The 121,157-nt window shown below is 42.7% G+C and overlaps 5 protein-coding genes across 10 annotated transcripts in view; 4 read left to right on the forward strand and 1 right to left on the reverse strand.

Annotated features, from left to right (window-relative positions):
* Window positions 1–3,633, reverse strand: part of grhl3 (grainyhead-like transcription factor 3) — a 14,990-nt gene extending 11,357 nt beyond the window's left edge. Inside the window, exons 1-3 of the mRNA XM_036543052.1 lie at window positions 3,525–3,633; window positions 962–1,136; window positions 673–737 (exon numbers count right to left, since the gene is read on the reverse strand). Of these exons, the coding sequence (XP_036398945.1) occupies window positions 673–737; window positions 962–1,136; window positions 3,525–3,541 (257 nt within the window). The 5' untranslated portion in view covers window positions 3,542–3,633. The remainder of the gene's footprint in view (window positions 1–672; window positions 738–961; window positions 1,137–3,524) is intronic.
* A 22,804-nt stretch (window positions 3,634–26,437) lies between these two features.
* On the forward strand, window positions 26,438–33,926 carry nipal3 (NIPA like domain containing 3). The gene is made up of 11 exons (XM_036543060.1): window positions 26,438–26,704; window positions 28,544–28,612; window positions 28,744–28,915; window positions 29,881–29,940; window positions 30,566–30,711; window positions 30,868–30,964; window positions 31,166–31,301; window positions 31,649–31,737; window positions 31,829–31,892; window positions 32,275–32,369; window positions 32,558–33,926. The coding sequence occupies exons 1-11, from the start codon at window positions 26,633–26,635 to the stop codon at window positions 32,743–32,745; spliced, it is 1,188 nt and encodes a 395-aa protein (XP_036398953.1). The 5' UTR covers window positions 26,438–26,632; the 3' UTR covers window positions 32,746–33,926.
* Window positions 33,927–40,284: 6,358 nt separating this feature from the next.
* Window positions 40,285–76,611, forward strand: rcan3 (regulator of calcineurin 3). Of its 2 annotated transcripts, XM_036542994.1 has the most exons (5): window positions 40,285–40,474; window positions 41,423–41,713; window positions 72,911–73,084; window positions 73,810–73,981; window positions 76,149–76,611. In XM_036542994.1, exons 2-5 carry the CDS (start codon window positions 41,516–41,518, stop codon window positions 76,304–76,306), a joined length of 702 nt encoding a protein of 233 aa, XP_036398887.1. In that variant the 5' UTR covers window positions 40,285–40,474; window positions 41,423–41,515; the 3' UTR covers window positions 76,307–76,611. The 2 variants fall into 2 exon arrangements, with proteins under 2 accessions (XP_036398887.1, XP_036398888.1); XM_036542995.1 differs by lacking the exons at window positions 40,285–40,474; window positions 41,423–41,713 and adding an exon at window positions 55,935–56,277.
* Window positions 76,612–86,387: 9,776 nt separating this feature from the next.
* On the forward strand, window positions 86,388–100,808 carry LOC118786422 (non-compact myelin associated protein). Its single transcript, XM_036541479.1, has 4 exons — window positions 86,388–86,486; window positions 98,675–98,774; window positions 99,608–99,692; window positions 100,082–100,808. The coding sequence occupies exons 2-4, from the start codon at window positions 98,687–98,689 to the stop codon at window positions 100,350–100,352; spliced, it is 444 nt and encodes a 147-aa protein (XP_036397372.1). The 5' UTR covers window positions 86,388–86,486; window positions 98,675–98,686; the 3' UTR covers window positions 100,353–100,808.
* A 2,382-nt stretch (window positions 100,809–103,190) lies between these two features.
* Window positions 103,191–118,097, forward strand: srrm1 (serine/arginine repetitive matrix 1). Of its 5 annotated transcripts, none has more exons than XM_036541624.1 (18): window positions 103,191–103,402; window positions 104,605–104,694; window positions 104,832–104,954; window positions 108,612–108,782; window positions 109,789–109,892; window positions 110,079–110,291; window positions 110,755–110,970; window positions 111,229–111,348; window positions 111,682–111,941; window positions 112,767–112,847; window positions 113,167–113,253; window positions 113,485–113,635; window positions 114,785–114,826; window positions 115,220–115,312; window positions 115,835–116,332; window positions 116,601–116,790; window positions 117,105–117,290; window positions 117,591–117,679. In XM_036541624.1, the coding sequence occupies exons 1-18, from the start codon at window positions 103,382–103,384 to the stop codon at window positions 117,600–117,602; spliced, it is 2,658 nt and encodes an 885-aa protein (XP_036397517.1). In that variant the 5' UTR covers window positions 103,191–103,381; the 3' UTR covers window positions 117,603–117,679. The 5 variants fall into 5 exon arrangements, with proteins under 5 accessions (XP_036397517.1, XP_036397516.1, XP_036397515.1 ...); XM_036541622.1 differs by having other exon boundaries at window positions 103,192–103,402; window positions 117,584–118,097; XM_036541623.1 differs by lacking the exon at window positions 114,785–114,826 and having other exon boundaries at window positions 117,584–118,097.
* Window positions 118,098–121,157: the final 3,060 nt, after the last annotated feature.

Here is a 121,157-nt window from a genome sequence, read left to right on the forward strand (position 1 = left end):
CTAATGCTAAATACTACCTGTGTCACCGTGAAAATCACGGGGCTCATCATTACAAAAACCTCTGCACAATCACTTCTGCTTGGTGACAAGCATTTGAACAAATGTTTGCTTTAAGAAGCTAAGCATGTGTGCACTGTGAAAGCAGTTGTGGATTTTGCTGGCTGCTACTGAACCTTCGAGAACCTGTGAGGGTAGGTTTTATGGTCTAATCCCATCTGCTCTATTTCCGTCTCTTTGTGGGTTGTATTTAAGCAAAAGTGGCGTGCCCAACGAAGGGCCATTCTTCACAGAACAAAGGTCCCTCACTCAGAACTGGGTGATTTCTTTAGTGAGTCACAGTATTAGCTGTGAGACGAGGTGTACCAGTATCTAATCCCTCTGCTCTGGTTTAAGGTTTGGATTGTTCCTATCACCTGGCTGTGACCTCTGTAAAACCCTTCCTTTCTACAGCTCAATTCAAAAACAGAAGAGGGAGTCTGTCACGTCTAGGCCACTAATTCATGCACACGTAGGCGCACACACACACACCTTTCCTGTGTTGCAAGGCCTGACAATTGTCTCTTGAGAAGTATCTCCCACCCCACATTTCAACACATGCAACTCATCTCATGAGTCTTTTCAGAGAGAAGCTCATCTGACCCTAGTGTCTGAAACAAATAGGGTAACTCTTACCTCTCCAAAGGCTTGTATATACTGTTGCTACGGCTGCAGGGCAGCATCTTCTGCTCTTTTGGGGTCTGAAATAAAAACAAAACAATGTCATTATATATTTTTATCTTGTTCATCACTAAGGTGCAGCATTTAAAAGCATTACGGGTTTTCTGATTTTTGATTCCCTCCGGAAAATGTACTACTGTATGCTCCATGTTCAGTGCTTTATGACAATTCTGTATGTAAAAATGCATTATTATCAAAACAGTCTGATTGACTTATTGATTGGTGTCATAGGGCACATTATTACCTTGAAGGGGTCACAGAGGAAAGCGAATGCTGTGTCATCGTCACTGTTCAGCCTGGTTCTGGTCCGGTCGGGTTCTGGCAGAGGCGTGTCTGTGTATGGCTTCCAGGAATCCATGATATAATTATCGTAGTATCGCTGGCAGTTAAAGCTCTCGTTCTGCAGAACCATCAGAGACCTGTCGGGGTGGGAGAGGCCAGTCATAGGAAAATCAATGCAGATGTGCATACCTCTAACACAAGTCTAAAATTCATAGGTTAGATTTTTCTATGCAATTCAAATATTTAGATTGGAGGACAGCAAAGATATTGCAACTTGATAAAGGAACCAAAAAGGTATAGCTACTGCTTGGATAAGGACATTTAAAAATATTTTGTTTTCTCTCTGTGACAGACATCACTGTTTTACAAGAGCTGTATATCTTTCAGAGCTGTAGATTACTGTTACAGTTCAGCCAAGCGTGGTGTCAAAAAAAACTACTGTAAATCCTCTGCTCTACTGTGGTGTATTATTCTAACCTGACTCAACTGAGCATTACAATAGTGCAGCCACCTTCAGAAAATTAAAAAAAAGGACCTTGTATGATATGTGGAGTTTCATTTTAATAACATACTTTCTGCACTGTAGATATTTGCCTGAGGCTATGATGGTTTCGATTGCAAAACCACAACTTAATAAGGCAGAAGTCATTCTACATTGGAGCTGGGGCAGTTTAATGGCTGCGCAAGCGACACGCCACACACCCACACACTGCCACACTTGCACACGTACACACACGCAAGCACACGCCTAACAGTGATTTAATCACTTTTTCTGTCAGTGTCCTGTGGTTGTCCCACCTCAGGACGTTAGCAAAGATTTAATAAGGAAGAATTCTGGAAAGTTTTGGAATCTACTATATGGCCATCATTTTCAAGGATTTGCAGAAGGCTCTGCTTATTATTGATTGGGGCTTTCACACAAAAGTTTAAACTCTCAGCACAGTCTACCTCTCCTTAAATTCAACAACAGCAATGAAATGCTTATTGAAATTATATAATTTAAAAGCTGTCAGCTAATAAAATATGGACCAAAACCTCCCTCTTTGTCTCGGATTCATTTTGGTGTGAAAGACCTGAAGAACCATCTTTAAACTACAAGAGCCTGGGGTTTCATTATTGTCAAAAGAGTGCAAACCAAACAGGATCTGGCATCAGTTTCCTCTAGGCTGGGGCACAAAGCACCAGAGTGGGATTTGTTTAGGCATTTCTGAGCTACTGAGGGAAGACCCCCGCTTTTCCCAGGTGAGTTTGCCCAGTAAAGACAAAGAGCAAATAAACCAGGTTTACCCACCACTACTACATAATCAAATGTGCTGACATCGGAAGGAGACGCACTGACACAATAAGGACCTGGAGGAAAAGTGGTGCCAGGTTTTCCCAGCATATCCTTGCTATTCTCCCCTGCAGTTTCCCACGTCTGGAAGCACACAGAGCCATGCTGAATCTCAGCTCCCCTAACACTCACACATGCTCTCCCTCCATCAGGCACAGACAGCACACCTGTTAGGATGCACCTGTAACACCTGCTGGAGTGTGAGCGGCATTCCAGCACAGGTGCCTTCAACAGTCTGCACTACAGGATATACCATCAACAAAACACCACAATGGGTGTTTTAGCTTTCAAACAGGGTGCTTTAACAACAATTTGTAGTATCTCCGCTTATATCAACAATTTATTGATAACTCTGTATCATTGCGTGCAAAGCCAACATTTGTAATGAGTGTCTGACTGTATACTATGCATTATGTGTAGTCATTTTTTAAGATAACCCCACTGCCATGGGAGACAGCAACATGAGTAAGAGTGGAGTTGAATGAATAGGTGCTTCCCAACATAGTGGGATTCTCATTTCCTGTTCCTCATTGTACAGAGATCCCCCCAAGGACAACATCAACACGACCCTCATCGCAAACACTGAAACCCGGGCTGCCTTCCCACCTCCTTGCTGCCCTCTCACTCTCACTGCATTTGAGGATCACCTTTCTCTATGAAAGAGCATCCTACTTTATTTTCCCATAACAAAAAAGGGAATGTTTCTAAGGAGGGGGGGGGGGTCTCTGAGTTCAGTACAGCAGTGGAACAGAGAAGACCCACGTCTCTCATGTTCCATAGACAGACCAAGACACACCTTGCTCATCTCTCTTAACCGCTGCGCTAATGTACTGCTCTAGAAGGATACTCCACCAGCAAGACATTTTGAACAAAATGACCCAGTTTCATCTTTCACCATAACCCAGAGGCTGACTGAAAAATGTTTTCCTTACCCTTAGTTGAGTATTTCTCACTGACACGCTTCACAGAAACACAGCGGGAAGATAGATGAGGTGTACATACAGTTTACATTATAAACTGTACCCACACGACACTGACAAATGACTGACTTAGCTTCAATATACCAAAGAAAGTGCAGGAATGAAAAAATACTATTTTAACAGCTCAATCCTCCAACCAACCGACTGGCCCTAGTTAATAAAAACACAAAATACAGAATCATTGTAGAAAAAAAAATAACATTGTTACTTACTCAAACTCTTTGGTCATGACTCCTTGAGCAAACAGCAGGGATAAACTCCTTTAGACAGTGTTTGTGTGTGTTGAGCTGTCTGTCTAGCAGAGAGAAACAGTCATGTCTTGGGGAGAGGAAAAGTTTGATTTCTGCCAGCTGAGGTGTCTCACCTTTATTTTGCTCTGACAGGTAGTTTCCCTCACTAGCTCCTGATTGGCTAAGAGCCTAGAGACAGGTGTTTGATAGGACAGGTGTAACACCCTTAACTCTTTCAGGAGTTTCAAGGATGGGGGCCAATCCCAGGGAAACTACTGGATCAGGGTGGGGTGTAGGAGGGGGCAGGGGGGGTTCACTTTGCAAGATAATCCAGGGTAGTGTTTTCTGCATCTCATTATCAGTTGAATAAGGAGGTGAGATTCGTTTCCCCCAATGTGTGAAGTGCTACTTTAAGATGAGAAACCAAGGATCTCATTTTAAAAAGATGATCCATTAAGATGTTAATGAAATCCAGTATCATTTTTCCCTCTCTCCCAAGATTGAAATCTGAGTGGTTTTGGTTAGTTTATTTACACCATTCATCTCTGTGGACCCAGCACAGGCAACTCATGACACTGCTGGCTCTTATAGTTGTGAGTGTTATTCTTCAGCCTGTGCATATAAAGTTTATAAGACTTTATGTTGTATTTTATTCATTGTATTAATACTTAGCAGTGTTTAATTTGTTCATCTTAATAATACTGCATCTAATATTTGATTTCTCTTAGTATGTGAGTGTATATGGCGGAAGCAAAGCTATAGTACTGCTGTAGTACTATATGTACTACAAATACTACATATCTTTTCTTTTTGCATACACTTTTTGGTAAGGAGAGATCTTGTGTCATAGAACACTATGTCTCTTAAAATAAAAACACATCTAAAATCAGTTTCATGCAATCATTTTTGAGATTATTGTAATGAAAATGCATTGCTTCTTAGAAAATGTTTTTGATTGTTCCTATGTTAAAGCTGTTGATCAAAATAATTGTGATCACGTTACAAATAACGGACTTGTAAATTATTTTGGCAAAACTGAGATTAATTCACAAAATGCAAACAATAAAACATATGGATTGGTCTAACTTGTGGGGAGCATCTGTAATCCTGGTTTATTTGTTAATGAAGAGAAAATATTTTAGTGAGTCATCTAGTGAGAGTTCCTCTCTTACATGTCATCAGTACCTGTCTGTGACTAAAAAACAGCTGTCCTATAGTTTCCACAGTAAGTTGTGTCTGTTGCTGAATGGATATATTTTCACACATCTGTTGGCATATACTGCATTAATTTATAAAATAAATTTTGATATGCCATTATTAACATTCACCACACTCTTTCACAACACGCAACTCTGTTCAAGCTCCAAAAAGCTTGCAATAAAGCAAATAGTCCCAGCAGTGATAAAGAAAGAAGGAAATTGAATTGAATGCACACAGACCCTCCACACTCACACGCACACACACGCGCGCGCGCACACACACACACACTCACACACACACTTTTGCTCTTTGTCATTTTGTGCGTTGCATTGCATGTGCTTTTTTTTGTTGCTCCCTTGCTCTTTGCCTGTATGAGTGTGTAATGTGTGCTCTGAGAAGTCGCGCTCTTAGATTTGTCTGAATGATAAAACTCTTTCAGGTAGTGCCTCCAGGTCAGAACTACCTCCACAACAGGCTGCCTCACTGCATGTACACGGTGCTCCTGCTCTCCCTAACCGACACTCACACGCACACGCACACCTAAGATCTATCCTCAGTTCTGCAGTTTGTAAAACTCAACATACAGTGAATTACACCGCTGGCTAGCTGAGGGACACTGACTATGCATGCTTGTGTCCACATGTGTGTGTATATGTGTGCTTGTGTTCATGTGTATGCATGTTTGTGAGTATAAGCAAAGGGTATATACATGTAAGTACCTATATGTGTGTCTCTGTATGTGTGTGTTGTGTGTGTATGCATGTTTGTGTAAGTGTGTGTGTGTATGTGTGTGCGTGTGTTTGTTCTTGCGTGTATGTGTGCGCCCAGTGTGTCCAAGTGACCCGGTGTAAGCGTGAATCTCGTGTGCCGACAGGGTTGGCTGGTGTCACCCGAGACCAGTCTCTGGCACTGGCGGTTATGCTTCCTCTCTGGAAACAGAGGGTGTTGGTGTGGCTGACACTGAGAGCTGCGTGTCGCGCAGGCCGCCCACATACCCCCAGACGTGCTGGGCCCAGGAGGCAAGCTGGCAGGGGACCAGAGAGCAATGATGAAAAGGAGAGAAACAGAAAAGAAAAGAAGATCAGTGGCACTTTGCCACGTAACCCTTTCTGTGCCAAAACCTAGTCATCTCAGGTTCCCGTGCCGTGAGGTGACCTTACAGGTGTTGGTAAACGTGACCCTTGTGTATTCTGGTATAAAATTCATTATTTGAGAATGATATGATTTGTGCTCTGAGCAGTGTTAGTTAAATAAATGTACTAACATTTTTAAAATGTGTTTTTTCATGTTTTTTACTACGGAATCAGTGGCTTGAATAAATAAATGTACGGTGCTGTATTCTGTTTCCAAGTCCCTCCATCCAGTTCTTGACTTTGTTAAATTTGTCAGGACCATGATTTTAGCTCTAGCTTTACCTAGCTCTTCTTAGATGAGATTTACCTCACTGCTTATGGAGCAACACTTCTGGCACTGACTGATGTGGTGGACAAAGTTTTCAGGGAAAGGTGAACTTGGTTAATTATCCTTACATAAGAGATCAGCTTTCTGTTTAATCTTAACAGTTCAGATATGTTCCTGCCCCCTCCCAATGATGTTTAAAGGATGCTGAATAGTCCTGTGAATGACGGAGCAATATTCTGGCCAGTTTATTGAAGGTTTCATCACTGTCAGTTCTCTGAATGACATTGGTGAAACGTTGCAAACTGGGAGTCCATTACACAATGATCTGACATTTCATATACCCGGTGAATGGCCTTATAAACAGCAATGATCGTATGCTACGGCTTTACATTAGACGTGGAACTGTGGAGGCCTGATGAAAGATTTAATGTGCGAAGGTCATCTTCATCCTGCACATTCTTGAAAACAATGCAATGTGATTAATGTGACATGTGAATGCTATTGCACCATGCGCTGAGTCATTTGAGTGGTAATAAACATGTGGTCGGCATATTCCTGAGTTCTGTGTAATAAACATGTAGGTGTTAAATAAACTGTGCCACATGAGGGGATTCTCTGCCCTCTGCTTATAAAACATTGCTGATGTGGAGACTGGCTGATGCATTTTGCGTAAAAAATGTCACAAGGTGTCAGTGATATAATTTCTATGTTTTTCTTTGCAGAGCTAAATCAAAGGTATTAATTTCAGCTACAGAACAGCACACTGGAGCAAATTTGTCCTACTGTAGAGGGTCTTTTATGCTGTGTGGAATTGGACAGCTTTCTGCAATTCTCACTCTCTCTATCCCTTTTTATTGGCATGCCCTTGTGTTTCATTTGTTGATACAGAGCTTGGCTGAAAGAAAACTCTGTATCAAGTGACAGCAAATATGTGACACAATGTGTCGATTTAATCACAGAATAACAACAGCCCTTCAGTTTTCTGTCCTAAGGTCTGTTAAACTTGGAGCTGATTCCACACACTCACGCACACACAGGCACTCACATAAACAGGGACATTTCAGAAAAGCTCTCTGTCAAAATAGCCCTGTTGATTTTCCAGATTTCGCCCTGAGTCCAGGGCTCTGAGAAAGTCTCTCCCACCATTGTCCTACATGTCTAGCTGTCATCTTCTTTCAAGCTGGGCGTTTTCGACCACAAATGAGAGCAGTTGTTTTCTTTCTGCTGTTTGTTTACCCATTTTGCTTTTCCGGGGGGATTGGTGATTGCTGTGGCCAGCTTTTGTGGCAGTGGGGTCAGGTGAATTGCCAGTGAAACTCTGTCAGAAGTTGTGCTAGATTGGCCCCCATCCTGAGCACAAGACCCAAGCTGTGACCCATAGAGGGGCTGCTCTTTCTCCAGGACAGTCCCAAGAAGGGGCACGGTGGGACAATACCACTCCTGATGGATATTTGTGCTTCTGTCATCACCGTATCTGAGGCGTGAACGGCCTTCCCTGTGGGGACTGCTGCCTGACTCTCGCTGGACCCCCAGCCTCAGTTTATTAGAACTGGGAGCTATGTTAATCCTTTTCAAAACACCTCCTGCACTCTTGCTCCCCCCAACGCATCAGTATCAACACCACAGGTGAAGAACAGAACCAATCATCATGCTAATTTACCCCCATCCCTGGTCTTCCTCAGAAACTAATGACTCCGCTCTCTGTCTCGGGTCGTCAGCAGGTGTGAACGGGCGAGTGCTGGGAAAGGATATGGCCGCTAATGCAAAGCAGAAGGCTTTGACAGGTCAGGGTGGGTGCAACAGGGCCTTCTAGCCTTGAAATTTGTGTTTGGATGGCAGAAACCAATGCTGGTTTCTCGAGGCCATCGCGTTTCGGCAGAAAGCAGCCATCAGGGAGGTCTCCAGGGGTCACCAGCCCTGTGAGCTTTCTGTCTCTTCACCTTTCTTCACCTCATTCTCTCCCTCTCACCTGCTTTCTCTTCTCCTTTCTTCTCCTGCACTGAGTGATATAAGCTAAGCAAACATGATATAAACAAAAAACCCACAGACCCACTCATACAAAGAACCATAATATCAGGGTTACGGTGATAAACTATGAACTGTCTGTTGAACAGAAAGCATTCCATCTGTTCTGTCCACTTCATTAAATGCAGAATTCTTAAAAGAAGAAAAGTTCCTGAAACCAAGCCATTCAAAATATGATTTTTATTATTTTATTTATGTACATAATTTGTTTCAGTAACATCTATCCTTTACAGTCCAATTGCTTTCACAGTATATTTTTATAGTACCTTCAAGGACAACGGGACAACCAGTAGCTAACATACAATGTATTTGTCAGTTAAGTGTATGCATCATCTCTATATCACTAAATGGTTGCTATGGCCATCATGGCATTTGGAAATCTTGAGTTCAAGTCAAGTAGTTCAAAGTTTCAACAATATAGTATTAGATTGAATTATATTGAAATGTTATTATATATAATATATATTATATTGAAAAGTCCACAGCACAAGATGATATTTTTTTCTCTGTTAAGTGTGCATTCTAATGAGAAAAATGATGAATGACCTTTCATACAGAAGTATCGTGGGCAATAATTACCCCTGAAGAACAGGGGGGTTCCAACTGAAATCAAGGGTCTCTATAACTTGACTTTGTTGGTAGTGTAAATAAATCTATCACCGTACCTGAAAGTGGCTTGAACCAGTGCACCTGTTACCTAGAGCTGAGAGGATTCAACCCCGTACCTGCGGAACACCTGAAGCAGACACAGTGAACGTGCGTGTTTGGCCCCAGGGTCCCAGGGGTTGGCTGAATTGACCCCTGACAGGTGCTCTCAGCTCTGCGGTTCTGGGAGAGTCGTGCTGTCCGTTTGTTTAGTGGGGCGTTGGTGCCTGGGAGAAGACACAGACCTCCCCCCCGCACCCTGCTCCCCCCCCCCGAGGGGGCGTCAGGTACGCTAGGGAGGAATGCTCACAATGGCACCAGCACTTCAAACGCCTCCATTGCGACACAGGCGCACAAAGACAGCCTGTTGCCTCATACAGAATGGGCATTTTTATATCCATTAATGACGCCCCTCCACCTCCTGACCCATCCTCTCTCTCTCTCAGTAAAGGCCTGGAGTGCCACATCCTGCTGGTCCTGAAAATTAAAAGTTTGCTTACAAGCAAGAAGTGTAGTTAGTAAAGGAGGAGGTGGATGTGAAGCGGGGCCAAAGGGACAAGTGGACAGCTCTCTGAATCACCCTAAATAGCTCAGAATGGGTAAATGACAGTTTGGAATGACAGTCTGTGCTCTCAAACCCTGGGGACAGCTGCTATTTGCATGTGTTTAATCAACAGCATTTTTAAATGTCTTCCAAGCATCCTCTGCCAGTTTTGGCAAAATACATGTATGAATTAAACAAAAGCCAGGAATGAACTCCACGCTCCACATGAGAAATGGACATGCTTGTGTGTGATGTCGGAGCGCTATGGCTGATAAAGGAGGAAGTGCTGTCTCATGTTGTTGTTATTATTCCTGGTGTTTAGTCATGTAGGAAAGGGTGCCACTATCTGTGTCAGTTAGCTGCCATGGCAGAACTATAGGTGTGTGACACAGGTGAGAGATGGTGACAGGCGATAAGCTGCACTGTCATGCCTGTGTCCAAGTTTCTGCTCTGCGTTGCATCCTGGTGTCACACATGGGATCGCCAGGAAGTGACAATTAAGAATGAAATGCCACCTACGTTACTCAACAAGCCTGAGCGTGCACACGCACGCACACACAAACAAACACAATTATGATTTTAATAAATTAACTGCTCTATATTTTTTAAATCAGTTCAATGCGGGCATAAAAAAACAGCTGGCACTAAAGGTAGTGAAACAAGAGGCTCTTGTATGTGTAGCACATCCTATCAAAATGATTCAATTGATTTTGAAAATGAGTATCATAACAACAGCATTTTTGTTGGTTTATAAAGATGTAAATATGTATTTGGTAACTTATCCTTTCTTTATGTTAGTAGATCAGCCGAGAACTGTTCAGAATTCACAGTGGTGGGACAGGGCAACTGAGGAAGCCTGTCTGAAGGGTGCACCAAGAAATATGTTGCGGTAAAAATCAATGATGTACGTCGTATGCAGCAGGTCACTCAACAATGACATATCCTGCAGCGGTCTCATGAAGTCATATGTTTAATAGAAATGGGTTCTGTTGTATCTTTAGCTGCACTTATCTCTGTGTCTGGGCCTCTGAGGGCTGGATGGGTAGGGCTGAAGTTTGGCTTTGGGTGCATTTGCATTCCCAGTTTCAGCATGGGAGAACAGCCTTTCCCCTAGGCCAGATTATAAAACCAGGGTGGAGTGTGGGGGGATTGACCCTGTTATGGAGGATTCGGCCCCTGCCTACTGAGGGAGATGGCCATGCTTACCCTGGGGGCAGATGCTGCTGCCGGAATCTCCCAAGAATGACACTTCCAGCCCCCCTCAGGGCTTTGAAAGATATATCTTTCTGGCTTATTAAAGGAGACAGCCACTGGGGACAGATGACAGGGCTTGCCATGTCACTGTGCATAGCAATCATTACAAAACTAATGAGGGAATAAGCAAAAGGCTTGAACTCAATTTACATCTCAGCATTCGGGACATTTTGTTGTGTTGTCTGAGAGCCAAACTAGGACTGCTCCCTCAACACATACACACACTGCTTCCTTCTCTTTCTGTTCTTCTTTCGCCTTACCACCTGATATCTTTTTTTAAAAAATCTATATATCGCTCTCTTTCATCTTCTCAATCACTGTCTTTCTCTCTCCCTCTGTCTCTCTCTCGCACTCTGGATTGCCAGCTATTTCGTGCAGAGAAAGTTAACCTGTTAGGCTACACTGCCCTACTTTTTGTGCTTTGGTACTGTGTGGAGATTGCTCCAGTGCAAAGGGTTGTGGGAAGAGGTGCAGCACGGTGCACACTGCTGAATTTCAGTTTTGGCCTAACGAAGCTGGCCATCCTGAAAACCTTTGAGGCTTGGCCAAAGGGGCAAGGACCTGATTGTACCATTTTCATTCAATGGATGCTGACTGCCCCTGCTCTAGACATAGACTTTGCTTTACCCATGTCAATGCAGGGCTTGTGTGTGTGTCTGTACGCAGTGTGTGTATGTGTATGTGTATTTTGTCTGTGTCTACTTTTGCGTATGTGTGTGTGAGTGTTTGTGTAAGTAACTTTGTGTGTGTGTTTACGTGTTTGTGTGGTGTGCTTTATCTTGTGTGTACATATGTCTGCATGTATGTGTGTGTGAATAGGTGTATGTGGTATGTGTGTGGATATGTACTTGTGTATGTATGTGTGGGTGTGAGTGTGTACTTGTATGTGAGTGTGTGTATATATTTATATGTATGTGCCTGTGTGTGTGTGTGTGTGTGTGTGTGTGTGTGTATATGTGTGTGCGTGTGTGTGTGAAAGCTGATATCATTTCCCTGCCTGACAAAGTTGTCCAGGTGTAGGGATGGCTGCAGTTGAGTTTCTTTCTCTGATGAGTATCTCTCCCTTGTTGAACATCCAGCTGTCACTTTTTCTATGGATGAGTTGTGATATTCCCGTGGGATAGTGGAGCTGGAGAGCTTTCCAGGACCGATTGCTTCATCAGAAAAACCCAGGCAACGTGTTCATACCATCACCCCTTCCAAATCAAGCCCGCTCTGGCCGGGGGGGCGGGGGTGTTCCCTGTCAGGCAGAGTTCACCCTCTCCTGCGTCTCGTTCAAACTCTCGCCCCGACTCTCAGTCAGGTGCCTGCCACAAGTCCCGTCTTGCTGGGGAAACAAAACTCTCCTCTACTCCCAAATCCCAATTCATAGAAAGCTGACAGGGCGAAACTGGGCCCCTGCAGGGGAGACCATGTGCATGTGCTTCACCAGAAGGTTGCTTTCTGCAATTGCCATGGTTACTCATGCAACCTTCCCTTAGTGTTCATATTGATGGTGTAGCACTCAAACCACCCCTCTGTCACCCTCACAACTTTACCCCCCCCAGCTTCCAACCAGAAGAGACTTTGAGGCCCAAGGACTGGATCATGCCCGTCAGCCATTACATTGCAGCTAGGCAACAGACAAATAGACTGCCACTGATGCAAAAAGCACAAGAGACAAAGGACAGCCTTATCAAAGGCTCCAGAAGGTGACATCACTCTCTGTAACGCACCAAACTACCCACAGCCTCCTCACTGATAGGCATCATGTTTATTTGAGTTCATCTGAGTCACAGCACCACCACTTCTGAGAGCTGCACTGGTGCAAAGTACAGCCAGTGGTCACAATCAGTTATAGAGTTATAGATCACAGGTCAACTGTAACTGTGACATGGCACTGTCCGTACTGGGCTGTTAAGACTTGCTGCCACTGAGAAATGCTACTGATCTGTTTGTCACTTTCTGGGATTCCTACTCAAATCAATTATGTATTGAATCATATATTTTTGAGTTCTTTTTGCCTCAGTCAACATGTTTTAAATAAAATGAAAATAAATTATTGCTGTTTTTGTACGTCGCAATTTAGTTTTGACTTACTGATGCTACGGTGCAATGCAATCGTTTTTATGTGGCTAATCTAACTGCTACCATCACTGCTAACCTGACCACTAGTCGGACCGTTCACACGACCACTAGTCTGACCGCTAGCCTGACAGCAGAACATGATGCAGGACAAGACTGACATGTACCTACATTTATTTGTCAAGTGCCTGCTGAATGAGTCCACCTGTTCGAGAGAAAGAGACAGAGACAGAGATTGCCTGAAGACAAATGCGGCTTGTCATTATGTCTTTAGCACACTGTAAAAGACCACCAATCAAGATTTTGGTAAGATGAAGGAGATGAGGGGTGTGGAAGGAGGGGCTATGTACTGCAACAAGTTTAACCTGAATCCAAGAGCTAACAAAGAGCAGTGATTACGGGCTGCTGAAAATATGAAGGAACAACCAAACACAACCAAAAAAAAAAATTTAACAGTGCCCTTTGTTCATTCTCTTCTCCTCTTTCTTCTCCTGTTTCACAGTGACAGCGTGTCTGCTGCAATGGCAGCCAAGCATGCACCTGCCTTTATCCAGGGAGGAAAACTGTCGCCTGCCATGGGACACGCACACACATCCTGCCCACACACACACACACACACACACACACACACACACACGCATGCACTCACACACACACATACACATACACGCTCTCATGCACTCACACACACACACACGCACACTCTCATGCACTCACTGAATGGGTTTTCTTTATTCTGCTTTCATTTTCCCTTCTTTTTATATGTGGAACTCCACTGTTTCTCACAGTATTTCTCAGTGGAGTTATTCTTGGTTTTGCTTGTTATATTTTTTAAAAGTGATTGCTGCCATAAATTGCCTATAGTTTTCAGCTGGATTGGGCAATTAAACATAAGATTCCACAGTGAATTAGCTTTTTCCATTGTTTTTTGGCATCGCCCCCATGAATAATTATTGAGGTTCAAAAGGTTAAGACTAGCCTAAATCATACACTTAGACCCTGTGCTGACCTCAGTGCACCTTGAGTGAAAGCACTAATGTCTAAAGTGGAGTCAGTTTGCATGGAGTGTTTCAGAGTCACATGATACCATGTGCATCATTGGTCTGTACAGAACACATAACTTTTTTATAATCTGGCCACTATTGTGCTCATGCTACTGTGTTAGAGCAGAATTGTACAAATGTTACGAGATTGCTGGGGGTGATAGCAGAGTTGAACATTGTTTCTAAACACCCACAAGCTTCCGAACATCCTCTGTTCGCCAAACAACGGCCTAATCACTATGATTTTCAGGTTTGTTTCCGCCGTCAGAGACTTTCCAATGCTAATTAGCAGGTACAGAGACATTAGCTCAGCGGCCTCTCAGCAGAGTAATGCATTATGGGGGATTAAGAGTTTTGTAGGATCACAGGGTGCAAAGATGAAGATTGTTACAGGATTGTCTGGCAGTTAGGATTACGTTTTCGTCACAAATGATGTGCTTTGTGTTTCGCGTGGCTGGATGGTGAGATCATGTGTCCTTTGACACAGGTGTTTGTGCTTTTTATTCTTTTTGGTATTTTTAGCACATTGAAGAGATTGCAAATGGTTTAAGTCACTGGATCAGTAATGGTAAGTATCTGGGATAACATGATGGAAATGTCTCAGAAAAACTAAATAACCTTCAGAGCAAATGTGACGATATTTACCTTTAATGATACCACTAAATATAAATTCAGTGCAGGTGATTTTAGTTCCTAGAAAAAGTTGTGATGTTATATAAAAATTAAAACACATGCATATAGGGTTAAGTCTGAAATCCAAAATGACAGACATTTTCATAGGTGAATACATCTAATAAATAAACAAGAAATACATACACACACATAGAGATGTAAGATGAGCAAATAATAATAGTAAAAAGATACAATTAACAACCATTCCTTTCAATCATTTCAATCTTCCAACTCGCCCACCCCCATACCTGAAGGAACACTATTTACATATGTGGCAGAAACTATATTGTGCAGATAACATTGTCAAGCCATTCCAAACCTCCCCACCACATGTGAAACCTCCAATGACATGTGCCAAAACACATTTTTAATAATTGGCATGTTAATTTTTTTTTGAAAACCCTTCAACTCAAAGTGTTGTTTTAAGATTTAGTAACACATTTTGCAAAGCTACATAGGGTGAAGGTGAAGAAGCACAACATTTGTGAAATGAAATGATTTCTCTCCATATGAAGCTAAAGAAACACTTATTCATAGGAATTCAGTTATACCTGAAATGGAAATAAGTTGAGTACTTACATGTAATTTTGAAAGAATTCTCATTTTGTATAGTATGTGCAAGTATGTGCATCTGAATTTTAAAATTTCTTGGTTTTGAAACAAGCTGTTAAATTGTTTATTTGACTGCTTTGAATGCAACGTCAAAGCAATCAGGTCTCGCTTGGTATATGTGCTTTAAAACAGTGAGATAGGCATTTTCAGTCATGTGTTACTGTTCAGCTGCATAATTTAATTTCAGGAGCAACCAAATATCTGAGTAATGGAGGAGATTAGGGCAAATGGGATAAAGAACTGATATAAAGCAATTGCCTAGTGTTACTATAAGGGCTTTTGCAATGGTGTAACCCATGGTACACATTTAACATTGCTCTAAAATGTGCCAATCACACCCAATGCCCCCAGTGAGTTACAAAACTAATGTGCGTTACAAAATTAATGTTCTATTGTCCATCAGACAGGAGGACGTGTGAGTCATTTTGTTGAGCATTTGGGTGGATCCTTTTGGATAATGGAACCTTCACTGCCATCAAATCTGTGCTTTCTGCGAAGAAATCTTAACCTTCTGCCAGGTTTTTTTCTTTTTGATGTAGAGACATAAAGAAACCAACATACTTGTGGTTGCATTGGTGATACTTGGTGTATCCTAAAAAAACTCTGCCAATGTATTTGCAATACAGGTTTGATTCTGGCTCAGGTGAAAGGTATGCATAATTACACACAAGTATTTGTTTTATTTATTTAAATGTCTGTCCCTGTCACTGTTGAATCAAGTCTGAATATTCCAAAGCATGCAGAAGCAAGTCAGAACAGGCCAAGGATTTGGGAGAAGCCAGTTTCTAACGTATGCACTCCTCTTAAAAAAAAGTTTCGCCTCATTGGTTTAAAAAGCAAAACCTGCCCACGTGAAGAAAGAGATTACTAATACATTTCTCTGCTTTCATCCTGCCTTTTCAAGTAAATGCATTCCTGATGTAAATATGCACAGACCATGTTTGGATTTTTAAACCTGTTTTTCAGATATAAATATTTCTGCTATACTTTGCCAGTCTTGCTTATTGTGACCTTGCATTCCATGGGGAAGAAAAAAAGTATCACCCACAAGACTAAAAAAACCATCTATTTTAAAGGGGAAAACCAAAGCGAAAAAGAGAAAAATCCAAACTGATCCAAGTACATCCTGCATCAGCTATAATGCTGAGGTCACAAAACCTTGTAGACAGGGATTGGACCTGGTGTTTTAGGCAGGACCGTGATACGTGAACATCACCTTCAGAAGACGCCAACAGAGGAGGAGGGAAGTCAGAAGCAGGTGCGATGGTCCAGCTGGCTCATGTTCAGCTGAACAGAACCAGGAATGGGATAACCAGAACCAAGCACAATACTACACCTGGTTTCTTCCATCCTTTGTCATACGCAACAACTGTACCTGGTCCCCATACAAGCACAATGACAGCCCCCCACCACCACATTAATTCATAAGAAACAGCATGAAAAGCAAAAATGCCTCAGGATTCTCAAAAGACCTTTTTTGACAAAGGAGCAAAAGCCTATTTCCACAGACTTCCACAGACAATCCAATAGTCTGTTAGGCCAGGCAGGCAGTTACATATAGCCCCCTGGGATGACAATACTCCTCACGCTTTATTCTCCCAGCCTCGTCCACAAAAATCCATCCAATCTAGAAAACACCAATGTTGCAACAGGAGGGGGGGGGGGGGGGGGGGGGATCTGATGCCTCAATAAAAGAAGGAAGTTGCTCAGATTTGAAGGCTTTACTGGATCTAGGGAGTTTGTTCCAGCACTATGTCCCTCCCGCGACTGTCCTAAAGGCACCTGTAAAGACAGCAGAATCTCAGTAATTCCACTTCCAAGACAGGTGGATGTTTGGGGGAAAACAGGTTGGTCCACTAACCCTAACCCACGGGGGCCCCGAGCGAGTGCTCAACCACACCTTCACTCCACGCATAGCCCCGGGACTCCACCTTGGGTTTAAGCCAAAAGAAAGCATATCTACGCTGAGCTTACAAGAAAACCTCTTGCATCTGCTTCCTGGTGCTGGGAAAATACACTATGGTATCTGTAAATCCACAATGGGGGAGGACACATATGTACTTAACACCACGTTCTGTGTGAACGCAATCATCACAACTTGCATCATGGGACTTGTTTTAAAAAAAAAACTGAAAAAACTGTCCACAGAACTGTCCTTTCTTGATTTGTGTATTTTCATTTTGTGTCATATGCAAAGGTAATCAGCTGAAGGTGTAACGAAACCTGTCAATGAAATGAGAGACATTAGCGCCAATGCAAATCAAAGCCCTGGTGTCAATGTGTTGTAATGTGCAATGCCCTTTCACTCCATTCATTCACACCTGTGGCAGAAAGATCCAGGAAGGCCCAATATATCTTTCTACAGCAATATATCTTTCACAGCCACAGTTTTCCCAATGCTGCGGCTTTGACATACTGTGGGTGTTCAGGTGTCACGCCTGCACACCTGGAATGAGCTGGACTGCTCAACATGCAGAGCTGAGTCACAGTGAAACCAGGAGTTTGTAACGTGAAAATACCGAAATGTCCCTGTATCCCTGGGAGGGATCTGCAATGCATGCTTCCATAGGTGTTCCAGTGAAAATCACATACGATATACACACACACAACACACATACACACAAAACACACACATGTTTACATATACATACACACAAAACACCCACATACATAGACATAAAACACAGACACAAATACACACATGTATATACACACACTCACGTAAAACACACATACACACATGCATACAAAACGCACACATACATGCATGTGCACACACAAGTACTTACACATACACACAGTAGGCTACTTGTAATTTACAGCTGAAATTTAAAGTATGAGAGGAAAGCATCAGAACTGTACAGGATATTCACAGCCCCAGAAACAGCTCGACAGGGATAGGCTTTCTTAAATGCTTCAAGCTGTGTACAAATGTTGGGATTCAGGAGCTGGCCATAACTAATGCTATTGCTAATTCATGCTGATGTTTTCAAAATTTCAGCAGGTAAAATGATTTGTTGGACAAGGTGCCCATACTATGTTCATTCAGTTATGCATGGGGCATGTTGAATGACTTCTTAAGAATAGGTCAGGGCGCTTGCTACTGCTTATACTGTTACAGTAGCATAATTCAGATAAATATAGGTAAAATAACACAATGAAATATAAAAGAGAAACAGTCAGGCCACAAGAAAGAAAAAGCAATATCTGTTGCAACCTTGTGACGCCTGGCCCGCATAGTCTGTGTGTCATCATGTTTCATCCTTTTCTGGAGGGTCAGAATGCAATGCTTGTTTTTATCTAGTCATCTCTTTCATGATCAAGCGACAAAAATACCTTTGCAGCCCAACAGATATGGGCATCTACTCCACAGTCTGCGGAATCACTATGTGTTTTTCCATGACCTATCTCTTATTAACCTGTGCCCTACACTTTAAAATGCATAAATACCTGGTTGCCGTGCAGCAAAATTTTGTTTCAATTTTGTGTCAGGAACTGCACAATTCAATGCAGGCAATTCTGTGGCCTCTGGCTTATATATTCAGACTAAGACCCATAAATGGTCTCTGTTCTGGGTTGACGCTTACTACTGACTTAGTGGAGGTTAGGGGTCAAACTGATCCAACATCAGAGCATAGCTGTGAGCGTCTTGGCAGTAAACCAGGAGCGGGGGCTTCAGGGTTGTCTTTGAAGCTGTGAGGAACATACAGGTGGAGGCTGCCATTTACCTGTCTTCAAAATATATTGAAGTGGGAGTTTCACAATTTATGAAGTTTCTGTAAGTGTAAAAAAATGAGTTAGGCCACCAAGTGTCAGTGCTTGGAAGAAAGAGTGTACCACCTCCTCTAAAACAGGGCCACACAAACAGTGGCCACTGAGGACTCCAGTGATTGTATCCATGCTCTATGTACAAGCCCTGCTCCTTACCAGTACGCCACTCTACTGCCTCTGTGTTCTGCTTCACCCTCATCTCTCCGAGCCCCAGAATTTCTGTGCATTTTTAAATGAGCTGAGAAATCTGCTGGATTAAGTCTCCCACAGCACCAGGGTTAAGAAGCCGTGCACTCGCTGTGCATCTGTTATGTCTGGATTTCACTCTGCATGGATGGTAGTCAGATTGCCCCAGCTCTTCTCTCTCACTTAACTGATGTCTGTGTGACAGCAGGCAGTGGGCAGTAGTGTGGAGTAGTGGTAGAGACCCGGATTCACAATGCAAAAGCTGCTGGATCAAATGCCAGGTTGTGAGCTGCTGCTGCAACCTTGAGCAAAGTGCTCTCCCAATATTTCTTTAGTGAATATCCAGCTGTGTAACTTAATGATGACGATAAGGGCGTCTAAGAGTGTCAGATGTGATAGAATAACTTTTTTCTGTGAGTGTTCTGCAGCTGAACGCAAAAACTGGCTGGAAGCTTGCAGTCTTTACAGGAGGTGAGAGACAGCATGGAAAATTTCCACTGAAAACATCACTTCCTGCACCCTAAGGAAAGGAATGTTCCCTCCCTGTGTTTGAGGGTGTGAGTGTTGCTTCTTGGGGAATGTTTATGGTGGTTTCTGGAATGTGCATGATCTTGGGGCTCATTAAGCATTGCTGTTCTATTATTCATGGCCAAAGCTACCTGTCAAGCCGCAGGGATGAGGCTTCTGTATCATTTCCCAGTGTTTCCAGGGAATTTGCAGGGCAATAATGAAGTAGAACGGATGTCAAAAAAGGATAGTCCTTTGCAACTGTTATTTTGCGGGACATTACTGTCCTGAGTATTGATGCAATAGATTCTGGCTTTGCAAAATTCATGGACCACACTTTGTTTCAGATAGTCAGATTTTGGCAACTGAAGAAGATGTTGAACATGTAGTCCTGAGTAAAAAGTAACCAGCTCTGCTTTTTGAATCTTCTAAACTTGACATACATGCTACCAAAATCTGCTGTCATTTATGCTGTCATTTTCAGGTGTAGTCTGTGAAGCAAAGTCTAAAGAAAACACAAAGACACAGGCCTATCGGAGAATCATTTAAAAAATGAAATGATCAGCTTACTTGAACATTGTGGGTAGGGAGTGTATTGCACTCAATACGTTTTGCAGGAAAAACTTTGATGTTTGGAGGAAATGGCAAGTAGAATTATCTATCATTACAAAAAGTTCATAATACCTAACACAATTCATTTATACTGTAAATGTATGCTATATATGTATGTATTTTTAAAGTCTAAGTAATAGTTAAATTGAGGACAACTCAGTATAAATGACAAGAGAAGACAGTACATCACTTTTGACATGATTGCTGTTTTTGAGAACTTTGAAACCGAAAGCACTTCTGTATAGGTATGCATTGTAACAAGCAAGTAAACAAGGTGTTCCCACCTTTTTGTGAACAAAGATAAGTAGTTTCTCTCACGTTAAATGAGGTGGGTAACTACAGTAAATTTTAAATGTACATTTTTACATCAGTATCATCAATGGCACTACACCAGTAACATGCAAGGTTAATTTATTTCAAAACACCACATTTAATTTGCACTAAACAGATTTCAGCCAATAGGCTGCTCTAGCCAAGAGCATAGCATAGTGATTCATGCATATTTCACCGTGGCTCGAGATGAGTTGCTGTGTAAAAGCATCCCTACTACAGAGGAAAAATATTGAATTCTCAATGAGTTTGTGATTAATTTATTTGAAAACAATCTCAGAATTATGTTGCAGGAGTGAATATATACAATATGTACATCTTTATTGACCACATTAACACTATATTCTTCTGGTCAAATATTGTTAGGACACCCAACAGTTAGGACACGCAACAAACAATTCAGTTTCTTTATCAGACAATGTCAGATTTCCAAAGGTACAAAACAATTTTTTCCGTAATCTGTTGAGTATTTATGTGCATCCCCTTTCCTAAAGGACTGGGCCTTCTTGCAGTTCAAAAATAAATCAACATAAGTGCCTGTGCTGACATTACATTTATAGCACTTTTGAGATGCTGGAAATATCTTCTGAAGTCAAGCAGGGGTATGAGATAAATTCTATGAAAAAACTTAAAATTTTGCTTATGTACATTAATGATAAGAAGCAAGCTATCCTCACTTAAAATGTTTTAATACACTGTTATATAGAGAAGAGGCAATATAGAGAAATCCAGAAGATGCAAAGATTATTTATTTATGTATTTATTCACACCTTGAAGGGATATGATTTTGTAGATTTGAAGCCTAAACAAGTGAAACTTTTCATTGTTTTACCATGATGTGGATTATATTTTGCATTGTGATATGGGTTGTATTGTGAGAGAAGTCCATTGTCTCATCCCTACATACATCTGTGCCCTCTGTGCATCTGTGCATACTAAGTAAGACAAAGACATTTGTCCCCCATCTTCTGTTCTGTTCGTGTGCCACGCTTCTTCATTGCAAAAAGATTTGGATGCACTCCATTGCAATGAATCATTAAGTCTACTTGACAGCTGATTAACTCGGTTAAGAAATCGGTGAAAGCTGAGCCACAATGACTACTGGAACAGACGCAGTCAGGTCCCGGCTGCTTTAAGACCAGTTACCACAGACCCATTTCAGCTGTACACCTGCTGTTTGTATGCCAAAATGGCAGTTTTCATCACAGCACAAAAGCCCCTGGACCCTGAAACAGTTTTAGAATTGGACTTGTATGGTATTGTTCACACCTGCCTATGATGCATTCATATTGTAGTGCATTGTAAGTACATTTGCATTTAATTGCTTAGCAGATGATATCCAGGGTGACTTAAATGGGTTACAATTATTACATTTTATCCACTTATACAGCTGGGTGCTTAGTGGGGCAATTAAGTGGGGGGGTTAAGTACCCTGTCTTGTACAACAACAGTGCCCCAGCAGAGATAAAGATAGAAGTGATAAAAGATAAACTGGCAACCTTTGGCTTACATGTCTGGCTCCTGACCACTACAAAACACTGCTGCCAAGTAAATAAAGCCTGCTTGCCAATGTGTGCATTTGCTCATTAATTTGTGTGACATGTTTGTAGTGTTTATGTGTTTTGGAGAGAAAAAACAAAAAGAGATGGTGGAGGTTATATCCAAATCCTGATGCCACCTACTGAGGAGAAAGCGGTGAAAAGAACCACCTTGGCAGTGGTGCTGCCAAATATTAATGAAGAACTCTGTCAACAGGATAAAGAGGGCTGCTTCCAAATTACTCACCTGGACTCAAAGTGAACCTCCTACCTTACCCGGGAATAGCCACCATGCAATCTGCTTGAGCTGTTTCCACAGTTGTTTACTGTAGAAACAATTTAATTTCAAGTATAGCTGACCCACAGATAAGGTAGGTCAGTCCCAACATCCACCCTTCTTGTCAGGGTTCCATTAATTACAGTTTAGCCTCTCACGCTTTGCAGCTCCCTCTAGTGGATTCGGATGGAACTGAATTCCCATGTAGGGCAACAGGTGCATGTGGAATTTGATTTGGTGGATTAAATGACAAGTAAACATTACTGTAGTGACAAGGAAATCTCCCTTCCTTTTAAACAAGTAAATGTACAACAGTAATTTCTCTGAAGCAACAGAGAGGGACAAACACTAAGGTCAGAAGGTGATTACGAGTAGGTCTGTGACACGTGCAGCAGTGGATTAAGACTTGGTATCTGGGTTTACTATCACGGTACAGTGGCTGTCTGCTGTGTTTGCAGAGCATTCCAACATCTTTCCCCTGGCATGGATTGGCTAAATATCAGACAGAGATAGCTGTGATAAGTCTATCGCATTTGACCCAGGATTTGCGGTGCAGGAAGAAGTAATACACTGCATATTTTTTCCAATATCGAGAAAATCTGTTTTAAAAATATGAACTCATAGTGTGTCAATAATATCAGACCTACTCACATGAAGTTTTTCTTCAAAATACACTAATAGTTTTTCTAATGACAATTAGTGACAATTCCCTTTTAACACACAAAGTAACACACTCATAATATTAGATGCTACCAATACCAGTTAACAGTCATTTTAATCATATATACTTTTTCAACAAATAGCCTTAAAATGAGCAGTTCCCTCCATGGAAAATGTTTTGCTGGGTACCATGTTTTGCTGGGTACATTTCCTGTTGGAATACTTGCCCTCTGTGACAGTGACATACAGGCTGGGTTTGGCTCAGCTCTAAAAAATCACCTGAAACATGTGACAATGACATCACCTATTCTCTTCTGGGGTATTCCTATTTGACTCTTCTGAGTGTCTGCATGGACTACAGCTGTCTATATGGTGCTCTTCAGCTCTTACAGTTAGCAATCCACACTTTATCCCTTTAGACCTGTAGCTCAGGCATTCACCAAACTTTCCCAAAAACTGTCAGCACATAACACCACCTTTCTATCACTGTGACCTTGAATGAAATGAATGTAGCTGAGGTCTGAAAAAAAGGTTTGCAAAAAAAAAAAATTGCATGTTCAGAAAAAGTATGTACATTTTGATTGCTGATAAAGCTTCTTCTAATTGTTTCTTGGGCGTTTTCTACAGGGGTGGATATGCTTGTCATTATGACTCATGCCACAATATAGGCGGGCTCCTTTTGCGCAGTGTCCCCATTATAGAAGGGTAAAGCATTGTTGATTGGCCCTGCGTAGCTGCCTTTTGTTTGGTTGTTGTGATGCCCTTTCAGTCGACACCCTCCTTGAAGGTAGGTAATGACAGGTGATGCATGTGGAGCAGCAGCTTTGACGCATAGGAACTGGATCTATGACACAGTAGGGAAGCATGCATTCCATTTGTTCATGTCAAACCATAATTAATGTCAGACTGATTTTTTTCCTCATTATCAATCTCTGTTTGGATAGAGATGACAAGGTGATCGCCGAGTTTAATTATAGCTGTGGAAACTTACCAAAACAAAACATTCCACCCCTCGTAAGATGGAAGATATATTGACTAATTTGATATTTTATGCATAAGCACACAAGGGAAGGAAATAAGCAGTTTTTTTCTTTACAGCGTTACTTAGCTGAGGGTACAGGGGAAACAGCTTTGCTGACAGTCATGTTCTACACAACCTTCGTTACAGAGGATTTCATAATGATGAAGAGATTATGGCACAATTTACAAGACCACACTAACTTGGTGTGTGATCAGCTGACTTTGCAAAAGATCTGCACTGCCACCCACTGATACGTCATAGAACTACAAACCAGTTATAAACAACACTCAATGGAACCCCTTACAGCACTCTGGCTCATGAGTGTGGGCCCCCTAGCGTGTCGGCGCAGAGCTGTTCAAATTACATATTTGTTACATTTCTGCAGGTGTATGTTGGCCACGGATTGCGTTCCAGGAGGGCTAGAGGCTGCCTGTTCCTCACTCCACCGCTTCTTGCCACCTGCCAATACAGCAGTTCAAGTTCGCTTTTTATATGTGCTTATCTTTTGCGGTTTCCCATGTGGACGCTAGCTGGTAGACTAGCAAAAAACGAAAAACAGTGGAGACAGAAATGATGATGCTAGCTGCTGCTGTTTTTTTTTTTTTTTTATTATACCTGTTATGCTCAAATAGTTGTTCATTGCAGTTATCTTGTTGTCAATGTCAAGGGCACTTAGCCAAAAATAAATTCACATGAAATTAAGTAGTGCCTATTCAAGGAATCTTAGGTCATTGGCATCTAGCTACAAAAACCTTTAGTGAGTGTTCCCTGACAGCGTGTGAATACACACCCTAGTGCTATTTTAGACAAGTACATGGAAACTAAAAGCATATGCTTTCCTAAAAGGACAGGGCAACAGAAGCAGAAATAGAACCAAGAATAGCTAGTCACAAAAAACATTACCAGATATCACTGGTTAAAAGATGGTAAATGCTATGTTATAAAAGCACAAACACACACACACACATATATATATATATATAAAATAGCCTGTAAAACATTTGAAGAGATAAGACTTTCAAAGAGATAAATAATATTTTTTAAAGGGAATTAAAATGTGACTTTGTAGGCAACCCTGTTGCAAGCAAGTAGCAAATCATTTCTCATTGCTTACACAAAAAATGTTAAAGTTAAACATATTTTGCAAAACAGTAAACAGAATTCTATACAAATGACACAAAAATCATTCAGGTAAATCATGTCAAACAAAACTGAAACATTTGGTCTAGACATTGCTGCCATAATTGTAAATCTTTTCTGCATATATGCAAAACCTCTTTGCACATTTATTCAATCAATAATCAGTCCTTGTACATGCATGAAATAGGTCACTTCTGAATTGGTGTTTGCAAGAATGGAGCAAGAAAGAGGTCAAGGACGTCAGTGCATAATGGACCTTGAACTCAATGCAACACCAAGTATGTTCATATATGTGGAAGAAGCAGGCTTCAATCAAAAGTAAGCAGAAGTGGAAGGAACATCATTGGTCACTGAATGTTCCTTGCCAAAGGGGGGGACCAACCATGTGTACTGCAATCTCCAGTGAGGGTGTTCTCTTACCTACATTGCCACAATTGGGCCATACCACACAGAGTGTCTAATTACATTCTTCTATGTGTTGTACAAGAACATTGGGCTGAGAAAGGACAGGTGAGGCCTGATATAACACACTTTATATTCACATGGGACAGTGTTGTTTTCCATCGTTTCCGTCAGGTCACTGAACGGTTAACAATTCATCCTTGTGTGAACATGCAATTCCTTGTATGCAGTAATTTATTTGTTTTGCCTGTATGTGTTTGCTACTTTTTACAGAAATACAGATTTTTTTTTTATTATTTTTGTCACCAGCTTCATATATTTTAGTTATATTATTATTTGAAGGTGTCTTGGTGGTAGTATACTGTGGGCCATTGTCTAATGATTGATAGAAAGAACTTTGAGAGTTGATAAATTATGTTGTTTAGGTAAATTTGTCTGATTTTTGTAGTATGTATTTTTGAGTATCTTAGTGCATTTTGCATATGAAATATACCATTTTGGCAAACGCGGTCCAGCTTTGTGGGCTGAGTTTACTGTTTTGCTAAGGCGACGTCTGTTTAGAGAAATGTGTGTTAGCAAGTGAGTCACATATTCTTATTTTGATCCTGTAGGGCTTAATTTACGGAACCTGTCACACAATAGACACGCGTTTACACATACATACGCAGACAAGTACACGTACATATGAGGCTACACATAATTTGAAGTTAAGATACATACTTACAATACTGTCCACACTAGGAGATTTAACGTTAGCATGTTTTACGGGAATAACCAAAAGTCTCAGGCAAAAATCAAACGTTTGACATCTAGAGACATTGGGGCAAGATGTTTTGACGTTCTTACCGCGGGTTGGTTTAAAATATTAACGTCAGTGACAACGTTGCTGAGCCTACAGACTGACAGCCGGGTTAGCCTCGGCGCCTTTGAATCATTGTACTCGGTCATCATGCGTAGCCCATAAGCTACGTCGTGCGTAACCGGTGCGACCAGGTAGAAACTGGAGACCTTTTATTGTTCTTCAAACATGGCGGTGGATCTATGGCACCATCAGTCGTAGACACAACAGCTTGTCGCGTTACTATTTTGATGCTGAAAGAGGAAGATTGATGCACCTGTGTTTGGTTTCGTCAACTAACGTCAGCCGTTTTATTATCGATAACTAAGTAGCTGTGGCTAGGCGAAAATGGTTGGCGTAGAGGTCTCCAAAGTTGACAGCAGTTTTCAGGTTTCTGCCTACGAGTCGTCCTCATACACGGTAAGTTTGTGTTGTGGTTTGCGCAGAGGAGCTAGGGGTAGCGTTAGTTTGCGAGGTAGCAAAGTAGCTAGCAGTCGAAATGAGGAGAACATACTGAGTGCTTGTCGGTAGCTGGTTAGCTTGCAATGTTGAGGCGGTTATTATGGGAAAGTTTGCATCATCAGTATGGCTGCCTCACGTTACATATCACGCTATATAGCCGGCAATCTAGCTAACTTTCAACCATAACAAATCATTAACTTATTGCAGGGAATTACCACTTTGGTCTGTATTAGCTAGCTAACGTTAGTTAAGTAACTTTATATGTTAACGTGTTTGTCGTCTGTTATTCAGATGACATAAAATCACCACTCGTTAACTTTAGCTGTCATTACCTATAGCTACGTCATTCTGGCTACTGCAGCCTAAATTTCAGTGATTAATGTGGATATCCATTCACAGCTAGGTTATGGGCTAACTAGCTACATTAAGTTATCAACTGACAAGTCGCACTTTATCGTTTTGATCAGCTATTCTGAGGTGTGCGGTGTCTAGCCAGCTGATGATTCACCCATGGATCCTTCACCGTATTTATTTGCCTAGACAGGCATGCATCTTGATGAATACGGGTAACATTGTTGCTCTGATTTAACGATAAAGATAGCAAATCATATGGTCCTATATACAGTAGCTGTATAGTTAGCCAGACAGCTACCTTTGTATTTTGACAAGAACTGAATAGTTAACCAATGAAATCTAATTCACATATAAACTCTTTTTTTCCGCGTCTGCTAAGCTATTCTAGCTAACCTTATTTGGTAAGCGACACTCCAATAGGACGTCACACAGTGACTATGGTGGCTGTTTTTGGTTGAAATAGTGAGAAGCTCAAAATAAGGGCCTTCATAAAGGTCACAGATTATAAGGTAGTTGCGAACGTCTTGGTTAGCAGGTGTACTAGATACCGGACATTCCCGCATTCGTTCTGAATGTCCAATGCATGAGGCCCTAACTAGTCAGAAAGGATTGTTGCATCCAGTAATCAGTTGTGGAGTTACTGTTTATTGCCACTGAAGCACTGATGGTAGTTGGCACTGTTCTGTTTTAAACACATTTTCAAGCGTAGTGAGTGACAAAAGGCCTTGATATTGCTTGCTTGGTAACTTGGTTCAACAGGCCACTGGAAGTTTGCATGTATTGCAAGAAAAAAATTTACATTTATCGAAATGATGTCTGGTGGTACACTACCCCTGATTCATTCTGCGTGCATGCATGGCAGGATTGAAGATTAATGCATGAAAAATAAGCCGACCTTTCATGGCATGCTTAAACTGTATGTGTACGCATTTATTTGGTTTCCTTGGAAACATTCACACAGTGTTGTGGTAACATTAAAAGTGGCAGCACCTGGTCATGGCAGTTTTTTAAGCATATTGCATATCTGCTATTGTATGAGTGTGCAGACTGTGCAAGGCGTTTTTCTTTTTCTTCTTCAGAAAGTGTTAACAGTTAGCTCACACAGGAAATGCTGCTGCAACAAGCAGCTCATCCTATGACCTTTAATGCATGTTTTGCTGCTCTGTAACTTCCTCCTGCCACAGGACAGTTCCACTGCAACTGCAGCGTTTAGCATTTTAGGCTGATGGGCTTAATCGTGACTCACTAAAGCTTTGTTTGTGTGTGTGTGTGTGTCTGTGTGTGTATGTGTATGCCATATGTATGCATTTATGCATTTGTGTGTTTGTGTCTGTCTGTCTGTGTGCATGCATGCATTTGTGTGTGTGTATACATGTGTGTGTGTTTGTATGCATGTATGCATTTGCGTGTGTGTGTGTGTGTGTTATTGTGTATGAATGACAGGAAAACCTCATTGGGACCCTGCTGGCTATATTTGGAAACCTCATAGTCAGCATCTCCCTTAGTATTCAGGTGAGTACAGTGCGTCCTCCAACATTCATGATCACCTTAGCTCTCACTTGTGTCATTAAATTGCTAACAAGTTCCTTGGAAACATTAAAGACTTAAAACCTAACCGTGTGTATTTCACTTTGCTGGTACAGAAATATAGCCATGTGAATCTAGCTGGAACCAAAGATCCACGGGCTTACTACAGGACCAAGACCTGGTGGCTTGGACTGGTCCTGGCAGTTCTGGGTGAAGTGGGAACCTTTGTGTCCTACGCCTTCGCCCCCCTCTCTCTCATTGCACCCCTCAATGCTGTGTCTGTCATAGGTATGCACCCTAACCCTATGGCACTGGAGCTTGGCTTTTAATGCTGTTTTTGTATTACTGCTATAAGGGGTCCATAACACTTTTATTACATTAGATTTCAATTACAAATATTGTGTCTGGTTTATTAAACATGACCAGATTTCTGCAGCTATGCCTCTTTTTTCCCTCATGAATATAAAAGGATAATTTAAATGAAAGTAAAAGTAAAAGAAACCAAAAGTATTTCAAAGGAAAAGGATAGGACCTTTATACAGATTTATGGATTTAAAAAGAAGATATAATTGGGAAGAAGTCACAGGGCTAATTATTTGTAATGGGTGAGATTTTGACTCATACAGTCAGTTAAATGTGTGCACATCTGGTTATGTGGGACTTGACCACGCGTCAGTCAGCCACCCACGGTTTCATCTAAAACCGTCACTTGTGCACAGTGTTTGGTCATTGTCCGGAAATGTGTGCAGAATGCACAGTGTAGTATTGTGGATTGATATGTTTCTCTTTGACACATGAAATGATACTGTGTGCATATAACAAAATATAAATTGATGCTGCGGTGCATTTATGTTTAAGAATAACCTGTATAAAGCAGTCCAAGTTTCCTGTTATATTCAAGAGTACATGGTCATTATTGGCTGTCTGGCAATTGAATTGTTTTTATTTGGGGGTTACCTGTGTCTTTTAGATATGCTTGCTATGTGTAGTAGTTCTGGGCTTTTACCCATATTTAGAGCGTGGCCTATATAGTGAAAGGGAACAGTAGTGAAGTGGAAAGGGCTGTATTTTAAGCAAAATCCTGCTGATCTCAGACCCCTCGCTCCACTGCACCTAGGAGGAGCTGATGGAATGCTGCTGATTTCAAAGGTGTCCCTGTGCATTCTGTATAGATCTCAAGTCAGAATGTGGCTGTAATGACATGGATGAGACCGGTTCTAAACTGCTTGGTCTGTTTTTTTCCCTCCTCACAGCAAGTTCAATTTTAGGCTTCATTTTCCTGCGAGAGAAATGGAAACCTAAGGAGTTTTTGAGTAAGTCCAGCAGAAGCCCAGCGGTAGGCCTTTCCTGCGGTGTTGCTGACATTCGGCCCAGTCAAATTGCATGGAAATAATGCTGTCACAATGCAAATGCACATCACACTGCCTCCCATAGCAACAGCTCCAGAAAAGAATGAATCAGGAGGTGTGCGCTGCACCTGTGTTCCGTAAGGCGTGCTTGTACTGTTAGGCCTTGGAACATTCGTAATCCATGTTCTGCAACGAGTAGTAGTCAAGTGTTCTGCAAGTGTACCTATCGCACTATGGGAATTTTGCTGCTGCCCAATCGTTTGAGAGCAAGTACAGTTATTTCAGCTCGTAAGCACCTGACAAAGTACAAGATGCCCTTCAATTCACAATTTCAATACACATGATGTTGAAACATGAGGGCAATTATCAGGGCTAACTGAACAACAAAATTGTACTGTTTTTATGAGCTGTCAAAGTGTTCATTTAGTTGATATTTTAAAACATAAAACTGTTAAGCAAAGATACTTGGTTAGAGCCAGCAATGGTCATGTCAGCCTTATCAGTTCATGGATATCTACTTCTACATGCATTGCATACATATTATGGCTGTTATTGTCTCTCATTGAAAGTATTTCTGCTTGGAATACAGGACGCTATATCCTGTCCTTCATTGGATGTGCCTTGACCATTGCTGGGACCTACTTGTTTGTCACATTTGGGCCCAATTCTCATGAGAAGCTGAATGCGGAGAACATAGTCAAGCATGTCATAGGGTGGCCAGTCCTGTTGTATTTGGTAAGTGTTTGGTTTTTTCAGATACAATTACAAGTTAAGTCATTTTCATAAACGGAGAGAAGGCATTTATGTGCAGTAGATGAGAGTATTTATGGATGTACACAATTGCATTAGAATCCACCACAGATGAAATTAATTTTTTTTTTCTTATTTTAGGTCCTGGAAATTATTGCTTTCTGCTTGCTGTTGTACTTTTATAAGCAACGAAATGCAAACTACCTAGTTGTTGTTCTTCTTTTAGTGGCACTGCTTGGTAAGTTTTAATTGATATTTTTTTTAAAAATATTTCAAATATTTAAATATTTGAACCCCTTCCAGTACTGTGGACAGACCAGACAAGTTAAGTCGGGAAAAAAAGAAAAATTCGAAGAGGAAAAATAATTTGTTTGTTAGGGAGATTTAGTGTTACTCGATGGGCGTTCATGGGTCACTGATACCTCTCCCCCCCACCCAGGCTCTGTGACAGTCATCACTGTGAAGGCCGTGTCTGGAATGGTCATCCTCAGTGTCCAGGGAAACATGCAGCTCAGCTACCCTATCTTTTACGTCATGTTCGTGTGCATGGTGGCCACTGTGGTGTTCCAGGCAACGTGAGTGCCGCTAGGGGATTTGTAGAGCGTGGGCCAGATTAATGGTTCCCTTTAAAGTTGCAGTTTCTGTTTTGGGTGAAAGCCACTGATTTAGCACAGCTACCATTGCGCTTACCTCCACCAGTAAAATTAGTTTTACATTTACATTTACATTTTTACATTTTTTTACATTTACAGTTTTAATTATTGAAGTCATTGTGAAATGGTACACTTATCAAGGGAAACGGTGTCAAAGAAAAACTATTGAGTGATGCTTTGTGTTTATTTATGGGCATGGTCCTGGCAAACTGGAATTCTTTTGTATTTCCAGCTCTGATGTGTTGTGTAATTCTCTTGTGATGTCACAGGTTTTTATCCCAAGCTTCGCATTTGTATGACTCCTCCCTGATCGCCAGCTTGAATTACATCTTATCCACAACCTTTGCTATTGTTGCAGGTGAGAGTTGTAACCTTTTCAATGAATAGCTACACAGTTCCTGCCTTTGCAAGCTTAAAATATAAATACATGTTGTGTCTGTTTGCATCAGGAGCTGTGTTCTACCTGGAGTTTAACCATGAAGATGTGCTCCACATTTGCATGTTTCTTTTGGGGTGAGAACGCTGGATTTGTATCTTCATATTCTAGGAATTTTTCGTGCCATCAGGTTGATGTTTTTTAAACAGTACAAATTATAAAACCTAGAAACAGGAAAGAGAGATTGCAACAAATTTATTTATATGTGCTTTCACATATTTGGAAGGTTAGAAACTATTACAATTTATTTATATTTTGCCAGGTATTACTTCTGAGACAATTTGTTTCTCATTGCCAGGATACTATTTTGTAAACTTTAGTTTCAAGAATGATAGACCGAAATAATAGATCCAGGTCCTGTGGGAAGTGTAGAGATTTACATCAGGCATTTTGATCATGAAAGGTATCATGCATTTACCTATACCAGGTCTGAAACTTCTGCATTTCCTTTTTGTCTAGATGTGTAGTTTGCTTCTTAGGAGTCTTCATGATCACTAAGAACAGGAAGAAGGCCAAGGCATTTGAGCCCTACGTGACTATGGACATGATGCAAGGTTGGCACATTCCTTTACATATGACCTTTGATCTACTCTTAACTGTCCACTATACTTCGCTCAGCACGCAGTTAAAGCGTAACGGCTATTTATAATTTCAGTCACTATTGAAAACTCATAATCATCCTTTGTTCTCTGCTTGCTTATTTTAATTGTACTCATTTTTAATTAAATTTTCTTTGATCAAGGCATTCCAACAATCCATGACAAAGGCCGGGTGGTCCAGCCAGACTACAATGGCTCGTTTTCCTACGGCGCCTTGGTGAACAATGACAGCGTGACCCCTGCCACCCTGCCGGTGGCCCAGGAGCAGATGGCCGTCAGCCCCAGCCCCAGCAACGCTCCCTATATGACGTCTGACCTCAAAAGAGACTGAAAGGGCCCTTGCAAACCCCACAACCCTGGCTCCTTTGATCTGAAATTCAAAGTTTAAACACAGCGCCCCCTTTAGGGTGGCTGACCATGAGAGTAGCCGATGGCTGCTGGGTTTGGTAGTACAGGACTGAGCTGCTCTTCGTGGGATCATCTCCATTTTTCTTCCCTCACATTAATCTCTTAACCCGCAGGACACCTGGACTCAAGGCTGGCCCTGTTAAAGGAATCCTGTAAATAATTAACAAGAATGAGTAGCGTTCAAGAAGCACACTTAGCGTGTCTACGGACGTTGTCTTTATTTCAAACAGAACTCTGGGAACAGAGGGAGCTCGCTGGGAGGAAAGGAAAGTCTGTTGCCTGAAGCAAGCTGTTCATGACTTAATTTCATGTCTTAGAATTTTGTACTTTGTGATGTCACTATCACATCTCATGTTTATGATGTATTTAGATGGGTTACGATGATATGTGTTGAAATGGCTCAATGTTAAAGACTCCTTACCTCTTCATCATTCCTGGAGCTGCACCACTTGAATGGAAAGTATCCCATCCCTTATGAAAGGGACTGCTTTTTCTGGGGGTAGGGGCAGGGGCTGTCACGTCAACGAAACCTGTGATGTAGCCCCAATTTTCTCCTCTGTTTTTTTAGAATGGGTATGTGTTAAGGAGTTTCGCATCTCCCTGTGAGGCTGTTGTTGTTTGACAGAAAGAAACTAGTGGCTCATATGACCATTGCTAACAGGTGGATACTACCCTTTAATTCCAACCATTATTATCTAGCATATATAGGAAATTAATATTAATTGAAAATTAATTACTTGAATTTGCCCTTTGAAAATAAAACCACAAGGAAAGGTTTTATTTTAAGGTCCAAAGTAAACACCAAGAAAATTCTCTTTAAAGGGATGTTTTTAAATGCTTGGGATGTCTGCCTTTCTTTGGATTTGTGTATTTGCAGTGAATCATTGTAGGTGGCATTTTTAAAGTCAGCTGAGTTTGTGTCTCCCTGTCTAGCCTCTTGTGGATTTGATGTGTCTCCATGGTGACGCAGCCATCCATTTGGACACACGCTGTGCTGTCTTACGCTGTGAAGCCCTTAAAGTTGGGGACCTTTACTGTGTGTGTGCTTAAACTACTGTGTAACCTCATTCTCAACATGCTGCTGTGCCTGCTGCCGGGCTCACATACAGGAAATGCAAAAAATAATAATAAAAAAATATATATATATATCATTGACCATTGCAGTGATTTATAGCAGATGTGGAGTGGAATTTATGAATGGCTTCATTTCATATACTGAGCTCTAGAAGACAGGTTGGAAAGTATAGTACTAGGAGGAGCTTCTTTAGCTCTTTAGCAAAAGTATAGTACTAACATTCTCTTTAGCAGTCAATAACTGTAGTACAGCCTTTATTTTCCAAAGACAGACTCTGTTGGTCCCCCAAAACAAAAACACTGTTGCATCTGTTTCAATCCTTGCATTGCACATTGCAGTGCCATCTATTTGAAGTGTCTCCTCCTTGCATTGCTTAATACTTGACCTTTTTCCTAAGGTACATTTGATCACCTAAAAATTATACCAGATATAAAAGAACAGGAAATGATGACAGTCCAGCAAGATCCAAAGTTCACTGCCTGTGCTCTTCGGGGGTGTGCCGTGTCATGACATCAGGTGCTCTGCTGTTGTGATTGGGTCTCATGGTGGAGGAGGAGGATGTGGATTATGTAGAAGTACATGGAACTAGGATCCTTCCTGTTTGTGGTCAGTGTCTGAAACAGGGGAGAGAGGCTTTTCAGAGACAGTGCTGGGCCATTGTTGTTGCCATTATTTCATATCCCTTTTTGAAAACGATCCCTTGCCCAGTCACACACATTGCCATCTGCATTGCCATAATTATGTTGGCTCCATGGAGAAACATGCCAAATGTGAGCCATGCCCAAACTGTCACTGCTACCATTACCCAATGAGAACTCCCCCTTGTGTGGCAGGGGAGGGCCCTCTAGTGCATTTCACACTGTGGCATAATGAGAAAAGATTAGCTTGCTCAGCTAAACCCTATGGTCCCTTGCCAAGGGAACTTTCCGTCTGCTTGCTGTGTGTCTAGGGAGCCGTCCTCTGTAGTGAAGATTGCTAAACTTGTGGTTCAGAACCTGGGCTGCCAGGTTTGGCGCTTTCATCCAAATAGTCTTAACTGTCACAGAGTTCGTGCCAATTGCTTCATCTTTTTTCTTCTTCAAAGCAAGCATTTCTGAAAGCTTTTATTCTGGAGGAGGAACATCATTGTTTAGTTTTTTTTTCCCACCTGATGAATGACATTGGAATCTCAGCCTGGCACCCTGGTTTTGAGCTTTCCTACTCTCACTCACCTGTGGAGGCAGGTACGCCAGGCAGGTCGTCCATCTCCTCCTGGGAGCCAGCTTTGCTCTCTGTAAAGTGATAGACACACTGCAGTGGTAGTATGTAGCTTTGCTGTATGGTGGCCAGAGAACTTTCACCCGGGATCAGAGAAGTGTGGGTTTGCAAGCCAGTAAGGACACTGAGCTTGTGCGGTTACTACTAATAAAGAACTAAATCTGGTCAAAATGAAGCAGTGGAAAGTGGTTAGAGGACATATACAGGAAGTGTCCTGCATTATACAGAAAAAGACATGTGCCAGGAAGTTAGGCCATTGTACATATATAGCCATGAAGAATTAAAAAAGAGGAAATGTCTTTTTTTGCACCAGTTATGGGAGTTGCAGTGTGGTTTGGAGATCTGTTTTTTTTATATTGATACTTTATTTGACAAGATGGCAGAAAAACACCCTTTTCATGTCCCCGTTTAAGAAAATTCAGCTTGGCTTTGAACTCACCCTGTATTCTCTCTACTTCCAGTAGAGTTTGGGCATCAGGTTCAACTTTTTCTTTCTGCTCTACTGTTAAGAGAAGAGTTTTTTAGACCCATTGAATTGAATTTATACATTGACATTTTTACATTTATAGTTTAAATGACTCACTGTTAGTCTTTTGATCATCATCCTCACATAAGTAACAAAATAGAGTGGGACTTAAATAGTGATAATAATAAACTGAACAAAAAGATGCACAGCAAAACAAACCATGTTATAAGGGTTCATAGAAATAGTAAAAATCAATAAAAAAAATCAATAATTTACAGGAACCTTTTAGCTGGATAAACCATGAACACGCCAATCTTTGATGTGACATTTTTTTTCTTACTTTTTCAATACAAGCCTTATTTTTAAATCCATCTCCAACTAAATGATGGGTTTAAATGGTCATAGAACTAGCCTAGGTGTGTTGCAAGTTTTGCCTGGAGGTTGAGGAAGAAGGAAGCTTCTCACACAGAGGGACACTGCTGTAGGGAAAGAGAATGTACTGCAATGCACCTGGAATGTTTTTCTACCTGCCACTTTACATTGCCTATCCCTATAAATCTTTTGGTGTGGGAGTGAAACTCAACAGAGGGCAGGGGGAGGGTAAAGACGAACCATTAATGCTTGTGAGATCGTGAACTACTTCAGTGGAAAATGGGGTTTTGCTTCTTCCTGCAATGAAAATAATATAACAGTCACAAAGATGTCTTTGTGTAAAAAGACCATGAACAAAAATTCATCCTGTGTCTAGTACCCAGTGTTTCCTTAAGAAATATGAGAAGACTTGCAAACCTTCCCTTCTTCTGCACAAAGGGAAATGGAAAAACTCCTCCTTGCCATTACAAAATGAGTGACAAACAGTTAATTTCAGTTATTTTTCAGGATTATTTTGAAGCCTTCCTATTTAGTATGACAGTATGGATGCTAGGTCTTTTTCTGTCCAAATTGATCTCTTAGTAGCAGCTGACTGGCTTACTGCTTATATGAAATGGGTGGGAAGTGGTGTTGGAAGGCCAGTAGGGGACAGGTGAGATACTACCCCATTGCTACCATTTATATATTGGAGTTGCACAATTGTACATTCCTGCATCAAATGCATATCTATAAATTCATCTTTCAGCTATTAGAAAGGGTCCATAACCTAAAAGGTACTTTAGGACATTGATGTTTTTAACATCATAAGAGTTTCTGTGGCGTCAAATTACATATTCAAGACACTCTTTATGTGGAGTTGTAGAATCTGGTAGATGAAATGTGACATTTAGAGCCCCTGTGATTTGGGCTGTTCGATAACTGATTTATGAAGAGGCAAAATTCCCAGCTTCAACATTGTGAGTGAAATCATCCACCTGGTTAGATTAAGAAATGCCAAGCAAAGGGGAAGGGGGGATTTTGCATTTTCAACCTTCAGGCAAGGCAATAAAAGACTGACAGACTGTCCAGAAATCATGTGATGAAAAATATCCTTAAAGTGAGCTGGGCATGGTATGGAGTGGTTGAGCAGAGAAGGGCTTCGGTACAATGACCTAGGTTGCTTTCCCTATAGAGTTGTGGGAGGTTGACACATAGCGGCACTGGAATGCAAATTTGTCAAACACAGCCAAGGCAACGGCAGGTTATTCATTACCTGTGATTCCAGTCCTAGGCAACAATAGCCATCATTGTTTCCTTTTAATGAATGCAGGCAGTTTTAAGGCAGGGGTGGAGAGTGGAGGTAGATGAAATTGAACCCCAAACTTATTTATATAATATAATTAAGCCAATGTAAAAAGTAGGATAACACAGGATGAAAATATAACAGCTTGATACAAATCACTCCTCCAATCACTTCTCTGTTCTATATTTGTGAACAGGATACCTGCAGACTCATGAGGCATTGCCCATTTATGGATGTGTGTGTGCTGTGCAGTATATTGTAACATCTGTACAATGGAAAACAAAATCTAACCATTCAGTAGTAATCAACTGTGTTTGCCCACCATTGCAAACTACAACATCATACAACCCTTTCCTCAGACAAGTACAACATTTTCCAAAGACAAAAAATAGCATGAACTTATATTTGCGGATTGGCTATGCATATACTACACTATCATCTGCTAAAAATCTTTTGAACTCATAAACAAAAGACAGCAGAAAGGTCCCCTACCTGTATCATCCTTGGGAGGTTCCGTTGGGACATTCTTTGATTTGATCTTAATGCTGGAAGTGCATCCCATGATGAAAACGTCTTAAATATTCTGGAATCTGATTTTAGCGGTCTAGTTTTCTGCTGCTGTGTGACCTAACCCCTTAACGTGAGTCTTGGGCTATGATAATGTATTGTGTTTGAGCAGTGTTTTCATCTTGGCTTCCTATCAACAAACTCCGAATCCCAGTCACAAATGTGCAGGCTGTAATGTTTCCTGCCCCCTGCCAAGATTTTGCAACCCGGTCAAATGAAATCCAGTGAATACAACTTCATCTTTTAATTATTCACTAAGTTAATGGTAAAACTGTGCAATAGAATTACAGCAAGACTAATAGTCATGTAACCCAGCCCTGGGGGGTCTTGAGCTGTGTTGGCAGTAGGCCACCGTATCCCTCTGCTTCCCTCTCCCAGAGGTCTGTAGTGTGTGTGTGTGTGTGTGGCTTTTACTGGCTCTCCTTATTTCTTTTTTTTCTTCTTTTTGTTAATTTTTCCATTGCAATATAGATATAATTTTCCAAACAATCCATGTGTGTGTGTGTGTGTGTGTGTGTGTGTTTTTCTGGGGGGGGGGGGGGGGCACTTGGGGAGGCTAAATCTTTTCATTTAAAGTGTCTTTAACCTGTTTTTGACTGTTTTTCATGATGAACAAGTGTGCTACTCTCAAGACTGATAAACCATCTGCAGCTCATTCCCTGCATTCATTCACCTGACTGTGACGGTGACTGAAAAGAGTTCAGTTACAGCAAATAGATTGTATCACAATAAATCATTTTGACTGCCAATGAGAGATTGCAGACTGGTATTGACTTCATACCTGTTTCCTTGTTAGCATTCCCTTTATGTGAAGTCCAGGAACATTTCAAAGATAATGTCACCAACCTGAATACAATTAAGTGAAAGAAATCCGCTGCTGATGGGAGATCCTGCATTTAGCTGTGAATTGGGAAGTTAATCACATGTTAATTAATCACACAAAACAACCAACTTCTGGACTTTCTCAGGACACTTAACTGTTTAAAGGAGAGGTTGTAGGCACTCACCATGTCAAGGTCATGGGCCTGCATGGCTTGCCTCCACCAGTCAGACCATGGGTATGGCTATGCCTATAACAGAGTAAACCTACCATGGGGCCCACCAAAAGCTGGGGGTATTTCCCCTTTCAAATCCATACAAACCCACTCACCAATACTCCATACAGCTGGTCACAAGGAAATCTCAATGTCTGTAAAGCCTGGGGAGAGAGAGAGAGAGCTTGGCTTGCTGCAGTCTTGGATATACACATTTATTTTAAATCCATTATTTGAATTGATAAAACCACATTTTGAGCATTTTAAAAGTCAGTAATGGCCCAGGAACAATTGAAAAGGGGATATCTTCAGCATTATTTCTAGTTATTGTCCTATTGTTCTCCATTGAAATTAACATTGTGTCTGTCAGGGGGAATTCATCATATATCATATTCAGCTCTTGCACTTCCATTTTCTTTTGCGGCCATATGGAATCATAATGTAATTTGATACCATGGTTTTACCCTAATCACCCCTCTGTTCATTATCCAAAGGGATGACACCACCAGGCTTACTAAAACATACACGGATGTAAAGTTCATGGATTTGTGCGCGGGCGTGTGTGTGTGTGTGTGTGTGTGTGTGTGTGTGTGCGCGGGCGCGTGCTGTGTACTACTTTGTAATTGACGTAGAGTACAAACGGGAAAAAGTAAAAAAAAAAAAAAAAATTCTCCGACATTTGACGTCAGGACTCAGAGGGCAGCCTACGCATGCACACCGTTAAAGGTTCTGCTGCTGCCTTTGCTCTCGCTGCGCACAGTAGGCTATATGTGACGCTGCTCGACTGCGCAGATGCTCTTTCGTGTGTGTTTCCTCCGACTGTGCGTTATGTCAGAGGCACTGTAACAAGTATGAGTAAATGCTCAAAAAATGGCACACCTTGCTCATTTCGCATGGCGTTACATTAATAAAAGAAAACCGGGATTTTATGAATGGTCAAGTGTAAAATATACATATCAGTATGTTTATCACTTCAACTGCAAATTCCTGCATAGAACTAAAACTGTAACATTGTAAGTGGGTACGTGACCTGCCATCCATTTTTCTTTATTCTTTTCTTTTCTTGCATGATTAAGGCGGTCACAAAGTTAAACATATGGGACGACTGCCGGCGCAACAGGTCAGGGTAGTGTCACCGCTGCATGAAGCGTGAAACGAACGATGTGTACCCACATCTGTCTTACGTGTCATTTTGTTTAACGGGCACCAGGTGGCAGCGAATGTATTACCATGTCAATCATTGTTTTCAGGGGAGTATAGAAAACATTTTCAGGTGAAATGTTTACCAAGCGTTCGCCACCAATCTTGAACTTCAGCATCCGCCCCCTAGCTCTTTCCTCATTGGTGGCGGTGAAGATAAGCTGCCATATCATTGGACCGAAAATGATGTATGTCCCGGTGATGTAGGCTGCACCTGCGAATCGAGCCATAATAGAAACAAATGTGTCAAAGGGAAAGGGAATTAAGTTAATCTTCGTAGAACAGATTGTCATAAATGTAGGGAGACGACACGAAGTGCTGTACGCCATCGAGTGCATTACGTTTACACTCAAAAGTCACAAGGATATCCGGGAATTATCGGTTGGATCAGCGATAGCGGTAAGTGATTCAGCAAGCTAGCTACAGGATTGTTGTTGTTGTCCGTCAGCTCCTGTAAATTTGACATTAAACATCGGGATGCATCTATTTTAATTTCCATGGAGGCAGGACACATACATCAGTTTCTGATGCATTGACATTTCGTTGTCATTTTGACATTGAGTTGAGTGCTGCGTGACAGAACAGTGAGCACAGCTAAGCTCGTTTTATCTCACCACTCTGATGTAAGAAGTTTATTGTGCGTGTTTATTTTCGGAGTCTGCGGTGAGCCTACAATACTCTCGTCTTGCTGCAGATTTTGGGTACCTAGAACTTCTGGGAGAAAGAAATTCATCCACACAACGGCAAAGCAACAGTTGAATCGGGAGTATCTACCGCATTGTTTCAATTGTCCTAACAGGCGTTCTTCATTGAAATTAATATTGTACCCTGTGGAAGAAATTTATTGTGCAGCATATTTAAATTATTTACTTTCCATCTTTAATGATTTCATTGCCTCACTAAGTACTTACATCTTGAACAAGTTAAATTTAAAGCCTACCTAATGTCAAACAAAACTACAATTCTGTGTCCGACATTAAGTTGAATCCATGTTGAGAGGCAGCTAGCCGTTTGTAAAATACAAGTCCTATCTGTCTTTCTATAGTCAATCCACCAGGTGTCACTGTAAATTAACAAAAGCTTCTGCGTTCCTCATCGTCAATTGCTTGCTATAGCAGCAATTTAGATGTGTGGGTATACAGTGTGTCCACAAAGAAGGCCTACATGTTGTAGACTGAAGTGGATGATAGTTTAATTCTTTTATTTGCAGTTGTTACCCTTGTTGTGTTTTTGGTTTTCGTCTTTTCCTGTCTTATTGTATGTGTGCTCTTTCTGACAACTGTTAAAGATCTTTTAAGAGTAAAAGGCCTCTCTCTCTCTCTGCTCTCCATGTGTGTGTCTGGCCAGACCTTTGGGGAAGATATTGGGTCCCCCTTTCCCTTGTGCCACCCTACCCCTCCCGCCCCTCCTGATCCTCTCTGACCTGTGCCTTGCACCGTCATGATGCGTGAGGGAGGGAAGTCATGGAGCAATGGCTCAGAAGCCTACAGCAGTGACCCAGAGGAGGAAGAGGAGGAGGAGATGGTGTTTGGAGAGAACGATGAGGAGATGGAGGAGATGATGGACCTCAGTGACCTTCCGACTGCTCTGTTTGCCTGCAGTGTCCATGAGGCTGTGTTTGAAGAGGACCTCCACCGGGTGAGGCCCACCTCCTGTCCTAATGCGTTGCCTGCACAGATATTCTATATTATGACCAGATATATGGCTCCAGCCTACCATCCGTACTCTGTATTTCGTTGTCTAAGAGGTTCTGGTTGGTGATTGCAGGTCCTGATGTTGTCTGCCTTGCTACAGTATGCTAGCCAAGGATGTTCTATTTTAGCGCACATCCCTTGATAAAGAGTGCTCATAAATAGCCAACAAATCAGAACTGTAATAGCTTCAACAACAGAACTGACAGTGTTGTGAAGCAAGCAGAGCTGGCTATCTGGTCAATATACAGAATATCTTTGTTTTCTGTTCCAGCTCATTTCCTGTCCAGCCGCTGGACAGAGTAATTACTGGAATGCTAGGAACTGCTCTTTCTCTCTGTCATGAGTTCAGACTTAGTCTCTGCCATGACAGTATTCCTGGAAGTATTGTGATCTCATTGAATGTCAGGCTGCGGAGTGACTCTTATATGATTGAACCTTGTTCTCCATTATTTTTTGGGCATAATTACATTTGCATTAATGGCTGTGCTCCGGCGCATTCTGTGTAGATGTTGTTGAGATGTCATAGCAGTTTTTGTGTTGACTGCGAGTATGTTGTGCAGGCTCTGTGCAATGTTGTGGATGCTGCAGAAATGCTGTGCAGATTCTCTGTTTACAATCCCAGAGTCTGTACAGAAGGTGTTGCACTGCACAGCAAGAAATGTCACTGCATCAACTTAGAATTGACCGCTTATGTTACACAGAATACCGTGCATTGCTGTGGTACCATCTGAGATTCCATGCCATACAACAAGAGAGGTAACAGATTGAGGACTTTTCTTGAAATGGTCATAGGCAGGCACATGAGCCTCTTGGAAAATTACAAGTACTGCTGATGTGCGTATTTTCAAAGAGACATAACCGATTGGTGAAAGAAGATGCATAATATCAGCACGTGGTTTTGTTGTGAAGTGGTAAAAGTAAATTGGTAGTGATGAAAAACACCCAAAATACGTATTGTTGAAATCGTCTTGTTCCTTTGATGGTGACGTTTTGCACTTGCATTTGTGATGCCCCCCCCCGGGTATTTGCGTAAAGAAGGTTTACAGTAGCACAACACCTGCTGTGATGTAAGTGACTTTGTGAAGCTGTTATAGGATTAGAATAGCTCCTGTCTTTTTTCATGATGTGCTTGCGTGCGGAGCATTCGGAGGTCACCGCCTTCTCTGGAGTCATTGCTTCAAATTGTGTCAGGCCTGCACAACCGGGGCTGTGATACTGTGCCAGGCTCATGCTAGAAGCCTGTTGCCGTGTTGATTTCTGAGAAGAGCACCCAACAGCAATATGTTCAGTGTTTGATTTTGAAATCTCGTTGTGTGATGTGCTTCCTTCAGGATGACTTCCATTTACGTAGCACCTATTCACCTTTTGGTAAGGATCTCAAAGCACTTTGCAATGGAGTCATCTCAACCACCACTAATGTGTAATGTGCATGGCAGCCATTTTACAGCAGTATTCCCATTTCACAAAAGCAGAGTTTGAGGTGTGAGAGATTTATTAAGCCAGTTGAATTTTGGGTATTTGTTTTTTTTTTTCTCCTTTTTGCATCACACTGATGACAGGGCACAGTGAGCCTCGGATAGTGTATTAATAATTTATATTTAAGCTTTAGCGAAGTAAATAAGGTGTTGTGTGTCATATTTGTGACTCTAATCTGCTTGATCTCTGAACTTTATTCAAACTTTATCAGAGAGCTCATAGGTTAAAATGTGGACCACAGGAATATTTGGCCACAGGGGCACAGCTAAGGTTCTTTGATACAAACACTAAGCTATTGTTTTGCAAGTGAGTGGAAACTCCACTGGACTGGAATATCGGCGTACATTGAGACCTGGCGGGGATGGTTCAGTTTCACTTAATCCCACCGTGAACGGCATGTAGCCTAGTGAGAGTGTGTGCATTCATGTGCAGGTCGGGGGTCAGTGTATCAGAAGATCAGCTGATTCACATCTACACTGGGGGTATTGCACATCCAACTAACAATGTGGCCTGATGATCCTGCTGCCACTGCCCCCAAATCCAGGCACACATAGACACACATATAACCACATATACAAGACCAGCACACACACAATCTGTCCTGCCAATATCCTATCCCAGGACCCCAGAGCTGTCCGCATGATGCTGTCCCATCCCGGGCACAGACATGCCATCACGCCATTGCTGGCAGAAGAATCCCACCCGCACCAGGCTCTGATGTGACTCACTCCATGGCCAAGTGTGTTCAAGCCTGCCCAGTCCCCGCCCCACCCCCACCTCAGCTCGACCTCTCTAGGACCGTGACCGTGGCAGGGTTCAGAGGATCAACACTGTGGGCAGAGATGTGTTTGTGCCACACTGCTACATCTTTCTGTCCTTCCTCAATGGAAACACTTGACCCTCGTTTACCAAGGGGGGAGGGGGGTAAATTCAAAGAAAATACTTTTAATTTTCTGCCCTCTAATCCAATTACTCCCTCCCTGCATCCTGAGATCCAGCTGGCTCACAGTGCGGCCTGCTCTTCTCTGAAGACAAACAGCGAGTGGCACACCAGCGGCCTAAAATTAGCTCCTGCAAATCTCCCTCAAATTATTCTCTTGTGCTTTTTGAATTTGGCTGTCTTACACCCCTGTGCCCTCCCTCCCCCCTCCTCAGTAATATACCCCCACCTCCTGCATTTGCTTCCAAAAAAAAAAACAAAAAACAAAAATGCACATTTCCAACATTTCTTTTGTCATTTTAGCAGACCCCCCACACCAAGCCTAAGCAGACAAGACTACTCAGCATGAATTTCAATCAAACAAGCACGACTAAAAATAACCTTGTGAATATTTATTTAAAGGATTAAAACCTGGGAAGAGAGATGGATTATGCAGGTTCAAAAAAAAAAAAAAACCTCAGACTTTTGACAAATCCTTTATAATTTTTCAAAGTGCCCTCTTGCTGTGTGTTTGGAGACGGTTCAGAAGAATGATGAGACCGTGCAGTAGAGACGGTTGTAAAGCGTATGAGTGAGTGCAGCTTTAGCTTTGCCTCTGCCTGTTGTTCTAAAAGAAGAAGCAGCCCTCTGTGTAGATAGGGAAGTGTGTGAACAGGCTGGCCTGTATTTTGTGTCTGGCAGGCAGCATGTCCCTGCCCAGCTAACCTGGAACCTTATCACAGCTATATGAAACAGTGCTGAAAGGTTCTTAAAAAGGTCGGGCTGTGTTTTTAGATGCATGAGTACAGCTGTAATGGATTTCTGTCTGTGAAGCAGGTGTGCTGATTTTAAGAAAAAAAAAGCTGTTAAGATATGGAGCGCATGCAAAGAGCTTTTTTTGGCAGCATTAGATGAGGGGTGGAAAGGGTTTAGAGACATGCTTTCATTTACTTGCTCCCGTCCAGCGTTTAGCATAAATAGAATAGTCTTGAAAATTTCATAATGCACACTGAAATTAGACACCCCCCCCCCCCCCCAGTCCATTTAAAATAATGGCATCCTCTGTGTTTCTCTCTTATTGACCCTCCTAATGCTGGAGATGTCATTACTACTATTTGCCAACGAGTAGCTCTATTTTAAACGGCAGAGCACTCAATGAGGAAACGTGTAATTGTTGTTTGTGGCCCGACTGCTTGTCCTGTGTCTGTCTGCCAGACTGCAGTTCCCAAGAGCGAAACGCAGGTAAGAATGTACTTTGATGCTCTTTGTGTTTTGAACAGTAAAATTGGAAATGGAGGAAAAAAAAAAAAACAGCTGTGTTGTTGTGCTTCTATTTTTGTATGTAGTGGCTCTGGTCCCGAGGGTAAATGGTGATGCAGGGCAGGCTGAAGGTCACCCATAATGCTTTGCACACTTCTCCTGTCTGCCCTGCTTTGATAATCACCTGTTCCCCATGAAGGAGCTCTCTTAGGCACTGAGGAGTCCAGTTTTTGTGATATTGAAAAGTCCTCAGTGTTATTGGTGATCTTTGCTCATCCTCTGCAGAGTATTTTATTTTCATTATCATCAGTGATTTTTACTCAGACACAAATTATTATCAACACAATCTCTTATATATTAGGAGCCTATTACCACAATTTGTTATTCCGGAATTTTTGAGCATACCTGAAGAAATTCTACGAAAGAAAGGCACGACAAAGCGGCGTGCATGGGCAAGACACGGTGGTTCTCTTTCGCGGCTTCACAGACGCGGCTTTTGACCGGCACTTCCTGGGATGTTTCTTTCAAATGTTTGCTCTCTACACAACAAATCTGAGGAACTGTGAATGCTGGTAAGCACAATAAAGGACTTTTCTACTAAATCTGCACTCTGCTTCACTGAAATGTGGTTACATGAAAACATTCCCGATGCTGCGGTAGATCTGCCTGGTTTTTCACTGTTTAGAGCAGATTACGATCCCGCACTTTGCCAGAAATCCAATGGCGGAGGAATATGTTTTTATTTTAACCAACGCTGGTGCAGCGATGTGTCTATTTTGGGCAAAACATCCTCTCCTGAGCTAGAAAATTTTTAACCTGAAGCTGAACAGACAAAAAACCGTGGAGATGATCATTGACTTCAGGAAGAAGCCCACCCCACACCCGTGTTTGGCAATACATGGCACCATGGTCACCAGAGTGAAGTCCTATAAATTCCATGGCTCCATCATTCAACAGGATCTCAGGTGGGAAGAGAACATGATCACAATAATCAAGAAAGCACAACAGCGTATGTACTTCCTGTGACAGCTCAAAAAATACACACTGTCACAAGAGCTATTGGTCAAGTTCTATACAGCCATTATTGAATCAGTGATGACATCCTTCATTTCCGGCTGGTTCAGATCTGCATCTTTGCACTCTGAGCAGAAACTACAGCGCATTGTGCGATGTGCACAGAAGATTATTGGCCGTCAGCTCACCCCCCTCACAGACCTGTACTTGTCTGATGCCTCACATCCTGGCCACTCTCTCTTCCAGCGGCCACCCTTGCAGAGTAATTGTGAGATCCATAAAGACTAGGACTACACGTCACCTGAACAGCTTCTTTCCCCAGGCTGTAATCCTGGAAGGACCCTTCCCTTATCCGCCCCCTGTCCAGTTGCACACTTGCACTTTAATTGTCCATCCCACAGATACTTAACCAAAGGCATTGCACAGTTTCTTTAATTCTATTGTATTCTATTGTATTTTTTGTATTGTTTTGTATTGTATAATTCTGTCTGCATTTGTGTTTTCAATGTCGACACCTGCACAAAGAGAAATTCCTTGTACATCTGTACTTGGCGAATAAAAATTCAGATTCTGACCAATATGGCAGTATTTAATCAGAATATAATCACCACATTGACCCATATCACAATATTTTATTTGTGGATAACCAATGCAGGTAACATCAGCAGGAAAATGTTTAGAAGCCATACGTGTCAAGTGTTAACAGATAATGCAGCAATATGTCAGAAAAACCAAAGCACTATTGTGTCTAAACGAGCCATCATTGTACACTGTTTTAAACCAGCTCTTTCATTCTTGATCACAGGAGCAAAATTTGATTTGTAATACGCAACTATAAGAGTTGTAGTCATTTACATCAATAAAGACCATTAGTTTCTATAAGCAATTTTACTGAGGAGCATTTGAAACGATAAAAAGGAATATTTGGTGGATTTCATAATATAAGGTCCTAATACTTTATTTTCAACTGATGTTATGCCAGTGCGATCTTAATTACTTCAGCAATGTCCAATCTGGGCTTGAGGGGTTAGATGTAGGGCTGTGCTTGCATCTTGCCTGGACAGAGAGCTTGTGAACTGCAGTGATATTAAGCGTTTCTGCTTTCTCCAACCAGTGGGCAAGTCAGAGAACCAGAATGTATCAGCCAACATGACCAACATGCTGGCTGGCTATTCATCTTTTGAACTTCAGAACATCAGTACATAGTGGAACTGTTGCTAGTGTAACCAGCCATGTGAAATTGTCATTAATTACTGTTTTCTAAATTCATGCTTGTAAGATGCTGTAATTAATCATCCCTCTAACCACTAATTACAATGCTAGTTAGCTACAGTATCATACCAGCCAGGGTAAGGTCTATGGGCCTAATGTTGGTACAGTCAGTGCCAGCTCCAGTGTCTAATTTTTTCTCTAACATTTATTTGGCAGACGCTCTTACCCAGAGTGACTTAAAAGATGGGCATTCACTGCTTTCAGGGATGCAGCCGTGTAAGTACTGAATCTTTGGTGCCACATTTGTAATATAGTGTGGTTGTGGGAGTCATTGCTACAGTAAGGGCTGTCAGCACACAACCATATATATGCCTTAAGAATTTTCAACCACTAAGCTTGCACTGCCAAACCTTCTGTGGCAAAAAAAAAAAAAAAAAAAAAGTTTTGATCACCAAGCTTTTTCCCCAGCAAAGGCTTCAACTACCAGCAGGAGTTTGCCTCTAAGGCTTATACCTTGCACACAAGCTTTTACAACAGTGTCAGCAGGGGGACAGGTCAGAGTTTGGAGAACCAAGACATGGCCTGAATAGGTGGGGTTTCAGTATGTGGCTGGAGTATGGCCTCAGTGTCCTCGCTGTTGTGGGGAGCTCATTCCACTGCTCTGATGCCAGGGTAGAGAAGGGACATGATGGAGATGAGCGAGGGGATAAGAAGGGGATGACGAGGTGACCAGAAGTAGAGGAGTGCTGTAGTCTGGCAGAAGTGTTTGAAGAGTTTGGTGGCAGATTATATGTGTGAGGGTGCTGTTCATGTGTCTGTACCATAGGTTAAAACCAGAGTTTTGAACTTTATAGAAGGCCTGGCATTTGCAGGGAGGCCAGAGAGAAGAAAACTGTGGTAGTCTGATGTTGAGTGCACAAGGGCCTGGACGAGTTATACTGGTAGTAAGAGTTGGCAGTGAGAAATGGTTGGATTGGATGGATAGATTCTGTGGATGCTATATGGCAGGAATCCGTGATGCTGAAATTGTTGACAAATCTTTGAAGATAAGGCTATTTTCCTTTTACTTCTGATTAGATGTTGCTGTCTGTCTCTTTCTCCTCAACCACCTTCCAAAAAACCCAGATCCATGAAAGGGACTTGCATCAGCCATTTTTCTCACGGTTGTGTTTAGTTTGTCTGCACAAATCTTTGTTGTTCCTTCTCCTTGAGCACACTTGAGAATGTAGCCTGCCATATATGATTTGGTTGTCTAGAGAGGTATTAAAACACTTTTGATGTTCTGCCAACTTGCCACAGCTGTGAACTGTTGGCAGTCAGGTCACTGTCAGCATTGTATTATCTACATTTAGTACGACTTAGTACAACTGAAAGATGTGAACGTTAAGTTACGTATCTCAATTTCTAATAATGCAGGGGGCAGCTATTTTCCAGTGATTACTCTGAATGGCTTTATGAACGTATCACAAACAGTGAGTGTGGAAAAGTTCTCATCTTCCTCTCCTTTCTGCTGTGGCCAGACATTGTTTGGCTTGCAAGTGGTACGTTCCAAACTTCTGAAGATTTCTGCTGTATAATGTATTTATGAAAAAGCATGGGGACATGAAAAATAACTACTCTCTCTATCCTTAAGAGAGAGTTTTCCTTTTTCTTTTAGACTTTTTTTAAACAGTTGCTGCTGTAGTTTGTGTGTTGATATTTTTGTTGCGCTGCTCATAGTTAATTTGGCAAGAACTCCTCAGAGAAAAACATCAATATATATTTTTTTTCCTCCTTATACAAAAGATACCAGCTATTTTTATGTCCCTGGCTTGTTAGCTGTTTCTTAATGGCTTCTTTAAAGATGAAATGAGAATGCTTTCTATCCTTAAGCAACATGCTTTACCCACATGCAGGCTCTGATTCGAAAAACGAGATTCTTTTCTCTTTGTCCGTTTGCCTCAGAAAATGGCACACTTAGTCCCAGAACACTGCACTCCTCCCAGGAAAATGTTTTTTTTTTTCCCCCTATCCTTTTCTATTTCATTATTGTTATTTGTTAGGTATGAACATGTGTGCACATTATATGTTTTTTTTTTTTTTTTCTTTCTCATTTAGATTGTCTTACTGCCAGTGGCGTTTCCATGGGGATGTGGCATCCCATCAGATGGTGACCTGGTTTGACAAACTAAGACAAAGCATGGGCACAAGTCCAGGATTCCCTGGGCCCCTCTGAGGAAGTGGGGCAGATCCTTTAGCTGTGTCCCCTTGGCGTTAAGCCTTCGGACTGCATTAGAACATTAAAGTGCTGTAAGTTAGGAAGAGTTGCATTAAAGAGAGAGACTGCTGAACCAGCCCAGAATTGTAGTGTTACTCAGGCTGGCTTTGCAGTATGTTTGTTGTTTGTTAGGGGGTGGGGTATTGTAGTATATATTGTTATGGCAGGGCAGCTCAAATTGCCATATGAAAAGCTCAAGTGGTCACAGCTCCAAAATTAACCATTGCTTCACATCATCTATTTGCTGTTTGTTCACACTCAGCTTGTTTCCTCTTAATCATAGTAGAACATGTTGATCTGACACAATAAGTGCTTGGACTGAATTAGTCTAGTGAACAGCAGAGAATTATAGAAGGTTTGCACTCAAGCAGAAGACTAAGCTGGTATAGTAGTTTAGTTTTAGGTGCAGTGATGTAGAAGGGGCTGGCACTGTGGTGTGGCAAAGGCTGATATTCTGGTTGTAGAAGCATGTGATACTCTGGTGTAGACAGGCCTCACTACTATGGTGAGCATACCACTGGTACTGTAGTGTGGATGGAGCTGGCATCTGGTATACTTCCCTACCTCCCTTTATTTCTCTCTCTCTCTCTCTCTCTCTCTCTCTCACTGCTTGACTTTGCCTGCACGCCTGGCTGCTTGCTTTTATAAATAGCTTGGCCTAGATTAGCACAGCTGCAGTGGCGACAGGAGGTGGCAGGGCCGAATGAGGTAGTGCGCAGCGGCTTCCAGCTCCGCGAGGGCAGTGGGCACGGCGAATCTCGCCACATGCCCCGAGCCACGCCCAGCGGACTGCTCTCCCGGCGTGGAGGACCAAACGCACTGTAAACACGATTATAGCGTCTGGCTCCAAGTTTGCGGGGGGATTTAGCAGGACTGTATGCGCCACAGTATGCGTGTGCAGAAGATCAGAAGGCTGATCTACTGACCTGCTTAGCGCCTGCAAACCCCGTACTGAATAAACAGTTTAGAAAGTGAGTCATACATGGTAGAGCACACTCCCACGCTAACCTTAGTAGTTGCCCTGAAATCATGCCACCTTTTCCTTCTCCCACTTATCCATATTTGATCAAAGTCTTTTCATAACTTTGGTCATCCCGCTCATGAACAGGTGGACACAGACAGACATACAGACAGGAAAGCACAAGAAGGTGATCATATAACCTCTGCTCCACCTACTGGTGGTGACGGTAATGACAACAATGACTTTTTTTGAACAATTACCATGTCACAGTTCATATAACATTGTGGCTGATTGGCTCTGTCTCTGTCAGAACAACCCCATTACCGGCTTGGTTTGTGCAGAACAATTAGTGATAATCTAACAGTGTGGCTTCATGGTAATTAACATTAATGTCATGATGAAGTCGCTCCACCCAGATTTGCAAATAGCAGCTGGCCTAGGGGCCCATCCTTGCCTACAATGTCACATAATCCTGAGAGGGGACACAGGTGTAGTGTTACCAGACAGGTGTGATTCCCACCTGCAGGACAAATCAGAGGGCTGGGGTATCAGCACATCTGGGCAGTGCACGTCAGCTGGAATCAGTGGGGCTCTGAACATCTAGTACTCATATTGCAAAGTTTCCGAAACTGACAGGCTGTGGCTATGCTATGCAGATCAGCTCCTTCCAGTTTCATACCATGGGGTCTATAGCATAGATAAATGTTGAGATAACTGCAGAATTCTACAAATATATTGCCTCGTTTCATTCTGTTAAAAATGGGGGTAAAACGGTGTTGCAGTGCTGGTTAGGTCATATTAGAAAGGGTTCATTTAAAGCCTGAGAAGGTTGTTATTATTATTAGAACTACTGTGATATATTATGCATTCTGTGCCATTGAAATGCTTACTCAGCACATGGCCTCTTTTGCATGTGATTGCTATTGACTGGAATCCTTTTAAATGGAAATTAATTGTGCTCTTATTTAAGATGCATAATCAAAGTAATTTCAGAACCTGCATTGGTAAAAGATGTGAACTCAACTTGTTTCTTTAAGATGAGACTAAAAGATTCAAGCAGTTTGGCATGCTGCCTTCAGCAGTGAAATGATCAGTGTTACTATATTGGCAACATCTATATGCCTAACTCTGAAACATTGCCATAGATGTACAAGTTAATTAGAGAGGAACTGTCAAATAGAGCATCTATTTTCAACAAGGTCGCTTATCAGTTCCTCACTATGGCAGTAAATTGGAAAATAACTGTATAATTTCAACATTAATATATTAATGTTACTGCGTGCAATGTGCAGTTTCTGATATTCTTTTGATCCGTACGTCATTTAATGATTTGTTTGCTGTTTTATAATTTATGGTTGCTGGTATTTCATGAAGTCGATCTTAATGACAGGTGAATATGGAAGCAGGTGGTATTTGATCTGGCCATATGCTACTCCGTTGGGCAATTTCAGGTCAAACATTTGGACAGAATTTTTATTTATTTTATTTATTTACTGTCAGTTAGGTATTGTTCATGTTGTACACAACAATGTCTTTTTTTCACATGTAAAAATGAATATATATATATATATATATATATATATATATATGCGCCCATTGGAATTGCCCAGTAATTACGTTCTGCAGGAAGGATCCCTAATGCATTGTCATAATTCAGGTGGGTTTCTCTTTCATAACTAACTTTGATTCTATTATGTTAAGTAGCCCACAGTCTAGATCAGTTTAATTACCCTTGTGAATATGGGTGTGAATGTGCTGATTGTTTGACTTGTCTTTAAACACTCAGTGTTAATAGAGGCAGAAATGGGGAGGGAGAAAACTTGCACTGCTGACCTCTCTCTGCGAGCTTTATACTTTATATATTAAAAGGACCTTATGTCAGTGTAATAATATTGTAATTACAATATGAATTACATAACACTGTGTCATTACACACTAGAATCTACATTGTAACATATGTGAAATGTATAGTTTGTGTTCTGTGTTTCACATATGCATCTAACTCTATGTCAGGCTGCAAGTCCAAATCTGTAAGCCAACCCTTTATGCTGTCAGGTACATAACATGTTTACAACATCAAGTACATATCAGAATAATTATTATGTTTCAGCTGTGGAAATTTTCTGTGCCCTTGCAGATTTGTGCCACATTTACACATTTACACTTAAAAAGAAAAAACTTTTATATTTTTTTCATATGACTGGAGAAATTCAAGTAAAATACTATGCACAAGGGTTTGGTACATCAGTAGTTTGCAACAAGGGATTAAAACCCATGACCTGTATGACATCACTGGTGAACAGTCATTCTTAATGGGTTGTCATGACCAAGTCGTTTCTTTGACGCCTGCGGTATTGATCCGCATGCAGGGCAAGCAACATGACCGACTGGCTTCGATCGTCTGGCCGGCCCAGCCACCGAGCCCTGATCGGACCCTGACGGATCGCTATGGAGAAGGTGGTCAGCGTTTGCGCTGTGTTCATTGACATCTCTGTTACTCTGGCCCCTCGGGGCCCAGTACATCCCTCCCAAGACCTGTTCACCAATGTGACCTGATTCCTACCAGTGATGTCATGTGGCCTTTGACCTTTGCACAAGACCCAGTGGGTCTTTCTGGGTTTTAATCTAAGAAGCATGGGTCTGGGACCTCGGACCAAGGTAATGGCTAAAGGTCGTGACATGGGAAAAGCTGGACTTTGGGAATTTTCTTGGCAGCGTAAGACATCCTTGGTGATGATATGACACTAGGTTTGTATATAAAAAAAAAACAAGAGACTTTAACAATTCATTGTGTGATATGTCTTGGGGTCAGTGGGGCCAACATTGTCATCTTCTGTACTGCAGCAGAGGAAATGCTATTGCAGCTGGGCTGACAGTGCTACGTCACAGAAGTTCTGTAAGTGTTCTTACCATTGTGATTCTGAATGTCCCGTCAAGTTGCAATTATTGCAGAGTAGCTGCGCAGTGTTACATCAAATGAATACAAAATTCATCAAAAGGTTGTCTTGTGATAGCAGACTCACTAGTCTTCCTTTGGGGGCAGTCCGCACAAAATGGTTGTTGTCAGTTTTCTTTAAAGAAATATTTGCAGCAGCATTAAAATGCATAAGAATTTTAGTCGCAAATGAAAATGGTTGTTGAGTATGTTGTTCTGCGAATAGGCCCTTAAGAGGTGCATTTCTTCTTGTAGTGCTATATTACTAAGCTTTCAAATTACAGGCCGGAATGGCTGGGAGCCTTTTTATTGGGTCATTTTTCTTCTTCTCTGTTTTTCCATCCTCCTGTTTTTCTTCCACCAAGAACCCTTGACAGCAATGGCCATATTTTGTTCAGATTTGACAGTATGGTTACCAAAGACATTTTCCATACATCAGAACCTTTTTCAGAATGACTCAACCATGGCTGGTGTGGAAAGCCATGCTGTTTCTTGTACGTGTGCATTGTTATTTTCTGCTCAAGATTCCCACATAAATTTGATCACTCATTCAAAGTAATATTACATTTAATTTATAACCTATTTTTGCAAGTCAGCATCATGTTTCCTGTAAAAGCACTACACCTATGGCATGTTCTTAAATTGTGTATTGGACATGAACACTACTGCCTTTAAAAAGCAACAGCTAACAACAGCTAGAAGAGCAGTTACTGTGATCGTATTTACAAGAGGCCTCTTCTGTTTCATGGCTGTCACCAAGGTAGTGCTCTGATCTTGACTAAACATCTTATTAGTTTCGTTAAGGGAGCTGCAGCCCACAGCAAATTCAGCTCTTCGATCGTAGTAATGCTTTAAAAATGAGTCAGTTCTAGTTGAGACCATGTCTTCTCATAGGCAGATTGTCACGTGGGTTAATTACTAAAGTATGCTGTAAATGCATGTGCTTTATAGAAACGTACAATATAATGAAGCGAACTGTGCAAACTATATTTTATATTAATTGACACAATTGGAAAATTAAACACGTATTTTTCAGTTATGGTGTTTGACTTACCTTTTTTTGGACAAGATAAATGCAGGACTTCCTGCTTTTGTGCTGTGTTGTAATTACTTGTTTGTGCCTGCAGGCCTCCTCTTGGCTTTCAGTGAGATGGAATAACATCCTTTTGTTTACGTTCATTGGTGAGACCAGGCAGCGGTGTGTGTTATTTTGTATTAATTTATTCATTTAATCTAAACTGCTGTATTAATGAAGTTTAGTCAGATGGATTCCTGCACCAACCAGGGTGGCAGATGTGGCCCTCTTCACAGTGGAAAGTGGGCACTAAGGTCACTAAGAAGTTAAAACTTCTCTGAATGCTGTTGTTTCTGTCATGAATTATTATATGTAGGCATAAGGAACAAAACGGCACTTGGAGTGCCTAAATCCAGTCAGAACTAGCCACAAAAACAGAATTGGATGGCAGGATGGTAAAAGTTTGTAGGAAAAAGTTAGTTCATGCTTGGAAGGGAAAAAGGATACAGCTGCCATTTACACAACTGTACAGAAGCAGTAAGGGCATTTTTTGAGTATATTCATTTCACATTTGTATTATGATTACATATTTAATACACACTGAATATGATGCCAAATGTTAAAGGATTTGCTCTTTTTTCAATAAAAAGTGTTTTCTCATTATATAGAGCAGATGCATATCAGGGGGAGTTTGCTCAAAGTAAGCAGCTTGAACGCCTTACGGTTTGCTGCAGCCTCTAGTTGTTTAAAATTGTGCTATGGAAGGAAGCGCCGTATCATTTCAATTATTCAGAGTTGCAGTGAGCAACTGTCGCAGTTCGTTATTGACAAGAAAAGGACGGGACAGTGCTACTGCTGCGGCCCTTGATCTATGCGTTGGGGTGTGGGACAGGAGACGGGGGGCAACTGGTGGGGTGGGGGGACGATGGAAGAGGTTTGGAGAGGGCGAGGGGGAAACGAGATGGAAACGGTCCGCAGTGCTCTGTGCTCCGATCCGCAGCTCAAGCAGGACCAGGAGACCAGCAGCATCGCAAATGAGCAAGCAGGGCTGTGATGACGTCAACGCTGTGCCTCAGCGCGCTGTGGTTGGTGCGTCTGTGCGACTGTCAGCCAGTCTGCGTGAGCGGTGCGGAGTGAGAGAGACGAGCGAGCCAGCAGCAGCGCTTGAAAGCGCATTTCTGTTAGCGCGCATACACATACAACACGCTACCGACGCTTTCCGACCAGGCGAACCTACCGGAGTTACAGGCACCCGGGACTGCGCCGCTGCTGAAGTCAACGAGATCAAACAAAAAAAAAATCTATATATATATATATACACACACATTTTGTACAGATTTCTTATTTATTTTATCTCCTGCTTCGGAAGGGTATGCCATCGATAAACATGAAACTGGAGATGTTGACGCTCATCGCCTGCGAGGTTGACACCGAGGTGTTTACGTCTGACAAAATGCAGGTATGGTTCTGTAACGTCGCATGTTTAGTATTTTGCATTTTGTTGGTTTTGCACAGATTGCATGAAGTCCGTCTGAACAGCCTTTGCATATTTTAACTGCAGCCTGCTGGTGACGTTTCCAATGCAGTTCGTCCATGCTTTCCCTCGGACTTTTCTCAATGAAACTGCAAAATATCAGCACGTTTAGAATGCACATGTGGATGTCGATATTGAGATTAACGCTATTAAGAATAATAAAAACAAAAATGAACCAAAAAACCACTGAGGGTGAAAAACGCTGCATGCATTGTTAATAAAGCAAACAACGCAATGGCATGCGATATCTGGCTCGGATGTACCCCATTCAGTTTAAAGACGTAGGCTGCATGCGTAAATGAGGAGGAGAGAAGGGGGGCTGTTGAATTGTCAATGAGACGAAGCGGAAAAGTGGGGGGCTGTTTAGACGCAGTGGCGGTCCACCCCTCAGCATTGCAGGTGCGCGAGACGGTAGTGCACGTTACCAAATGGTCACGGGGCCGGCTTTCGCCGTTACTTAAACCCCCCCAAGGAGTGAGCTTTGGCGTTGAAAAGTGTCAGTAGTTATTGTGAATGCCCCACAGATGGTTTCGACAGGGATTATGGACTGAATCTCTTTAAGAATTCCACTGCAAATTTCCCTATTCCACACTTGTCTCTAGCAGTGCAGTGACTGTGTGGTATATTAAAAAGATATGGGGAGGATGGGAACAATGGTGAACGTTCTCCAAAATTAGGACACTGCTCATGTCATTCAGCAGTGTAGAAATTGCTGCAGTAGTGTGTCTCAAAGGACAAGGTACACACAAATACACATACGCATATATGCATGCATATTTTAAAATGTATTTTACCAGCTAGGTCAACATTAGAGACGAGGTGGAAGAATTAAGCAGTGATTCTGTAGCCCTACATCATGCTCCAGTTCAGTCATGCATGACTGAGTGGAGGTGCTGTAAATTGCTGCAGTCTCTCAATCGGTAAGTGAGGAATTGCGCCTACCCTCAAATGCACACCTGCTCAAATGCTTTCCCAGTGATTGCTGCCTTAGGTTCTGAGGTATGAGTCTGACCTTTGGGCTGGGAACCCCTTCCCTGACCACACTGTTGGGGAGCTCTGGAGCACTGGTGTGCTTTTGACTGTACCCCCAGCTTTTCAGTTGCGTTGGCTCGTTTCACTTGCGCCTGGTTGGTTTGCAGCAGTGTGGCAGAGCTTGCCCCAATAATATCGAGTGTCGCACAGTAGTGAACAGTAGTGAACAGTTAAATCACTATCACTATTCTCACCTTTCACCACACAGACGTCATAGCCGATTTATGAATTTATTTTGAGGGGGTTGGTTTCTTGGACAGAAGTGCTCTCTCTAAACCATTTGGAAAGGGGGATGTATTTGACCCACAAGCTGTTTTGAGTGTTGGCCCTATTCATTATTTTGTGCAGTAAGGAGAGGGTAGAGGGAGCTGGGTTTGGGTGGCACAGAACGCAAATATAATCCTCTTTTTTGGCAGCGTCAGGGAACAAGGAGATTATTGACCTGCACGTGGGTGCTCTTCTGCTTCGTCATTATATTCAAGGGTGCTTCATTTGATCTGCTCTGTGTTTTCATACGTTGGTGGACAAATATATTTAATCTCCCATCCTGCTCTGGCGGTGCAGATTGTAGACCCTGAGCACTGAACCACTGTAGATTTACAGGCTCTTCAAAAGCCAGCCAGACACCACTGTCATTAGTGGATTTACATCATGGCTAATGGGCATGTTGATGGTGACTACGATGATGAAGATGATTGCAGTGTGTGGTTGCTCGTGGTGGTTCTGTCCCAACAGGATAATTCATGACCCCACCCCACCCCCTGGCTTTATTTTATCTTTTCTCTCTCATTATGAATCTTAAAACCTGACCCCGCCACTGGAGCCTGATTGGACCATTAACAAACTGAAGCAAGGTCCAGGTTCTCCCCTCTGAATGAATTTTCCTTCACCATCAGCATAGTCATAATTATCATCATCATCATCCTCAGTAGCATCATGATCACTACACAGGCTTTCCCCAGATCCTCAGGTAGACAACAGTGGCTCTGCATTGCAATGTGGGGCTAATTGAGATAATTTCATGCCTTCAGCCCTCATTGGCCCTGAATCTGTGGTCAGAGGTCATTCAGTATCATGGAGCTGTCTGCAGTCAGGTCTGGGAGGCTTAGGATAAGACCCCATGGTGGCGCTGCTCTTTGGATGATTCCTCCGCCTGCTTGGTGGCTGACGCTGCTGAACACTGGGAAGGACGGAAAAACAGTCCCTGCTCTTTGCATGGTGTAGACCAGGTGACTGAGGTCATGTCTTGCACTGTAGGGTGACAGTTAAGGTCACAGAAGTTTCGATGATTATACACACACACACACAGATTCACATACATACACACATATACATTATAGACATTCATGTATAAACTGTAAGACTTTAAGTGCCCCTTTCCTGTCCACTTCGTGGGCTTGCTTGGGGCATGCTGATAAGCACAGGCATCCATCATTTCTAAATGACAGGGATTGAATTTTTCCATCACGCAGTCTGCTCTCTGCTCTTATGTAAGCCCATCATAATGATGGTGCAAGCTTCGCCTGTTCTCACCACACCCTGGAAAATTTGTGGGAAGGTGACACCGGTTGTTAAGGAACACACCTGTTTTGATTGCTGGCCAGTTTAACCACCGGCCTATCTGGTGTTGCAGGTAAACATTTTCAAATGGTAGACAGACGTGAGGCACACTTTTGCAACACTTTTCTTATTTTAATGTCTTAGAAGTCCACTCTAGCCCATGGGTACCCTTTAACGAGAAGCATGTGGTCTTTGAGCCAGTTAAAAACAAAGGGGATACATTTATTCGCTCAGAAAGAATTAAACCAAGGAGATAAGAGTTCCATTCAGACCATAACATGACCCTGCATTGTGAGGCAGCGGTACCTACAGTTCTGTAACTTTGTAGCGATTCCAGCCCCTGTGTTTTATTCAGAGAGTATTACATGGCTTGTAGAAGGCAGGCACGTTACATCTATCATGCAGGTCTCTCTTGTGATCGACAGACAGGAGAAAAATATGCATGAAAAGCTGAATATCATATCAGGCACCAGGGCATGGGATCACACATGTGATCGGGGCAGTGTTACCTTCTGTCCGGAGGAAAGCGGATAGCCCCTGGCACACAGGCGCACACTTGCTGTGGTACCCGATACGCAGAGAGCTCAGGTCTGCATGCTTACTCCTGCGCTAGCCTGGGGCCGGAGCCACCCGAACGGTCAGGTAAAAGCTGAAACACGAGGAGAGGCTTTCGTCCTGCGTGTCAGTTACCAGGTGAATGCTGTGTGCAGAGGTGACATAAAGCATATCCGGGCTACCTCACTTGCCATTATATTAAGTTACTGCCATACACCCCTCCCCCCATCCACCATGCATAGACACACACACACACACACACACACAAGCACCAAACCCTGACCACATTCTGAGTTGCCAAAGGTGGAAGCTTTGCAGTGCCCGGGCAAAAGAAATTCAAGTGTTTGTCCACTCTTTAATGTCTTTTGGATGGGACACTGGATGACACTGTGAGTCATTATATGCTCCTCGGTGGAAAGTCCGGCCATGGCATTAATTGCCTTGCTGCGTTCTTCCCAGTCACATTTAAACAGATTCAAGAGGCTATCACTCTACATATCAGTATAATGTCAAATGTGCTTCAGTATTCAGCCACCTTGTGAGAGGCTAGCGAGACAGCGGCTCACCAGTATCAAGTGTTGCCTTGATAACCGGTGACACAGGAGACCCGGCCAGACCCTTTTGCAAGGGAGGCATTGGGTGACAATGGCAACGCCCTCCTAGGGTTTGTTGCATAACGTTGTGTATCCATCAGGATTACGTGATGGTGCTGCAAGGTGGAAAAGTGTAAAAAAGGAAAACCACCTGCCTTCATACACACACTGGTGACAGATTGGAGTAATAGGATTAATATCCCCCATGCTGTAAACGGATAATACGCTGCAAGGAGTGGGGCGGCCCGTGGCATTTGACCTGCCAGTACGATCCCCATGCTCGCCCATTGAACACGATGGCTGTTTTACGCACAGAGGTGAACTACGGCATTGTTGTTTTTTTTTTTTCCCCCCTCTCGATTTTCGGCTCTGCCTGCTGTTTGCACCGTGCTGTTTGTCCCAGCTCAGTTATAATGCCATGTCTCGCAAGCCCACATGCATTAGGAGAGTCGCAGAGAGGTAAGTCATAATTTGAACGTCTGATGGAAAATTACTGGCTCCTTGGTGGTCAGCTCACCTCCAGCGCAAACACGAGGCCAGCAACCCACACTCAAACGGAGTCTGCGAAACGGCAACTAATCTCGTGTCCCTCCAGTGATGGTGATATCATTGTGCCAACTGTTTGTTCTTCTCTCCCTCCATCAGGACACAATGTTTCATAAACCATCAACATGCAAACCCAGCAGTTCATTTTGAGCTGTGTGGGTTTGGTGTATTATCCTGGTGCATCTCTTAGCTGCCATTCAGGGCTATTTATACTAGGTGATTGTAGACCTGCCTCCTGCTTACGTCCCACAAGCTGAAGGTCAGTCTCGGGTGTGTCAGCCCAGTTGAAATGGAAGCAGAAGCACAAATGGGCGCCATTGTTGGTGAAGAGATCGGGAAAGGTTGCTGTTTGTTCAGTTTTGTTTAACGGGTGTGATCGGAAACTTGAAAATAGCCTGCGTTACCTCTGATTGTTTTTTAAAATGGCAGAGTTTGGAACCTTTTGAGCACCACTGTGCCAGTGTAGCAGGGTGTGGAGAATTTGCAGGGGACAGGGGTGAGGAGGTCAGGACATCTGAGACCATGGCCACACAACAGCCCGGTCGACAAAGTCTTATGTTCCTTCCCATGTGACTGGCTGCAGCTTAAAGCAGGCATGGAAATGGTAATTAAAATGATCTTCCACACACTTACGGGATTAATTTTCTTAATTATTTTGACAAGCTCTATTTTTGACTTTGAGTTGTTACAGAATCCCTTTGACAGAACAGCCTAGATTGCGTTTTTTTTCTCTCTCTCTGTGGAGAACCGTTCTGGTTTATCCTTAACTAAAGCCGCATGTCAGGAGGCAGGGGGAAGGCTTTGATTCTGCACTGGCTGTTCCTCTCTGTCATTCAGCGGGACCATCAAGCATGTCAATTCATAGGACCGCAGACAACGACTGTCTTTACTTTTATAGATAAAAAAGCCGAGGACTGTGTGCTTTTCTTGAGCTGTCACCAAACTTTTTTTTCACATGAACTCTTGGTTGCTGGTGCTGGCTCATCTTTCCTGTGTCACGGGTGAAATGCACTCCCAGCAAAGGCATGTGGGCATGGCTCCCATCGGCTTAATTGTGTGAACAGTTTAACCCTGTAGATGAGGTTACGAAAGCATGGAAATGTACAGTTTTGGTAACAAAGGTATGCGGAAATGGCTGTGTTCTTGTAGCAGGAAAGGATTCTGTTCTGAGGCTCAACGATGTTGTCCACAGGCAAAAATGTTGTCCAGTGGTAGTGTTTAGTGACATTGTTTATGCATATTTTGTCTGCCCAAGCAGTGACATGTGGAGCTGATGTGGGCTGAGGTGTTTAAGCTTTGAAAATAAAACATCATGGGAGGAGAAGAACAAAAAAAAATTGTGATGATTTGAAGCATTGAATTAGTGGTGGTACACAGGACTGATATGCTGACAGTTGCTATTAAAATTAATAATGTTATAAAATGTCAGCATTCCTCAACATCTGGATAATTATGCAGCCAACTTTGCACACCTGATGCAACTTTGCATGCCTGATGCATAGAATATACATAGGGTGAAGAAATTCTCAGTGATACTGTTGTTGGCACAAATTAAGTATGACAAATGTTTACATTTTAATTAGATGAGGTGGTGAAAATATTACATTGACCTGAATATTTTTAGGCTTTCTGTTTTTTTTTTTTTTTTTTTTTTTGTCTGACATAGCTACCCACTGTAGCAAACTAGCTAGCTAACTGAACACAGTGTAGATGAGTAGCTACAGCTGTTTGTAGACAAGTTGCTTGATTGTGCCAAGAATCTCTTGATTGTTTTATTAATGACCACCATCAATAGATGCCCACACAAGTTTAATATTTTCTAAACATTCATATTAAATGGCAAAGGAAATATTTTTAAATTTTTGGGTGGTTGACATACCTTCTCCTTACATCAATTTACAGAGCTCTGACTAGGCAATGCTCTGTGGTTACATGATGAGTCATCTCACGTAGAGGAAAAAAATGCAAATATCCGCCCGATAGATCAGCACACCCGATCCATCAGTCGACCTCTACTAGGTAACAACAGTAGTCTACTTTTCTTAAGCATAGTTCAATTTATTTCAAATTTTTGAATAATATTTTAACCAACATGACATTTCTTAAGCATTTTTAGTTTCATATGAAGCAGTTTTATTACCCTGGTTCTTCTGGGATCAAAAGGAAAGAAAATGACAACTTTTGCCAGAGGTGGCAAAAAATGTCCATTGTTCTCAGAATTTCCAGTGCCTATTTGAAAATTGACTGTAATTCTACAAGAAAAACAACATTTATTTGATATAGCGCATTTACAGCGTATGTCACAAAGCACTTTACAGAAAAAAACCAAGTCTAGTCAGGGAAAAACTGAAAATTATTCCCTGTCTCCTAACAAAGACATGACTCAGTAAAACCCCTGGAAAATATTTTATTACAAAGATTAATACTGCTAGGGGTGTGTAAGTCATCAGAATTAAATTAGCAGTTTGTTAGGCATCAGTCTACAGGAGAATCACTTGTTCATTGGTGGGATGATCATGTTCATTGGGTTTCCAGGGCAGCTCCATGGCTTGTGGATGCTGAACATCTTAGTTCTCTTGTGGTCATCATGGTTGCGGGTAACTTTTCATCTCAGCACTGTGGTGAGCTAATGTCATGCCGGCAGCTGGGTGTCTTGGCAGTATAGCGGGTTCGGGCCTCAGGTCTCAGGGCAGGTGGACATCTCAGAACAGAAGGGAGTAGACAGAATGCGTACATGTGGTTAGAGCGTACCCACCACCGTTTGTAAGAGCGATGAAAGACAAGAAAGCTCAGAGACTGCAACGCAGGCAAGAATCTCCGCTAGTTATAGGCTATAGCAGCATAACTGCTAGGGCAGAAGCAGAGAGTGCGCGCAGTTATGAGTGGGAGTATGCCTTCTCCATACATACATAATTCTACAGCCCTACCTGGAGATGTGAACTGAGGACAGCATACATAGTTTTTCACAAAAAAAGATGAATGAAAATGGGGAGTGGAGTGTCTGAAATAAAAGCTTAAAGCACTCTTTCTCACCTAAAAGTTACAATACAGACAAAAGTGACAATACAGACATTATGCAGTTCTCCATTCTGAGTGGCAACCATAATATTGTACAGTTCTGTCATTGCGGGCATTTTCCGTTTAGTCTTGCAAAAACAGAAATGGAGGTGTTTGCTTCACAGATATATTGTCCATAACATTCCCTAATGTTTTTTTCCACTTGTATCAGATGTCAGATGTGACTCCTGTGCTGAAAATACACTCATCAGCAAATTTCTGTGTGTTGTCCCCGGGTAGGGGTGAGAACAGGGCCGGGGTTGAAGGGGAGCTAATCAGTGCTGAACTCCACACTAGGCTAAACGAATTTAATCTTCCTTTTACATAATGAGCAGGCAGCCACAGCAAGCTAGCTCTGAGATTTTTTTTTCTCTAATCCATTAGAAAGTAATAGCATTAAGGGGGCACTGCTCAATTGTGAGAACTGTGTGAGTGGTCACAGACTTCTGTACACAGTACCACAATATACATTATTATTTAAACACATGGGTATGACATTATGCTTGTGTAGCAGCACAATGTGCAACAGAAAAATTGCTATAATTCCAAAGACTTTTCATATTCTCAGGATACATACATTCTTAGAAAAGCAGTAAAACCATGGGAAATGGTTACTGGAATCCTGTGATTTTATGCTCTCTCACCTCTATTAAGTGAGGTGAGTTCAATTCTCTGATACACTCACATACAGTCAGTGTTTTTTTATGCTGCAAGTCACTCAGCACACAATGCACCACAGTGGAGTGGGTACTCGTTGGAGGATAGATGCTCTACCGCTGACATAATCTGAGAAACTCATAGGTCCTGATATATCACAGGGCGCCTGAGAGTGGTGAGATGAGAAAACCTTGGCCGACATACCTACCTGCATCCTCAACAGAATAAAGACGTTTTGTTTTTCCACCACTGTGTTTTCCTGATCATTGTTGGCAGATGACACGGCTGCTTTCAAACCGGGCCACAGGGGTGAGGCTACACACAAGGTGAGTCTCTTACCGACTGAGCCTGGGACCCTAGATTCCAGTGATGCTGAATAAAGGCCTGTGCACCTCCACCCTACTGCTACCAATGAACCAGGAACGGCAATTCTCCTGGACTCAAATTTAGATAGATTTTTCCAATAGGTCGTGGTTTCTTCTCCTCCTTTTCTTGATGTGTGGTGAGCATTCTAGTGCAAAATGGCTCCCAGGAATCACCCAGGTGGGTGCTATACATTAGTGGTGATTTGAGGTGAGCTCCACCCCTTTGCTATAAAGCACTTTGAGAACCTTGAAAGGTGCTAAATTAATGTCATTCGTTATTGTTACACTATCATTTATGGGTAGTGAAAGCTAGTGCCTGTGTTTTTGATACAACATGTACTCCGCACAGAGGCTCAGGTGGTCGTCATCCTGCTCTCTGATTGGTTGAGCAGGTAATGTGTTTGCCAGTGTCCGACTATGATTCCAAGCGTATAATCTGAGAGACAGCTCTGGACTTTGTCCTCTCACTGCTCGCATGGTAGATTTTCTTTGCCCCCTGTTGTCAGACTGTCTGCACTGGCTCTAAGGCTGACATAACGAGATCCTGTCTCTGCTAATGAATTAGACCGGGAGGCTCTTAATGAGGGGACTCAGGCAGAGCTATATAGTGATATTTATATCAGTGAGGTATTTTCTTATGTGGGGTGGACATTGATGACCTCTGACCCCTGAGCCTAGACTCAAAAGGGCAGACTCCACCTGCGTTCATCATGGAAGGACTGAATAATCTGAGCGTCCTCGCCAGTGCATCATAGTATTATATGGCAGCCTGGCAACGAGTGGTGCAAATTTCCCCCGTGGCAGTCCTCTCTCTTACCTTTTCCTTTTCACTCTAATGACTGAATGTTAATTAGTGTTTGCACATTTCAAAAAAGCATGTTTGTGATTCCAAAGAGGTCTGCTAACCAGATTTAAAGGAAGCACCTCTCGTAAATGAAAAGCTGTTCGACTTTAATATGATGAACAGCTGAATACCAGCCAAGATTCCCCGTTTTCTGGAGAGGCTTCAAACACGTTGACGTTGAATAGCTGTCATTACGAAGACTGGATCGGCAAGTGGCATAACCACTACCCATCATCCATTTACCATCCAGCCTTTCCTCACCCAAACCAGTATGGGCATTCCTAAATGAATCAGTTCATGCATAATGAAGAGAATGAGCAAAAAGGCTTACATGACCCCAGAAACCATATAATGAAGGAACCAGAAGATTGCACTCTCTCTGCAAATGGCCTTTTCTGTCAAATAAGGAAGGGTGAGTTGTTTTTTCTTCCATAAGTCTGAAAGTGAAATCAAACTATCTGGAAAGAGAGGTAAAGTCTTTGTTTGTTGATCGTGGCTGTAAGTGTAGTAGTCTGATGCAGACCCTGTGCTCAGTAGGGATGTGATAGGTGATCTGACGTCACATGAAAGCGGGGAAAAAAACTCGTCTGTGACCTCACTGCAGTGGGATGATGCAGAGAAACCCAGTTACTTATCTGTTGTCATTTTTGAACATGTTGATTTTTTTTTTAGATTCAGCTTTAGTTCTGACATTTAGATCACAAAACCTGCCAGTCATGGTCTTCAACTCAGTAGCTTAATATCGTTATGTAAATGAAGACCAAACTTTGTCATTTGCAGATTGCACACTACAAATTCACAGCCAGCTACCAAGAATGACAGCAGGTCTGTTCTAACTACCCGACTAACACATCAAAAACAGTCAGATAGCTCAGTGTGGCTGGCTAACTACAGCTCTACTTGGATGTCATGAAGTTCTGAGTCCAGTCGTCTTGCAAAACAACAATCCTGTCTCACCAATCTTTCCTTCAGAAAGTTCAGTCTGTGTGTAAACTTATCAGAGATGAGTATCAGCATATGAGTCAAAAATGAGTCTCCATTTTTTGTGCTGTCCTATAAGATGCCACCTGTCATACCACTCTCTTTTCTGTCTTTGTTGATTTTACGTCGTAGGTTGCCAAGACTGCAACTTTTTTACTCTGGGCTATTAGTGGTCTTGCACACAGGTGCACAAACCCCGTAATGTACCCCAGTCAGCCGCCTGTGCTGTAGAGAGGCCTTAACCAGGTGTGAAAGCTCTGTGGAAAAAGCACCTGCAGTCACCTGACCCCAGTAACTCAAAAAGCATTCGTGTCGCCCACAAGCTCAGAAGGATGGAAAATTCCGCTCAGTGACCGTTGGTAGGCAGCTCTGTGTGCTGTCAGTGTTATGATTGTGTCATTGTGGATAGGTGTCACCGTGCTGTCCCCTGCTGCTGCCGTCTGCTCCGTGATCCATCGCCTCTCAGTGTTACACCGTCTGCGACGCGGTCGCTCTCGCGCTCGTGGCGGCTTGGGGGATGCCGTCTGTCTGTCCCGATGGCTTTTTAAACACGTTAACTGTCACATTACCGAGGTCGCGAGCGATCGCTGGTCACCCCCGCTGAGTCACGGCGCTGCCACATGGCTCGTCTCACGTGCTGTGACATTAGGACTGTACTCTGCTGCCTTTAGCTTTTAGGCTTCATAGAAGCGCTGCATGCTCAAAGGCTCCACACAGGCCGTGGATGCCCAAAGCTATAGATAGAGGTTCCATAGAGGGCCTGTATATCTGCAGAGCTTCAAACCAGTCTGAAAACACTAAATTTATCATCATGTCACCTGCCCTTATGCAGATGAGTTGGTGTACTTAGCAGTTATATCCTTACCTTAGCAGTTTTACCCTTTTTTTTTTTCCTTAGACTGAGGGCTGGGGGGGTGGCAAAATCAGAAAAAGGCTGTTTAACACTCCCATTTCTTTTCTGTTAAGAATTTGGTCGGACGGGCTGATTCTGAGCTTGTGTTTCTTGTAATCAGTAAGGCACGCCGTGGGCTCCACAGAGAACCCGCACCAGGGGCCTCAGCAGTGCATGCCACACAGCGTGTTTTGCATCCTGCCGCTGCGCGTAACCCTACACCCTGCTCAGGAAGTCCGCTTACGGAACAGCCCATGAATAAGTGAACGCACCCACTTGTGTTACGCATTATGTGAGGAAATAAATATACGGCTCAATTCATTAAAGAGGGGTCCCTTCTGAGGGACACATCTGCTCCACCAGTGCCAAAAAATCTATTACCATAAATTGAACGTTAATTCAAGTTTTCCTTGTGCCGCTGGGGAGCTTGATAACATTCAAAGAATGGCCGGTGTGTGATGGCAGGGGTGCATCTTTCAGAATATGAGAGGTGCATGGGAGGTTTCAGAGTTTGGGGACGGCTGGCGGGGGTGTGGTGGAGATGGGTCGCAGCCACGCTGGGGACTTAAACCATGAGTCATTTTGGTTTTGAGCATAAGCCAAAAAACTTGAGGGAGCGATAATGCTCTTTTGAGCATGCATCCTGATTCCACACGCAACTGTTGCGCAAGAGAGCAGGGTGGCTGCTGGTGTAATTAGCAATCACACAAAACCTTGTGTGGTGATACACTCAGAGCTGAGCCCATCGTGATTATTCAACTTAGTGTCAATTGCGTGCTAGCTGTAATGCTAGGCCCCTCCAGGGCTTTGCGTAACAACGCATCCCGAAACTACGCCTACACCTCAAGTTGCCTTCTCGTCATCTACAACCGGAAGTTATACAACAGTCTGATGGCTCTTGGCTCACATATGGTAATGCACAAGATGTAGCCAATGAAGCGGAAGAGTTTAACTAGTAATGCAATGGTGGCACTGCTACCCACTCGTTTATCATATATGGTTTTATTAGCCGTAATGTAGAATCGTCTACTCATCCTGGGCTGGAATAACCTATTCAGAGCATTTGGCAGACCGTTCAGAAATCAGCCGAGCATCACAAAGGTGACGTTACAAATGAATTGTTTTTGTTGTTTTCTCTCGAAGTTTTTTTTTTTTTTTTGTTCTGCCCTCAAGCAATCAGGCACACAAGTGTACCTCTTGTCCCCTTTTTCCTGATGAGGAATTATATATATATATATATTTCTTTGTTCATTCATTCATCGATTTTGCTTGGGGAGGGCTGCAGCAGCCGGTGAATGGCAGCGGGAGAGAAGGGGAGGTGCTGTGGAAGTGGGGTGTCGGTTGGCTCTGGGGCTCGTTCTTCACGTGCTGACGCAGATGCAGCTTCCCCAGTCTGCTGCATTGCTGGATATTTTCTGCCACTGCATCGCGCTCCCTTTGTGTTGACTTTGGGAAGTAAGCTGATGACCCATAAAACAGCTGAAACAATCGCTAGTCATTGCTCGTGTCCGTGAGTGCGTGTGCGCACGCGTCCAGGTGTGCACACACGCGTGTGCATGTGTGTGCGCTTATGTGTCTGCTTGTGGGTGTGTGTCATTGACCGATGCAGTTGTGGGTAACAGACTGTGTCGATGTGTCGGCTGTACACTTCTGGTCGGCAGTGACTCTCTGTCATTGAAGGAACACGGGACCCAAAATTACAGGTGGCTTTTTTTAAATCGTACCATTTTTACAGAGTCCTTGACCTTCCACTGTGAGGTTGGCATGGTTACTGGTGTGAATCATGCCCGACATTTTGTACTTTAGGTTATTATGTTGACAGAAGAATTTTAATGAATTCCAATCCTCTGACCATGGATGGAAATGACTGCTGATTTATTTGTGGCTCTTTTTGTTTCTCTCTTTCTTTCTTGCAAAAGTAGCCAAATATAATTACAGATCTAAAGAGAAATGGGCAGGGTTGAATGTTGGAGGAAAGGTAGCTCTTGGTATGGGACTGAATGCTCATACATGTTAGATGGTATGCAACATGATACTCGACAGTTACAAATTTCCTACAAGACAGCAGAAACAACATACAATAAACATTTTATATGAACATCATATAAATAAAATAATCACTATAAACTTTTTATAATCAGATATTATAATGCCATTATAACTCCCCTTTTTACAATAGTAGAAGGAGGTTGTGCTGTACCAAGGTTATAACATCAAGTTATTGTGTATTTAAGAACTGAACAGTGAACAGCTGCTGTTAGTTCCTATAAATCTCCCCTGACACTGCCTGATTTGTTCATATGAATATGAATAGATTAAAGCACAGAGACTAAAGTCTGTTTAGCTCATGAGACTAGGTCTGTTTTTATATCCAGAGCCTTTGTAAACAAAAGGAGGAAAGGGGTTGGAGCTGGGCTTGTGTTTCTTGATTTGCAGAGCAGTGGGGGGCCACATGGCTACTTAGCCCTGGTTCTTGAGGGCCGTGACCACAGGCCTGGTCCTTGAACCAACAGTCATTCACTTTGAATCCAGCTATATGATTCACATGTTCGTCCTCAAGGAGACATTTCCTGAGCTGTCCCAGTTCAAGAAGCAGAATTCACTGGACAGCCCAACCCTTCCTGGGCTAATTGCTCCTGTCCCATTCTCCTGAAATCCTTTGGAAAGATGATATGATGCTGTTGAATTATTCACCTTTCTTGTTTGTAGTTTCCTTTTTTTCCTTCCTCTGGCACCAAGGAAATGTTTTGTTTCTGATGTGTGGCGCTTAATCTGAGTAACTGAAAGCTCTCTGTAATGAATAGTGAATAGTGGTGAAGGGCTTTGTGTTATAATCAGATCTACCTGAGCCCCTCCACATGCACCCTCTACATCCTGTGTCTTTGTTCCCTCAGAGGCATCCATTAATATCACTTCCCCTGAGGTGCTCAGCAAACAACAGGCTGCCCTGACCTGAGATGTCAGAAGCTCAACTTTTATCATATCCTGCTGTGCAGTTAATTTGGACTAAACCTTAACACAGGAGCAGGGATTTGATGCAATGCAATAGCAGAAATAAGTGCCCTCGTTTTCTTCTTTTTAAAATATGGAGTGTATAGGCCTTGGAACTTTATAAAATGTTTGATAGGCCATGCTGGAAAAAGTAAGCATTTTTCCGGGGATACTTCCTAGACATGACTGTCCATCTGCTAAGAGTGGTAGGGTCTGAAAATGATGTCTGCTTAATTGCTGTAAATGTCCCATTTTCAGAAGTGGGAAACGGAGGATGAGAAGGCATTTCCTCAATCCCTTTGAGGGTCTTGTATGTTCTTCAGCGCCCAGCAGAATGGCTTGATTGGATTCTCCATTGAAATGTCACCATGTCCCGTTTGACACCCCGGGGCAGCTGATGTAACAGAGGAATCTCATTTCTTCTCCAAACTGAGTAATCAATGTCCCAGGACAGTCGGTATCCCTGAGGTTGATTCAGCACTCGTTCAGGGTCGCAATGAATGACCGTCAGTGTGGAAGTAGCTTCACCTCTGACTGCAGGGGAGGCTCTCTTCCCTCCGCCCTGCTTTTAAGATCAGTAGAAGATCAGGAATCACAACCAGATCACCAACATCTGACCCTCATCGTCAGCTAAATGCAATCCAAGAGTGAGCAAACTGGCTAAAATACGCTGGCTTGGTTTAACGTGATACTGGGTAAAAGGTACTCTCATGAGTTTATTGGTGGATCCATCACATTCCCCAACCATGTGATTTTATGTAGGAAGAAGAGTCATTTATTTGTTAAAAAAAAAAAGAGGCGGCAAAGATTGGTAAAACCACAGCAATGGAGTGACATAGAGTCAAATAGAAACAGAGGGTGGTTTAGATAATTGGGGAGGTAGAAGTGCAGAAGGGTGCTGACATCTGTTCACATAAATGCAGAAATTGTTTGGAAAGACCAGTGAAGATGAAGTTATGCTGGCGCCAAAGCAATTAATGTTACATTTCACAAGGCCTGCACCGAAATTCTGGCATGGTTCTGAAAGCAAGCTGTGCCAGTTTGTCACCCCAGAATCGATCAGGGGCACTGTACCAGAAAAGGGTCTGGAAGTGTGCATTTATTTTCCCTTCAAAAGCCTGCCAGACCACAAATCCTGTTACATCTACAGATTTCTGGCCATTGGAGGCAACCAACACACCAAAAAAAACATATCCAGTACATTCCCACATCCCCCCCAAGAAACAAACATCATAGAGCCCACTGAAACAAGTTTAAAAACTCAAGTAGTCAGGTGTGGTCTGCCCTCTGTTCAATTCAATTAAATGGACTGCATTTATATAGCGCTTTTCTACTCATTTGAGTACTCAAAGCACTTTACAGTTATATGCCTCACATCTACCTACCAGTGGCAGAGGCTGCTATACAGGCTTACCAACTGGCCACTGGGAGCTGTTGGGGGTTCAGTGTCTTGCTCAAGGACACTTCGACACTCTGCCAGGATGAGCCAGATTCGAACCAGGGACCTTCCAATCCCCAGTCGACTGCTCTACCTCCTGAGCCACTGTCGCCCCAATTATAGTATACATACATTTATTGATATATTTTGTTTTTACATATCTTTATCTTTTTGTATTGGCTAGACTATAATCATTGGCTCTGTATTTTGCTTGAATTTGACTTTCTTTTTGAGTTTTTTTTTGAGCCATAAGATCTTCTGCCAAAGTAATATCTCTGTTCAGGGCCTGATAGCAGAAGAGTTTGTCTTTCAATTTTAGCTCTGTTTAGGGCCAGATGGCACATACGTTTATTTTGTGCTGTGTTTGTTTACCAATAGGAATCTTGTTCTCACATCCCTGTCTCCTTTCTTTCTCTAAATCATATTTAATCTGTTCTCCCTGCTATCCCTTCTTCCCTTCTCCATCACTCCCTCCCTGTCTCTTGCACGCTCTCTCCCTCTTTCTGTCTCTCTCTCGCGCTTCCCCTCTGTCGATGACCTTGCTCACTGGCCCATTGAGTGTAACAGTGTGTCCTTTCATAGGAACCCAATACACACTGTGCAGAAGTTATTGTAATGGTGAAAACAGGGGGCGATGGGGCCCATGCACAGACAATGAAGACAAGGACAATAGTTTGCCACGTGCTTGTAAAAGGAGGACACACAGCACCCCAATGGCCAGCATTACATACAGCCTTCTGCCCCCCACCACCCTATCAACACACGCACACACACGCACACACACGCACACATACGCACACACACGCACACACGCGCGCACGCACATACAAACATACACACAGGCTGACAATGGCTCAAGCATGTGCCGGAGCACATTTATGGGATTTGGGACCGTTACATATTTCAGGAGTTCTTTGAGCATAAATTATGTCACACTGACCACTGAAAACATGGTTGTGGCCGTGGTGGTGGTTATTCTGCTTATCCCAGAAGCAAAGGCACAAAACTAATGGTTGTGTTGTGCTGTGGTTTCTGGTTTTGTTCCAGGAGCGATTCGAAGCCCTGTTCAGGATCTACGACGAGCAGACGTCCTTCCAGATGTTCAAGAGCTTCCGTCGGGTTCGGATCAGCTTCAGCACCCCAGAAGCAGCGGCCCGAGCACGCATCGAGCTTCACGAGTCCGACTTCAACGGCAAGAAGCTGAAGTTGTACTTTGCCCAGGTGAATATTCATACTCCCTGAGTGAGGAAGTTAAGTCCCTCTCAAAAATAACTCAAATGGCTTTAGACAGAACAGTATCAGATAATGCCCACTGCATATAGGTCAAGTACAGCATGCTAGTGGAACGTCTTGCCCTCTGGTCCTCCTCAGGCAGCACTGAAAAATATAGGTGATGTCATGCTTGAACATTAGCACAGAGTGGCAAACCTCATAAACGCAGTCAACAACAAATGGATACACTGACAGCATGTGCCGACCTCAGTGTATGCTGATTAGAAGCCCTCCTCAAACCTATTTGTGGCCATTTATAGCTGCACGCTTTTGTAGTTTGGGTGTTGAATGCTGACAGTCCTGATGCAGTCTGTAATTGGAAAGATAGCCTTGCATTGTAGTGAAGAGGAAGCAGAGGGTATAGTCTAGGGTACCGACAGTTAGTGACGGTGTGAGGAGCTATCTGTGTTAATTGGCTAGCTATGTTCAGATATGGTTAACCCAAATGTGGCTCTGGCTCCGGCTCCATTTTAAGCTTTTTTTGCACAAAACTATGAAAGTCAGGGCTGGGGTTGAGCTAGCTAATCCTGGATCAGTGCCTGCTGGGAACTATCTACCTGTACAGAACCCCAACAGGAAATGACATGGGCAGGTCACTGTCTGTGTCTGTGTGTGTGTGACCTTGCTGGAGGTGACAGAGACCTGAAAAGTCACCTCGCTTGCTTCCACTCCAGGTGCAGAACTCTGGCGAGGACATCGACAAATCCTACCTGGCACCCCCGCAGCCCGTCAAGCAGTTCCTCATCTCGCCCCCGGCGTCTCCGCCCGTGGGGTGGAGCCAGAGCGAAGATGCCACGCCCGTCATCAACTACGACCTGCTGTGCGCTGTTGCCAAGCTGGGCCCAGGTTAGAGTTCAGCGCTGACGCTGGATCCATTTTAAGCTTTTTCGCATGAAACAGCTAAAGTTAGGATTAGAGTTGAGCAAGCTGATCCTGGATAAGTGCCTGGGTGTGCCTCCCACTCTCTCACAGATATCCCAGAATTCTGCTGCACGCCCCCTCTCTCTCACGGCGCTCAGTCAGCTCTCCCCCTCTCTTGGGGGTTCACCGAGAGTGTTTGACGTGGCTTGGCCCAGGCTGGCGCCTGAACGTTGCAGTAACCTTTCAGAAATGTCACAGATCAAAAGCAGGGGAATGAGAGACTGTGTGTTTGTGCTTCGGAAGGTCCTGCTATTTGTGCCTGCCTCTCCCTTCCTTAGCATTAGCGTTGCTGACCAGTCTGCAGTGCATGTCAGATGCACAGAGTACCTAAGAGGGCTTGTTGTTAGAGAGGGCTTGTAAGTCACAGAAGGCTTTATTGTGTTTCTGTTTTGTTTGTTTGTGTGTGTGTGTGTGTGTGTTTCTTTTTTTGAGAAAACCTTTATTTTAATAATCCATCCAACCATGTACGTGTGAACTCCATTTCGGCTGTCAGTCTTTCTAGCAGATCAATAAACTGCAGGCTGTAGAGCCAGCTCTCTATATTTCAGGGTGAACAGAGAGGAAGTGACAGGGCACTTCCCTCTCTCCCACTTCCTGTTTGATCTCAAAATGACACACATCATTCGGTCGTGATGCTGGATGTGACTGAACTCCCACCATGCCATTGTAGTGCGATTATGTCAAAATACCTCATAAGCAGGACGTTATTTAAGCAGACTACCAAGTCAGGGGAGAAATAATTTGTACTTTAAAAAAAGATTGTTGTGTGCCTTTACTTGCTTAGTACACTCACAGTGTTCATTAATCATTAGACTGATCATGTTTGTTAGGGTATTACCGTGCATGTACGTACCCCTTTCCATATTCAGAGCATTAAAGAGGGCATCTGGAAAGTATTCCTTTTGGTTTAGCTCTGCACCAGATCAGAGTTGGCATAGCTCCATCCTGCCCTCTTCTGGGCCATTGCGGAAAGACAGCTTTTCCAACGACAAAGGCCTTTTTTTTTCAGCCATCCAGACAGCTATGTGGGAAACCTCTTATCACATTTCCTTGGCCTGTCTCGTCTCCTTGGCAACCCTGATACAATCTCTGTGTGTGTATGTGTATGTGTGTGTCTGTTGTTACCAATTTGGAGGAAAAAAGGCCAAAGGACTTTTAATTTCAGTCTCCCGGAAAAGGTTGACGTAGAATGTGGCAAAAGTAAATGTTTCACAGTAAAATAACAAAATCGGTCTTTGAAGCCAGGACTTGTTTTTTGTATATATACAGCCATTAGGTCTGATTAGTGAGCACTTTCTTAAATGTCAAGATCCCCCTAAAGCACAGTTTTGTCTGTGTAAAATCATGTTATCCAGCAGTGTGGTAGACTTGCAGGCTCCAGATTGTGGAAGGACTGTAGCAATAGTAGGAACTGGGATGGTTGAGCTGCAGAGTTAGTGTAGACAACATCAGTGCAGGATCAGACACTGAGAAACATGGGACAGTTCTCCTCTGTGAGAACAGGGGCTGTTAACTTAGTCCATTCTGTTCCCACAGTCAGATTCTCACTCTCCTTACAACTGGGCTATGGGTCAATTGCACTATTGCTTATTGCTTTTAATAAAACCTGGAATGGCTCAGTCTGTTGCATGACTAGAGCTATTCCTTACAAACATAAAATCCACAAAGTTGCTCATCTCCCTATTATGAAATGCCGTAGTATGAAAAGCATGGAAAAATACAAAAGTATGAGATGTTATTAAAGATAATTAATACAAGATATTCCCAGGGTAGTGTTAGTAGTGTTACTCAGAAGTATTCAAATGGTTGGCTTACAGCGAGCATATTCAAATAGATCTTAATTATTCTTTCTGATTGCAACAGCTGCATTCTGCTTGTGGCCAGCAGTGGGTAGCAGAGATTATGGCACTGGAGTATTGTGAGTGTTTCCAACCCTGGCTTTGTGTGACTGAAATAGCAGCAGCTGTGTGAACTCCATGATACATTTACATACTGAACTCTTTCCCTCTCTTTTCTTCCTCTCCTTCCCTCTCACACTTCCCCTCTCTATCTCTCTCTCTCTCTGCCCACCCTCTCCCCTACCTGTCTGCAGGTGAGAAGTACGAACTGCATGCTGGGACGGAGTCGACACCCAGCGTGGTGGTGCACGTGTGCGAGAGCGAGACGGAGGACGACGAGACGGAGGCGCGGCCCAAGCAGAAAATCGTGCAGACAAGACGCCCAGACGGGCCGCCCAAGGTGTTCAACTAAACCCGGCCGGCGCACCTTCTTCTTTCGGCCTGAGAAAGACACCCTTCATTTCAGTTTCCAACAGAGAGAAAGAGAGAGAGAGAGAGGAGCTTTAGTGGTGGCGTTGGGCAAGCACAGGGGGCAGGCTGATGCGGTCTGAAGGGGTGGGACCACACACGCACACACATTGCACTGAGAGCAGGAGTCCGCCCCTGTCCTGTTAGGGGGTGCGACCCCACGGAGAATGCAACACCAGTCTCATTTCAAGCACTGTGGTTTCTCGTTTGCTTTGTATTTTCATACCCTCATTGTTTTTATATTATAACTACCACTATTATTATTATTATTATTATTATTATTATTACTAGGACTACCACTATTGTTAGCATTGTTGGTCATGTGCAAATATCATTTATTGAATACACAGTTACTCAAAGGCAATCTAGGAGGATTTTTCTTTATTATTATTATTATCTACATTTCAGTTGGTCTGTTTCACTCTCATTTCCATATCTGCTGACCTGTTGACACTGAGTCAAGAGTGGATGTGATTGACTTTAATTTTCTGCATGTGTGTATTCATGTTTGTATTTGTAACAAAGTACCAAACGCAAAGATACACACTACACACACGCGTGTACACACACACACACACATACACACACAGAAAGAAACTCAATAGGATGAGTACATAGAAACAGGCCACCTGATGTGGAGCCTATGTTTGGGATTTTTTTTTTCTTTGGAAGGAGCTGTTTGTTTACTGAACTAAATGTATATTCTCTACGTGTATTTGATACCACAAAACATATGCATGCGTTACTAACATAGTCAGGAACTGATGTGTTTCCTGCCGGTTGCAATGATAGAGAAATGGATTGTAGCTTTTGACAGCCATATCTGTCAGCTGGGGTGTGCTTTCTGCAGAGGCAAAAGCAAAAAAAAGTATGTTTCACGCATGGTCAGAGAGAAACTGTGACCACAGTGTTTCTGTAGCTCTAAGAACAATCTTTGAACTGCATTCAGCTTTTGTCAGACCCCAAGAAGCAAGGCTGTTTAACTGATGGACAGGCAGAAATCTCTTGAGTTCAAACGTGAAATGCTGAGCAGGACAAATCTCTTTGCTGCGCTCCAGAAAGGCCAGGGTCTGTAGTCATTGAAGCAGAGGCTACCTTTCTCCATCCTTCATAAGCAACTAAAACATATTTAATGCTTGTAAATATGAATAAGATTACAATTATTGTGATCAAAATATTGCCAAAAACAAAACAAAGAAATCTGAAGGCAGTAATTTGATTAACCAAATATATATAAAAAAATATTTTGAATGGTATTTTTGTCTGAAATGGCTTTTGAAAGCGCTTATAATAACTGTAAAAATGTTTTTGGAATGATATGACTTTTGAACAGTGTTTGTCTTCATTTAGCCAGTTAGACCCCAGATTACATGCTTGATGAGACATCCATCATTTTACTCCATTACTCTTTTCTTATGTACTCCCAGGAGTATGTCTACATCAGTAGGCAAATCCAAAACGTTTGCTGCTTAACAGTGGCGTTGTAGCGATGTCCATGTATGTAGCATTCCTGTTCATTTTTGTTGCTAGCAGGAGATGGTATGTCATTGGTGCACAGGTGAGGATAAGGTAGCACCAGGGTTCCATCAGCCTTGCTGTTGCCGTGGAAACCGTGATAGGTGTGGTTGGGTGGTTGTGGGTCCAATGTCATCAGTAGCAAAACTAAAACTTATGTGGGCGGAGCCCCTTGACTCACCTGGCAGGTGAGAGTTGTGAAATATGACTTGATGTGCAACGTTGATGGCAAATGGGGGCGGTGCTTACGTTGACAAGGCCACACTTCTGAATTGGATTTTGTTATTTCTGGTAGTAACAGAAATCTGCATGGTTGCACTTTATTACTGTCCTTTTATTTATTTTTTTCTGGTCTCACAAAAAGCATCAGAACATATTTCTACTACTTTTTTTTTTTTTCAAAACAAACACCTTTGTAGCCTTTATTCTCACCAGCCTAGCAGCGTGAGTATAAAAACTGTTTCCATCGCCATTCAGATGTGTCGCCCGGGGAATCGCCGTTTGGTTTGCCGAGGGGAGACCAAGGCGTGGGTGGATTTCACTGACCTCGCGGCCAGCGCGTGGCTGTTCGAGTTGCATTTCGCATGGAGTGAGCTGTCTTGTGTGAGCTTGACTTTTCCAATCTGTGCGGTTTTACTAATTCAGTGTACCTTTGTTGAAAATGTACCAATGTTACAGGGAATGTGTTCAGACGTAAAGGTTTTATGATGATGATGATGAGGATTGATTATTAATATTATTGTCTGGTATGTTTTACTGTCTGCTGTTGGGGGGTCTTTGAAACTGGGTGCATTTTCTGTCACGGAACAACAACAAAAAAGTATATTAATGTATATATGTTAAGCATTATGTTATGGAGGCAACTTTCAATATGCTGTTTATTTTTTGCTTCTTTCAGATTATGTTATTAGTTGAGGGGTTTACATTGTTTAAAAAAAAAGACCAGAAAATGCTTGTTTGACTCAAAACTTTTGTGGTGTCGTGTTGAAAATGGACTCAGTTTTAATGTTCTTGGAAGTCTAAAAAAAAAAAACATCAATACTGTCGCTGTTGTCCTGCTTTGTTGAAATATTAATATTGTGTCTCGTACTGTAGTTGTTAAGAGGAAAAAAAAGTAGCAATCAAGCAATAATTTATGGTTGTATCTGTATTTCCTGTATCGTATGTACTTATTTCCAGAATTGTTTTCTCTGACCGTTAGTTGCATATATTTGTGTAGAAGTATGAATGTTGTTTGTTTCAAATAGAAATATATAAAGAGTTATTCTTAAAAAATGTTTTGGGATCCATTTATTCTGCTCTGTCTTATTTTAGGTAATTTTTTTGTTTTGTCTGTTCATTTTTTTTGCATTTTTTTAAATTGCTCTGTGTCCTTTGTGTTTAAAACCAAAATCAGGATGTATCCTTAGAGACACAGTCAGTAAGTATTCACAATCGTGGTTCAGTAAATGGGTGAATTGGGTCAAAAGTTGTTGGTATTCAGCAGTTCTATGCAAACGCAGTTTAGCGGTTGTAAGACGGACCTCCCACAAATATCCCCAAAGCCCTGAAAGCTGTGACTAGGCACTATTGGACAATGGAGATCTGTTCATAAAGTTACCTGAAAGACACCTTGGGGAAGTTAACTCCTTCACTGGGATCTGCATGGTTCGAGTTTCGTTTATTTGGGGATAAACCATGCGTGGAAGTTTATCTGCCTGTTCTCCAGGAAATATTTTTTTTTTCTGACTGGGGGTTCCTGTTTTGTCTCTGTGGCCAGGCATTTACCCGTTTGTGTAATCCCTTTCCCCTTTGGCTCTTCAGTGGGAGGCTGGAGAGTAGTGTCCTTTATACTCTTACAGAACCAAAACAGCGGATGTGACCTGACATAAAAGCTTTTTTTTTTCTCTCTTGTTTCCTTTCAGAAAAATCATAGCTTTACAGAATGTTAATTTGCAAGTGCCTTGTCAACAAATGATGAGTGAAACATTTCCTCACCTGTACCATATTTTTTTTTCTGTGAATGAACCTGCCTTCAGAACATGACAAATACAGATTTACTATTATAATAATATAATAGTAGCCTATCTGGGCTCATCTATTTACCTGTGTCAAGTCTTGTCTTAGCTGTTCTATACATTAACCGTATGTGAAAAAAATACTCAATCGTCAGTGTGACGTTTACCTGCAGTTACCACCTATTCCCTCTTTTCTGCTGACAGAACTCAACTAGGCATAACTTCTGTAATCCACTTAATTAAATCCTTTAAAACATTTTTATAACGGCTATGCACAAGATTGTTAAGATGGAAACTAACGAGGGGAAAAACAAACTGTTTACACTCATATCCAGAGGCAGCTGGCCATTGATCTGCCTTTCCCTCTGCTGCATCCGAGCGGACATTGCACCTGTGTCTCTGGACTGCAGTACGAATCCAGCCAGCAACCCCAGTCCATCAGAGCAGCAGTGTACCACAGAGCAATAAATCTAACCTCCTGACAAAACAGGAACTTGTGCTGTTCCCCACTTTGTGACAAGTCATTAGGATTAGCGGGTTATATGACATTGTGATGTCATCAGTTGAGACTATAGTTTGCCTTCTTTGTAATGTATCCCTATCATTTGATATATAGAAAAGTGACATCTGTGCAGTTCCAAAAGAATGTGCAACATTAGGCCAATCCTGATTTTGCTTGCCACTGTGTTATCTCCAGATGACAGCCCAACATGTATCCAGAGGAGAGAGGCCGGATCCATTTTGGTTCCATTGGTCTGAATGGACCAGGTGTGTCTCAGGTTAAGAGGGTAGACAGATGTTTAAATGAGGTGGGGCAGGTGTGAGGAACAGAGGGAGGTTTTGTTTGAATGAAGACAGACATATGTCAGAGATTTTTTTCTTTTGGGGGGTGGGGAGTGATTGGTGAAACATTTTGTAAGGGATAAGATCACTGCCAATGGCTTAGGGGTGTGTAGCTGAATGTTTCATAGGGTGGTGCAGCTATGAGGAAGGCAGAGAGATTTTGCTTTGTTTAAGATAGGTGTATCAGTGGGTTTTTTTTTTTTGGGGGGGGGGGTGAATAGTGTAGTAGTTTGTCAGGATCAGGATCACTGTGTCAGTGTTACAGGGGCATAGCTGTATGCCTTATACACAGTAGCTTGGGTGTGAGGAAATGAAGATTTGTTGAGGTCAGCTATGTAAGGCTACTGTGGTATGAAGAACAGACATACTGTGTTTGAAACTGTAAAAGTGAAGAATGTGTTAGATGGGCTGCAGACAGTAGCATTTGGCATACACCGCTGGGAAAAGGTTGGATTGGATGAGATTGGGTCAGGTGAGAGGGGACAGTTGCATTTGATGACTCCTTATGTTTTTTTGCTTGTGTAAGCAACTTGTAAGTTGCTTTGGATGAAAGTCTCTGCCAGATGAATAAGTGTAAATGTAGTGTACATTTGGAATGGATAGCTAAGGAACTGGGACAGAAGGTATTTATGATGAGACAGGTTGAGTGGGAGATTTTGTTTTGGGAGAGACGGTGGAATCCCACACACTCTCTGTTCTGGGCTGCAGCAGTGGAGATCTCACACTGCCTCAGCACAGCTCTCCAATGAATCCAGCTTCTTCTCCATGCCAGCACAGTCACCATGGTCCTCTCATGAAGCGCTCTTTGTCTCAATGCAAGAATGGTCACATTTCCTGACTGCCGTTCTGCTTTCAGCCACCTCCTTTTGTGTGATTGTGTGTTACGTTTCACATTGTTTCAGGATCATTTCTCATCCCGTATCTGTGATGTTTCGGTGGTTAGCATGTCATGTCAAGGTCACGCCTTTCAAAGGAGTAGCTTAAAGGATTACGGTATCTCTTTAGTAGGTTGAAGAATGTTTTTCATGATTAACACAACTGTAAGGGTACCACACCCTAAGTTTGTCATCTTTCTCTAGACATAGGCCAATCTGAGATTGTGTCAGAACAGATCTCTCTAGAATGTCCTTTGGTTACGTTTTTTTAGGTGAATATGTTAACTATGACGCACTCATGCTGCATATGTTTTTCAGTCATTTTAGTAGCTACAGGGAATTTTTGAATCCTTTAAAGCCATTCTGTATTCAAAACAAATGTATTCTAGTATTCTGAAGTGATTAATACGTATTTAACTAAACATAGTTTGTAAATGGAAAAAGAAAAGGCGAATATTATACCGATCACCTCTAAGCAAAATAGCTTTTTTAAGCTATTGTTTTTTTTTTTTCTTTAATAAATTAAGGGGGCATGTGACAATATGGCAATACGCAATTACCTTTCCCATACACACACATAAGTACTCATATACAAACACAGACATAATGATGTGAGAGAGCAGTGTGTTTCAGCCTCAGATGTTCCCCATGCGAAGCACATCTCGCTGCTGTAAACGCTCATGTGACGCCAGCTCACGTCAGCAGGAGGGGGCTTGGGAAGTCAATCATTCACCTGGCCGCCGTTCTGCTGTGACTCACCCCTTCCTCTCCTGTCCTTCATAAACCGTGGGCAGGAGGAAGGGAAATATGCTAATGTGGACATGCGATGCCTGCAGACCCCAGGCGCACACGCTCATGTGCATACACACAGTCTCTCTTTTATATAAAGACAAACATGCTCACATGCACTCACACAGTCACTCATCCTCACACAAACAGTCACTCACTCACACACACACACACACACACACACACACGCTCTCATATACATTGTCTTTGTTTTTTTTTTTTAACACAGGCACACACACTCACAATATTTCTCACAAATATTACACTACCCCACCAAGGTCCCATTACACTGCCACCATGTCTGTTAGTGATTCCCAGCGTACAGACAGAAGAGGCACGTTTCCTTGAGGTGTGAGGTGCGTTGTTAGCTGTCGTTCCTCTTGGTGCTTTCGGATATGACAGGCGTAAACAGACGCAAAGGGGAAAAAAAGACAAAACTCCTGAGGGGCAGTGAGGAAATGGAGAGAGACTAAAGGGGATGTGTCTACAGGTAAACCCTGTCTCGGGCTCAGGTTTGTGCAATGGCCGTTTATGGCACGGCCTCTGAGCTTAGGTAAAGGGCGTCTCTGTTTAACATTGCAGGTAGCACGCCAGGCATGAGACATTCACGGGAAGCGCTTAATATGCTGAATGTTTCACACAGGAGCCGGTGCTCTTTTACTGTGGAGGGTGTATCTGCTGAAAGACAGGAAACAGTAATCACTGGTGCAGTAAATCATATGCAGAGGTCATTATTCTCATTACGCAAAAGAAAGACCAAAAGCTAAAAAAGGTGAATGGAAAACTTTAACTGAATCTGTAATTGCAAAAAAGCGGCACCCTGCAATCCGCCCCCTGTAAGACAACTTCTCATTAGGAGGATTATGTGTCTGGGCTATTTCATAGCAGTTAGTCTAACATATACTCCAGGAGCATCTCTTTCATGTTGAATTACAATATTCACAGGACTGTTCAGGAAGTCACTACAACAAAAAATTTCATCTGCTTTAGATCTATAATACACAGAATTTTGACCACACTTATAGCTACATCAAAACACCCTCTAAATAGCCTGTAAAATATATTTCAAAACCACTGTCTGAACTCCACAAAAGCCAAGGTCATTTTATTTGGTAGAAGTCAACACTGCCCCAGTAGGATCACTACAAAGATGGCACAGAGCTTGAGATGACTACTTCACACAAATACTTTGGTATCCAACCAGATTCTGTTCCATCCGTCTCTCTTTACATTAAAAATCCAGGCGAAATGAAATCTATTCTGAGATTTTTTTGTACGAGCCCTCTTCCATCCCTTCAGCCAAATTAACCCTGGCATAGATCACCATTTTCCTCATATTAGACCATGAAAATGTCATCTACAGGGCTGCATGTAAGGGAGCCCCAGATAGGCTAGATGTCTTTTATCTCTAAGCAATCAGATTTGCCACCAATGCCCCTTAAAAGACATACCATGTCAGTTGATACCAGTTAATGAACCCTGGACTCCTCCATCAACTGGTTGTCAGTACAGACAAGACGTAAAATCCACTGAACTATTTTCATCTATAAATCCATATTTGGTCTGGCTCCCAACCTGACAAATCCACTGCAAACATTCACCCCAGCTTACAATACCAGATCTGCCAGTTACATTCAGTTAAAAATCCCCAAAATAAACTTATCACTTGACTGCTCCACATGTCAGCGTGCTACAACCATAGACTGGAATGAGCTGCGGAAGTCACTGACGATCAAAATGAAAATTTATCACTGTTTTAAAAAAACAAAATCATGGCCTTATTCACAGACTCATGTATCTGTTATTCCTAATTGCACTGATGCTTGATGTGTCTCCTGATTGCCTATTGTAGTCCTGTGCTGTAATCTCTTGTTTTTTTTTGTGTTTTTTTTTTAATCTGACTTTGTTGTGTTGGGCCTGTGTGGGCCCCTTCTCTCTTCTTTACTCCTTCTGAGACCCAAAGGTTTGAGGCTACAGGAGACCAGCAGACTGTAGACAGCAAAGGATTCCAAAGGTATGTTTAATCACCATGGAGACTCAGTGCCAACATCTATGACAGCACCTGTAGTAGACTGCCCCTGATGTTTATTTTATTTTTTTTTTTTTGATGGTCCAATCCCTGGAGGGTGAATGTGTCGTCAGTCTGTGAGGGCCTTTAGGGACAAGCGGAGCGTCATTCTTGCCTCGCATGGCCAGGAGGCCAGTGACACATTCCATGCAAGTGTGTTTCAGAGGTTCAGCTGGGCGGGGTTTCAGAGACAGCGTGCATGCATGCACACGTCACTCTCTGCGTGTGTTCAGGCTGGAGTATGCAAGTGTGTATGTGTGGCAACTTTCGGAGTATGCTGACACTGAGGTGGGGCATCTGTAAGCATTTATTAACCCTCTGAACCATTTTTTATGGCCATTAGATTCACCATGTCAGATTTCAACCAACCCGCCTGTATTTGTTACAGAATGGCTACCTTTTTCCTCTCATGTTGAAAAGTAATGGCCATGTGGAATGGGCCTGGTTTACATCCGTCAGTGCTAAGTATGCGCTCTGCAGTGACTCTGGCCTGTTGCATGCGAATCCTGTGAGAGCAGACAGACATTAGCACAGTGTACATAGGCCTTAATGAAGAGGAGGCAGACTTTCTCACAGCCTGGGAGAAAGGGAACGCCTCCCTGGGGGTAACCCAAGCAGCAAATTAACTGACCGTAATGATAACAAAGTCGCTTACAAAAGCACTGCCATGGGATCTTGTGAGACAGTAAAGACAGAATTCCTCCCAGAAAAGCATGGCTCCCGTGGTATAAAACACATCACCAAAGATCCTTTTCACAGATGTGTGTATCCCGAGAACAGAATAGACTGGATCCCTTCGGGAAAAGGAAGTGTCTTTTTGTTGTTGTTGTTGCTGCTGCGATTTTTCAGGGTATCTTTTGTCATTGTTTGTGAAATCAAAGCAGCCACTACTGCGCTCATGCTGTAATGGGATCTCTCTGGCAACAAGAATTACATATATGTTGCAGACAGAATAAACAAGGTGTGACTGCCCCTCTGGCAGAGAGCTTCCTACCCACTGGGGTAAGAATGGTTTATTCAGGAGCTGTATCACCATCACCAGCCACAATGTGTATGATTCACCCGCAGGTCTAAGATTTATAAATTAAAGGACACAGTGAAACTCAGTTAAAACACTTACAATGATGGTGAGGTGACTCTAAGAAAATGAGAGGACACAAACTCTTTATGGAATATAGTCTATATGGAGTATTATGATTATTACTACTGCTATATTACTACTTCCAGTGGTAAGTGATTTTATGATGAATATGCGTGTATGTCAAATGTAATCTGTGTATAGTACAATTAATGTCATTGTGTGAATAACAAAACAACGATTATTTTAAAAACAACAGTCAAGAATCACTAGGAGATGCTGGATTCCAGCTCAGATTGTTGAAGTGAGTCCTGGCTCAAAAGCAAACATACTGTTCCTGCACAGCCTCATCTGCCCAGAACTGTGGGAGGCTTGCTGCTGAATTTTTCAATTTAAATGATGGTGATAAGATTCCATCTCTGCATCATGCGCGCACACACACTCGCACGCACACACACACACACACACACACACAGAGCTGAGACCTACAGTGTTGTTGAGAAATTGTGGGGATAACAGCAGCAGCTCTGTCAAAGGCTCCACTCCCACTGGGGGAGATAAACCCAATAGCTGCAGCTTCTGCTCACCTACACCAGCTCACCTGGGGCTGGACAGACCTGAAAAACCAGCTGCCGCTGGAATCAGAGCAGAGCAGGCATGGCAGACCTGAGCAGCTCTGGGCTTGCGCCGCTCTCTCGGGAATAGAGCCGTCCATATTTTTCAGCTTTTGTTTCCTGCATCGACTTCGTTTTTTTTGTCTGTATTATCATCTTACGGAAGATTTTTTTCCTTATCTCCTCAACCACCTCCCGCCCCCCCCCCCCCCCCCCCTCCTCCTCCTCCTCCCCCTGCTCGCTGGACTATGTCTCTGTGTGTGGCGGAGGTGGGGGCACGGGCACGGAGCTGAAACTCACCTGGAGAAGCTGTACGAGACAGGCGGGCAGGTGGCAGGCGCACAGGTGAGCAGCCAGCACGAGAAAAAGTGACTGAGGGCCATTTCTCTCACTCTCTCCCTTTCCTCCCTCCGTCCTCCCTCTCTTTTCTTTATTTGTCGTGTTTAATCTCACAGCCCTCTGTGTCGAACGGCATATTTGCTCAGGGGTCCAGGCAGACAGGTGAGTCTTGGGCAGGACTGAATAGCTGGCATTCCACAGTACTGCACGCTCTTTAGTTTTGTATTGTAAAGCTGTTGTTGACATGGGGATTCGGCTGAAACTGAGAGTGAGGGCATTATTCTGCTCACCCTTCCAATGGATTTGTTTGCTGTGGCACAGGTGTGCTTTCTGTGCCAAAGAACATCACTTCATCATGAAGGAGTGATGACATTTATATTAGTGATAACCACAGTTTAGTCATTTACAGCTCATATAGTTAGCAATATTTTGTATTATAAAAAAGGTTAACAGGCAATATAAATACCAAATAAATCCTTTAAAGAGTTTGTTCACATGGAAGAAATGTATATTCAGCTTAATTTGTTATGCTGAATTTGCTATGTATTTAAAACATAGTTTACACTTATTGAAACATTACATTTTATCATTCCAGATTAATACAGACGTATATAAAATCTTAATAAGGTAATACCAGCAGAGTATGTATGCTTGTGTCTTTTTTCTTCTTTGCACTCATGAGATGTATCGTTAACATCTAACTACCCCGCACACGTATACAGGGCCCAAGGTGGAGTGGTGTGTTGTTTAAGCTGTGTGTTAGAAACAAAAGTCCTAATGTTTTCAAGCTATTTTTGCATTGTTCGGTATGGCGCAGTGAATGAAAACAGTAACCGAATGTTAGTTTTTATTGTTGCCTGTAGAACGTATAAAAGGAATGTGACCTTGATATCAATTGAACATCTTCTACTTTTGAATATATCGCCAGTATGAGACTTAAAGGTGTCGTAACCAGCAAAATAGCTTTCGTGTTTGTGCGCAATGTGGAATTTCGTAATATAATACGACTTTTAAACACGAAAAAAAGCACACAATGTACTCATACATACTCATACAAGTTGGAAATTGATATTTACTTAGCCTCAGTATTTACTTAGTATTACTTATTTTATAGGGATGATGGTAGATTTAATTTGTTAAACTGAGAACAGTACACAAACTGGAGATTTTAACATTGTTACTCTCTTTGACACAACGAGTCACATGTTTCAGCATTTACTCACTGTTAAATCTGGGGCGTCTAAAAATATCTCTTGGTTGGCTTTACTAAAGCGTTGTCAACAGCTAAGCATTGTGTTAGCGACGCGTTGGCGTGGTCGGATTTAATCTGAAAATGTCTCGAATGACGAGTCCTCTCGTTTGGATCTCCACTTGCCGACTCCGTCAGACCTAACAGCAGTCATAGCTGTGATGATTCTCTGAGTACGCACAGATGAACAGCCGTAGCTAACAGCAACGTCTGTGGCGTAGTAGAACTTTCCGCTGGCCTTGATCATTTGTTCAAATATTTACTGGGATTCTCGGCCTCATTAACATTTCTTGTGTACTGTATGGCTGTCGTCTGAACCGTTATCAGCACGGACTCTTGTAATAATTCATCTGAGGCTTGGCTATTACATGGTTGCTTTTGAAGCCGACGTCACTCCTTACAGAGAACAAGATGTATAGAGAGGTATAGTCTACACGCCGTGGGATTGTTTTCTTATGACCTCCAATACCAAAATCACGGTTTTGGCCATTTCTGACAGAATCGACCTAACAGCTGGGTCCGGTGTTGTTTTATTGGAAATCATTAAAAAAGCCTGGTTCTCATCTTGTTCCTGTGTCATATATTGTGTGGAAAAACATACGTGCTGATCTCTTTATAGTAGGGTAATAAAATCACAGGTATGGAGCAGTATTGACCAGTAGCAGGCAACAGGTTGGCAACCAGTCACTGGCCAGTTGAAGTATGGGCAACTCAATACCCTTCAAATATACGATGCATTATCATACTTTTTTCCAAACAACACCACAAGCAATCCATTAAACCAGACTCAAGGTGCATGTTAAAGTTGTTGATCTGACCTGATCTTTACTGATGCAGAAAGGATTCTATTCACCCATGCACTGATGAATACAGGAATTTTACATATTCACAGGTCTCACGTGGCCCATGTTGGCTATGACTAGTAACTGATATGTTAGTATACTTGGCTTCCTTTGTGTAGTCAGGTCGCACAAGTTAACTTAGCGTAGGGTTTGAACAGTGTTATGCTAACACTCACTGGTTTGGGAGTATCGTTAGCCTGGTCCAACACTGTTGCTCATTCAGCTTCAATGGATGCACTTCTGTTCTTTTGTGCTAGAAGTCACTTTTGATAAGAGCATCTGCTAAATTAATTTAATGTAATGCAATGACTAGTCACCCCTTCACCCCTTTGAAAAATTTCTCCTGTTCCTCTGGTGGGAGCCACTCCATTACTCAGTGAGCAAGTAAGGCAGGGGCTTAACTGTTTGTTTGGCTAGTTCCTTAAATGTGAGCCAAAAAGAGAACTTTAGGAGGGAGCAAATATGAGGAGACACTGTGTTCATTTCTTCTCTTGAGAATTAGAGATAAAACGTGTCAAATTAGAAGTATTTCCTTCCAGATATGTTATATGATTACTATTCTGATATATTACTGGGATTATTTACATGGGATACAGAATGTGTAATAAAGAAATTGAGTTATATTTCTTTTTAAGCTTTGTAACTTTAGAAAAGGTCCTTTAGAACCTAAAGGTAACTTCCGAAAAGATGTTGTGCAAATCAGTGTCGGACTGAAATAAGAAATTGAATAGCTCTGATCACGGGGTAAGTCAGTTAAAAAAAAAAAAACTTGCACCCTGATATTGACACATACCCTCTCTGTTAAAATATTAATAGAAAAAAACTCAAAGAATTAAAGGGTCCGTTGGAATATTCTTACTACGCGGTTACATCTTCTACAAAGTCATACATCTGCATTTGAAGATGTCAGATGTGCTTGTTCCTTTGCCAGTCATAAATAGTATAAATCAACTCATGTCCCCTTGATTAGAGTAACTCACTGTGTTATTAAATAAGCATTCCTCGAGAGCTTTTATAACCGTATAAAATGTTAACCTCATGTTAAACCAGGTTGTGTGAGTAATCAATATTCAGTTGCTAGAAGGCACACTACCTACGTAAGGCTCATTACCCCCAATGCCAGTGAGTCACAACCTAACGTTCTTCAACTGCGATTCACTGAAGTGAGTAGGAAAACCCAACTTGCCTTGAGTAAGTGGCTGATGTGACTAATTGCACCAAAATGGATCCAATTAACCAATTCAGGCTTTGTTTTAAATCTGAACCTGAGGACAAACAACAGAATCTCACTCTGTCCAAACTGCAAAATACAACAACAGGTAATGGCAAGAATTTGTCAAAAACAATGGGTACCCTTTGGAGATTTCCTCAGAAAAGGCAGAATGAGATGGTTCACATCCTCCTCTGTCTGCTTTTCATGGAGAGAGGGCACAGGTTTCTGCTCTTTACCAAAGGACAAGATACATGAACCCTCAAGACCCGACACTCAGCACTTTCCAAGAAATATCAAATCTTTTGGCTGATCTGTCTATATCTGGCACACTTCACCGTGGTGACTCTGTTTCCTGGGAAACACCTGGCTCAAGTCATAAATCACAGTCTGCAACTCTGATAGCCTGGCCCAGATGGACTGAATCCAGGAGTGGCGTCACCAAAGTGAAATCCAGGCTTAATCTGAGCTCTGTGTGACCTCCCTGCCCACTGAGGACAAATGCCGTTACAGCTACACCATGGGATCCTGCTCTGGGCAATAGAGAAGATGCCTCCTGACCAGAAGGTTGTGGGGTTGATTCCCAGGTAGAAGTTGTCATCTCAAGTGAGCAGCTTCTCCCAAACACCTGAGCAACGTTGAGCTTTGCTGGCTGGGCTGTAAAGTCACCCTGGAATTACAATGTTAAACTGCTTGAAAGAGGGAGAAGAATGAGAGATTTTCCTACTGTCACAAGATTTCCAGGGAGGACTTCATTTAGCTATCAAAAGCTCTGACACCTTGACACAGTCACCAGTACATGAAATTGTTCAGACGGTTTGTTTGCGCATGTGTTGTAATGATCTGGAGCTGTGCATGGCTGCCCTTTCAAACATCCTGTCAGTGAGGGCAGAGGGAGGAGATGGAGCCTTTGTGAGGAGATGTGATTTAATCCAGTGATTCCTAGCCCTGGCGCCATGGTCTAACTGTGGCTACTGCCTTTTGTTTCTGCTGAATTTAATCAAACACATTTCATGGAGCTGTTAACTGAACACTGACAGATATTTAATATCTCTTGACAGTTAATCTGCTGTATAACCTTGAACCTTGAAAGATATGTTCTTAGAGGTGTGTTGGTGTTTGTAGTTCTAAAAAAAGTGAAGGTGTTTCTTTCTTAATAATATATTAATTAATCATATTTTCACTAATAGTTTTTGATTATATCTACCCAAGATATAAGCTGATATAACCAAGATATGATCAAAATAAAATTTGATTGGTTCATAAGTTCGGAATGTGTCCCAATGAAAAAAAATTATTGATTCAGTTAATAGTTCTAAGATAAGAATTTGGAATAATGGAAAAATGTTAATAAATGAAATTGAATGCTGTACTAATTTCTATTATTGATTTTATGAAAAGGATATAAATGAACATAAAAATTGAAGAAATATGTTCAAATATGTACAAACACTGCTCTCCACTGACCCATTTCCTTCGCAAAACGCAGTCAATACCTGCCCAGTTACGTCCAACCCAGGATCTGGTTAATCTCGTTTAATAACACCATCAAACCTCAAATATTAAAGGACTCAGCTGGAATGAAAGCCAACATGTACACCTGTGAACAGGCAAAGTGATAGGGCTGCAGGCCCATTGATCCAAAAAGTGTAATTAATACACTGTGAATTGTGAGATCTACAACTTTTCAATCTGAAACTTCATTACTGTAGTGTGTTGTGAGACTCATAGAAACTGGAATGTAAACTATTTTAATTTTTCCGACATTAGGGTGACTCGTGTGCTTTCTTCTTGCACACCTGAATAGCTGGCAACATTGTAGCAGGCTCTGGTGTCTGCAGATTTGTGCCTCTGTCAGCGCATGTAGGGAGAGATGAATCCTTACATAATCCTTTCTAGATCCTTTCTGGCACCAAGAATGTGATGGTAGACTTTTGAAGAACCAACTGGGATTGTACACACACGCACACACTCTCTCTCTCCCTCTCTCTCTCTCTCTCTCTCTCTCTCTCTCACACACACACACACACACACGCACACACACACACACACACACAGAAAGGAAACCAAATGCACTGTTAGTGAGTACCTGCCCTTTTAGTCCCTCCATTGCTGTGGTTTGTCTGCACGTATTTAATAAATGAACATTTTTATCCGGGTATCTTTTTGGGCTTTACTCATTCTGCCTGTGCGTGTGTTAGCATGCTCCCTGCTCATCACTCGGGACAGGAGTTTTGATTTATGGAAAACAGCAGCGAACCCTCCTCACTGTTGCCTGGCAGATTACTGATGGATTTTGCATGCCAAGCAGGGCCTGCTATCTCCCGCTCTCAGCGTGGAAAATCTAATTGCTGTTATGTTGCGGTTTTGCATGTTTTCTGGTTGTAAAGGCATTTGAATATAATCAGCCTGTTAATAATAGTTCTCACTTTCTTTCTTTCTTTTTTTTTTTTATTTTGCACTCACTGGCTATGGGGAAGAGGCAGAGCTTCTGTTCCGTGTTCCAAGGTTTTGCTGCTTTTTATAGCCGATGCAAATTTTGTTCTCTTTTGAAGCACCTGTCCTGGCTGTATTGCGATGCGAACCAGCACTCCCGGGAGCTCGTTATCCATTGTTTTTTTTCTGCAGGAAGCTTTAGGGTGGCATCCTTTTAAACGTGTATCAGCTCGAGCACTGACACTGGATCAGTTTCATCTCGTTGAACAAAGCAGCAGAGGTCAGGGTTATGGTTGGCGGTGCTTATCGTGGATCGCTTTTTGGGAGCGTTATCATATCTAGCTGGAGAGGAGATCAAATGATGGGTGAGCCGGGTGACAGTGCACAGCCAGGGGCGAGAGTGTCAGGTCCAGCCGGTGCTACATTGTCTGCCCAACTGTCTCGGTCTCTTGAGGGATTCCACTCTGAGCAAATATGCAACACAGTGACACATTCAAATAAGTGTCACTGACCGTGCAGGAAGGCGTGATAGAGAACAGTCTTGGAGCTGGAGTGTGACAGGGACTGTTCACCTGAATGCACTCTGAATTCCACTGTGGTCAGGTGTAGCTGCTTAGAACAAAGTGCGGCTGAATTCTGAATTCCACTGTGGTCAAGTATAGTTGTTAGAACAATGTGTGGCTTGTAAATATCTATTCCCAGAGGAAACACTATGATCTTTTCAAAACTGTAACTGGGGATACAGCTGCTGTACCTGCTACTATGTATGAGCTGGATTTTGCTGAATCATTCAAGTTGGGGCTGACATGCCAAAAGAGTTTTGATATTTGGAGGATAGTATGCGTATTACATGACAGGGTGTGGCTACAGTTGTTTCTATGAGCATTATATAACTTACTTTTCTAAATGTTTTCTTGGTCAGAATGCTTTTAAGTACTAAACATTACTCTAGGTTGTAAAAGATTACTGTTAATGCTTGTTTGCTTTATTTGTCATGGTAGCCAGATATCAGTGGATAGATCAAATGCACACTTGTTCTCGCCAAAGCTAAATAAGCTGGTCACTCTCGCCAACAAATGTTTCTGTTGCAGTGCCCTGTCATACCGCTGTTGTTGTTCTCTTCTTCCCCTGCTGTCATGCTAATTTTTGATAAACAGCCACTGGGACATTGTTGTTGAATGGTGATTTTTCGTTGGTTGTTGGCAGTCCGTGTTGTCACATGTGCTTCTGAAACCCAACACAGCACACAATTCCAATATACTGCAAACAGGCTCACAGTGCATAGGAGCTTGAAGGAGCAATCACTGCCCCTCCAACTCAATAAAGGGGTTAAACTGTTAATCTGATGGCAGATGTCAACTTGTGTGTGCCAAATTTCAACAAAAGTCACAGAAATCTTGTACCAGCCATTATAAGGGCAAAATGGAGTCTAAAATTGTACAACATGGACAATTTCTGTAAATGTAGGTGAACTTATAAACATTTTGAACTGGATGCAAGATGCAACTGGAAGCCAGCGAGGTGAGATGTAGGCACATTTTGGGAGGTTGTAGACCAGTCCTACAGCAGCACTCTGTGTGAGCTGAAGAGGTCAGAGGAACAGCTGAAGGAGAGTGGCAGTCATCCAATGGGAGAGCGCTAGAGCCTGAGCGAGCAGCTGGGATTGGTGATGAGAAGTGGACAGACTGTTTTTGACATTTTGGAGTAAGAACCCACAGGAGGAAGTCACATAGATTTAGTCATAGAGCTGGGGGGTCATTTTTCAATCTTGATACACTTGCATGTGAGTGTATCATATTTTATTATTATTATTATTATTATTACTTCACATTTATTGCCCTAACGTTGATCTAGCATGCGAGTGCATGAGTTAGGTATGCACAGTGGACGATCTGTACACTATGTGAGGTGAAGCATGAAAAATATTGCAGCATACTCACATGGAAAGCTCTGCTAGTTTATATTACAACATAACTTCTTAATTAATATGGTGATCTCTCAGGAATCTAATTTTTAAAGTCTTGGTACAGATACTGTCCTCCTTATAACAACTGGGCATGTACATCCACATTTAAATCTGGATGCTTCACTGTGAGCTAGTCCACTCTCAGAACTAAGGATCAGTCATAATTATTTTACAGAAGACATTCATCTACATAAAATAATGCAATTTTAGAAAGAAACATAACATTAGGCCTATGTGTTGTAGCAATCACTCTTACTAGGCAGGGTGAGGTGGCTAAAAAGCGCTTCAAAAGTCAAAGTTTTTTATTTGGCACATGTCCAGTCGGACCGGAGCTGCCGAGCTGGCGACCGAACACGGCAGCGCTATCTTGTCCTTTTTTTGTTGCTGTGCTGTGGAGTGACAGATACTAGGGTTTGAATCCCAACCCTGGTGACTAAGCTCACTGTAACACACCTCTTTATTTTTTTTGGTGATATTTGCCTGAGGCTTTTTTTGTTGTACAAACAGCAATGCCTGTTCATTGGAACAGACAACTTTTTTGCTATGCCTTACAAACAATAATAACAATGAGCAGTAATAATTGTAAAATCAAATCCGGCAAAAGCTACATAGCAAATCTCAATTAGGAAATAATGCATCATATAAATTCCAATGAAACAGACACATGTGGATTCAGGAGTATTTCTATCATGGCTGTTTCAACAGCTTAATGGAGACACAATGCAGATGATTGCAATAAACAGATTTAGAGAGAGGATATTCCTTTAAGATATTCACATGTTTGTAAGTTATAAAGGAGAATGTGTCCACATTCACAGCCAGAAGCACCGTTATACAGCTATACCCTGGTGACCTTATGACGTTTAGATTTCACAGTGGGTGCTTTCCTGCTGAATCATGTCTGCTTTCTGTAGATGAATAGACCTGTCAGAGTGATGACTATTCTGCTAAAGCTATAGATAAAGTTCCCTCCATATTCATTCATACTTCTGACAAAATACCTCTGCACAATAATTTCTTCTGCTCAAAAAAAAAAAACTTTACAAATGTTTAATCCTAACAGCATTGCACAGAGCAGCTTCAGATTAATTTAAATGATGAAAATATGAGGGTCACATTTATTCACATTGTTAAATAATCTTCATAAAAATCAAATCGACACCCAGATTCTGCTTATTTGAAGTTCATTGGAAGCTTCTGGAACTGAGGCATCCAAAGGCTTCCTGTTTCCTTGTGGTATGAAAGAAGTTAACACACAGAAGAGATTCACCAGTATTGTGCATTACCATGGTCAGAGAGCTCTCTGGGGACTGCAGATAAATGGTAACGGAACCTCCACAAGGTGGAAGTTGGCTATAAGGAAATCCACAAAAAGCTGAATCGGCTACTTTCTCCATTATCAAGAAAATAAAGCACAGTGGTTACCCTGCCAGGAAGAGGTTACATGTCTGTCCTGTCATGCTTGCTTATGTTGAGACAGAGCCCATGCCCATTGTGTGTTAACACAGAATGAGTCATGAACTCCAACACATAGCAGGATGTTTTTTTAAAAAAAAAAAAAAAAACTTGTTCCCTCTGCCAAGGAACTCAAACTTGGCTGAAAAAAAGAACACTGCAGCATGACAATTACCCGAAGTAATCATCTAAATCTACAAAGAAATGCGGAACTGGGCACAAACTAAATGCTCCCAACTGATCATTCCAATTCCAGACTTCAATACAGTTGAAAATTTGTGGTTCAAACTCAAAGCAGTTCACAATGGAAACCCAGAGGACCTAGACCATATCTTCTGGACAGAATGGTGAAAAATCCCACTTAGAAGTGCCAAACATGAAATAATACAATAAGCATCTTGTAAGAATAATCCATGCCAAACAAAGTTTTACAAAATATTAATTATGGAGATGTGATTAATGTGACCCTTCTGTTTTCTGGAATAAAATCCATTTTTTTGTGAATGATATGTCGTTGTGCAATGCTGTAAAGTGTACATTAATTTAAAGCAGGAAAAATGATCCAATATGTACATTGTTCCTTGCATAGCATATTTTTATTATTAATTATATTGTTTATTATATTTTATCATTATTGTTCCTCTTTAGTCTGGGGTATGAATAAATATGGAAGGCATTGTATATTCTTCAAATGATTATTCACATAACTACCAAAGATTCACTTTATTCCATATGCTTTTTGAGCAGTAGAACAACATCATCTCTAATATAATCTGTTAATAAAAACTCATGAAGCTAGATTGGCCAAAAGCAGTACATGCTGCCCATTGTGGAAAGCACTTGGTGCTGTGGTGGGGCTCTCAGGCAGGTGTGTGTTATCCAGCACTTGACAATAGCCAGTTCTTCATCCAAAAGGTCACGATACAAAATAGTAATAAGTATCCTATAACCCTTTGTAGATGCTCAGTCCCACGCACCTGCTTGTTATCTTGTGTTTGGAATCTGAACATGGCGCGACAGAATTGAATAACCATAGAAACCATTTATGTCAATTCTCCCAGCAAACCTTTGGCAGCAGATTAGCAGCATGCATTATTCTTTATTTGTGAGCAGTGTTAATCTTATATTCCTTTTTACAAGGCAAGGAGATTCCTAAAAGGATAGCCTAAATGATAAAAAGGAAAAAAAAATAGTTGGCCCTTGATTGTAGAGGAATGCCACTGTGGTATTATGAAAATGCCATCAGATCACAGATGCTTCAGATTTTGGAACAGATTATCACTATTTGACATTTCCATCTCTAAATGAGCCAAAGGATGCTACAGCTAAAGGGTGAATGCGCGAAACACGCTGGAGTTCTCAGGAAACCTTGATAGTTTGACTGGCCAATAGCTGCAGGTGGGTGTGTGCAATTATCTTACAGAATGAGCTGGCAGGAGATGATAGGGGCAGGTATCAGCTTATCAATGTATCGATGAACTGACTGTCTTACAACATAGATGGAAAAACGGGAGCGGAAGGGAAAAAGGCACCAGGCGGTGATGCAAACTTTCAGTCCAAGAATGGAGAGCATCAGCAATCAAACACTGTAGTTAGAGAGCCTGGGTGCACAGAATGAAGGTAAATGACATGATGCTTCTGAAAAAAAATGCAACATGGAAAAAAAACAACTGGCAGTAGCTCTGTCTGCACAGATAAGCACACAATGCATTCTGATGTGCATCTTCCTCAGACACTGATTTTGATTGCTTACTCACGGCTGCTCTCTGCTCTTGGAGTGCAGCGTGTGAACCGTGTCGCTTTGGGGAAAAAAGCTTCAGCTTGTGCTTGTCTCTCCTAAGTTTTTTTTTGTTTGTTTGTTTTCCAGTTATCTGATTTCCTAGCTTCAAATGAAGTTTAGCTGGATATCTGTTGGCTGGGGGTGTGGAATGGTGGCTGGTCTGACAATTACAGCTAGTGGGATTTTATCAGGGAGATGTCATTTTCTCTGGGTGTGAAATAACTTTGTGTGCAAACTGTACACAGAGTATATGTAAACTGTGGCCTCCTGAGTCAGGCTCTGTCATATGCTCCTATTTCAGCTGGGATTGGCGATCATTACAAGGGCAGTTAAACCTCTTGTGCAAACATGTTCCCCTGAGCAGTCAGGTTGAAAACCTCACTGCCATTTCCAAACACAATGCTCTCAGATACCTGCTGTGAACCACAAAGTGCTAACTGGCATACGGGACGCAGACAATGAAGAACTGTTTAATCTGCATCACAGAAGAATGAGGAGTAACACTCTCTCAGCTGCAGTGAATGAGATGTGAATAGTTCCCTGTGTAGGGCTACTTCATTCCTGTGGCTTTTAATAACTGTTTTTCTTTCTGCTTGGTGTCACACCCCCCCCCCTTTCAATTTTATTTTCATAATATCCAGGCACTATGCATGCTATTAATGTTTAACAATTAAGAAAACAAGCAATAATTGCTGTGTACGCGAATGTAGTGCATTCCCAGTGCAGAGACTCTCTCTCTCTGAGGATGAGCCTATGCTCAGTTCTCCCTTTCCCACTCGGTCACGCATTCCTTCACAGGAAGCACAAGGATGCAATCCGAAGTACAAAAACATGCTGCCACTCACGCTTTCGTTCTGGCCTGGTCTGCCTCTCTAAAATTCCACCTTTGAGATACCCCTAGGCACATCTCTTCATTTCTCTTTCTCTGTGTGCTTTTTCAGTCGGTGCAAGTCATTTTGTCCACAGGACAGGTATTGTACAGATATAGGTATTGGTATTAAGGGTACCTCTACAGTATTCATTCCTTAACTTTGGCATTCCAAAAGCAATGCACATAAAATGAGTTGTATTATTTACAACCAAGTTACATTATCCTGAAAAATATTTCAATGAATACATTATATTCCTCAGCCCTACATTGTAGCATCTTTGGTACATAAACTGCACAGCTGTTGAGGATGTAGCTCACTGTTCTCTGATCAGTTGGGATCTAATAACCATATTCTAATAAACTCCATTTTTTTTCCCTTCCCAAGACATTCCTAAAGATGCAAACTACAGTTGGGCCGACTGTGACAAACTTCACAACATCCCTGAACACCACCACCAAGTCCAAAGAGCAAGTTCTCATACAGAGTATGTAACTGTTTGTGTGTGTTTGTGTGTACAGTATGTGTAGGTGTTTTTCATGTGCTCCCTCATTGGGGAAAGGTTGCATGCATTTTCCATTACCAGCTGGATTATTACTGGGGTGACTTGGCACATTCAGCGCCACCCCGTGTCTCTAACAGTATTCAAACCCACTGATGTGAATACAATCAATGAGAGTAACCTCAGTATTTCGGGGAGATTTATAGAGTAGAGTATGGTGTCAGGCTAAAGCAACTTATAATGCACTCTAACTGGGAGATCACAGGAAACACACTCATCAAAGGGCACTGTAATACATATCAACATGGCCTTCCTCAGGCAGATCTTCACCTTAGAATGACTGCAGCCTGGTGCCACAGTTTACTAATTAAAATCTCACGATCTCACTATGGTATCAAAGTTGCACTCTTTGAGATTGTTGTGCTCTTTTGTCACTTTTTGGGCTCCACATTACTCCCCAGTCTTGTCCAAACTGATCATATTCAGTACAGAGTGATAACTTGGACCATGACTCAGCTAGTAATCACTATGTGAGCTGATCACTATGGATGTGATGCCAGCATGATATTAGACTTTGCAAAAATGTAAAATGTAAAAACTGTAAAATATAAAAAATGAAGTAGCCAGTTTTAAAAACAAGGTCCTGAGCTCCCTTAATGAACACATTTCCTGAATCCATGGACATGACACAGAGCACTGATCTGCCACAGGGCTGGAATAAAGCCCTATCATCATTTGTGTGTTGTGACAACACCGTAACAATGTCTTAGCAACCCACCTGAGATGCCGTCCTCACCATGATTTCCTGTCTTTTTCAGGTTCAGGAGCCATGATTGCTGTCATAGTTATCGGGATCATCATTATTCTCGCTATACTGCTGATAATCCTGAAGACATACAACAGGTCAGGAAACACTGACACACGTCTAAGAGGTCATAATGACCACTAGCATTGTACTGTGTTGTGCAATATCATATCTGTCAGTTTCTAAGTTCTGCATACTACAAAATAGTTTTTTCAATTTAATTTACATTCAACAGACAGTTTTATCCAGAATGACGTTCACATTTGAATGACACTCTGTTGCCCTAGATGAAAATGTGGCAATTCTCTACCTCAAAATGTTACATTCAATCACAAAACACAGCTGACTGCTACTGCCTCTTTGGCTGTCAGAATGAATTTCACATTTGAATGTATTCCATCTGCTTTCTCGATTAGTTTTCTTTTCTTGAGAATATTTCCATTTTTCTTAAATGTGATTTCTTTTCCTTATTTTTGCTCTGCAACAGGAGGACCCACATGTCCCGTGTGCTGGGAGGGGGGTCCAAGCCTCGGAAGAAGTCCTCCTCCACGGTGCAGACCAACACGGCCATGGGGAACGTGGGTGCCAGCTCCGTCTCTGGTAGCTTCGCATACTCACGCGGTGGAGCAGAAAACGGCTTCCAGCTGCCCCGGGTTGAAATGAGCAGCCTGGAGCAGAACAACCTGGAGCAGTACAGCACGACCAGCGGCTCAACCGTGGTCACTATACACGGAGCCCCGTCTCTGGAGAACACATAGCAAGTCTCCCAGCGCCGAGATGCCGCTTAGTAGAGACTTCAAAAGTAGCCAGTGCACGCCTGAACAATCGCCGAAGGATGCTCAATGCCAAATCGGGCATGGCTTGCATGTGGAGCGCATTTCTGTGAATTATCTGTGCAAACGGATGTGTGCTACTACACAGGAAAATTAACGTTCTCCATTTGATGAAGGACATGTTGCCGGTTGGGAGATATGCTCCCGCTGTCAATATCCCTGCCATGGTACTGATGCCAACAGTTAGCGTGGCGCCAAGCACCCCATGGCACGTGTGACTGAAGGGAGGGTATAAGTGAATCTTAGACTGAAGGACTGAGAGGAGATTTTTTTCCCCTCTTTCTGTTTAGTGTGTGAATCCATTTGTGAATAGGAATTGTTGAAGGCAACACAGCATGTTGGCTCAGATTCAGAGGTGGACTATTCTGAAATGAAAGGGAAATAAACCATCAGCAACAGGTTGGACCTGTTCATTGAACACACAGAATTTTGCATGAATTCATATGCCTGTTGTTTTTTTGTAGTTTTTGTCTGAAACAGACAACTGGGTTAAAAATAACACAAAGAAATATCTTAAAATGTTGGTCATGACAAGATTCATAAAACCTTAAAATACACTTTATTTGGCATGCAAATTAAGTACACTGGTTGCCCCAGCAACAACAAACCCACTGGTTTCTCAATTTCTGTTCACAAACTTAAGCATTTCCCCACCCTAGAAGGTGTGAGGTGATTGAATTCCTGATTTCAAACTTTCCTGCAGCAAATCAGTGTTTTGTAAGATCTTGACAATAATGACCACTCCAGGCATATTTAGGTGGCTGTCTTGGACAAATTAATCTGAACGTGTCTATGGGAATGCAATTTTAGAAGATTTAACTGGAAACAGACAGTGATCCCTTCAACATCACTGCCGCTCTGCCTACAGTTCACAGCAGACATAACACGATAGCCTGGGCCTCTTCTCTGTCTTTGAATGCAAAATGCATGCTGGTATGAGTCATTGCAATAGATCTGGTTGCAGAACTCACAAAAGAATTTCAATTTGGCTCATTTTATGGTTTAATAAAATGCGGATTCCTACCATAGCAATAGTCAAGAACGGTGTATACAAGAGGTGAATTTATATGCTAATTGTCACAAAGTAGAAGAAGGAATGCATTCATGCAGACAAGAGGAACATGAAGATTAAGTTACCATTTCTGTTCTCACAAGAGAGTTAGGAAGATGCATTCCAGTAATACTCCACATTCTGCATAAGGAATTTTTATGTTGCTTCCTGCTCTCTGAGATTCATTTTGCCTAATGTCTTTAGATCATGTTGATATATTGGGTAACATTAAAAAATGCCCTTTCACTACTGTGACAATGTTGTAATTATTTTATCAAAACATTGGTACATAGAAATCACATACTTGCAAAGGTAGAAAAGTTATGTGGTTTGTATACTGTAATTACACAGGTTATCAGAATAACCTTTGCTCTCCGACTCATCCTGCCCCTTAACTCCACATTCAGCTCTACTCAGTTTGAAACCCTTAAGCTTGCCCCATCTTTAAATATTTACCATAAATCAACCTTAATCCCAATACACAAATCAACATTAATCCTTTATTGCACAACTTTTTTTTATCAAAGAGAAATTACAGTGTAATTATTTAACTACAGTGTAATGACACAGGTAAATGTCAATTTAAGATAAAATGAGACCCCCTAATTTTTATATCAGATTTTCTTAAGTTGTACTCATATACCTACATAACCAAAGTGACACTGCTGGATATAACATGGAGGCAGTTTGAATGCAGTACCTCAATTATTTTTTCCACAGCAGTACCCCCATAGAAGTGGAGGCTACAGTCCTTTCTCCAAAAATCCTCTTCTTTACCCACAATTCCACATACAGCAGCATGTGCCTCAGTCATATTAAGTGGGAAGACAGGTGGTCTCCTGCATGTGCATGTTTCTAAAGGAGTTAAACTTACTTTCTCAAGATTAAATGTTATGCTTTTGGTTTACAGAAGAAGCTAACCAAGTAAATGACTAAGCAAAAATGGGTATAAGGGCATTTTTTCCTATGAATGCAATGCACTAAGTCACATAAAAGACCATTATCTTTAAGATGGACATGCAACTGTGTTTAGCTGGGTGGTAGTGAACAGCCTATACAAATCTTGTTGGAAGGTCTGAACATCTTTCATACTAAAAAGCATTACATTGCTGTCACAGAGACTTCGATTGATTATTGATATTTTAATGATCGTTCTAATAAAAGAATGGTATTACTAATCTCTTTGTTGGAGGCACAGATTAATCAAAATCATCAGATATTGATTTTTCATTAGAACTTCAGATCAGAATCAGAGGAGAATACCAACATTAACATTAGACAGATTTTCATTGCATTTTCCTATTATGGTTTTTGTTGAGTTGTACATTCCAATAAAACAGCCATTTAGACAGATGTATGACATGCCTGAGTTGCAGATGAATGACATATGAGATTGCCTGTGTTTATAAATGCTGGGATGCAATATTTAATATAAGAGCTAAATTGAAATTCATGTAGCCTACATGTTGTCACCTGCTATCGGGTTGTTTAAAAAACAAAGGTTGACCGAGGTAATTTCCGGAAATACTATCTCCGACCAGGTAGGACGTCGCAGCAACGTTATTCACGTACCATGAAATAACGTCTGCAATCGACCAATGTACAACGTTATCCACGGGACCAAATGGCAATAGTCTCTTAAAAACGTTGCTGCGACGTCACGAGAACGTCGCCAGAAGGTAATGTCGCGGTGACCAAACGAGCGCTTACTGGCGACGTTGCTGCAAAGTAGTGTGTGTTAGCTGGGTAGCAGTAAGCGTTGCCAAAAAGTATTGCACCAAGCTCAGCAGCGCCGGCCAGTGGCGTTTGAGGAGTAAGTTACGAGCGACGGCTGTTTTCGCGTTGCATTGTGGGTCCCGAGGGCACGTCTTTCTCCGGCACACTCTCTTCCTACCGACAGAACATGGACGCGGGATTCTTCCGCGTAAGTAACTTTTTGCTTAATGTGTTAATGCAGATTCGGTGTATATTTACATCAATTTAAGACTGATGTGGTCGTTTGGCGGATGTCTCCGTGTTAAAATCCAGTCGTTCACATTGTTACCTTGGCTAATTCATGCGCCATTCCGCAGCCAGGAGATGCGATGTAATGGGAGAATAAAAAATGGCGGATGTAACTAACCGAATACACCAAGTGCTAGCTAGCTAGGTTAGCTAGTCTAGCTCCTAAACGATTTAATCAGTATTATACTAATACATTAGGTAATTAATTAACTCGCTCTAGTGCAGTTACTGCATCATCATGTAGTTAATTCAAGATAGATATATGCCCCCATAGATGTCAAAGCGTCAAGGTAGTTAGCTAGCTGTTATTATGCCTGCTGTGGAAATCTGAGGCCTGTAGCTGGCTAACAGCTATCCAGCCAGCAAACTAGTTATTGCCAACTACGCGCTAACTCTACAAATCCCGCCTGTGTGGTCATGTGGATTATACCCTGTATTATACCTGAGTTAACCGTTCCTGGTTATCTGGCTAGTCATTCAGTGATCTTTCCTTAAAGTCCTTTAATATCCCCGGTTTGTCTTTCCAACCCAGGTAGAACGGCTCCGGTTTTTCGAAATTAGCACAATTTAGCTAGCCAATGGTTGTCCTGTTGTGAACTTGGTAGCAAAATTAGTCTGCTTTTTCCAGCGTGAACTCGATTGCTAGATAGGTACTTAACGTTAACTAGTTAAATGAATTGATATTAGGCAAACATTTTTTTAAACAAACTAGTTATGTTATTTTGTAATTACTGTTTCCTAGGCTTTAGCAGCGTCAGACCTTTGCTGATGATTGTTTTCACACTTCGTTGCCCGGAACCCATACTTTGGAAAGGCGGTTTAGCTACCCAAGCATTAGCCACCTAACCCACAGCTAAAGAACTTCATAAATGTCGTAGTTTTCCTGCTAAGGTGCATGAGACTGATAGTTAACTAGCTAATTCTTTGTTAGCTAACTGCTCACAGGGGCAATAGACCAGAACACGCTAGAGAGAGGAACTGGAACGTGTTACCGCGGAGTATGTATTGAAAGAGTTCAGTTTGTCGGTCTATATCTCGGTGTGGTTTGTGTGAGTGATGAAATATGTGTATATATGATGAATTCTAGGTTTCTAACCGATTTATTTTGTGTTTTCTCTTCAGGGCACTAGTGCAGAGCAGGACAATCGCTTTAGTAACAAGCAGAAGAAACTGCTGAAGCAGCTGAAATTTGCAGAATGCCTGGAAAAGAAGGTATATGTGTATTTTGTTGTTTTGGAATGATTTCGGCGTGGTGTTAACAACGTTCACTCTGCACTTTGTAATTGTAAGCTTGTTTCTCCCCATTTCTTGAAATAAGATGTGTGCTGAACGCGTGTGTGTTGTTACAGGTGGACATGACCAAGGTGAACCTGGAGGTTATCAAACCCTGGATTACCCAACGAGTGACAGAAATATTAGGGTTCGAGGATGACGTCGTCATAGAGTTCATTTTCAACCAGCTGGAGGAGAAGGTAATATTTTCACTCTGTTTCCCCTCTGTTGCTTGTTGTTCAGCTAATGAAGTAGGTCTTATTTCTCTGCCTGATTTTTTTTTTTTTTGTTCAGAATGGGTGGGTGGATGGGGGTGCTAGGTAGAAATTTCAGTATCGTTTGTATCATCTGTTATTGAGTATGGAATTAAAGAAAACGCCATCAGTATATGTATTTATGAAAAGATTCAATGGGTCCTTTGACAGTCTCCGACTGCAGGGATTGGAAAAGCAAGAGATTTGTCTATTGCAGAAGAAATACAGAACTGTTGCTTTATTATGTGACAAAGTGCCTTTGACAGCAGTTTTCTAATAATGATGTGATTTATGATTTAAAAGGCCTGAACCAATATGGATGTTATTCCTTGCATCAGACGTATAGCACCAACACCTAATTAGGTCTCTCCTGAGCCCAAAGTCTCACTGAGCCCAACCCCTTTGATGATGCTGTGTGTGTTTGGAGGTGAGTTGTGTGCTGGGTTCGAACCATGCAAGTGACAGAGAAATGGACATTGCCATTTTTACTTTTTAACTTAAAGAGGGGAAAAAAGCACTTTGCACCTCTGGCAGTGTTTTTTGTTCACGCACAATAGAAGCAGTATGTCTGTTTGACATGCTTGTGTTTGTTTGGTCCCTCTGCTCAAAACCTCAGAGATCTGGACCTATTCTGGTGTGTCAAAAAGAAATACTGCTGTAATCATTGCAGGGATATTTTTGTTGGTAGCCTGATGGTGCTTTTATAGTGAGATAGTTACAACTCTCAGATGGTACTTTCATGAGATTCATTTCTTCATTTTTAGTTAGAGGTGTGAAATCTTGCCTCAGCGATTTTGAGATCAGTTGTAGGGGTGCACCGATCGCTAGGGTATTGGAGAGTGCCAGTAACATTGTGCCTTTGGCCGTTAGTGGTTATACATTTATTTATAAATGTTGTTGCACATAGATTACTAAAATTGAAATGAAATGACTGTGCATACCTAAAGAATTATTTTGAATATGATTCTGTCTGGTCATTTGCCAGTTATATATGCAAACCTGGCAACTCCCCTTTCGCTACATTTGATATCCTTTGTTGTTTATGGCCTACCATTTAGATAGGGTTACCATGAGCTAACTTTTTTTTGCTTTGAAAAGTAGTTAATATTGGAAATTTCTCATTTTTAAAATTCATAATAGTAATTTAGAACTCAACAGGGAGTAGAAGAAACATTCATTTAGTGACTCCCAGTAGATAAACATAGTACAATAATTCTGACAAAAATAAGCCTGTGGTTCATTTTTAAGCTTGCTTAGTTTCCTAACAAAACAAGACCTTGCCAACTACCACAACAAGATATTATGACCTAACTGCGGTACTTATATGAAATTGACAATGCAAATATACAAGAAAAGGTGGAGTTTGCTCCCACATTGCTAAGGCCCTGGATTCTATAATCATTTGTCAGGTCCGTGACTTAAACGTCCAGATGTAGATATGGAAAATTACATATTTATATATAGTCTCCTTTTCCAAGAAGTTCTTAAAATAGCATTGGCCAGGGTTGTTATTCAGAGATTGCATATTATTCTCCCATGATATAATTTTGTTTTCCTGTAACTGCTGATTGATGGTAAACCCGCATTGAAATAAATGCAAACAGAGAAATAGTTCTGTCAGTTGAGGTGGAATATTTTAAGATGCTTTAAAAATGTTAACTGCAGGGGGTTGTTACAGAGTAGCAATTTTAACACAGCTTGAAAAATCTATGCAGTTAGCATGTGCTATTTGCTGTGTAACTTTAAAATTAAGGCTTGTGGGATAGTGTTGTTAGTTTGCAAAATTGTAGATCTTCAAAGCCAGGCAGAATTTTCAGAATCTTTGCTTGAGACTGCGTCTTGTAATTGAGAATAAACATTAACCGTGATCCTTGGATGCAGTTTGGAGCTGCCAGAATTTTAATAAATTACCAGTTCGGTCAACTGTTGCAGTGGCTGAGATTTTAATTGTAGGCAGACGGACACATCAGTTTTTGGTAGAGTGAATCTTTTTTAGCTCAGTTCTCTTGTGGGATTTTTCTTAGTCTGCAATTTATAACTTTCATCAAATGTTCCTGAAAACTGTCGTGCAATTAAAAATGTTTACCCTCGTTTAAACTTGGTAAGGGAGCTATGTCCAGCCCAACAGTTCAGCAAATCCGTGTTCGTCACCTTGTCATTCTTTGCTAACGCCCCCTCTTGTGTTCAGAGTAAGAATGGCATTTACAGTTACTGCATTAGGTGTATTTCTCCTTCGATGTAGTGCTCAGTACAAGTATTTATACAACATGTCATAGCTATTGGAATCGGTACTGTGGTCAGACAAATATCCGCCTTCAGTACTAGTCAATAAATCGGTGCACCCCTAGATAACAGCTCTTCTTTCTGTATATGTTGTATTAACATTTGAAGTTGATTTTGATTCATATAAAGGTATTGCTGGGATCCCAGACAGGTACATTGCTGTTGTCATTACTATTTTACTTAAAGCAGTGGCTGAAACCATATTAAATAGTCACATCTTGAACCAAATGTAATTGTAATTCAATCAGAACATATTAGAATATACGATAAGATGTGGGAAACATAAAATGTTATACAAGCACTTGATTGACAGGAATTTCTATTTGTAAGCTTTAGATGCTTGTAATTTTGTTCATGTGAGGGCATCTTTTTTTTTTTTTTCTAGAGTAAATGAAATAAAAGCAAACTTCTCTTTTTTGTGGCTTGTGTACTCATTATTGCTTGTTCGTCTTTTGCAATTTAGATAAATGATATAACATTAAACTCAAGGTGATTGAGTCTCAAGCAGTAGGGAGGCGGAAGCAAGCCCAGGAAGCGTCTCTCTCTGCAGGAGTGTGGGGCGCTCCCGAGCCACAGATCCCCCGGGACGCACAGAAGACTCCGGAACTGTACTTGCTTTGTTGGGGTTCATGCACTCTGTCCTGTGGATCTTGTTGCCATGAGCAAAAAAAAATAAATAAAAAGTGACTCTCAAGATCGTATCGTGGGGGGAATAATGAAAAAAAAATGAACGAGAGAAACAAAAAGAGACAAAATGAAACACGAGAATCAAAAAACCTTCAGCGAAACGGGATAGGGAAGTGGCTGTGAGACATTTGGTCAGTTAACCCTTTGAAGACAGAGGTCGCAAATATAAGGGTGGTTTTTTTGTTTTGCATCCTACAGATCTGGTAAATGATGCTATTAGTTGTGAAAGGCTCAGAACATAGACAAATGCATGCCATTGTATTTTTATTTTTTTGTTCTGTCTCAATGGTCAGCTAGCCCCAATTCATAGGATTTCCAAAGGTTTAAAAATGAGTTTAGTGTCAGTGGAAGAAAGTGGTTGTGTAGGAAAGGAGCAGTGAAGCACAGAATTGTAAGTCAACAAAGGGTTAATAGACCGTAGTACTATTTGTCTCTTTTGGAAGGTGAGGTGAAATAGTCATCTTGAGAGATAGACCTAAAGTAGAAGACTTAAGTCATATAGTTGTTTTTGTCTTTAGGTGTAGTTTAGAAAGCTCTGGGGGAGGCGGAAGCCATACCCCACCAAACCCCCTGGTGTTCCCTTCCTGCACTAAGTGGCGTGTCTGTCTTCGCCCCCTTGTATCTATGTTGCAGAACCCGGACAGCAAAATGATGCAGATCAACTTGACGGGGTTCCTGAACGGGAAGAACGCGCGGGAGTTCATGAGAGACCTGTGGCCCCTCCTGCTCAGCGCCCAGGACAACATCGCTGGCATTCCCACTGCGTTCCTGGAGCAGAAGAAGGAGGAGATCAAACAGAGACAGGTGACTCTCCGCCCCGCTTTGGGAACGTGGGGGCCGAGCTCATTCAGCTCTTCCTGGATCAGCGTTATAGAGGGGGGGGGGTTATCACTTAGGTAATTTGAGAGGTCACCGTGGCAGTAAAACGAATACAATGGTTCTATTAAAAGCGGAGTTCAAATGTAATCAAGAGCCAGGGAGGATTGTACTGAGTCTGGGTAGGTTCGGTATCGAACGAAATTCTATCCTGATGACAGGAGCTGCCCTATTTCTAGGACATCAGATAGATGATCCCCTGAAGTGAACTGTAATGCATTTTGCTCTCATCCAGTTATATGTTAAGGGTTGTCCAATTCATTGGTGTCTCTGCAAAGGTGCCGATAGTGCTCTCCTATGGCACCAGTGCTGCGCTGCACTGACTGCTTAGTGTTGGAGTCGAGTGACTCAGCAAGCCCACAACACATTGCTCCACCAAATCGCCTCTTACCCAATTGCATTGTTGCTCATTCCTCAAAAGGCGTTCTTGACCTGTTCTTGTAAACCCATAAGTACAGACTCCAGAGCCATACACAGGTGTTAAATGTGTTCTCCCGATTTAATGGTAAGCTGCTCTGTGTCTTTCGGCGAGGTATTCAAGACTGTACCCATTAACATTGCACGGGATTTGTGCGAACACGCAAGTGTGGCATAATGCTCCTGGAGGTGCATTTTGGGTATGCAAGCAGACAGGATTGAAGTTTGACTTACTGTCTTTAACTTTAGACAGTGTATTTTACAGCAAGTGTTTGTGGCTTGAACAGGGTTGTATGGTTTAAGTTTAAGGCTGTATGGTAATTTAAGGTTGTATGCCATGTGACTTTACTTGCTACCTGTATGGTAGTGTGGTTAAGGTCTTGTCTCCCGATTGGGTCTTATCTGCTTGGTCAGGCTGCAGTTTTGTTGAGGGGAAGGCGCAATGCAGCCGTTTGCACTGGGACATTGTGTAAAAGGTTGGGATTTGGGGAGATGGCTGACCGTGTGCTGATTGCAGATGGAGCAGGAGAAGCTGGCCTCTCTGAAGAAGATGGACGAGGAGAAGAAGGAGAAGGAAAATAAGGAAAACCGAGAAAAGGCCCAGTCCAGGAGCCCCAGAAGGTGCAGAGCCTTGCGCTTTTGTCAGGATTTCACGATTTAAACTAGCCTCTACATCTTAATGCACGTGCAGTACTAAGTGCTAAAAGAAGTGTCTGTATGACTGTTAATACGTGGCAGCATTCACTGTGATGAGATTATTACGGCTGAATGCGCTCTGACTCACTGGCATTCCTGTGTGGGCTGCAGGAGGAAGTCCAGGTCGGCGTCGCCCCGGAGACGTTCCCCAGCGAAGCGAGACAGAAAGCGGAGCCACTCCCGCTCCCCGCGGCGCAAGCCCAGCCCCGTCGTGACCTCCCCACCTCCAGTGCTGTCCAAAAACCCTCAGGAGCCCCTGCCGGAACCTGACCAATCAGAGAGCGCCCAGCCTCAGCCACTTGTACAGGAGGCCTCCTCCACCAGGTGAGGGGGCAGGGTCACCACGCTGTCACTGTCTCTCTGGATATCTGTTACCATACTGTCTGTCTGCATGCGTATCCAGTATCAAACCTATTTCAACAAACATGTCCGTTGTTATGTTCCATCACTGCCAGTGATTCTAATTGCAGTTTGATTTGAGAAATAACTGTGTCAACATGTCACGTTTAGTGTTTTGCATTTAAGCATCAGTTTAGAATTACTTAAAACACACCAGACTGGACTGGTAAATGTTGAACATTTGAGTGTCTGAAAAAGACCAACAAGATGGCAGATTTAGTTTACAGCATTCATTTTATTGAGCACACTGCCTCATTCAGGGTGGTTTTACCACGCTTGCATATTTGCAGCCTGGCAATAGCTGCATCTTCATAAGCCCTGAAACCCATGCCGCCCCGATGTGGAGTGCATTGCCCTGACCCCTGCCGCACTCTGTTTGAACCTCCAGCGACATGGTGAAAGAGGTCAGAGCGGACTCTGTGCTGGAGGCGAAGGAGCCGTCTCCAGAGAAGCCCCAGAGGAAGGAGGAGAAGAGCCGGCCGAGGGAACGCGAGAAGGACGGCCGCCGGGACAGGCCGCGGCACCGGTCCCGCTCCCGATCCAAATCACGCTCGCGCTCCCGCTCACACTCGCGCTCCCGCCGGAGGCCCCGGTCCCGCTCCAGGTAAGAGGCTGAGGCCCTGCCCCCAGGTCCCCACAATGCCTCAGCCCCCCACCCAGACTGCAGTGGATTGGGGTAGAAAAATACTGCCACTACAGTTCAGCATTCCTACCATTCTTCATGGGCGTGGAGACTGACATGTGCACCAGCTCTTGCACTATACGGGGGTTCATCTGGCAGGCGGTCCTGTTTGTACTGTTTTCCCATATCTGTGACAGGTGTAACAGTGTTGAGACGGAACTGTGTTTTTCCCCCATGCAGGTCCTACTCCCCCCGGCGGAGGCAGAGTCCCAGGAGGCGTGTGTCACCCCGGCGGAGGAGCCCTCCCCGACGCGCCCCCCCTGCCCCCAGACATCGCCGGAGCCGCTCCCCTGTCAGGAGGTGTGTGTGTGTGTGTGTGTGTGTGTGTGTGTGAGAGGGCGTTGGGGAACTGTGTCAGCTATTCCTCTTCCCTCCTTCCCAGTCAATGACTTGAGTATTTTTTTTTTTTGAGGTGTACTATTGCCAGCACTACCTCATGAGTGTAATGGTTGGCTACCTGCATTGTAGTTTGCTACCATTTGTGAATTACATGTGCTTTGGTTTCCAGGGAAGACTAGGGAAGTGCAGGTATTGGTTGCATCGTGCAATCTGATACAAGGGCCATGGAGTGTGCTTTCTGGAGTCTGAGTCTTTATTGCAGTGACCTTACTGTGTGATTTTAATGTCCCGTAGGAGGCGCTCTCCCTCTCCATCTTCCTCCGGCAGCAGTTCCTCCTCTTCCTCCTCGCGTTCTCCACAGAAAAAGGCTATGAAGCGTGTGTCAAACACACCCCCACGCAAGCCTCGCCGTGTGGACCCCTCCTCCAGCCCCTCCAGGAGGCGAGGAAGGACCCCTCCGCCCCCTGGGGGGAGCTCCCCCTCCAAGGGCAGGCGCTCCTCCTCTCCCCGAGCCAGGAAGGGCCGCTCTTCTGCCTCTCCATCCAGGTCCTCAGGTGTGTACCAGCCCTCTATACGTCTCCCCCCAGGTGCATACCACCCCTCTACCACCCCCTCAGATATATACCTGCCTCTCTGCTCAGCTACACACTCGCTCCTCTGTGCCCCCCCCAGGGTAGATACCTGCCCCTCTGCCTACAGGTCCTCAGGTATATGCCTGCTAGTATATCTCTGCTCAGGTACATGCCTGCCCCTCTGCCTCTCTACTGAGGCACATACCAGCTTCTCCACATACATACACATGATGTGTGCCCCAACCTTTCCCCAACCCGCAGATATGACCAGCTCTCATTACACGCCCAGCTTCTGTTACACCTTGTCTGCGGGAACCGTATAACGGGAGTTAATGGGAGGAGCTCATTTCTTGACTCTTGGACCTGATCCTCTGCAGCACTGGGGGCTGGTTCATTCGGATAAGACAGCAGGAAGTGGATATCCGTGGTTAGGCAGATATGACGACGTGAGGGTCATGTTGCATTCCAGTATCTCTGAGCGCAGCGCTCTCAGATTCCCCAGTCGCCCCAGTAACCTAAGACGCAGCTTCATCACTGTGCCGCCCCGCTAAGCTACCGAGGAGGGGCACGTGGCCTGGCGGGAGATCGGTTTCATCTCGTTGGCGTTGTGTAAATTTAGAAGATGCATTGTCATCTTCAGCTACATGTGGCTTCTCTATTGTTCCTCTAACGCACAGTGGGAAGGTATAGAGGTGCTTTTCAGATAACGTATCATCCATCATATCACCATAAAATCCTCTTCCTGTCCTCCTATTACTTTAACCCTGTTCCTTGATGACAAATATGGACCTGTCTTTTTTATCTCAGGTTCAAAAAGAAAACCGGGCGCAAAGAATGAATCTCCGTCACCAGCGCCGAAACCCAGACGGTCTGAACCGTCGGAATCCGGTGAGTAGCCGCACCCGTTTTTCAGTGGCCGAGTCGGTGAGCTCCTGAGTGTGGATTGTGCATCTGTGGAAGTGCTATGGCTGTACGTACGCTGTCGTTGAGTGATATCTGCTCCTGGCCCTCTCCACCTCGTTTTTGATTGACTTTACATTACCGTTCTGCAGGGTCAGTCTACTTTCAAAAAGTGGCAGAGCCGGAGCCAATCAGCCGTGATGGTCAGGCGGGACGGGATGGTGGGGGGGGGCGGGGGCTGGGGCGTGTGTCTGTGTGCGTGTCGATGTTTTCTCCAGCACTGAAAGGACACTCCTTTGCGTTTCAGAGGATGATAAAGGTGGGAAGGGGGCTACAGCAGATTCTGTGCAGCAGCGACGTCAGTATCGCAGGCAGAATCAGCAGTCTTCCTCAGGTTATAACCCTTTTATTTGTGCATCCCCTCCTCTCCCCCTCTCCCCCTCAGTCCTTAACTAACCTTTGTCCTCATTTGTCTTGTCCAGCGCCTTCCTCCTCTGTAGTCTGTGAAGCGGTGTAGCTTCTCAGCTCGTGCCCTAATCCTCATCTTGGTGTGCTTTTTTTTGCCTTGGGCCCCTCTCTGTGAAATAACGGAAGGTGTGTTTGGTCTCTTCTGATCTGATTTCAGAGACTGGATCATCCTCGTCTTCAGAAGATGAAGGGCCGAAGAGAGCGAGCGGGGGCGCCCCAGGGGCAGCAGCCAGAAACGGGGAGATCAAGAGGCGACGGAGCCATTCGCCCTCCTCCCCGAGAAGACGCCACAGGGACGTGTCCCCAAGGTCAGTGACATGACCTTCCTCGGGCCTGGTCAGCCAAGGCTTCACCGTGAAGTCTTTGTTTATCCCTTACTATCCTGATCGTGTGGGCTGATGTTGGTAAGAGAAGTCATGTTCTCTGCCAGAGAACAGTTCTTGACAGGAAGAGGAAAACCACTGCTTTGTGACCAGAAGTTTTCCATCCTGCCATAATGACAGTGTGCAAGGACACTCCTAGTGTTGCTCTGCTCTGGGTTACATCCTGATCTTGTGGAGGGAGATTCAGGAAGACAAAGACTTTGTTTTTGCTGTGTTTCATTGATAAAACTTTTTTCCTTTAGATCATTGGAGGCTCATTGTGTGCTGACTTGAGCATCGGGCGAAAATGAGTGAGGAAATGCAATGTCAGTGATGGTCTGAGTTGCAGAGGGTGGATTTGATTAATGACTCATTGTGTCACAGTGGCACATAGTGAAATCCTCCTACATTTTTTCCTATACATTTTCAGGTTCTCTGAACCCTGAGTGCAGGTCAGATGAGTTTTCCCTATATAGACCAATGGCCTCTGTAAGAAACAGCCTGGTTTCAGTGGTTTCACCATGTCAGTGTAATAATCAGAGCCATTTTGTATTGAAAAGAACGAACACCATGCAGCCAGAGTGTGATTTGAGAGCAGTCTGCTCTGACCGTGGGTGAAGAGCACGGTCTGTAATCCCCCTGGTCCACTTGAGGTGATTGCCGGGGTCAGTGAAGCTCATTTCCATGGCTGCGAGGAGGCGACTGGGGCTTGAGGAGTGTGCACATGCTGTGTTGGTGCTCGAGAGCTACAGGCATGTGTTCCAGGGTCTTAATGCCTTTTTCCCCACCAAGCTTGAGGCAGGGATGCAGTTGAGGTGTTGGTGACACCAATTATAGCACCACCTTTGGATGATCAGAGAATACAGACAGCTGTTTACCAGCAGTTGTTTAGGCAGTAATGGACAGGTTTGGCATCTGCGAGTATGCACATCTGAACTCTCCATAATTATTTTCAGCCATTTTGATGGGGGGTTTTGGCCCCTATCCTTGCCTTTGAGAAGCTCCCTTTGTTTTGTACACGCTGGTACGAAAGGTAGTGTTTTGCTCCGTGTGTGCTGGTGGTCACGGCTCCTTTCTGTTCTGTCCCAATGGCAGGATGGCGATGGGGAAGAGGTGGCAGTCTCCTGTACAAAACAGGTGGGGTGACAGTTCCAGCTTACCTTTTCAGATTGACTAATCCCCCACCCCATCAAGCTCGACTGCCCTTCTAATAGTTCTACAGTTTCTGTATCTGAGTTCTGAAGGTGTGATTTCTGTCATTTGTAGCCAGTGTAGCCCTGGCAGAAACAGATTTCCAACAGAAGTGTGTTTTTGGTGTGTGTGTGTGTGTGTGTGTGTGTGTGTGTGTGTGTGTGTGTGTGTGTGTGTGTGTTTGATTGATTCCATCCTCTCATTTCCTCTGCATGCATGATCTTATCCTCTCAGTGAGAAAGCCTATATGCAAAGACGCTTGAGTGCTGTCTCATTGTGGAAGATTTCCAGTCACTGGGGGTCCCCTAAAAGGTTGCATTTTGGGTTCTCCTCCTTCAGGAGACGACGGACCCCTTCGCCCCCAGGACGACGCCACCGCACCCCTTCCCCTCCCCGACGACGCAGGTCACCCTCTCCTCCACCCAGACGCAGGTAAAATTCCCAGCATGCATTGTTGGAGAGTCCTGCACAGTTGGGGTCCTTCTGTAGCTAGTTTGTAAATCATTTGAAGATGTTTCTTTCACTTAAATTGAAATTAACCGGTGGAAAAAATACAAGTCACGTGAACATTAACATGTATAACTGCAGTTGTATTGGTGGTAGTTATTTGTATGAATGTAACGTACTATAAATGGAAAGGTAGTTAACAATGTCCTCAGTAAAAATGCGGTTTAAATCCCTTATTTGACATCAGTATGTCTTATTCGTATTCACTCACCATTCAGACTAGTGCCTGGTCTTATGACTTGACACTGTCATTACCTTCTTTGGATGGCTAGCCAGTATTTACATTCATACAGTAATTTTACTGATACATTACCATGGCCTAAAAATGAATGGCTTGCATCTGGTATCAGGTTGAATATGGATATACCACTTGGCGTTGTCTAACGGAAGGCCATGTTTTGGTGTGTAGATGTTTCTTCACTCTTCCCCTGGTGTGCTCTATTACAGGTCTCCCACCCCGCCCCCTCGTAGACGCTCTCCCTCCCCAAGACGCTACTCTCCCCCCATCCAAAGGCGCTACAGCCCCTCTCCCCTGCCACCACAGAAGCGAAGGGTGTCAGGCTCACCCCCACCCAAACGCCGGGCGTCCCCTTCTCCAGCACCGAAGCGTCGCTCCTCCAGGTCGCCCAAGCGCAGGAGCTCCCCGACCCTGAAGAGACGTACCCCGCCCTCGGCCTCCTCACCACCCCGCCCCAGGAGGAGCCCCCTGCTCCCCTCTAACCGGCCCGGCCGCGACCCCCGCTCCCCACCTCCACAGCACGGAAACCGCCTGTCACCCTCCCCTGCTGCCCGTGGGCGCGCCCTGCGAGGGTCGTCCAGCCCTCAGGGTCGCCACGGTCCCTCCACCACCCCTCCGCCGGTGCAGAGGCGACAGCAGTCCCCGTCCCCAAGTCACAGGCCCATCCGTAGAGTGTCTCGGACACCCGAACCCAAGAAGACCAAGAAGTAAAGAGCTTTTCATTATCTGCTGAACTGATACATTAAGCTTTTTCCTGTGCAAAACTACCGACTGTTCACTGACCAAAGTTTGTTGGTGATTGTGACTGACTCTTACCTGCCTACTGTCAATGTTCCCATATAGTTGTAATTGTAAATGTGTACTAAATGTTTAGACAGATGCATCAAGGGAATTGTGTACTCTCAGAAACACTTTTTTTTCCTTGAAAATTGGTTGTCCATGTTTGAACCATTCCCCTCTCTCCCCATCTTGCAGGGCGTCTCTAAGCCCCCAGCCGGTGAGGAGGATGCCCTCTCGGTCACCGTCAGGATCCCCGGAACCGCCAGCCAAAAAGCGTCCTGCAGCTCCCTCGGCCTCCCCCTCGCCGTCCCGCTCTGCAAGCGGGTCCCCACCACCCCTTGCCAAGAAGGCCAACAGTGGGTCAGGCAGCCCCTCTCCAGCCAAGGTACAACAGCATCCTGGGAGGTGGGATGCACAAGGCAAAAATAATTCGGGGGGTGTACTACAGTTGTTATGCTTTCCACCAGTCACTGTCCCTTTAAGGCCATTATTGGCTGACTTGAGTGAGTCAAGTATTCCTCATTGTCTCTACCAGATGGCGCAATGTGATGGTTAAGTACACCTTCTGTTAAAAGTTTGTGGAGCTTATATGTAGATTCAGAAGCTTTCCTACAGATCTGTGTTCCACATCTGTAGGAAAGCATTGGGTGGAGTCATTGAAGGCATCCTCATGCATTTTTTTTTTTTTTTTTCCTCCAGAACTCTGATACTGAAGCTGGGGGCAAAAAGAAGAAGAAGAAGAAGGATAAGAAACACAAGAAGGACAAGAAGCATAAGAAGCACAAGAAGCACAAGAAGGAGAAGAGTGGAGGCCCGGCCAGCGCAGCAGGGGACGTCCCGGAGGGTGGCGGACTCGAAGGGGACCCCGATTCTGATCCCAAAAAGGTGAGGTCTCCCCTGTCCACCACCCCACAGTGTGAGACCCATGCCAGTATGCAGAAAACTCTTATGAACCTCTTTCCTGATTGATCTCTGTTCACAAATGTTAAATTTGTCTGTGCCTACCTTTGATTAATTACTGTATTAACTTTTTTGTATCAAGCTCTTGCCCTGAATGTCATTCAGAGATACCATTGTGTCAGGGTTGTGTTAAAATCCATTGTATGATACAATACTGTCTCCTCTCTGTGACATAGCAGGGCCGTTGTGAAGCGTAATTAATGCTACCTTTCTTTAAGGATTCAGACAGTGAAGTAGACGACAGCCTAGATGACCTGGAGAAGCACCTTCGAGAGAAGGCCCTTCGCTCCATGAGGAAGGCGCAGACTTCCCCCTCCCAGTCCTGAGGACCTGAGACCGCCTCTCCCACTTTCCTGAAATCTTCCATTCTCTTTTTAAGTTTGTCATGGTAACTTGGTTGAGCTTTAGAATGTACAGTGCTGTTTACTCCCCTAGGTATTTTTTTGTATAGGGGTGGGGAATTAACCGGTGGGGTGGGGTGGGGTATGAATAGACAAAAGAGGTGGGGCAGAACCGAGTTTGTTACAGCAGAGTCTTTTTTGCAAAGGAAATGGATTGGATAAGTGTTCTGTTTTTTATTTTGTCCCAGTCTTTTTTAAGAAGATAGGGGATCTTGCATAGGTTTGTTTGCATTATGTGCAAGCTGATGGTCCCTCTCCACCTGCTATTACCAACCGTGAAATTTTCTATCTGCATGTTTGCAGCAAAGCACTGAGTTTTTTCTTTCTTCTTCATCATCTTCCCCCAATGTGCATGAAATGGACGGTATAAAAAACCAAATACACCGATTATGCCGACAATGTTTCTCTTTTGTAATGAGTGGTACGTGGAATATGGCAGTGTTGGGCCATGCGGCTGAAAATGACATCCTCAGTTTTGGCCCACATTTTAAAAAAACAAAAACAAAAAAACACTTTAGAATTTCTGTTGAAAACATTGCAGTGAAATATCCGGCTTGTGAAAATGTCAGAGGAATTGGACAAAAAGCAAAAAAAACTGGACTTGAGGGCTTCAGCCTACTAGGAGAAAGCTTTCTAGGTTGCCCCAGTAAGTTGATTTATGGTTGTAACTTTAAGTTGATGATGCTAATCCACAAATTGCATTTTGTTTCAAGCTGTTTTCTGTGGGAGTACATTGGACCTGTATTTAAATATCCTGCTATTGTCATCTTTTGAAATTAAGATTTTTTTAATGAAAATAAATACGGTTTAATTGATTTTTTTTCTCAGCGGCTGTAAACGTAAACACTTCTAGGTGTGCAATAAAGCATTACATCTAATGCTGAGAAAACACTAATCATACATATTGGTAACACCAACCGCTGTGAGGTTGAACATTTTTCTTAGAATCCAGTAAATGTTTAAGCATCATATTTCTGTAGAAATTTTCCTGAGAACACAACAGTCTTTCACAAAAATTGTTTTTGTGCAAAGGCTCTCTTGGTCAGCTACAGCTGTTTTTAAGATTAAATCCTTAACACGGCAGAAGGGTTGTATGGACTTCCACTAGAGCAGCTCTTCCCAAATCTCTCCTGGAGGACTACTTGTCCTGCATCTTTTAGATCTCTCCCTGCTCCAACACAGCTGATTTAAATTATCAGTTTGTTATTAAGCAGCTTCAGGGGTTTATAACGAGTTGATCATTTTAACCAGCTGTGTTGGAGCAGGGAGAGATCTAAAACCTGCAGGACAAGTGGTCCTCCAGGAGAGGTTTGGGAACACTGCACTAGAGGAAACGTTTTTACATTACTCCACCACCGTCGAGATGCATCTGTTACCCTTCCACTGTCCTGTAGGTGGCGCTTTGTACAAAGATTTATACATAGTATTTAACAAAGTAGGACTGCCTGTAGTTTTATTACCAGGTATTCCAGTGAGATGCCTCTGTTTAAAAAAATAATGCAGAAAGCAACAAGCAGAGTTTATTTTCATAAGCAAGTCTCGAAAAGGTGAGTTCTGTATTGAAATGCAGCACTTGTAGCGCCTGTGAAGATGCATTACATTGAACTTCAACAACAGACCTAAATGAGACGTGGACGACCTGTATGTAAAATTTAGTGACGCCAGAATAAATCTTTGGATGGAGCTATGGAGCCCTTGAGCTTTGAGTGACTGCTGCTTCGCTTTACTTGGTACTACTCACAAATGGTTGCATCCAGCTACATGCTAACAAGTATCTTCGTTACAGGGTAAATAAAATATTTTTTGTCTAATGCGAAGCGATGAACGAAACTGCGGCAGGCAAAATATTCCTTTGCGGACACAACTCCACTAATTTTTATGAAGGTCACTTTTCTGTGTGAAGCGGTCGGCGGGACCCGCAGAGACGAAAGCTGCAGTGTTGGATTGGGTGTGGTGCTACCCAGTGTATCGCCTTCTGAACCGCTAGTCATGCGACATCTTCAGCCCTGTATCACGAGTGCGGCACGATCCTTGTTATGTAGCCTGCTGCTCACCTCGCCCTCTCTCTGATTTTCACCTGGGAAATCATACATTGTCATTTGGGGGGCTGGGCTACTGTCGCGGGTGAAATGCTGGGGCAGTCATTTTTATCGGCCTTGAAATAAATGTATGAACTATCTTTTGGGCTTTTTACATCCACACTCGAGCCCGTTGTGTGACAGTTAGGCTAATGCGCACAGCAGTGTGGCGTTGGATTTAATTTACAAGGATAACCACAACGTCTAAACGGAAAATCGTCTGGGCAACGCCCCACTATTGTTAGCCAGAACGCGTAATGCTTTAAAATTCAGTTGGTAGCATTTTTAATTTAAGCGATTTTCTGAACAGCCTACCCTTTATGTTAACTGCCTGTGTACACCGCTACGGTCATTTCTTTGGACGGTATGCGACTATCAGTAATCGGACGTCTGTAGATCAGGCGTTTTGAAAAAGTGTGTTTACAGTGATAAAAAAGACAACACATTTGCTCTGCCTGAGTACACGCTTTGTTTAAACACCTGCTCGAGGCAGGCGGGAGCTGGTGTGACTGCGACTCTGCGACTGCTGTTGCTAGGTGGCAGCGTGCGTGGCGGCAGGGTGGAGCAAGGCCTCGGGGAGGAGCTCAGCCGAATTCGCCGAGTAGTTGGCCAGTGGTGGGGTCTTTAACATTATCCCTCACTTTGTGCGCTGCAGTGGATAGATAACTTAAAATATGACGATCTGATAGCTACACCGCAAAAGACCTAACGGCCTTAATCAACGCTAAGCGGGCAGCTCTTGTAAACACATAGGCTATGTGAATTGCAGCCTACCTATAATAGGCCTAGCCTACCATATTTTCTGTACTGTCAGCCGTTATAACTTTACCAAACATCTTTTGAGTTCTGGAGGGGCCGAAGCATAGTTTGTCTTTTCCCCCCCAATATTAAATATTTAAGAAATAGTGTCCTCTGTAGGCCTACAAATATTTTATAACTGGTCAGATTAATTTGGTTCTTGCAGCCTAAAGCAATGTGGCAGGGTAACGCAACTTCTATCATGTTAAAACTATTTCACACACACATTCATCTTTCATCCAGGCACTCCTCCAGAGTCCTTCCGATGAAAAACAATATCCAACACGCGACTTCTAACCCAGGTTCAACATTCATAGCTCTCCGTTATTAAAGGATTTCCTTTTTATATCCGGTTAGTAATGCCATCATGGACAGCTGCCAGTGGCGTTTCTCGTTATCGTCCCAATTTATTGAAGCCATTGCTATCCAATCTCCATATCACCATCATGTAGCCTATGTATGAATGTATGTGCGTGTGTGTCTGTCTGTGTGTTTATGGTTAGCATTATATGTGT

Source organism: Megalops cyprinoides, chromosome 12, assembly GCF_013368585.1.
Source record: "Megalops cyprinoides isolate fMegCyp1 chromosome 12, fMegCyp1.pri, whole genome shotgun sequence".
In the NCBI taxonomy this organism is placed as follows: Eukaryota; Metazoa; Chordata; class Actinopteri; order Elopiformes; family Megalopidae; genus Megalops; species Megalops cyprinoides.

Coding starts and splice junctions, on each gene's coding strand:
- LOC118786422 (XM_036541479.1), top strand. CDS start 98,687: ATGCAAACTACAGTTGGGCCGACTGTGACAAACTTCACAACATCCCTG. Junction 98,775..99,607: donor AGAGCAAGTTCTCATACAGA/GTATGTAACTGT, acceptor TGTCTTTTTCAG/GTTCAGGAGCCATGATTGCT. Junction 99,693..100,081: donor ATCCTGAAGACATACAACAG/GTCAGGAAACAC, acceptor GCTCTGCAACAG/GAGGACCCACATGTCCCGTG.
- rcan3 (XM_036542994.1), top strand. CDS start 41,516: ATGATGCGTGAGGGAGGGAAGTCATGGAGCAATGGCTCAGAAGCCTAC. Junction 73,085..73,809: donor TGAAGTTGTACTTTGCCCAG/GTGAATATTCAT, acceptor CTTCCACTCCAG/GTGCAGAACTCTGGCGAGGA. Junction 73,982..76,148: donor TGTTGCCAAGCTGGGCCCAG/GTTAGAGTTCAG, acceptor ACCTGTCTGCAG/GTGAGAAGTACGAACTGCAT.
- srrm1 (XM_036541622.1), top strand. CDS start 103,382: ATGGACGCGGGATTCTTCCGC. Junction 110,971..111,228: donor AGGCCCCGGTCCCGCTCCAG/GTAAGAGGCTGA, acceptor TCCCCCATGCAG/GTCCTACTCCCCCCGGCGGA. Junction 116,791..117,104: donor GCAGCCCCTCTCCAGCCAAG/GTACAACAGCAT, acceptor TTTTTCCTCCAG/AACTCTGATACTGAAGCTGG.
- nipal3 (XM_036543060.1), top strand. CDS start 26,633: ATGGTTGGCGTAGAGGTCTCCAAAGTTGACAGCAGTTTTCAGGTTTCT. Junction 30,965..31,165: donor TCTTTTAGTGGCACTGCTTG/GTAAGTTTTAAT, acceptor CCCCCCACCCAG/GCTCTGTGACAGTCATCACT. Junction 31,738..31,828: donor AACCTTTGCTATTGTTGCAG/GTGAGAGTTGTA, acceptor TGTTTGCATCAG/GAGCTGTGTTCTACCTGGAG.